The sequence below is a fragment of the Elephas maximus genome, chromosome 25 (genome assembly GCF_024166365.1).
Source record: "Elephas maximus indicus isolate mEleMax1 chromosome 25, mEleMax1 primary haplotype, whole genome shotgun sequence".
NCBI classification, from domain to species: Eukaryota; Metazoa; Chordata; class Mammalia; order Proboscidea; family Elephantidae; genus Elephas; species Elephas maximus.
Genome location: NC_064843.1, coordinates 57,301,027 through 57,445,205, shown reverse-complemented (window position 1 = coordinate 57,445,205; position 144,179 = coordinate 57,301,027).

The following is a 144,179-nucleotide window of genomic DNA, read 5'->3' as shown; positions in this document are numbered from 1 at the left end:
AAAACAAAAGACAAGAATCACATGATTTTATCAATTGATGCAGAAAGGCATTTGACAAAGTTCAACACTTATTTATGATAAAAAAATCTCAGCAAAATAGGAATAGAAGGAAAAATCCTTAACATAATAAAGGGCGTTTACACAAAGCCAACAGCCAACATCATCCTAAATGGAGAGAGCCTGAAAGCATTCCTCTTGAGATCAGGAACCAGACAAGGATGCCCTTTATCACCACTCTTATTCAACATTGTGCTGAAGGTCCTAGCCAGAGCAGTTAGGCTAGACAAGGAAATAAAGGGCATCCAGATTGGCAAGGAAGAAGTAAAATTATTTCTATTTGCAGACGGCATGATCTTATACACAGAAAACCCTAAAGAAGCCTCAAGAAAACTACTGAAACTAATAGAAGAGTTCGGCAGAGTATCAGGATACAAGATAAACATACAAAAATCAGTTAGATTCCTCTACACCAACAAAAAGAACATCGAAGAGGAAATCACCAAATCAATACCATTCACAGTAGCCCTAAGAAGATAAAATACTTAGGAATAAATCTTACCAGAGATGTGAAAGACTTATACAAAGAAAACTACAGTACACTTCTGCAAGAAACCAAAAGAGACCTACATAAGTGGAAAAACATACCTTGCTTGTGGATAGGAAGACTTAACATTATAAAAATGTCTGTTCTACCAAAAGCGATCTATACATTTAATGCAATTCCGATCAAAATCCCAAGGACATTCTTTAAGGAGATGGAGAAACAAATCACCAACTTCATATGGAAGGGGAAGAGGCCCTGGATAAGTAAAGCATTACTGAAAAAGAAGAACAAAGTGGGAGGCCTTACTCTACCTGATTTTCAAACCTGTTATACTGCCATAGTAGTCAAAACAGCATGGTACTGGTACAACAACAGATACATAGACCAATGGAACCGAATTGAGAATCCAGACATAAATCCATCCACATATGAGCAGTTGATATTTGACAAAGACCCCAAAACAGTCAAATGGGGAAAAGACAGTCTTTTTAACAAATGGTACTGGCATAACTGGATACCCATCTGCAAAAAAAATGAAACAAGACCCATACCTCACTCTATGCATAAAAATGAGCTCAAAATGGATCAAAGACATAAATACAAAATCTAAAACAATAAAGATTATGGAAGAAAAATAGTGACAAGGTTAGGAGGTCTAGTACATGGCATAAACAGTACACAAAACATTACTAACAATGCAGAAGAGAAACTAGATAACTGGGAGCTCCGAAAAATCAAACACCTGTGCTCATCCAGACTTCACCAAAAGAGTAAAAAGATTACCTACAGACTGGGAAAAAGTTTTTAGCTATAACATTTCTGAAAAGTGCCTGCTCTTTAAAATCTACATGATGGTGCAAAAACTCAACTGCAAAAAGACAGATAACCCAATTAAAAAACGGGCAAAAGATATGAATAGACACTTGATTAAAGAAGACATTCAGGTGGCTAACAGATACATGAGGAAATGTTCACGATCATTAGCCATTAGAGAAATACAAATCAAAACTACAATGAGATTTCTTCTCACTCTAACAAGGCTGGCATTAATCCAAAAATCACAAAACAATAAATGTTGGAGAGGTTGGGGAGAGACTGGAACACTTATACACTGTTGGTGGGAATGTAAAATGGTACAACCATTTTGGAAATTAATTTGGTACTTCCTTTAAAAGCTAGAAATAGAACTACCATACCCTCCAGCAATCCCACTCCTTGGAATATATCCTAGAGAAATAAGAGCCTTTACACGAACAGATATATACACACCCATGTTCGTTGCAGCACTGTTTACAATAGCAAAAAGTTGGAAGCAACCAAGGTGCCCATCAACGGAGGAATGGATAAACTATGATATAGTCACACAATGGGATACTATGCATCTATGAACAATGATGAATCTGTGAAACATTTCATAACATGGAGGAATCCGGAAGGCATTATGCTGAGTGAGATTAGTCAGTTGCAAAAGGACAAATATTGTAAAAGACCACTATTATAAGAACTCAAGAAATAGTTGAAACAGAGAAGAAAGCATTCTTTGATGGTTATGAGAGGGGGGATGGAGGGAGGTTGGGAAAGTGGTATTCACTAATTAGATAGTCAATAAGAACTAGTTTAGGTGATGAGAAAGACAACACACAATACAGGAGAGGTCAGCACAACTGTACTAAACCAAAAGCAAAGAAGTTTCTGGAGTAAACTGAATGCTTCAAAGGCCAGTGTAGCAGGGGCAGGGGTTTGGGGACCATGGTTTCAGGGGACATCTAAGTCAACTGGTGTAATAAAATCTATTAAGAAAACATTCTGCATTCCACCTTGGAGAGAGGCATCTGGGGTCTTAAATGCTAGCAAGCAGCCAGCTAAGATGCATCAATTGGTCTCAACCCACCTGGATCAAAGGAGAATGACTAACACTAAGGACACAAGGTAATTATGAGCCCAAGAGACAGAGAGGCCAACCAGAGACAACATCAGCCTGAGACCAGAAGAACTAGATGGTGCCCAGCTACAATGGGTGACTGCCCTGACAGGGAACACATCAGAGAACCCCTGAGGGAGCAGGAGAGCAGTGGGATGCAGACCCCAAATTCTTGTAAAAAGACTGGGCCTAGAAGGACCCTGGTGGTCATAGCCCCCAGACCTTCTGTTGTCCCAGGACAGGAACCATTCCCAAAGCCAACTCTTCAGACAGAGATTGGACTGGACAGTGGGTTGAAGAGGGATGCTGGTGAGGAGTGAGCTTCTTGGATCAGGTGGACACTTAGGTGGAGACTATGTTAGCATCTCCTCCCTGGAGGGAAGATGAGAGGGTAGAGGGGGTTAGAAGCTGGCAAAATGGACATGAAAAGAGAGAGCGGAGGGAGGGAGCGGGCTTTCTCATTAGGGGGAGAGTAACTGGGAGAATGTAGCAAGGTGTATATAGGTTTTTGTGTGAGAGACTGACTTGATTTATAAACTTTTACTTAAAGCACAATAAAAAATTTTTTTTTAATTAAGAAAAAGAGTAATTATAACTTAAAAAAATAGAGCGTATGAAAGAAATTTCTGTACATGAAAAAAAATACATTTCCTCAAACTCCTCAACTGTTTAAACTGTTTCATCATTTGGCCTTCGGGAGGCAGAAGCAAGTTCTGCGAAAACCAGGCCCATTTCCTTGGTCTATTTTGAGCTCACCTGCTGATCAGTTTGAATCTAGAAGGCTGTATGTACCTCATGACTAGCAAAATAATTTTTTTTTTTCCTACCAGGATAAAGGGCTGACATTAATTGTTGGCGTAGGTTGTTGTCTGTGGCAGATATTCTTCCGTATCCCTCCACCTTTGCCGTGGAGCTGATTCCTACTCATAGCGACCCTATAGAACAGAGTAGAACTGTCCCGTAAGGTTTCCAGGGAGTGGCTGATGGACTGTAAATGCCAACCTTTTGGTTAGCAGCAGAGTTCTTAACCACTGTGCCACCAGGGCTCCCTCCCACATCCAAACAGCCAAATTCCAGCAGTTCACATGTTAGCGAGCTAACTGCGGCGTTTGACATATGAACGTACTTTCAATCTGATCCATATGTGAGCCTCCATGTCAGTCTCCCACTATTCATCTTTTGAAAAGGAAGCTTAGAGAAGTGCTGTTTAGGGAAGGAATTCTAAGGAACAAGGCCTCAACCCCCTCCATGCAGTCTGAGTTCTCTCCCTTTATTAAATTTAATCACTGCCAGGCCCCATTCTTGGACTGCGTCCGCCCAGTTCCCTGCAGAATCACCTTGATGAGGTTGGATTTTTATTTTAGGCCCACAGCTGATCCAAAGTCTGTATAAGCAACTGTCATCTTGAACATTTTTTGCATTTTTATGGGAAACTGGTATCAGGAAACCTCATACAAAATTTCACACAAAAAATTTTTCTTTTAGAATTTAATGCCAAGGTAAACTAATTTCTTTTTTTCAATTTTTTTTTTTTTTGTGCTTTAGATGAAGGTTTACAGAACAAACTAGTTTCTCATCAAACAGTTCTGCGACTTTGGTTAACAACACCAAGACATGTCAATACTCTCCTCTCTCAACCCTGGGCTCCCTATCACCAGCTTTCCTGTTCCCTCCTGACTTCCAGTCCCTACCCTAGGGCCGATGCACCCTTTTAGTCTTGTTTTGTTCCATGGTTCTGTTCAATCTTTGGCTGAAGGGTGAACCTCGTCAGTGACTTCAATACTGAGCTGAAAGGGTGTCCGGGGGCCACACTCTCAGGGTTTCTCCAGTTTCTGTCAGGCCAGCAAGTCTGGTCTTTCTTTTTGAGTTAGAATTTTGTTCTACATTTTTCTCCAGCTCTGTCTGGGACCCTCTATTGTGATCCCTGTCAGAATAGTCAGTGGTGGTAGCTGGGCACCATCTAGTTGTACCGGACTCAGTCTGGTGGAGGCCGTGATAGATGTGGTCCATTAGTCTTTTGGACTAATCTTTCTCTTGTATCTTTAGATTTCTTCTTTCTTCCTTGCTCTCAAAGGGGGGAGACCAGTGGAGTATCCTAGATGGCCACTCACAGGGTTTTAAGACCCTAGATGCTACTTACCAAAGTAGAATGTAGGACATATTCTCTATAAACTATGTTATGCCAATTGAGCTAGATGTTCCCCAAGACCATGATCCCCACAGCCCTCAGCCCAGCAATTTGGTCTCTCAGGGAATTTGGATATGTCCATGGCCTTGCCTTGTAAATGTTGTGCTGGCTTCCCCAGTATCGTGTACAATCTTACCCTTCACCAAAGTTTTCTTTTATTAATTGTCATCAAGTATTTCTCCATCCCCACCCCTCCCTTCCCTCATAACCATCAAAGACTGTTTCTTTTTGTATGTAAACTTTTTCATGAGTTTTTACAGTAGTGGTCTCATACAATATTTGTCCTTTTGTGATTGACTTATTCCACTCAGCATAATGCCCTCCAGGTTCATCCATGTTATGAGATGCTTCACAGATTCATCATTGTTCTTTAGCATTGCATAATACTCCTTTGTGTGTATGTTCCACAGTTTGTTTATCCATTCATCTGTTGATGGGCATCTAGGTTGTTTCCATCTTTTTGCTATTGTGAACAGTGCTGCAATGAACATGGGTGTGCAAATGTCTATTCATGTGACTACTCTTATTTCTCTAGGGTATATATATTCCTAGAAGTGGGATTGTTGGATCATATGGTACTCTATTTCTAGCTTTCTAAGGAAGCACCACATCAAAAGGTAAACTAATTTCCATTAAAAAAAATTACAGACTTTTTTAAAAGTAGACTTTCCGTATTTTCATTTTTTTTTCCTGGTTTCCAGAGAACTCAGAGCCAAATATTAGATATTAGAACTAAAATAGCTCCTATAGTTAACATATTTGGTTCCTCTTGCCTTTTATGAGTCTTACTATTTGTTTTATTACTTATTACTTATGTGTTTAGTGTTTTATATTTATTATAGTATTTATTATTTACAAACTATTGTTTTGTTATTAGTATTTTAGTATTTGTTTATTATTATTTATTATGCATTATATTGTCATACGTACACTTTATGTTAAGGTATGTCAAACTCTGCCCTTTGGAAGGGGTCAAGTAGGAATCGGGAGCTAACATTTGATAGGTTCAGTTAGTTCCCGTTATGCTGCAAGCCAGTAACAGCACTTGATCTACACTTCTCACTGTGATGTAGGTCCTATTTTCCTCCCTTTTACAGATAAAGAGATTTCCCCAAGCTACCTTTTCTGATAGTGATAGAGCCTGGTTGGGGGATCTGAACACTGGTTTGCTTGTCCTGTGCACTCTCCAACACGCCAGACTGGGAGCAGAGCAATATAAGCAATGCGCCAGGGTAAAACTCACCTTTGTCCCTCTCTATGAATCGAGGCTGAGCACATACTCCTTTTCTAATCCTTCAGAAAAGCTGGGAGGATAAATGAGGCCATGAAGCAGAAATGCCAGAAAATGGATGATAATGAAGGAGAAGGACGGATGGTGATGATGATGGTTGGTGACGCAAATGAAAAGATTGGTTTTGATGAAGATGATGGTGTTGGTGGAGTTGATGGTGATGAGCACTATGACGTGGATGACTGGTGATGAAAATGCTGATGTGGATGCCAGCGTGGATGACCAAGGTGATCTTGCCACATCTATTCTAGTGGCTTCTCTAATCACTTCACTCTGCTTGCTTCATTGTGCTTACGTTTCCAAGCGATGAACCCTAAGGAAAACCATAGCTCATTTCAGAGGTGGATCCAGGTTTTGTAGGACCTACAGCTGACACAATCGGAGGGGTTCTTTATAAGAAAAATAACACCACATTACTGATACGAATTAAGTGAGACCCCTGGACCTTAAGCTTCATTAATTTCACAGTAAATAAACTTCTACCTATTGCTAGTCTTTGTTACTGGATCCAGAGCCTGCCCTGACATCAATAATAAATAGCTAAAAAGATTTAGGGAATGGTGGGCTAGCTCCTGTTGCAAGTGCTTTTCACATATTAATTAATCCTCCGAATAATCCCAGGAGGTAGATTATACCATTATTCCTATTATAGAGATGAGGAAAGTGAGACACAGAGAGGTTAAATGATTCATCTAAGGTCTCACAGATAATCTAAGATGCAAACTGGGATCCAACCCCAGACCTACTGTCCCCAGATCACCGTCTCTTCACCGCACTCTGCTACTTCCCAAAGGAGGAGGGGAGAGCAGGAAAGCTACGGGCTGATGGATCCTGAGAAAGGACTCTGAGCCCTGCCACTTGCCACCACTCTGTCCTCTGTTATTTTGATGGGCTTGGAGAGATGACAGGAGACCTAACTCTAACTTTGTGGGTAGAGCTCAGGGGAATAGCAAGCGTATATCATTCCCCTGTCCAGCATGGTGCAGGGGAGACAAAGGAGGAGTGGTGGTAGGCTGTGTGCTGTGTCCAGGTTGAGAGGGCTCTGTTCCAAAGCTGAGGGTGGGGGTTCTCACAGAGAAATGGAACTAAGACCCTGCAGCACATGCTCTTTTGTGCTCCACCTGGGTCCCTTTCACTGTCTGGGTGTACCTCTCCTTCCCACAGCATCAGTGTGCTTTGATTCTGATAGCAGGTCTTCCTCAGGGGCTGCCCTTTAGCCCCTGGAGTTACTTCACCTGCACAGAAAATCAGAGGGCCTGAGAGTTAATGTACCTCAATGACCCAGTAGCCGATGACTGACAATGTGGAGGTAGGAAAGTTCAGCTCCCTGGGCAAACTCTAGGTGTAATTTACACTCTGGAGTCCCTGGGTAGTGCAAACTGTGTGCTGGCTGCTAACTGAAAGGTTGGAGGTTCAAGTCGACCCAGAGGCACCTTGGAAGAAAGGCTAGGCAATCTATTTTCGAAAAGTCAGCCATTGAAAACCCTATGGAGTACAATTCTACTCTGACACACATGGGATTGCCATGAGTCAACATCAACTTGACAGCAACTTGTTTTGCTAGTTAATTTACACTCCAAGCTCCTGCAGGGTCAGCCTGAAGACACCCTGTGTGGGACTTTGACTGAAATTTCCTCCCTGCTCAGCTTCCTTCCCTGTTCTCACTCCCTTCCCAGTTTCTACCAGGAGTATTTGCTTAATACATCACTCTTGCATAATTTCTTATCTCAGTGTCTATTTCTAGGTAATGTAACCTAAGGAGGCTTAAAACGTTTAAAGATGCTTAAAGCCTACACAGGCTGTATATCGTACACACATGGAAGAGTTAGTGACTCTTACAAAACAGCACATAAGCAATACTCTAAGGAATAAAGTATAAACTGAATATGAACACATCAGCACTGTGCAATACCGTCACCTGCATCACATGTGGCTGCAAGCCGGGGAACTCACTGAAGGAGGTGAGTTTATGGGCTTCTAAAATGAACGTCATGAAGAGATTCGGGGATACAAAAGAGCTCACACCAATGTGCTTCCGTAGGGTCATGTTTGAACACCTTCACAGTAGAGTTTACATTTGGGGATTTTTGTAATATTTAAATGTGAACACTTTAGACCTAAGTAACTGCATAGTATATTAATGTGACAGCCACGGTCTTATACAGGATAATTGTCATTGAAATTAGGGCCCACCCTATATCAGGATGATCTCATCTAGAAATGCTTGATTTGATTGCATCAACAAAGACTCTTGTCCAAATAAGCTCACATCACAGGTTCCAGAGGTAAGGGGAGAACATATTTCATTGAGTGCCACCATTCAAACCATGACAAGGTGATTATGAGCAGTGCTGCCCTGAACACTGTTGTACATGCGTTTTGGTGGGCATGTGCTTGCATTTCTGTCATGTTTATATCTAGGAGTAGAAGTACAAGTCATAGGGTGTTCATTTAACTTTAGTAGATTCCACCAAACAGTTGTCCAAAGGGGTTGTAATATACCTTAGAGGTCACCGAGACCAATTGCAGCATGTTACAAATGCAAAATTGAAGCTCAGACATGTTAACTAATTACCCAGTTTCACAGATAATTAGAGGCAAAGCAAGAGTGAGCATATTTTTTAAAATGACACAGCATTAGCTTAGTAATGCTAATATCACCTGATGTTTTCATTGAATTTCACATTTGACATACAACACAATTAGCAGGTTTGTTTATTAGCCCATATGCCAGCATTTCTTTTCCACATGTATGATGTTGGATCCCCAAAGGGCTCAATGGGAATGCCAGAGGAAGAGCTCACAATCCAACTCTGGTATCTTAAGAATGAGAAACTCAAGCACCAAGGTGGGACATGCCTTAGTGCTTTTGTAAGGAGGTAAATAAGTCTTGCATTACCTTACCAGTTGGTATAGTTTCAGCTGGTTAAAGAGATCATTTTCTTTACTAGAGTCTGAAAACAACATCAAAATTATTAAAATGCATGGTAGGGGAAAATGGGGTCAGTTATTGCTCTTCAGATTTGAAGGAGAAGAGAAGAGAGAGGGAGGAGGGGTGAATAGAAGGCTAGGCACAATAATTGCAAGTAACCATGAAGGGCCAGAAAGACTTCTAGGGTGGCAGGGTTATCAGAAAGACTGCAGGATAGGAATGCCTATTATGCATTTTCACACTCTTTGCTATGTGATGCATGGTACTCTTTCTCCCCAAAGATGTTGGATGAGAGCAAATGTTTTTGTGGTTATTGAGGACAAGACTGGTCTTTATCTCTGGGATGAAGAGATAACACGTATTGAAAGAGGAACACAGGCCATAGGTACCATAAGAATATTTACCCCAACCCAGGAATTCATAGAAATCTTAGGAGAGTGTAGACTTCTACAGCATGTGGTTACCACTCGCCTGTCAGTTTGTCACACTGTGGTGGCTTTTGTGTTGCTATGATGTTGGAAGCTATGCCAATAGTATTTCAAATACCAGCAGGGTCACCCATGGTGGACAGGTTTCAGAGGAGCTTCCAAACTAAGATGAACTAGGAAGAACGGCCCACCAATTTACTTCTGAAAATTAGCTAATGAAAACTTCATGGACCACAACAGAATATTGTCTAATATAGTGCTTGAAGATGAGCCCCCTGTGTTGAAAGGCATTCAAACATACCAATGATTATGAAGACGGCACAAAACCGGGCAACATTTTGTTCTATTATATATAAGGTTGCCATGAGTTGGAGCTGACTCGACAACTAACAACAATAGCAGCATGTAGAAAAGGGAATTTGTGTAGAGAGCTCAGTGGGCCAGGTATACCAGTAGATATCAGACTTTCCTTTAATGGGCCCTTTCTGATACAGTTAGTTTAGAATGAGGATTTTCTGACACCTTGCTCAAAGCTCTTTTCTGTAAATCAAATATGGCTAAAAATTCTCAAATATGGTCCAGAAAATGGATGCAACCTTTGGAAAAATTATCTTTGCTGCTGTCCTAGACTGGAATGTGCAGAATATCAACATACACTTTGGTCAAGAACTTGTGGAACTCAAGCAGGTGTGATGTAGTAGTAGTAGTGGCATCAGAAGCCATCTAACTTCATGGAGGGGGTGAGGGATGAGAATCAAGACCTGTGATTCCTATGAGGTAGAGGTGAGATATATCTCCACTCTCTAATCTTTTTACCAATTCTGACACCAGCCATCCGTTCTCTGGTTGATTCGATAATTTATTGTAATGGCCACAGAGAACTCATAGACTATACTCATGATTATGGGGTTTATTAAGGAAGTAACAGGCTACAATTCAGAATCAGGATTAATTTGGAAGTAACAGGATATAGGCTACAGTTTGTCAATCAGGATAGCTTCCAACCTAGACAACTCTCAGCTTCCTCTAGGCTATGCCCACAGGCAAGCCTCCCTCTCAGCGTCTGCTGGAAGCCCTGGCTCAGACCTGGGCTTTGACACCAGCCTCACTTGAGCAAGTGTCACAGTTCTTTTGGCTCTGCTGTCAAGTGCCTGAAGGCAGCCCACTCTGCTAGCAAGCCTCCTGCCAGATGGGCCCCAGCTCTCTTGCTCCATGGCTCAGCAAGCCTCCTGCCAGATGGGCCCCAGCTCTCTTGCTCCATGGCTCAGCAAGCCTGCTGCCCGAAGATGCTCAGCTCTCTTGTTCTGTGGGTTGGGAAGCTCACTGCTGCCATCTCACTCCACTGCCCTCAGTGCCTTTGCACCTTCTCGTGCCATCTCATGTGGTCTCCCGTGTTACAGCTCTCTTTGTCTCCCGGGTTTAGGAGGTTGTCAGAGCAGAGACCCTGGTCCCAAGGACATGCTCCATTTCTGACTCTTCTTAATGGTAGTGAGGTTCCCCTCAACCTCTGTGGGATTGGCTCATTTAGAAGCCTACTTCTTCAACCAACACCACAAACTGACCATTCCCCTCAATAGACCGGAGGCACTTCATTTGCATAATAATTGACCAGTCATTGCAAGGGTTTTCTATACCTTATTTGCAAAGTAAACTGTCCAATCCCCACAAAATTTTGGCCTAGCAAATCATCTTGGCAGAACTACAAACCCAAGGCTAGAAGGGGCATATATATAAAGAAAAACCATTGCACTGCAGCAAGGTACTGGCAATCAATAACCGGCTTTGCAGGTAGCACTTTGGGGTTTTACTGTTTATACTTTCTCTCTCTCTCTCTCTTTTTGTCCTAAATAATTCCCTGGCCTTTGAACACTGCTTTCCCTGGGAGACTTCAGTCCATAATGTAGGTGTCTATTCTGTTACCACTGAAATCCTGTTTCATCAAATATTTTGCTCCTCATCCCATAACAAGCTAATCCAAGAGTGACCCTGTTGGTGGCCTGGTAGTTTAATGGCATTGTATCTTCTTCCTACTTCGATCAATTTCTCTGACTCCTGGGGATTAGAATTGAACTGTAATCCTCAGGAGCAAGTGTCTAGCTCTGAAAAAAATGCATCTTCCCTGTGGCCCGATGTCTAAGGAAATTACTTATTGTCTGGGCCCTCCGATGGATGAGTAAAGGAAATTGAAGAGGCCTTTGCCTTGTTTGGATTGATAAGGGGCATTGGGTGTGTGGGCATTTCTTACCTCCAGACTTTGCAGATGTGGACTTTGGGACAGTGGATGTGGAGAGAGGAATGGATATTCTTCCTTGTGACCATTTAAGCACTAAAATTGTACATGTTATTACTGGCATTCAAGGTGTTTGAAACAATCAGTCTAAAACCTTAGTCAATTCTGCGCTGTAGTTCTGAATGAGAGCTTAACTCCTCTGATGATGGCAGAAGAGGAATGGGAACAGTAGTGGAGGTCCACCCAAAGGTAGAGAAGACCCTTCAAATTTATAGAAGTGAGGGAGGTAGCATCTGTCTTTTAGGGTTTTCCTCCAAGAGAATATAATTTTTTAGGCATCAGGATTACGAAATTGCTTTCAATAAGGATAAAATAGACTTTCATTTATGTTAAAAAGTCATGCTTCAGAAGAGGGCCACATCTTTGTCTTGAGTTATTTTGAGCTTACATAGTTTACCTCGTTGGTTCACACTGAATACAGTGTGGAAACCTGAGGGCTCTTATGAGCCATGGAAGAACTCTCAGGATGAAATATGATTTTATGTTTTGGGACTTGCAAACAAATTGAGTTTAAGATTTGCCAGCGCTCCAGTGGCTATTGCAACAAACCACCCTCAAATTTAAAGGCATAAAACAATCATTTTATTATGCTCATAGAATCTGTAGGTCAGGGATTTTGACACAGCACAATAGGAAAGGCTTGACTCTTCTCTACAATGTCTGGGGTCACATCTAGGAAGATTCAAAGGGAAAGAGTAGGTAGCTGGGGACTGGAATCACTTGGAGGTGTCTTTATTCACATGTCTGGTGGTTTTTGCTGGCTGTTAGCTGAGATCTCAGCTAAGCTGTTGGCCAGAACACCTGCACATGTGCCCATATGGTTTCTCTGTGTGGGCTAGTTTGGCTGAATATGTTCTGATTTTCAAAGTGCCACAATCCTAGGTCAGGCCAGTTGATTCCAAATTCTATGCCAGCTCCATTTATAAAAATCTTAATTCAGGAACTCTAATTTTCTTCTTAACAGTCAACTCTCAAACAAAACAGATACACATGTATTGAAATGAATCAAGGCTTGTTGCCAGCTCCCTCAGCAATGACATTTATGTTCTGAGAACATTTGGAAAGAACTATCAACCAAGTAGGTTTTGAAAATCTAAAACAATCTTAAACTTTTTGAATATGCCTAAAAAAACAGTCATGGTAATGCTAGATGAGGAGAAGATGGCAGAAAACAGGTGGACTCACAGTGCCACAAAACCAATGGTCTTAAGGTTCCAGAGCCTTAAGAATGAAACAGATAACACAGTCTTCCTGTTACCAGGAAAGTGATGTGGAAGCAGCATGCCTGACTGGCCTGATGTGAATCCACCCTTACACAGGTGCAAAGGATCTGGAGTAGGGAAAGAGAGGAAAGATCTGACTGAGAGCAAAGAGTTTTAGGTACCCCTAAATTAAGCCATTCAAATGACTGAAGACTCTGGGTTCTTCTTAGAAAGCACCTATTTAATTTGTTCTATTGAATGTTCTCTGAGAGGCTGTATCCAGCCATAATTATCTTCTCCTTGAGAAAAGTTGATTTATGGATCAAAGAAAGTTTACACAGACACATTTACACATACACATGTTCACATACATTCCTTAAATGTTTTGAGACAATTGGCCTTTCAGGAGAAAGACAAAGGATAACACTGGAAAAGAAAGAGACTTCTAAAGGAAAACAGCGGAGTCAATTCACACCTCAACCTGTGCTGTACGGGAAGCCGTTGGTTTCAACATCTGTTTTCAAGTCGAGGAGTTAGCAGTGATGATTAATGACAGCATCATCCTAACTGTTTGCAGAACGCTTCATTAAGTTTTCCCAGGTGCACAGCAAACATGGCGTTTTACAGCAAACACAGCTCAACTACTTCAGCATATAAGAACCAAAGAGACATGCTGGCTGCCACTGAGCACACGACAGTCTGCAGGCTGAAAAAATACTAAGAAGCTAGTGGCCTGGGGCTTGGATCCTGGACATTTGAATGCTTGGGGCCAACTCATCTATCCTTTTAAGAAAATAAATGCCATCTCAAAAAAATGAACTTGCTTCAGATAAAATAATTTGTCACAAAAAATAAGCTAAATAAAATATCTGTTTCCTTCAGAGAGTTTCTAGAATAGCTTACCATTACTCTTTTTAAAGATTTGGGAAAGTTGTATGGTCTGCTAGTCTCCAAAACCAACGGACCCTAAAGACTTCCAAATCTCCATCTCTAGCTTCAAAATAGCCTCCAAACTCATTGCCAAATTGGGGATATCATGTAGTTGAAAAAATCACATGAATTTACATAGAGGATCTTTATGAGTCAGTCATTGCTGCTTAATATGGGGGCAGTGGTATTATTGGTTCTGTGGTATTATTCTTGTCTTCCATGCAGGAGACCTGGGTTTGATTTCTGGCCAATGTGCCTCATACGCAGCCACCAGCCATCTCTCAGTGGAGACTTTCGTGTTGCTACGATGCTGAACAGGCTTCCATGGAGCTTTCAGACTAAGATGGACCAGGAAACTCTGGCAATCTACCTCTGAAAATCAGCCAATGAAAACCCTGTGAATCACAACAGCCCAATCTGTGACTGATCATAAGGATGGTACAGGACCTAGCAGCGTTTTGATCCATTGTGCGTACGGTTGCCATGAGTTGGGGGACAACTCAGTGGCAGCTAGCAAGAATAACAACAATAACTTAAATATAAGGAAGTTCCTATATTATGATTTCATAATCAGTACAGTAAGTGCACAATTTGTCTTTATGGAGAATATGGAAGGAGAGTCAGTAAATTTTTGCCTCACAAACTGTCAAGACAAAGTTCGTAAATCTTCTAGTATGTCATAAATTTCACACACTGTTGGTTTGGAAGGTGCTACACAAGTGGCCTGGGTAGTCTTCAGTCACATGCACTTGTTTTATTGTACCATTAACTCCATCCTCTACATTTTTAAGAGTCCTAGTTTATATATCGCTATTCAAAAAATTGAAAGTTACATTTTTAAACCATGGTCACAGAAGGAAGAGTACATCATATCCTTGCGAAAAAGACATGATCTGGAAAAATTTTAAAACGAATTGAATTTGTTGAATTGTTGCCCCTTTAAAACTCAAAGCATCATTACCTATACAGAGGGCAAGTAGTGCCTGAATTCCTATGCTGCTAAAACATCAATGGGCAGCATAGAGACACTGACTGATTGCACAGAACTAAGTCAAAGCAATTGATTCAACCATCTTCTGATAATCAATTGAGTTTTTCATATTATATGATGGCAAAATACCAAAGAAGAAAAGAACAAACTAGGCTCCATTTTCCATAAAGTAGTCCCATCACAACTCAATACTTACATAATTGACTTAAGTCTCAACTCTACATATTCTTAATTTCACCATTTTAGTCAACACTGAGTGAACTAGGTTTCTTGCTCCCTTCATGTGAACTCTACAGAAGGAAGAGAGAGAGGATTGGGGTAAAGAGAACAGTTAAGACAAGAATCTGGGAAAAGGCCAATACCAAGACAAGTTCTACATTTCAGGAGATTGATGTGACCAGGACTAAGATTTCCACAATAGCCATGGCTACTTTCTGTGAAGGCGATGCCCACAGACATGAAGGGAATAAGTGAGGTGACATCTTAAGGATACAGTGCAACAGTGTATTAGTTTCATAGGGCTGCTGTGACAAACTACCATAAACTGGGCAGCTGAAAACAACAGATAAGTTTTCTCTCACACTTCTGAAGTCCAGAAATCTGAAATCAGAAATCTCTAAGGGAGAATCCTTCTTTGCTTCTTCCAGCTTCTGGTGGCTGCCCTGGCACTTCTTGGCCGTGGCCGCATCTCTCTCTGTTCTGTCTTCACATTGACTTCTCTGTGTGTATGTCCCCAAATTCCCTCTGTTTTTCTAAGTATACATGTAATTGCATTTAGGGTCCACATATGTATTCCAGGATAAACTTTGCCTCTCAAGATCCTTAATTTAATCACACCTTCTGCCACATATGCTAACATTTTTTGGTATTCTTTTGCCATATAAGGTGATATTCAAAGGGTTCTGGGGATTAGGAAATGGACATATCTTTTTGTGGGCCACCATTCAGCCCACTGTAAGCACCTTTTACAATCATCTGCTAGATGAAATTCATTCTATTACCACAAGAACCCACACCTCACAGTCATGAAAATAGGGGGGAAAAAAAAAACCCTATTTCTGACTTGCCTTTGCACTCAGATTATGGATACTTGTCATGAGGAGGTCATTTTATTGGGTGACCTCATGAGCTTTTAACATGATTGGGCCAAAAAATATTTTAAAACCACCACCTGAATCCAGGTAATCAGAACTTCTTAATGCTGGTGTTGTTCCTGTCATCAATAGGCAAGACTATGCATTTAATGTCAAAACTAGGGCCCTTTGAGAGGGAAAGAGGATGGTATTAACAATTAATCCAGGATAATAGGCATAAACCAAGACTGTCCTGGATCAACCAGATGTGTGGTCATTTCAGGTAAGGTCTACCTATCAAATAATGGGAAGGTAAAGAATTTCTGCTCTAACTAAACTAATACTACCCTACTCGTAAAATAGGATTGTAGAAGAACCTAAGATTGAGTTTCCATCAATTAGATACAACATCGGGAAGCACTGAGTATGTGTCATACAGAGGAATGAATGAATATAAGAACATAGCTCAAAAGGGACAAATTGCACTCCTTATGTGTGTGAGCATGCTGAAAAATGATTTCATTTTCTCACATAAAGGACATCATCTCCCAGAGAGCTTGCCCTCATTCCACAGGAGAAATCCTCCTTTCCAATTTCATTTCGCCCTTCCTCACTCATAGTGAAAGAACATATAATGCAAAAAGATGAGCTCTTGCCTTGGTCATAAATTACATTAATGACAAAGTGGCCCAGGAAAGGGGATCTTGAGCACCATGCCCTCTGTTCCAGTGATTTTGGATGCAAGATTACTTTCATTCACCAGATCAATAAGGCAAGTGTATTAGTTTCCAAGGGCTGCTATAACAAAGTACCACAAATCGGGTGGCTTAAAAGAACAGAATTTTATTGTCTCACAGTTCTAGAGGCTAGTAGTCTGAATTCAGGGTATTTGCAGGGCCATGTTTACTCAGAAGGCTTTAGGGGAAGATTCTTCCTTGTTGTCTGGTAGCCACAGGTATTCCTTGGCTTGCAACTGCAGCATAACTCCGTGGTCCCATGGCTGTGTTTCTTCTGTCTGTCTCTCTCTGTTTCTTCTCATCTGTTATAGGACACCACTCAGGTTGAATTAGTGCCCACCCTACTCTGATATGACCTCATGTTGTCTTAACTGATAACATCTTCAAAGACCCTATTTCCAAATGTGGTCACCTTCACAGGTATCAGGCATTAGAGCTTCAACATAAATTTTGGTGGAACATGATTCAATCCATAACAGCAAGTATCTCTAGGGTGTTGCTTATTTTAGAAGATATTTAAGACCTGTGGCTGGGCTGCTCCATGTCAAGGATAACTCAGACAGGAGCAGGAGGGCTCAAGACAAGAAACCAATTCCTTAATTGGAAACTGACATGGCTTTCAGCAGCCAGAGGTTGACAATCTGCCAAGACAGCACTTCATTTTGAAGCCTTAGACACAAAGGAAATAAAAACAACAGTAGATAAGTCAAATGCTTTACCTGTGGCTGCCAGAAGCCTGTTCTTTCATTTTTAAGAGAGACAGCACTTTGAGGGAAGACAAGAAGGGTATGGGCCACAGTTTAAAAGGACATTGAGTCAGCAACTGGGAAAGAGGTAGACAGATGGGCTGAGTCTTAAAAGGATGGGCTTTACCATTCAGGTTTATGATGCTCTCAGGCATCCCCCCATGCTGTAGAGTCAAGTGTGGCAGAATTTTACCTACTCTATAATTTTTTTTTTCTCCTTAGAGGCAAGGATGGCAAGACTGCATCTTACATACTTTGGACTTGTTGTCAGGAGGGATCAGTCCTTGGAGAAGGACATCATGCTTGGCAGAGCACAGGGTCAGCGGAAAACAGGAAGACCCTCAACGAGGTGGATTGACACAGTGGCTGCAACAATGAGCTCAAGCATAACAACGATTGTAAGGATGGCTCACGACCGAGGAGTGTTTTGTTCTGTTGTGCATAGGGTCACTATGAGTCGGAACTGACTCAACAGCACCTAACAACAACAACAACTTGACCAATAAGCAACATCATGATGAACAAAGAAAAGATTGAAGTTGTAAAGGATTTCATTTTACTTGGATCCACAATCAACACCCATGAAAGCAGCAGTCAAGAAATCAAAAGACGCATTGCATTGGGCAAATCTGCACAGGACCTTGTCAAAGTGTTGAAGAGCAAAGATGTCACCCTGAAGACTAAGGTGCACCTGACCCAAGCCATGGTATTTTCAATCACATCATACGCATGTGAAAGCTGGATAATGAATAAGGAAGAGTGAAGAAGAGTTGACGACTTTGAATTGTGGTATTGGCGAAGAATATTGAATATACCATGGACTGCCAAAAGAACGAACAAATCTGTCTTGGAAGAAGTGCAGCCAGAATGCTTCTTAGAGGCAAGGATGACGAGACTGCATCTTACATACTTTGGACATGTTGTCAGGAGGGATCAGTCCCTGGAGAAGGACATCATGCTTGGCAGAGTACAGGGTCAGCAGAAAAAAGGAAGACCCCCAACAAGGTGGATTGACTCAGTGGCTGCAACAATGAGCTCAAGCATAATAATGATTGTAAGGATGGTGCAGGATTGGGCAGTGTTTTATTCTGTTGTGCATAGGGTCGCTATGAGTCGGAACCGACTCGACAACACCTAACAACAACAGCAACAACAACAATGTACATACAGTCCAAGCCCTTTCATAGCCCACTGACAAACTTCCCTAAAATGTATGCACTGTTGTGTAAGACCAGGAGATAATTATCTCTCTATGTTGATGCTTACGATTTTTTTTTTCCTACTAAAAAGCCTATTGCTACCAGCACACACAAAATTTAGACATCAATGCCCTAAACCTGGTAAGGTTAAGATTCTATTCATCACTTCAGACTTCCTGATAGTCGGAAATGTTTTCAGGAAACAGCAAGAAAGCATGAAAAAGAAAGAACCTCAAAGGGAGAAGAAATAACTAGTGCCCTTAATGTGATCTGAAAACAAATTCAGAAAATTTGCAGTGAATATGCAACATCACAAGGATATGGAAAACACTCCTTTGGTGAAAAGAATGTTTTTAATCTGATTTCTCTGAAAATGAAGTTTGCAAATTGAAAAATTCTAAGGGTTAAGAGATAAAGCCTACTTTTCAGAACCTTATGTTTATGCATGTTTTGAGATATTTTTAGAAATCTGAAGGTAGAAAAAGACGGCGAGGAACACACTCAGATGTTTTGTCTCATACAAAAAAAATTAAGTGATTAGAACTGAAATTACAGTATTTTTACGTAAATAATGCCCTCCTTCTACGTTTGTTTGCCAACCACACCCTCCCCACCCCAGATATTTTCGAAAACATTGCTATGCTAATTTTTTTTTTTTTTTACAGCAACATGTAAAAAAACTGGCATAGTGGCACTTATGGAAATACCTCATAGGAGGAGGGTGCAGTTGGCAAACAAACGTAGAAGACACGTGTTATTTACATAAAATAGAGTAATTAATATGGAGATGGAAGAGGGGTTGTTTATAAAGCCATAGAAGTTTCCTGGTAGATTTTACCATAATTTTTCTATTAGCTCTTAGGAAAATGGCTGACATTCTGGCAGACATGAAGGTGAGAAACAAAACAAGACCAAAGTTGCAACACACTGGGATAAGACTGGTGCATAGAAGCTTGCCCTAGTCACGTACAACAGAAACCCAAAATGTTGTAAGTAAGTTCATGTGTGTACAAGCAAAGAGAATCCAAACGTCGAACAAATATGCAGTGGATTGAATCAAATTATTCTTTTTTCCTTCCATGGCAGCTTTCTTGGGCAGTACCATTCAGATAACTGTATCTCTCTGCCCCTACATATGCCAGCAAAGAGAAAACCCATGATGCCAGTGAATCCACTTGGGTTTCAGAGAAGTGGGATTTTTGTTAAAGTCTGCCAAAAGATCATGAATATATGGATGGGTTCAAGTTGTTATTGGTGGCCTGGCTTTATAACAAGGGCTTCTGTACTTTTTCCTTGCTACACATTATTAGCAGGGCTCAAGGCAGGCCTGTTTTGTGCAAGTTTTTTGTTAGAGCAGGTTGTTTTATCAGAAGATGCTAATATAAACAGAAGGTCAACAGAAGGCTAAATAACAAAGCAATAGTATATTCTAGCTACAAGATCCTCTACGGCTATAAAGTTTTAGAAATAGTTAAGGCAGAAAAAATCATTGCATGGCAGGTGTCTCTACTACTCAAATTCATAACCCAGTATTGGTAGAATGCTGACTTTCAATTTCCTTCCCTTTATCTGATGATAAACCCATTCCAGGGTCTTTTTAGTTCACTGATCGTTGTCCTCATGAACAAATGTGAAATAGACAAGTATGGTAAGAAATGCGTAATCAACAAGAATGCTGTATCATTCTTGGATGCTTCTTGGAACAGTCTCCTCTCTCATTTATCCCAAACAAATTTCTTCCCTTTGAGAAAACTTTCCTTCCTACCGGAACATTCTAGCTTCAATGCAAAGCTCCCTCTCTTGGACTCACAGCTCCCTCAGCTTTACCCTGCACAAACTGATTGTTCAAAGGGCTGCTTTGTGACTTTTTGGCATTCTACTATTGCATAGCTATTTAATTTTCCCTATCTCCCTGTCTTATCTTCCCAGATAAATACTAAGTCAGGATTTTATCAAAGAGTAGTAGTTTCCCGCCCCACCCCCCGCCCCACACTCATTCAACCACTTTTTGGACACATACATAGGAGAGCTATATGATTTAAAAACATACCAACAGCAAGCCATACATACAGAAAACTTGCAATACTTGCATAAACTCCAACCTATCCATGGCTCAGTGAGTCCAGAAAGAGAAAAACACCGTAAATTGACATGATTCACTCAGTTCATGCACCAGGAAAACCTATTCTTTCTCTAGGATTCCTTTAAAAAAGCTTGGTGAAGATAGGTGTTGCATAAACCTAAGAGATCCCTGGTAGTGTAACGTGGCCTCATGTAATTCTTAACTGTTAAGTACCTTTATTGATTCCAAAGAATTCATCAGAGAGAAATGGAATAATAAAGTACATTAACACCTTCCATGATGTATAATCCTTTTCGGGAAGCTTTGAAGCCTTAAAGGACTCAGAGCTGAAAAAAATAATTTCCTCTCCAGTCACCTGTGACTCTTCTACAAGGAGAAAGACAGTTTTCTCTTAGTAAGTTGTGTATTTCACTGACTGTTTTTAATATCCCAGATGTTATTATTGTATTAATCTTCTGCTTGCAAATGGATGTGTAATGCTTACAAGAGTTTATTTGTTGTTGCTCTTTAAATAATGCAAGTTGTTTCCTCACAAAGCCTGGGGTTAAAACTGCTTAATTCTGACTGCGCTAGACAAAATAAGAAAATTGCTAAGCCCTATGTAATCCAATCCATATCAGCGTTCCCAGTACAGGGTCTAACTAGTTGCTCTTTACCTAGAAGCTGGGGCCATAGGGATGAGTGAGTACAAAAGAGATTGCAGAAGTTGGAGTTCCCCGGGGTATGATGGGGTTGCTGCGTTGAAGATCGAAAAGGGAGGGCATTTACATGTTTATTTATTCAATGATATGAATTGTATTTATTGGTTGTTTAACATGGTCCAGATGCACTGCCCTACGTACAGAGAGGCAAACAACACAGTTACCTTCATGGAGCTTACACTGTAGGCAAGAAGCAATCATGAAATCATAATCCTATTAATTAAATATATGTGTATAGTGCATCAGGGGAAGCCAATGCAGAGGCTAAGAGGATGTGCATTCTTTCCCTAGACCATCCACCTTAAACCTTAGACACTTTGATTTCTTAAGATATCATGGTGAAAATCACAATGAAAGTTAGACAAGAACATGCTTAGGAAGAATATGTGGGAATTAATATCTATGACTAAAGGAGGACACACTAAAGTATGAGTGCCAGATGCTAGATTTTTAGTCCTATTTTTGCCATCTTGGATAACTCAGTCCCTGTCTTGGGGACTTGAATATTGCAATCTGTATAATCAGGAGTTCTGGCTGGATGATCAGTGAGATTCCTTCCAGAGCCAAGATTCTCTGTCTCAAACCATAATTTATGTGTTTTATTGAATATACCATGGATTGCCAGAAGAACAAACAAATCTGTCTTGGAAGAAGTGCAGCGAAAATACCCATTAGAAGTGAGAATGGCAAGACTTTTTCTCACTTACTTTGGACATGTTAACAGAAGGGACCAGTTCCTGGAGAAAGACATCATGCTTGGTAAAGTAGAGGGTCAGGGAAAAAGAGGAAGACCCTCAATGAGATAGATTGACACAGTGGCTGCGACAATGGACTCAAGCATAACAAAAATTGTGAGGATGACACAGGACCAGGCAGAGTTTTGTTCTGTTGTACATAGGGTCACTATGAATCAGAACTGACTGGATGGCAACTGTCATCAATAACAACAACATATTTTCTTCCTACCTCCATCCACCAAATAAGTATAATGAGTGACGACCTTGAACCACTAAGACTTTTTAAGGCATCATCCTGGGATCAAGTTGACACGTGCCAGGAGCCAGGTTAAATGCTGGGGAAACAAGCCATGACCAAGACATGAGACAAGGCCCTTGCCCTCAGTGAGCCTCACCGGAGCTGGGAAGATTCAGACACATAAAGAAAGTTTCAGTTCAGTGTGACACAAAGAATCACGATGGAAGAATGCTCAGGACTTGTGGAGCACAGAAGAGGCAAGCCAGCTGTTGATTGGGCTTCCCCTATAGGCCTCCATGCCTCAATTAAATGTTAGCCAGGGGCCATCTGGACCCAGGAACATCCAGTAAAGCTCACACTTATCTTGACACGAAATGAGTAACAGAATAAGCAGATCCAAGCTACAGGATGAGAACATGGTGGGGCAGGGATATGGATGCAGTCTACTGTCAAAGCAGCACCATTAACAGGGCTAGAGACCTTGAGCTTGTGTTGGTTAACCTCTCACCCAGGTCCATGACCTCCCTCCTTTCTCCCATCATGGAGATGCACTGGTATCTCCTCCCTTGTGTTTTGTTTCTCCTAGTAAGTCACTCAAACTCAACTCCTTAGAGATGGCTCAGATTTGTCACTCTCCTTTGCCCCTACCTACCCCATTTGTAGACAGTTGCCATGGTTCAGTCATGCTTTCTTCAAATTCTCTCTCTTCATCACTTTTCTTAGCATATCCAGTTCTCCCAGCCCTACCCCCTGTCCCTTCTAGTTCTCCCTGTTTTCGGCCCATTGTTTATGGTGTGTGTGTCATTCTTCTTGGATTGAGAATAACTGAGTACTTGACCTGGTGCCTGACTAAAAGAACCTTCTGGGATCATGTGCATCTTCCTGACAGTACTGAGCACAAAGCCTGTGCCAAGTGGGTATCCATTAAGGGTCTAGAAGAGGGCTTCAGTGAGCCCACATGTGCCACCAACACCCTCCTCTACACACGCCTCTCCTTAAAAAGAAAACTCTGGCTATTTCTCCTTAGAGAATTGTGGCATCCCTGGGCACTGAAATAAATGGCTTACTGATTCCACGGCCTTAGGCAAGTGACTTTGCCTCATGATGCCAAATCAGACAAACGGGGATAATTCTCCCTACAGCTGTATGAAGAATTAAATATCTTGATGGTGCAACGGTTAAACAATTGCCTGCTAACTGAAAAGTTGGCAGTTTGAACACACTAGCCACTCTGCAGGAGAAAAGACCTGGTGATCTGGTCCCATAAAGATTACAGCCTAGAAAACCCTATGCGGCAGTTCTACTCTGTCCTTACAGGGTCACTGTGAGTTGGAATCGACTTGATGGCACACAACAACAATGTCGAGAAATGTTTTATATAGAGAGACTGATACAATGTCCTCCTCCTCCTCCCACTGCTGTAGAGTCATTCCAACTCATAAAGACTCTATGGGACAGGGTAGAACTGCCCCGTAGGGTATCCACAGAGCGGCTGGTGGATTTGAACTGCCAGTCTTTTGCTTAGCAGCTGTAGCCCACAGTAGCTCTTAATCACTGTGCCACCAAAGTTCTCATCTACACTCAGTGCTCAATAAATAGCAGACACTCTTGGATGATCTGACCTTCTTACAGGTTCTTCAGTGTTTCTTGCCTCCTGATGTTTTCACAGGCCCTTGCTTCTGCCTGAAATGATCTCCACCTAGCTAACCCTATCCATTATCCAGGCCTGCCCCTAAGTGCCTCCTTCTTGACCTCTCCAGTCCAACTTATATCATCCTATTGAACACCATCATGGTTCCTCTCATACCTTCTCTAGTAAAATGATTTTGTACATGTTGGTTATGTATATTTGTTTAGTGACTGTCTCTTCAACGAGGTTGCAAGCTCCATGAAGTCAGGCATCGTGGCTATGCAGCTCATCACTGTATTTCTAGAACTCAACACAGAGTAAACCAAACCAGAATGAAATCCAGTGCCGTTGAGTCGATTCCAATTCATAGCAACCCTATAGGCATTTGATAAATACTTGGTGACGATGAATGAACAAATTAAAAGGACCAATCTTTTGCTAGCTCTTTTTTTTTTTTAACCTTTCAACCGTCATCAATCACTATCTATTTCCAAAATATTTTTATCACCCTAAACAGAAACGTCCTGTAGTTAGATGGCATTGAGTAGATTTCCAACTCATAGTGTCCCCAAATGATAGAGTAGAACTAGTCCATAGGGTTTTCTTGGCTATAATCTTTATGGGAGTAAATTGCCAGGTCTTTCTCCCATGGAGTGGCTGAGTGGATACTCACCGAATGATAATTCTCCACTCACCTTTCCCCCCAAGCCCTTGGAAACTACTAATCTACCTTGGTCTCTATACGTTTGTCTATATTTCATGTAAGTGGGATCATACAATATTTGTTCTTTTGTGCCATACTTATTTTACTTAGTATAATGTTTTTGTGGTTCATACCATGTATCAGAACTTCATTTCTCTTTATGACTGACTAATATTTCATCATACTGATAGACCACGTTTTGCTCATCCATTTGTACATTTAGATGGACACTTGGGTTTTTTCTACTTTTTAGTTATTGTGCTACAATATACATTGGTGTGTTAGTATCTGTTTGAGTCCTTGTTTTCAATTCTTTTGGATAGATACCCAGAAGTTCAGTTGAATTGCTGGGTCAGTGGTAGCTCATTTTTATATTATGTTCTAAACCTAAAATTCAGTTTTCACATATATTTACATTCTAAGCTGAAATATTTTATTTCAAAACACTCTAGAAAACCTTTCCCACCCCTCTTTTTTCCCATTTGGTTTACAGTATTTGGCTGTTTGGAGCAATATTTTCCACAGCATCTCTTTGCTGACCTTGATAAATTAGTACTAATTTAGGAAGCTCTTCGCCATGTTTTTGCCCAAGTACTTTATAAAAGGTTAAAACAAACCTTTTTAGAAGATGAGCTTTTATTGGCAATTTATTTGTGTAATTGAGAAAATCAAAATATGAGTGGTAAATTAGCTGAGTTTAATCTCATGTACTGAGATCGACGTGAGTAATTCGTGTAATGCAGTCCTAATTGGTATCTGCATGGCTCTGCGATTATGAGCATTACCTTATTTGTTTAGCCTTTGATGCTAATCTTAGAACCTGAACCAACCAAGAGCTCTTTAAATTTCCACTCCCAGTTGCTGATTGCTGCTTCTATGAACTCAGACCTTAGACCCAGGAAGATACATATGGGGTTCTAAAGCCTAATGGGCAACATTCTTGCCTCAGAGTGGACTGAGAAGGCAAAGGGATCCTGGGGCTCTGAAATGTTGGGGAGAGTGCAGTGAAGACCATCATGACCATAGACAGCTGCTCTCCAGTGTCTTGGAGGAAGAATCATGCCTAGCAAATCCTCGAGAACTAACAAGCTTGATAGGAGGGTCAGCCACAGATCAAAGGGTGAGGAGGTGTGTTCACCAAGAGCATTGATTCATCAGAGACCTAGACCTGTGGCAGATTCCACCCACACTCACAGTGAGCAGCTCCCTGGCTTGTCCATTCTTTAGTCTTCATCAAAATTTTCTCCTAGATGCTAATTTTCAGGGCCTGCCCTATTCTGAATTACTGTGATAAGAGCGGCAGCATGCAAAGGTAGAAAGTGCAAGGAATTTGTGGTAACAGGAACCTGGATTTAAATCCCAGCTGACAATCATGAGACCTTCAGCAATATTTAACTATGTTTTTGCTGAACCACAGTTTCATCACATAATGCCAAGGGATAACAAGAGCTACTTCATAGAATGTTATGCAGTACAGACTGAGCTTAATAAAATATTACTTTCCTCTTATTTATAACTATTAAGGGCTTCCTTTGTTAACCTCTAGGTAAGATATTTGTATTTTAACAAGAGCGTTGTCAGAAACAATATCTCAGTCCAAAGAAATTATTATGTGTTGGTGAAGTTTCAGACTCTGAAACCTGTGTGTATGCACACCACACACACGCGTGTGAGTTGGCGGTGGGATATTTTTGGCCTACTGTGGTAGATAGACTCTTTCTTCCTCTGAAGCCAGCTTGTTCATCCACATTTGTGTCATGACTCAAGGAACCAGTAACTGAGCTCTTGTTTTTTTTTTTTCTTAAAAGTGAGCACCCCCACCCACTGTACCTATAACTCCATCAAATGATCTCTGCCCTTGGTTGCCCAGGCCAAGGTCCATATCTGGGTTTTTCGTGCCCACGCTCACCTACTTGGTCCATTCTGATTATTTACACACACACACACGCACCCCAAATAGGATATGCCTGATTCTTGAATCTAGTTATCGATGATCTGGTCCTTTCCATCCCCGACTTGAGGACGAGTTGTGAAAAGTTACCAGTTGTCCTTTCTTACAAATCTCTGATGAGGTGAGACCATGTGATCAGTGCAGATGTTGAGTAGGTAGATCACCACAGGCCCTACGTTCAGTCAGGTTTGCTTCCAGTAGACTTAGCTGCAGAGCATGGATTACTGTTTTTCTGCCATGATTTCTTTGTAATTAATTCTACACCAGTGGGAGAAGCCCTTGAAAAGGAATACATATTCAGGATTTCTTAAGAAGAGGATTAATGCAAAGGTGATATCTTGTCAGGGAGTTCACATCTACATGTTTAGAACCAGGCAAGGAGTGAGCCCAGGCAACATCAACAGAAGAATTGCTCAGTTGGCCACGAGAATCATGAGAAATAACACATCATACATACTAAAAGTGCCTAGATTTCGGGTTGGTTTGGTACACAGCAATAGATCATTAAAAGCCCAGCTTCACCATATTCATACCGTGTTGTTACTAAGTATTACCCAGGCACCACTCAACCCTTCCTTCACATTTTTTGCCATAGGACACTTCTGTTTTAACGAACTTGGTTTTCACAGGCTGATTTATCAACATGTGTTCAACAGACCCAAACTCGTAGTTAAAAATCCTAATTATCAGTGATTTCCTGCATGAGTGCCCCTGAAAGCCAGGAATAAAGAAGAAGGTAAGACAGATGGAGGACAAATAGCAGACCAAGCAGCATTTGAATCCTAAAGCCAGGTTCATCTTGGGTGTGTGTTAACCATCATGTTTGAATCACACACTTCCTCTTCTGTAAAATGGGGGTAAGAATAATACCCACTTTACAAGGCTGTTGTGAAAATTAAATTAAATGAGAGAATGCACAGAGTATTTGTGCACAGCGCTAGCATATAGCAAGTGCTAAAGAAATGTTAATTATCCTGCAATTAATTTATCAGTATTTCAATCTATCATTAGACTTCTCTGTTCTACCAGTTATCCGAAAGTTATACGCTTGTTTTCTGAGACCCTCCCCTATTTCCAAATGGACAAAATTACCAAAATGCAACTGTAGGTTTCCAAAACCATCACAATTCACCGTGTTTTCTACCCGAACCTCGCCTCCTGTCATCATACTCAGTCACAGAAGGTTGGCATGTGAAAAACATGGACGATTTCAAGGTACATATCATTCTGAACTCTAGTACAGAAAACACCAGGTTTAGAAAAATATAATGGAAAACAACACGGATTGATAGAACATTGTCTGACTCACCTGTTTTGGATATGTCATCAGGAGGGATCAGTCTGTAGAGGAAGACATCAAGCTTGGTGAAGTAGAGGGACAAGGAGGATGTGAAAGACCTGCAGTGAGATGGACTGGCACATTAACTACAACAGCAGAATCAAACATGCTGGCAATTGTGAGAATGATAAAGGCTTGGACAATGCTTTCTTCTGCTGTACACAAAGTCACCGTGAGTCAGAGTCAGCTGGACGGCAGTAACAACAACAACATGGATTGATAATGCCTGGTTTCCTAGAGGTAGGGTCACCAAACAATTGCCCATTACTTAGTAAGGAACACAGGAGAGTTGTTAGCAGAAAAAAATACTAACTATTCCACATTGCTTGGGTATGTTACATCTGTCTGCCTTGACCAGGACAAAATTGCTGGATTCAATCTCAAATCAATTAAAATGAATCTCTGAGAGGTGGGTCTCAGTTTCTGTAGTTTGTAAAATGTTTCCAGGTGCTTTTGATGCTGAGTGAGGGCTGAGAACCGCTGGCAAACAATACAAGGGTTGAGAACTGCTGGCAAACAATACAAGGGTTGAGAACCACTGGCAAACAATACCATGTTCGCAGTGGTTACATATGAATGCAATGGTCTTTGTTTCTTTCTCTTAGAAATACACCTCTGAATTATTTCCAATGAACTTGTAATCGTTAAATGTGAAAAGAACGATGGCATCATAAAAGAGAATGCAAATTTGTGCATCTTCCCAGGCAACTTGACAGGTTTTTCTAGAAGAGGCCAGAGGCTCCTGAACCACGAGATACATACATGCCATCTATTGCTTTCCTACTCAGAGTGTGGTCTGTGGACCAGCAGCAGTGATACCCCCTTAGAGCTGGTTAGGGGTGCAGCATCTCAGGCCCCACCCCAGACATTAGAATCAGAATCTGCATTTTAACAAGGCCCCCAGGGGATTTGCGTGCATGTCACTGTTTGAGGAGGGCCGATCCATTGAACAAGGGATCTCTCAGGTCTTCTTCCTGGACTTCAGATATCTCTTAAGATAGTAAAGATCCTAAGAGGACTATCAGTAGACCCTGTCTTACGAACTACAAAAAGCATAGCTTATCAACATTGAGGAACAATTTTAAATTGCTGTTATTGTTAGTTGCTGTCAAGCTGGCTGCAACTCATGGCGACCCCATGTACAATGGAACAAAATGTTGCCCGGTTCTGTGCCATTTTCACGATTGCTGACATGCTCAAATTCATTCTTACAGACACTGTGTATTTTGAGTGCCTTCTAACATAGACGGCTCATCTTACAGGACCATCCCACCGGCTGCCATCCAGTAGATTCTGACTCATAGCAACCCTATAGGACAGAGTAGAACTGCCTCCATAGAGATTCCAAGGCTGTACTCTTTACAGAAGCAGACTGCCACATCTTTCTTCCACAGAATGACTGGTGGGTTCAAACCACCGACCTTTGGGTTAATAGCCGAGCACTTTAACTACTGTGCCACCAGGGATCCTTCCTGCCGGACTGCATCAGACAATATTGTGCTGTGATCCATGTTGTTTTCATTTGCTAATCTTTGGAAGAACATTACCAGGTCTTTTTTCCTAGTCTGTCTTAGTCTGGAAGCTCCACTGAAACCTGGCCACCATGGGTGTCCCCACTGATATTTGACACACTGGTGGCATAGCTCCGAGCATCACAGCAGTGTACAAGCCACCACAGTATGACAAACCGACAGACAGGTGGTAGAGTTTCAAATTAAGATGTCCTTATTTTGAAGACATACAGGCAAAGTGTCTTTTAATTACATTCACACAAAATGCTGTGTATGTCCTAAGCACAAAGAGCCCACCCCAATGTAAACACAACTCCTTCAGCAGCCCGTTTCAATGGTAAGCTAGAACTTGCTCGTGCATTTACTACTCCATAAAGCATTTGTGTGGCTCATTTAGACAATGTAACAGGATGGCCTAACCCAACTGGTATTTTTATATTTCCAAGTATTTCCTAAAAGACTGAAATGTGCTCCTCACTGAAATGTGTGTTAATTCCTCCTTGCTCTGTTTTCCAGAGGCAACAGAATTTGTCATGGCCGTAGAATAACAATTTCTATTTCTAAAATTCAGAACCAAAACCAAGATCAAGATTGTTCAGATTTAGAGACTATGTATCCAAACCTCTGAGGGGGTTTGCAAAACACAATTTCCAAGCTTGTAGGGGGAAATCTTTCATATTTGTGCAATGTTCTCAATCAGAGTAGGTGTTTGATACAAAATAACTCCTCTACAGGGACCGGCTGGTGGATGTCTTCACAAACATCAATTCCTATCCATTCAGTGGATCAAATCAATGAAAAGGGGTTTATTGGGAATGTTTTTCTTTATCCCCTGACAGTTAGCCAATCACAGAAGGCAAACAAGCCAAAGGCAAGCAGGAAACCTATACACAAAAACAAGCAGCCAAATGAAGATCTCATCTTGCACACCTGCTTCTGAGCTTGGAGAGCTGTGTACCTGGAGATGGAGGCGGCTGTTAAACAGCGCTCTGATGGTTGCCATTCTGTACATCTCCTATCCAACGGGAAACGGTGACACTGAGCAGATTTACCTCATCTGGTGAAACAGGGCAAGGCATGAATTTCCCCCCAACACATGGCCCACAGCTACATGTGCCTACTTAAGATTGCTTGGTACTTACAGCGTTCCTGTAAGTTGAAGACAAGTGTCCACAAGGAAAAAAAAGGCCTTTCTAGGCACCTCTGGGTGGACTCAAACTACCAGCCTTTCGGTTAGAAACCAAGGAATGTTGAAAGTGGCAGCAAAACAACATTTATCAGTTATTTGGGGTATTAACTGAGTTAATGGAAGAATAAGGCTGGGTCATCCGAAGACATCTGCTTTTAATTTAATCCTTCCTTTACATTTCTTATGCTTCTTATTTTAGGTGATTCCTGTGAATTGAAAAAATATATATATTCGTGATTGCAGTATGAGAATAAATTGGGCTTATTAGAACAATGATTACATTTTCATAATATAAAGAACTATATTTGAAAATAAATTTTGTTTTAAGTATTCCCTTGAAGTCCAGATCAGAGCCCTGCTTGCACACTGGTTAGGCGTTTAGCTGCTAATCAAAAGGTTGGCAGTTTGAATCCACCAGCTGCTCCTCGGAAACCCTCTGGGGCAGTTCTGCTCCATCCTATAGGGTCACAATGAGGCAAAATGGACTTGATGGCAATGGGTTAGGTGCTTTTTGGTTTTTGATGTCCAGATTCCATTCAATATTCCTGATTTTTTAGTCACCAAAGCTATCCAACAGCATCTTGAAGATGCCAGGTCAGTGTGACTCCCCAACATGCTTTCTCCTTTTTCAAAATGGGTGACTGAGAGCTTGACATAACTAATGCCATGATGAACCTATAAGTTTTTCTCCTTCCTCTGCCGGCCTTCTCCTTCACATACTCTGTTAATGACTTTGTTTTGACCTAATGTTAATGACTTTGTTTTTGTTTTGATCTGATGTAAGTAATTTTGTTTTGTCTGTCTGAACACCTGTGACTTACAACCCCCTACAGGAAAATCAGAGCCCAAGTGTCTCATATGTATATCTTTAGTCTTATAAAGGGCCTTTTGTCACTATCTAGTAATGAATAACTCCTCCAGCCAGGCCATCTGTGGACTACAAAGACACTTCTAACCCTTGTAAGATTCTGTGTAAGCTCTAATGTAAAATTGCTCTTTAGGACCCTATAGAGACAGCCTGTGTTGCTATGGTCCCCGGTGATGTATGCATCTCCTTGATAAACTTTCTCACTCTTTCTGGCTTGGGGTATGTTTCATTGGCTTGACTGCTCCAGGGCACGGACTCTAACCGGCTAACATTAGTCAGTGTACCTTTGCAGAGTGGGAGAATCATTAAGGTTCTGAAAAGATCTTCTAAGAATATTACAGACTTATTCACACTCTTGTTTCTTCTTTAACCTGATCTTGGGGTTCAAGGCAGTTTGCTGGGAACTCTGACCTGACTTTGGACCTTTCTTCCTAATGGAGCCAGTGCTGCAGCTAGAGAGTGTAGAGCTGAACTGCCCTGTGGAATTTTAGCGAGGCCACAGGCTTCCAGGCCAGCTCACCAAATATTTGGATCCTGTTCATACAACTTTGCTCAAAGGCACCATTCAGAAAGCCTCAGATAAAATGGGTGCATCTTGCCCCCATTAGAACAAATTAGTTTTATTGATTGTTTTATTGGATGGTATCCTGTACATGGCAGATTTCCCAGAGGATAACACCTACATAGTGGAGGAAAAGCTTAATTAGAGAGAAAGCACAAGGGACACACGAAGGTATCTATGAAGCAATAGAATGGGACAGGGTGTAGAGAAGGTGCTACGTAGAGGGTGAAAGGGCAGGGCAGCACATAAAGAAGATGTTATGCAGGAAGTGACATACAGGACATAGAGGAGGTGCCATGCAGAGGATGACAGAGCAGACAGGGCAAAGAGAAGGCACTGTATGGAAGGCAGAACAAGCCAGGTTTTAATATCCACCGACCTTCACTTACATCCCTGCTTTGCCACTTATTGCCTGTTTGTCTCTGACACTTTTTTTAACCTCTCTGAGCCTCTGTTTCCTCATTCATAAAATGAAAGACATGATATCAGCGCCTATCTCCAGGAGCTGAGTAAGCATTAAATGAATTAACGGTTCTGTGTGTGCTCTGTTTGCGTAAATGGTACAAGCCAGTACCCCAAAATCATTTCCAACATCTCCCTCTCCTCATTCTTCACATCCACAAACTCACCAAGTCCTATTTAGTTTATTCCTTGAGATCTTCCCATTCCATTCACTTCCCTCACTTCTACTCTTGTCACTTCTCCCAGTCTACTTTTAATGTGTTGCTAAATTCCTGGAGTGGCCTTTTAATGGGTCTCTCAAATGATACTCCAGCCATTTGGAACTCTGGAACCAGCACAAAAATCTTTTTTTTTTTTTAAATGTAATCAAACCTGTGATGCATTTTACGCTAGTCTATGTGTTTCTGTGAAGCTATTTTGTAGATGTTATTAACATTTACTATCAGCTGACTTTTATTTTTTAAGAAGCCATAAGCCTCAATTTTCTGGTTTATTGAAATTTAAGTATATGTATAAATTTATTTTGATGAAATTTCTGAGATACATTTAAGTACTTAACAGTACATATAATGTGGCTAAATTAATACACACATATATGATTTCAGCATATATTTTGACATTTAGCCATATTATTTTGCACTAATTATATATATTCATCTCTATATGTTTATTTTACAAGGTTTATGTTTTCCATTTAAAGTTCTTTCATCACCCTAAAATAAGTCCACGAGAACCAAAGTATGACCTCGAATATATCCCATCTGAATTTTGAGACCATCTTAAGAATAGACTTGACACATTGCGCACTAATGACTGAGGACCAGATGAGTTGTGGGATGACATCAAGGACATCATACATGAAGAAAGCAAAAGGTCATTAAAAAGACAGGAAAGAAAGAAAAGACCAAAATGGATGTCAGAAGAGACTCTGAAACTTGCTCTTGAACTTAGAGTAGTTACAGCTAATGGAAGAAATGATGAAGTGAAAAAACTAAACAAAAGATTTCAAAGAGCTGCTCGGGACGACAAAGTAAAGTATTACAAGGAAATGTTCAAAGACCTGGAGTTAGAAAATCAAAAGGGAAGAACACACTTAGCATTTCTCAAGCTAAAAGAACTCAAGAAAACTTCAAGCCTCGAGTTACAGTTCTGAAGGATTCTACTGGCAGGATTTGGAACAACCCAGAAACCGTCAAAAGAAGATGGAAGAAATACACAGAGTTACTGTCCCAAAAAGAATTGGTTGACTTTAACCATTTCAGGACATAGCATATGCTCAGGAACTGATGGAATTGAAGGAAGAAATCCAAGCTTCACTGAAGGCATTGGCAAAAAATAAGGACCCAGGAATTGATGGAATACCAGTTGAGATGTTTCAACAAATAGATGCAGCACTGGAGGTGCTTTCTCATCTACGTCAAGAAATTTGGGAGACAGCTACTTGGCCAGCCTACTGGAAGAGATCCATATTTGTACCCATTAAAAAAAAAAGTGATCCAATAGAATGTGGAATTATGGAACAATATTATTAATATCACACACAAGTAAAATTTTGCTGAAGACCATTCAAAAGTGGTTGCAGCAGTATGTTGACAAGGAACTGCCAGAAATTCAAGCTGGATTCTGAAGAGGATGTGGGATGAGGGATATTGTTGCTGATGTCAGGTGGGTCTCGACTGAAAGCAGAGAATAACAGAAAGATGTTTACCTGTGTTTTATTGACTCTGCTAAGGTATTCAACTGTGTGGATCATAACAAATTATGGATAACAGTATAAAGAATGGGAATTCCAGAACACTTAATTATGCTCATGCAGAGCCTGCACATAGACCAAGAGGCAGTCATTCAAACAGACGAAGGGGATACTGCATGGTTTGAAATCAGGAAAGATGTGCATCAGGGTTGTATCTTTTCACCATACTTATTCAACCTGTATGCCGAGCGAATAATCCAAGAAGGTGGACTATATGAAGAAGAACATGGCATCGGAATTGGTGGAAGACTCATTAAGAACCTGCCACATTCAGATGACACAACCTTGCTGCTGAAGCTGAAGAAGGCTTGAAACACTTACTGATGACGATCAAAAACTACAGCCTTCAGTATGAATTACACCTCAACATAAAGAAAACAAAAATCATCACAGCTGGACCAATAAGCAACATCATGATAAACAAAGAAAATATTGGAGCCGTCAAGGATTTCAATTTAGTTGGATCCACAGTCAACACTCACGTAAGCAGCAGCCAAGAAATCGAGCAACATATTGCACTGGGAGAATCTGCTGTAAAAGACCTTTTTAAAAGGTTAGAAAGCAAAGATGTCACTTCAATGATTAAGGTGTACCTTACCCAAGCCATGGTGTTTTCAAGTGCCTCAGATACATTCGAATACTGGAAGAAGAATTGATGCCTTTGAATTATGGCGTTGGCAAAAAATATTGAATATATCATGGACTGCCAGAAGAGCGAACAAGTCCGTCTTGGAAGAAGTACAGCCAGAATGCTCCTTGGGAGCGAGGATGGTGAGATTTTGATGCACGTACTTTGGGCATGTTATCAGAAGGGGCCAGTCCCTGGAGAAGGACATCATGCTTGGTAAAGTAAAAAGGGTCAGCAAAAAGAGGGAGACACTCCATGAGTTGGAATGACACAGTGGCTGCAGTAATGGGCTCAAGCATAACAATGATTGTGAGGATGGCATAATATTGGGCAGAATTTCATTCTGTTTTACATAGGATTGCTTTGAGTCAGAACCACCTGGACAGCACCTAACGACATCAACAACAACAGAAACTCAATATCCCTTAAGCAATAACTCCTCATTTCCCCCTCCCAGCCAGCTTTGGTAACCACTAATAAACTTTGGTTTGTATGTATTTGCTTATTTTAGGTATGGTATTGTTCGATAATTTTCACATTCTGTTGGATTACCTTTCTTTGGAATGGGCAGGTATATGGCGCTCTTCCAGTTGGTTGGACAAGTAGCTATCTTCCAAATTTCTTGGCAGAGACAAATGAATGCTTTCAGCATTGTATCCATTTGTTGAGGCATCTCAGTTGGTATTTTGTCAGTTCCTGGGGCTTTGTTTTTTTGCCAATGCCTTCAGTGCAGGTTGGACTTCTTCCTTCAGTACCATCAATTCTTGATCGTATGCTACCTCCTGAAACGGTTTAAAACTCACCAATTCTTTTTGGTACAGTGACTTTGCGTATTCCTTCCATCTACAAAATCTGTTTTAGAAGAAATGCAACAGAATGCTCCTTCGAAGCGAGGACGGTGAGACATCAACTTGCTTACTTTGGATTTGTTATCAAGAGGGACCAGTCCTTGGAAAAGTACATTATGATTGGTAAAGTACAGGGTCAGTGAAAAAGAGGAAGACCTTCAATGAGATGGATTGACACAGTGGCTATAACAATGCGCTCAAGCTAGCAATGATTGTGAAGATGGCACAGGACCCAGCAATGTTTCATTCCATTATACATAGGGTTGCTATGAGTTGGAAGTGATTCGACAGCACCTAAAAACAAGAAGTTATTTTATATATGTGGGATCATATAATATTTGTCCTTTCATGTTTTATTTATTCCATTTAGGATAATGTTTTCAAGATCTATCCATGTTGTAACATGTATCAGGACTTCATTTACTTTATGGCTGTATAATATTTTGCTGTATGTATATACCACGTTCTGTTTATCGATTCATCTGTTGATAAACACTTGGGTGGTTTCCACCTTTTTACTATTGTAAATCCTGCTGCAATTAACATTGGTGTAGTGTCTGTTTGAGTCCCTGCTTTAAAGTTTTTTTGGTATATACCTAGAAGTGGAATTACTGGGTCATATGGTAATCCTGGAAAGCCTGGCTGCTAACCAAAAAGTCGGCAGTTCATATCCACCAGGCGCTCCTTGGAAAATCTGTGGGGCGGTTCTACTCTGTCGTATAGGGTCGCTATGAGTCGGAATCGACTCGACAGCAGTTAGTTTGGTTGGGTTTGGGGTATGCTAATTCTATGTTTAACTTTTTGAGGAGTTGCCACACTGTTTCCCACAGCTGCTGCACCATTTTACATTCCTACCAGCAATGAATGAGGGTTCCCATTTCTCCACATTCTTACCAACACTTGTTATTTTCTGTTTTTCAGATAATAGCTGTCTTAGTAGTTTTTTTTTTAATGACTAAAAAAAAAAAAATTTTTTTTTTTTTTTAATGATATTGAGCATCTTTTCATGTACTTGTTGGACATTGTATATCTTCTTTCAGAAGTGTCTATTCAAGTCCTTTGCCCATTTTTAATTGAGTTGCTTTTATTTTTGCTGTTGAGTTTTAGAAGTTCTTTATATGTTCTTGTTATTAAACCTTTATCAGATGTGTGGTTACCAAATGTTTTCTCCCAATCTCTAGGTTATCTCTTCACTTTGTTGATAAAGTCATTTAAAATTCTCTGTTGTTGCTTTCAGGATTCTCTCTTTATCTTTAGTTTTCAAGGGCTTGATTATAATGTATCCTACTTGGAATTCATTGAGCTTCTTGTATTCATGCCCTTCATCAAATTCGGAAATTGTATTGCCACTATTTCTTGAAATATTTTTTATCTCTCTCTTCACCTTCTGGGATCCTATGATGGGTATGTTATTTCATGTGATGGTGTCTCACAATTCCATTACGCTTCATTCAGGCTTCTTGATCTTTTTTTTTTTTTTGCTCTTCAGACTCAGTAATTTTCGTTGCCTTATTCTCTTTTTTTTTTTTTTTTTTTTTTTTTTTAGTATTCTCTAGTTCACTGATTCTTTTGCCAGCTCAAATCTGCTGTTGAGGTCCTTCAGCCCCAGAATTTCTATTTGGTTCTTTTTTACAGTGTCTACCTCTTTATCGACATTCTTGCTTTATTCATGTGTTGTTTTCCTGACTTCCCTTTAAAAAAAAAAATAGGCATTTGTTTTTTCCTTCAGTTCTTTGTGTTCTACTTTAGGTCTTTGAACATGTTTAATACTGCTGTTCTAAAGATTTCTAGTCCACCTATTGTCTGGGTCTCCATAGAGATGATTTCTCTCTCTCTTTTTCTTGTTCTTTTGAATGGGCCATCATTTCCAGTTTTCTTGTATGATTTGTGATTTTTTTTGTTGAAATTGGGGCATTAGAATATTACCATATGTTATCTCTGAGCATGTGTGTGTTATTCTAAATCCCTCCATATACACTGTGCTTTCAAAACTGCCAATTTCTGCAAGAAACTCTCAGGTGATCACAGCCTTCACTCTTTGCTTGCCACTCCTTCCCTTCCACCCGACTTTGACTTCCAATTCAGGCCAGGCCTAGGTTCCGTCCTTTGGAAAGCTCCCAGATAGATCAAAACAGACACACTGAACAATTTTTCATCAAAGTCTGCCTTACCCACTCCAGAGCCAGAGATTGGGGGCCCTTTTTTGTGAACATGAGTGCCATGGTCTTACATTACAGAAATCACCATAGCTGCCATGCACGAAAGGTGAAGGGCAGAGATGGTAGAAAAAATTTTCTACCACTTATTTTGCCTTACAAATTTCAGGCTTGCCACCCCCCACAATCACATGAGCCAATTCCTCAGGGTAAATCTCGTGTGTGTGTGTGTGTGTATAATATGTTTCTCTGGAGAACTCTGAATTGATACAGGATTCTCCCCTCCTTTCTATCCCTTTGCTGTAGCCTAACTTGTCAGTGGCAACCCATTTCACTTAACCTTAATATGCCTGTCATGGATTGAACTGTGTCTCCGAAAAACATGTGTATCAATTTGGCTAGACAGTGATTCCCAGTACTGTGTGATTGTCCACCATTTTGTCATCTGATGTAATTTTCCTGTGTTGTAAATCCTACCTCTATGATGTTAAATGGGGTGGGATAGGGGGAAGTTATGTTAATGAGGCAGGACTCAATCTAAAAGACTGGATTGTGTCTTGACCAAATCTCTTTTGAGATATAAAAGAGAAAGAAGCAGAGAGACAGGGGGACCTCAAACCACCCAGAAAGTAGAGCTGGTAGCAGACCACGTCCTTTGGACCTGGGGTTCCTGCACAGAGAAGCTTCTAGACCAGGGAAAGGTTGATGAGAAGGACCTTCCTCCAGAGCCGACACAGAGAGAAAACCTTTCCCTGGAGCTGATGTCCTGAATCTGAACTTCTAGTTTACTATACTGTGAGAAAATAAATTTCTTTTTGTTAAAGCTATCCACTTTGGTATTTCTGTTATAGCAGTGCTAGATAACTAAGACAATGCCGTTTATATTCTTACCCACCACTTAAACCTCATGCCTGCCTTACTTATCATGTTCTAGCCCCATTGGTCTACTCTCAATTCCTTCAGTTTTCCATGTTCTGTCTTCCCACAGGCCTTTGCATCTGTCATTTATTTTACTTAAAGTACTCAGCTCCCATTTCACTCTTAGTTTGCTCCTGATCATCCTCCAGGTCTCAACTTAAATTCCAGTTTTCTGGGCAGTTTCCTCTGAATCCAGAAACTAGTCAGATATCCAAAAAGAGAAGTTTATCCATCAAAATGCTCATCACAGTGCATACACTTATTTAAGTAATTGTTTGATTCATGCCTGTCTCCATCAGTAGCCTATCCTCACCCTAAGGGCATTGGTGATGTCTGTTTTGCTTACCCTTTTATCCCCAGAACCTATTGAAGTTCCTGACAGTGGGGCGTGTTCGATAAATTTTGGTTGAATGATTGAATGGAGAAATGGCAAATGAATAGGAAGAGCTTCATACAATGCTTGGCACACCAGAAGCATTCTAAACTTGATAACTCTGAATTATTATTATGGTTGTTGGTTGCGGCAGCTGCTTATTGCAAATACCTGAGACTCTCTGCCTGAGTAGTTTTTGTTTGTATGTTTTGCTTTGTGTCTAGCTATAGAAACCCATTCTGCAATCACTCAGGACAAGCCAGAAGTTCCAGATAGAGGCCCCAGAAATATCCCTCAATCAATGATGGCTAGAGGTTTGCAGGATAACACTCCAGCTTTCTTGCCCTTGTTTGGTAACTCTGAGTCATGCTCTATGTTGTTTATCAGAGTTCCCCAGTGGGATTAAGCTCCAAGTGCCCAGGGTAGTAGCTTTCTTAATATTACAATTTTTTTTTTTGCTTCCTTCCCTTCCCTTGTACCACTTCTTCTCCTCCTTACTTGTGTTTCCTGGGGTCAAGTAGACCTTGCAAGTAAACCACACATACTCGATTGTGTTGGGTCTCTTACTCTGCTTCTAAAGAACCCAAATGAAGGCATGTGATGGTCACAACTTTCATGAAAGAAGGGCAAATTTTAGGTTCATCATAATTGGTTAAGAATTGTCTAGATAAGTTTAATCCCAACACATTTTATCTTGTCGGGCATGACTGAAGTCCTGGGATCAACCCTGCAATTCTTGTTTGTGCTTCAGACTCAGAAGTGAGGTGGAGTTTTTGGCCTCTAAAGACCCTGTCCCACAATGAGCAGCAGTCTCGCTTGCAATACCTAAGTGTGGATTATGGTACATTTCCATAGGCTCCAATCTTGGCAGAACTGTGGGGCACTTCCTCAGTGACATCAGACTGTAAACACAAATGTGAAAATAGAAGGAAGTTTATAGAACATTCTAGTCTGATCCCAGTATATTTCAGAGTTCCTTATCTTTATTATCCTCCCAACAAATTCCCTAGAAATCATAATTCAGTGGTTCCTAGCTTGTTGGTGTGGCACAAACCCTGGTGGAAAGGAAGGGTAGAGTCTATTGTACATTGAGGAGAAGATGGATTTTGAAAAGGCCCACCTCCCTGGGATGATTCTTCTCCAGATTTACCAGGTCCAGAGAGATACAGTGACTATTCTTAACTATCTACTTGGTAGCAGAACTGAAACTTAAGCCCTCACCTCTTTCTTCAGGTCTAGAGTTCTCAGTTCACAAGTTCTTATCTTTCTTCACCCCAGGACCATTCACTGTATTTTCTAATCAAATTACCTACCTGTAACCAAGGAAACCCGGTGGGGCAGATGTTAAGCAACCAACTGATAACCAAAAGGCCAGTGGTTTGAATCCACCAACCACTTTGCAGGAGAAAGGCGTGGCAGTCTGCTCCCGTAAATATTACAGTTTTGGAAACCCTATGAGGCAGTTCTACCCTGTCCTATAGGGTTGCTGTGAGTCAGAATTGACTCTATGGCAACAGATTTTAACCTGTAACCAGCATCTACTTTTGTCCAGCACCTAAATCTCATTTATACTAATGAGAAAGTGATTGCTAAGTGACACTTTACTACTCTGGGTGACCACTTACATTTTTTGACTTTGAACCATGAAACTCTAGTGGCTGTAGTTCAGGCATCATCTAATAGGTGGTTGTTAGATTTCAAACCGGCTTGTTAATTCTGCACTATTTTTGTCTCCAGCCAGTCTCTCAACGTTGTCTAAGCCTGTAAGAATTAAAATAGTAAATACATATCACCAGCACAAAGGAATATTAAAATAAAACCAACGCATCCTTTAGTTACAAAGTGCTAAGAAGAAGCTAAAATGCCAGCAAGGCCAAAGTGTGTTAGATTTTCTCTGCATCTGGGGAAATTGTGGGTGGGGGAAGATAGGTCCATATTTTATCACTGCAACTCAGGGTCATCTAGGAGAAACTGATCGCAGGGTTTTTTTTGGGGGGGGGGCGGTTCGGAACTTTTGGCATGAGAAACCTTGATTAACGGTTAGTCTTCCCCTGATAACTCTGTGGTTTTCTTCAGGGCTCAAGTCCTTTCTCATTCAAGAATTCTCCTCAGATGACATACTAGCTTTATGTACGGAGAGTTTATTTCTAGTCATTTGTCAAGTTTTCATACTCGTCCAACGTTTTTGCTTGGTATTATATTCTCAAGGAGCCCTGGTGGGACAGTGGTTGATTCTGGTCTGCTAACCAAAGGTTGGCAATTCAAGCTCACCAGTCGATCTGTCAGAGAAAGGTGTGGCACTCTGCTGCTGTGAAGATTAAATCCTTGGAAACTCTATGGGACAGTTCTACTCTGTCCTGTAGCGTTGCTATGAATTGGAATCAATTTGATGGCAATGGGTTTGGTTGTTTTGTTTTTGTTTTTATTACATTCTCACTGTTATGCCCTCAGTAACTTCTTCATTTGTGCCTTGACACCCTAAATTAAGTGTAAAATTTTTCTTAAAACAGGGTGACCCATTCCATACTTGTACCAATGGAGTCTTGAGTTGCGAGACATAGAAATGGACTTTGGCTAATTTAAGCAGAGAAGTAATTTTAGTGGAAGAATATCAAGAAGACCTCAGAATCAAAGGGAAGATTGGAGAGCTAGGTTCAGATAATAGGAAAACTCAAGGGTGCCTCAGAGATAGGGATCCTGAGAGCACGCTGGCTAGGGTGTCACCAGCCACTGCTGGATTCTGTATTGCTGCCATGCATTGTAGCTACAAGTTAGCTCTCAACAGGATTCAGTACTAGCAGCATCCAGTTGGTTAAGCCTCCTTCAGGTGCCCCAGATTCCTGGCATTCTTCCCACAAGCCATGCGTTCAGTGCTTTTGCTGGGCTGCTTCTATTTTCTTCTCCTGGGATGCAGCAAGGTCACCCACTGTAGCAGAAGCTGTGGGTGCCCTGCACATATCCTCTCACCCTTACAATTTCTGTACACCCAGGGCCTGCCTTTTTTCACCCCAAATCATTCTCTACCTTGCAGAGCTCTCTTTGCCTGCCATGTAGTAGACCAAAAGTGCCCTGAGAGGTAAGGCTTTGTCTGGGAGCAGCCCTGAGCCAAAACGGTTGCTGGGAATTGGTATGTAAACAGCCCAGCTCCCTCACCCTTCAATTGTGATAATCCTGAGATCTGTGTTTTTTACAAGCTTCTAAATTTTCAAGAGGGGTCAAGCCCAAGTTACCTACAAGCGTGGGCAGTGTGATAGCACACCCTGTCTGAGCTTCTTCTCATCCTTGTCTCACACCTTCCTCCCCTACTATACTTCCTTCACCTTCCAGGTAAACCACTGGCAACCAAATCCTCGTCTCAGCATCTAGGGGAACCCAAACCTAGACTCTTACCTAAACAGTGTCTCTCCTCATTAAAATCCTACTCCTTTAAGGCCAGGCACAAAAAGCTACTACATATGCACCCAATCAAGCTGACAAGTTCATTTCTTTGGCCAACACAGTATTTAAATTTTTTTTTACTTTTTTATATCCCTGGAAGGGGCGTAGACACTTTACCAGCCCTATTGCCTTTCCTCTGACAACTCTACAAATTTGCATTATTATCCCAACTGCCGAAGGCTCCTGGGTTTGTGATCCTTGCTAAGGGCTAGTTCCAATAGAAAAACTCAGTGAAACCTTCCCCAGCCACTGAGGCTGAATAAATCTCTTCTTCCTCTGGGTCCCCATAGCAATGTAGAAGATGTATGCAAAGTTCTGTTAAAGTCCTTCCTCCACTGCATTATAATAAAGTGGGTACGCATCTCTGCCCCCTCCTCTTCTCCATCCCTGAATTCTGCATTTTTTTAGGTGAAAATCACTAACATGAACTAACCTTTATATATATATAAAAAAAAAGAGTGAACAATTCAGTGGCATTTAGTACATTCACAATGTTGTGCAACCACTACCTCTATTGAGTTCCCAAACATTTTCAAGAGGAAAACCCACACCCATTAAGCAGTTACTCCCCGTTACCCCCTCACCCCAGTCCCCGGGAACCGTCTTCTGCTTTCTGTCCCTGTATTCTTAGCACTGGGGATGTAGTCAGCATCCAATCAATTCTTTTCCAGTGAGTGAATGACAATATGAGAAAAGGAAAGGGGGCGAGACTGCAGCACCTTCTAATCAAAGCACAACATGGCTGAGAGGATAGCTGTGGATACAGACTGCCTGCGAGCTGTGTAACTCAGCAAGAGAATTTTTTTGTGCCTCACTTACATCCATCAAATGAGAAAAATGATAGTACCTACCTTGAAAGGTTGTTATGACAATTGTATGTATAAAACCCTCAGAACAATGCCCCACATGTACAAAATCAGTATCAATATTGGCTAAATAACAACTGACACAATACTCTACCAGTGCTGGAGTGGCTTCTGAGTTCATCTCCAAGGAGAATCAGAACAAAAGTCTGAGACTAGAAAACTGACATGCTGAGATGGAATGACTCTCCTTATACAAAGAAATTCATGCTGGTTTTGCTCTTGAGTAATTAATTGTCTGCCATCCTACTCCACTCCTGCCACCCTGGCCACTACACTCCACCAACTACCCCTGCACCAACACCTGGACTCCTGTTCTAATTTCAGTTTTGTCCTTGAATGCAATGGCAGTGTAAGTTCCAGGAGGGTAGAGACCATGTCTATTTCGTACATCTCGATGTGCCCTACACCTAGCATGAAATAAACAAAAACCAAACCTATTGCCGTTGAGTCGATTCCGACTCATGGCAACCCTATAAGACAGAGTAGAACTGCCCCATAGAGTTTCCAAGGAGTGCCTGGCAGATTCGAACTACCGACCCTTTGGTTAGCAGCTGTAGCACTTAACCACTACGCCACCAGGGTTTCCTAGCATGCAATAGACACTTGATAATTATCCACAGAAAATGACCTGATCTTCCAACCATAAAATTTCAGAGTGCATTGCTCCTCTGCCCCTTTGGTTGCCCCCTCTGCTTCAAAAGAAAACTGTCAGAGCACAAACTCCCATGCAAGGCCTGTTCCTCTCTCAGCCTCCTGTCTGTATTTGTCCACACCTCCACTCGCCCACTTCTACCACTGGGGGACAGAGGGGGTGGGGGCGGGAGAGATAAGGACACTGTCCCTTTTGTTCTTGGCCCCTGAGCTGAACCTAGATCTGCTTTATGTTCCGGCCAGGCCTCAATCTTGACGTAAGGCTCTCCAGTTCTATATAAATAATGGTTGTAATTAATAATGAATGAACAGCCTGGGAAATTGCAGGGCAGAATTTAGTGCCTAGAGATTTATAGGGCTGCATTCTGTGCCAGCATAAGACATGGATACCAAAAAAATCCACAGAGCTATCATTCCCAGTCGAGGGCACTGGTAATAAGCACCATGCAACCAGTAACTTTCAGCTTTGTAGAATATCACAGTTGTAAACAGGCATTTTTCTGGGTGTAAAGGAAGGAAAATATATTTTTCCTTTTAAGTCTCTTTCCTCCAAGTCTGGGCTAAGGTCCCCTAAAGCTCAAGGAATTCTTGTGAGGAAAGATAGAAATACGAACATGAAGCAGAAGCTGGAGAAACGATTCGAACACACCGAAAGAAAATGAAAAGAGAACACTGTGTTTTCAGAGAACTGATCCAACTGATGGCCTGGGAGAGATTATGAAGACTTGCTTCTGCAGAAAGCAAAGAGAGGGCGTCATTGCTTGTGGGGGGCACTGAACTTCTGTGAAGGGTAGTGGAGAAATCTGGACACGAATAGTGCTGGTGGCAGCACAGCACAGGGAGAGTAATTAATGTCCCAGAATCGTACATATAAAAGATGTTGAAATGACAATTTTTTCTCATATATATACTCACCATAATAAAATAAATTAAAAATATTTTGATGCCAAAATAATAAAATTAATAACAGTATCTTTTTTTTAAAGAAGGAAACATAGGGCACATGATGGGGGTTAAAATCCCACAGGTCTCTTAGCTCAGACATTCTAACTCAGTACTCACCAAGTATGATAGTCGAGCTTTTTCATACTCTTCGGTTCTTCTTGTCCAATTCCTCCACCTTCTCCCAAATATGGATTTCCTGAGATGCGAGTCCACGGGTGCAAACATTTTCAAGAGCATTTGACTTATCAACCGCCCACAGGCACAATGAGGTAAGAAACGGAACAAGAAAAGTTGTAAGACTCTGAGGCATTGCATGCAAAGGGTTGAGCACAGTGGGTGATGTGTATCAGGCGCTTAAGAAACGAAAGCCATCACCTTGGCGCTTCAGGCTAAGGGCTGCCTGATAGCCGTGTATTGTCTCATTTGCTCCACCTGAAACAAGCTTGTCCCTATTTTATAGGTGTTGAATTTGGGCTTTCAGGTGTTAACTAACTTAGTAGTAGAACCATAATCGAATACAGATGTGAAATTCCCAAAGCCCAGGCTCATTCTACTCGACTCTAACCAGTTGCCTCCTAGTCGTCCTGACTCATGGAGACCCCATGTGTGTCGGAGTAGAACTGTGGTCCATAGGGTTTTTGATGACTCATTTTTTGGAAGTAGATAGCCAGATCTTTGTTCCAGAGGCCTCTAGGAGACTCAACCCTCCAACCTTTCAGTTAGTATTTGAGCATGTTAACCATTTGCAGCACTCAGGGGCTCCATTCTACTCTATTCCCTCCCTGAACATCAATCTTGGTTCTCCTGGGGCTCTAGGATAATACCTTGTGTGTATAAAGAAAAGGAAGAATGGTCAGTAGGAGCCAGAAGGGGGTCATCAAGTAAAGCCCAGCAGACTATGTTTCTTCCTAGTAATCAATGGATGAGTGAGATGATGTAGACACATGCATATCATATAAGAGATTAGAGAAGGGATCATTGATCCCACGTGGTCAAGATGAAGAAATAGAAGTAGGTACTGGTACAGATGAGTGGGCTATTGAATTCAGGCTTTGAGGAAGCTTCTAGCATCCCTTCTGAGAAAAGGAAAAAAAAAAAGTTTTTTTCATCCCATGCAGAGCTGAAGAAGCCCTGGTAGCACAATGGTTAAACGCTTGGCTGCTAACTGAAAGGCCTGCAGTTAGAACTCACCAGCCTCTCCATGGGAAAAAAAGACCTGGTGATGTGTTCCCATAAAGATTACAGCCTAGGAAATCCTGTGGGGCAGTTTTATTTTGTTCGTTAGGATTGCTATGAGTAAGAACTGACTCAACGGCACACAAAAACAACAGTGTGCAGAGCTGCCGTTTATGACATGTGCAGAGTACTGGGTAGGTACTAAAAGAGAACTAAAAGACAGACTTTGTCTTAGGTCAGGTTCCCTAGAAGAGGACTTAGGAACATGTGATTTTTTGAGGACATGCTTCAAGAGAAAACTGTAAGGGAGTAAGAGAAGCAAGATAAGGAAGGAGATAAACAAGGATGTGGTCACAGAAAATTTAGCCTTGGCCTGATCTCCAGGGGGAATCTGGAGTATAAATGACACTGCCAAGTTGTTCTCACCTGGAGGCAAGGGGGGTAATCTATTGTAGTCTGTATAGTTCAGTTATGGCTCTGGGCTTTCCCTTCCAGGCTACATGTGCCTTACCATGGCTTTTCACTGGGCAGAGCACACTTCTTCACTCCTTGGTGAGGGCCTGACTCGTATGACTTGCTTTTGGCCAATAGGGTGTTAATGGATACCATGTGACTAGAGATCCTAAATGTGCTTATGTAATTCATCTTGCCTGTCAATCCTCCTCTGAACCTCCGTGAGAAGAGCATAGGTCAAAGAGAAATGAAAAGTGTGCGAAGCAGACCTAACCCCACCTTATAGCCCAGTTGAGACATAAACTATATCGAAGAAGATAATTGTTGTTGTACACCACTGATATTTTGAGGCTGTTTGTTATGCAGCAAAATCTAATAGTGATAGCCCACTAGTATGGCTAAGATAAGAAAAGAAAATAACAAATGTTAAGGAGGATGTAGGGAAATTAGAACCCTTATCCTTTGATGGTGGGGATGCAAAATGGTACAGCCATTGTGGAAAATATGGTGGTGGTTCCTCAAAAAGCTAAAAATATAACTACCATTAAACAACAACAAAAACCTGTTGCCATTGAGTCAATTTCAACTCATAGCAATCCTTTAGAACTACTCTATGACCCAGTATATACCCAAAAGACTTGAAAGCTAAGTCTCAGAGACTTGTACACCAATGTTCATTGCAGCACTATTTTCAACAGACAAAAGGTAGGGACAACCTAAGTGCCCATCAATAGATGAATGGATAAACAAAATATGGTACATACACGCAATGGAATACTATTCAGCCAGTAGGAGAAACGAAGTCTTGATATATGGTATGTATTTTTTTTATCAAGTATGGATGGAGCTTGAAGACATTATGCTGAGTGAGATAAGTCAAGCACAAAAGGAAAAATATTGTATGACCTCACTCATATAAAAAAAGGCAAGAAATGGCAAATGTATAGAGACCAAAGTTTATTTGTAGTTACTGGGGGTGGAAGGGAGGGGGAAAGGAGGCTTATTGCTTATGGAGTACTGACTCAGTTTACAGTGTTGGAAAAATTTCATTGATTAAGGATAGGGTTGCAGGGCTGATTATTTTAAGCATGATCAATAAGTTGTACACCTGTAAAAAGTTGAATTGACAAAAGTTGTGTGATAGATACATTTACAACAATGGTAAAAAAAAAAAAAAAAAAGTAGCTGCTGAGGTTGTTATGTGCACCCAAACACTTCATGGAATTTGGTTTCTTCCTTTGGAAGTTTAGGGCTATGATTTCATGGGAAATCACAGTTAATTGGCCTGATATCATGTTTACTGCTTCTGTTCTACCTCCTTGTCTTTTGCGTAGTTCCTGGGGCCTTAAAATCTTGCAAGCACCCATCCAAGGCACAACAATTAGTTTGTATTCACCCAGAGCAACAGAGGAAAAAAGAGAGGCAGGAATAGGAAGAGGAAATGGAATGTGTGGTTAAATGCCTCCATGAACAACTGCCTCCTTTGCCATGAGACCAAAAGAACTGGATGGTACCCAGCTACTGTTACTGAACATTTTGATCAAAGGTTCTGTAGAAGAATCCTGACTGAAACGGGGAAAACGCAGGAGAGAATTTCAAATTCTCATGGACTCTAGACTTCCTGGGGCCATAAAGCCTGGATGAACCCCCAAAGCAATTGCCCTGAGATAATCTTTAAGCCTTATACCAAAAATATCCCCTAAAGTCTTTTCAAAAACAAACAATAGAGTAGCTTAGCTAGTAAAAAAAATCTGCCTTGAGCATTATACTATTTTAAGAACTACCTATATGGGATCAAATTAACAACAGCATCTTGAAAAATTAGATAGAAACCTTGGGGAGCAGTGAGTTTATGTTGATGGGGGAGGAACAACTCAGAGGAGGAGAATGAGAATGGTTGCACACTCAAAGGATGTAATCAATGCACCTAAATTGTGCATGTAGAAACTGTTGAATTGGTATATGTTTTGCTGTGTATATTCTCAACAACAACAAAACATTTAAAAAATATAATAGTAACAAGGCCAGGGGCCAACTGTGGAACAGACCATCAACTGCTCATATGCAAGTTCAAGCTGAAACTGAAGAAAATCAGAGCAAGTCCACGAGAGCCAAAATATGACCTTGAGTATATCCCACCTGAATTTAGAGGCCATCTGAAGAATAGATTTGAGGCATTGAACACTGGTGACCAAAGGCTGGATGAGTTGTGGAATAACATCAAGGACATCATCCATGAAGAAAGCAAAAGCTCATTAAAAAGACAAGAAAGAAAGAAAAGACCAAGATGGATGTCAGAGGAGACTCTGAAACTTGTTCTAGAATGTCGAGCAGCTAAAGCAAAAGGAAGAATTGATGAAGTAAAAGAACTGAATGGAAGATTTCAAAGGGTGGCTCGAGAAGACAAAGTAAAGTATTATAATGACATATGCAAAGAAATGGAGATGGAAAACCAAAAGGGAAGAACACGCTCGGCATTTCTCAAGCTGAAAGAACTGAGGAAGAAATTCAAGCCTCCAGTTGCAATAGTGAAGGATTCCATGGGGAAAATATTAAATGACGCAGGAAGCATCAAAAGAAGATGGAAGGAATACACAGAGTCATTATACCAAAAAGAATTAGTGGATGTTCAAACATTTCAAGAGGTAGCATATGATCAGGCACCGATGGTACTGAAGGAAGAAGTCTAAGATGCCCTGAAGGCATTGGTGAAAAACAAGGCTCCAGGAATTGATGGAATATCAATTGAGATGTTTCAACAAACAAATGCAGTGCTGGAGGTCTTCACTCGTCTATGCCAAGAAATACTGAAGACAGCTTCCTGGCCAACTGACTGGAAGAGATCCATATTTATGGCTATTCCCAAGAATTGTGATCCAATTGAATGTGGAAATTACAGAACAATATCATTAATCTCACACGCAAGCAAAATTTTGCTGAAGATCTTCCAAAAACGGCTGCAGCAGTATATTGACAGGGAACTGCCAGAAATCCAGGCCAGTTTCAGAAGAGGACATGGAACCAGGGATATCATTGCTGATGTCAGATGGATCCTGGCTGAAAGCAGAAAATACCAGAAGAATGTTTACCTGTGTTTTATTGACTATGCAAAGGCATTTGACTGTGTGGATCACAACAAATTAAGGATAACATTGCGAAGAATGGGAATTCCAGAACACTTAATTGTGCTCACGAGGAGCCTTTACGTAGATCAAGAGGCAGTTGTTCGGACAGAACAAGTGGATAGTGCATGGTTTAAAGTCAGGGAAGGTGTGTGCCGCTGTTGTATCCTTTCACCACACCTATTCAATCTGTATGCTGAGCAAATAATCCGAGAAGCTGGACTATATGGAGAACGGGGCATCAGGATTGGAGGAAGACTCATTAACAACCTGCGTTATGCAGATGACACAACCTTACTTGCTGAAAGTGAAGAGGACTTGAAGCACATACTAATGAAGATCAAAAACCACAGCCTTCAGTGTGGATTACACCTCAACATAAAGAAAACAAAGATCCTCACATCTGGACCAATGAGCAACATCATGATAAACAGGGAAAAGATTGCAGTTGTCAAGGATTTCATTTTACTTGGATCCACAATCAACAGCCACGGAAGCAGCAGTCAAGAAATCAAAAGACGCATTGCATTGGGTAAATCTGCTGCAAAGGACCTCTTTAAAGTGTTGAAGAGCAAAGACATCACCTTGAAGATTAAGGTGTGCCTGACCCAAGCCCTGGTATTTTCAATCACTTCATATGCATGTGAAAGCTAGACAATGAATAAGGAAAACCACAGAAGAACTGATGCCTTTGAATTGTGGTGTTGGTGAAGAATATTGAATATACCATGGACTGCCAAAAGGACGAACAAATCTGTCTTAGAAGAAGTACAACCAGAATGCTCCTTAGAAGCAAGGATGGTGAGACTGCGTCTTACATACTTTGGACATGTTGTCAGGAGGGATCAGTCTCTGGAGAAGGATATCAAGCTTGGCAAAGTACAGGGTCAGTGGAAAAGAGGAAGACCCTCAATGAAGTGGATTGACACAGTGGCTGCAACAATGGGCTCAAGCATAACAACAGTTGTAAGGATGGTTCAGGACCGGGCGATGTTTCGTTCTGTTACGCATAGGGTCGCTATGAGTCAGAACTGACTCGATGGCACCTAACAACAACAACAACAACAATGGGAAAGATTAAATGGCTAGAGGAAAGTATTTTAATATTTCAGTCTTGCAAATATAAATGGAACTAGGACTTTATTAGGGCAGCAATATTAAAGAAAGAATTTTACGAGGAAGATCCCCAAGTTTATCCGACACTTGATACACCACCATCTCTCCTTACATGCTTTTTATCTGGTTTCCTTGGCCTAGAAAAATAGCCCAATGACTTCATTTTCCAGATGAGGATATGGAGGCCCAAAATGGGTGGATGGTTTGCCACCATCCCACAGCTCAATGTCTACTCACAGAGAAGTCGGCACTCACATTTGGGGATCTCCTGTCCTGTGTGCGTTAGCACACGCCTGACGTAGCAGCCGCTGTGAATGGCTCACTCCGTATTCCTCAACCCACCTGAGCTCAGTTGAAGTTCTGTGTTTACCTTCCCGAGGGCCTTCTGCACCACCTTTGGAGCTTGTGTAGTTGCAAATAGTTGCAGCCAGGCAGTGATAGGGAGTTCATGCCTTTGGGGTAACACTCTACCAACAGAAGAGCTGGTGGACAAATGTCCAGCCTTACTGCTTGTGGGAGTCCCTGGGTGGTGCAAATAGTGAATGAACTTGCCTGCTAACTGAAAGATTGAAGGTTCAAGTCCACCCAGACATGCCTCATAAGAAAGGGCTGATGATCTACTTCCAAAAACTCAGTCATTGAAAACATTATGGAGCAGTTCTATCCTGACACACATGAGGTCACCATAAGTTGGAGTTAACCTGATGTCAGCTTAGTTGGTTGGTGACTGCCCATTGGGGTGTGTATTCTGAGGTTGGTTCCTCAGAGACTTGTCAGCAGGACTGAGCCTTGAGTTCACAATAACATACCCTTTATCGGCTTTTCTCTCTTCTTGGTATCCCTCTTCCACCGCCCTCACAGCGCCTCCAGGACCGTCTCCTGAATACACTATCTAGCCCCATGTCCTTGTCTCAGGGTCTGCTTCTGGAGAAAACCCAAATTAAGGCAACATACCAATTCTTCCCGGTACTCAAGATGATGAACTCTCCTAACACTTGAAAAGGTGAGGGAGAGAGACATCTATATTAGGAATGGTCTGATCAGAGAAGCAGAACTACTGCGAGGGATGCAAGATGAGGGTTTCTTGTTCCATTGTTCTCTCCCCACTGGCCTTTTGGGTTGTACCGAAGCTATTTCAACCTCTGAGCTGTAGTATTTGCTCCCCTCCTCACGACCCCTTTGCCCAGTCTTCCTGGCTGATCACAACTCAAGTGGTTCATGCCGATGGCTCCATCTCAGCCCAAAGGTGCCCCCCAGACAAGTCCCCACTGACCTTCCTACCAATGTCTGGTTTAACTTCTTCATAACATTTATCACTCTATCATTTCAATCCACTACCACTCTCTCAGTCTTTTTTTATACGGACTTGTTTATAGTGACAATGTTGAATTTTGCTCAAGCCCTGTGATCCTGGAAAACAGGGATGGTTAAAGAAATCCCCCACCCTTTTGAGTTCCTGGAAATGCTGGTGGTGCAGTGGTTAAGAGGTATAGCTGCTAACCAAAAGGTTGGCGCTTCAAATCCACCAGGAGCTCCTCGGAAACCCTCGGGTGCAGTTCTACTCTGTCCTATAGGGTCCCTATGAGTCAGGTCGACTTATCAACACTGGGTTTGATTTTTGTTTTTTTGCATTCCAGAAAATGGCTGGCCAAGATGACCTTAATATTCTACTCAGTTTGATGAAACTCTAAGCAGGCCTCTTCCTGACCTTTGGCCCCTGACCTCCCTCTCTGTGGCCCTTACAAAATCCAGAGGGAACATGTTCCATCTGACCTTAACAGCAAACTCAGCAGATTACACCATGTGATCAACATATCCCATTGCTTAACCTCCCGCAACGTCCTTCAGTATATCAGTACTTTTCCACTAACTCATTTCAGTCTTTCTTAAACACCATCCACCTTCTGCTTCAGCAGAGTTGAGATCAGAATTAATTCTGGTCCTTTCCTACTGCAATAGTATCTTATCCCCTCCTCCCCAACTCCCCTGCAATAATTCTTTTTTAATCCCTTTAAAGCCACCCTTACCTGTTCCATCGTCTAGTATAATTATCTTTGACACCCATTACTTTTTTTTTTAAAAAAGGCAGTATAGCATAGTGAAGGGGCTCTGGTGGTGCAGCAATTAAGTGCTCAGCTGCTAGTTGAAAGGTCAGTGGTTTGAAACTACCAGCCACTCTGAGGGAGACAGATGTGACAATCTAACTCCTCAAAGATTACAGCCTTGGAAACCCTGTGGGGCAGTTCTACTTTGTCCTATAGAGTCTCTATGAGTCAGAATCAACTTGACAACAGGTTTGGTTTTTTAAAACAGTTTAGTGGTTAAGAGCTTAGACTCTGAAACCAGACCACCTGGCCCAATTCCAGCTGTGCTGCTTTCTAGCTGTGGGATCTTGGGCAAGATATTTACCTTCCTGTGGCCCAGTGTTCCCACCTGTGAAATGGGTTTGTAATAGTTCCTACCGCAGGCGCCATGTGCCTCTTGCTGGTAGTGTTGCTCCGTCTTGTCCCTAGACTGTGTGTTCCACCAGGTTGATCTCTTTATCCTGTACATCTGCAAAGTGCCTAGGACATCGTAGGCACATAATAAATCTCTGTTGAATGATAAATGTGTATCACGGATTCAAATCAATGGGATCACAACCAATTGGCCAATCTTTCAGGTATGCGTGTAGGTTTCGTCAGGCTACACTTCTCTGAGAAACTTGTTATGTAGTAATATAAATGAATAAATACATTATTCAGTAAACATAGGCAATGGCTACTAAATGGTTCTAAAGAAAACGGAATCATTCTAAGGAGAAAAATCTAAAGGTGGGTCAAATTCTGGGCAAGTATTTTGAAGAAAGTTTTTTCTGTCCTTACCGAGTATGAACTTAGCGCTGGGTTGCGATTTCTTCGAGGGCAAAGGGTACTAGAGGTTCTCTCTAACCCCCAGGGTTACACTCTCCTAAATGTAGAGCTGAAGAGCTTCAGACCTTACAGGAAAAACTGTTTATTTTTGAATCGATGTAAGTTCTTTCATTTGGAAAATTTTTTCATTTACTATAATAAATCCGTGAATAAAGCACTTAATGAGAAAATATGTTAATAACATTTTGCGTGTGTTTTATTAGTCTGACTCTTGTGGATTTGACGCATTTAGACATTTTATCCATCTATGTATCAGTCTAGCTCTTAAGAATTTGTTATGTCCCTCTAACCTCCTTCATCTAATCCAGCCCCTAGTGGGGGAAATCCAAGGGTATAAAACATAATAATAGAAACTACTGTCATCTATTGACTATTTGCTATGTGCTAGGAAGTCTGCCAAGTTCCTTATGTATATTAACTAATTAAACCTCATGAAGCTGTCTGGTAGGTAGTATCATAATCTTCTTTTATAACTGAGGATATTAAGGATCAGAGAGGTGAAGTGACTTGCCCAAGATAGGTATTTAGTAGCAAAACTGAAATTTGAACAGTCTTCAAACTCAAAAGCTATGCTCTTAACCATAGGGTTGCTCTGAACAGAGAGAGGGGAAACTAGTGAAACGGAAAGAAGGGACGCGGAGAGTAGAGGAGGGCAGAGGAAAGAAGAGCAGAGGAGACTAGAAGCCAAGCTCTGTGGTCATCTTACAATGGCCCTAGAGGCCTCTAGACCCGGAGCCTGAACCTGGGTTAGAAAATCCCTCTCATTCACCCTCTACTTGTTGCCCACAGCTGGCCCCAAAGGAAACTTCAGAGAACAGAACCAACATCTGCTGCTTTGAGCTGGGACTCCCCAAAACATCCATCACCCCCTATTGGTTTCAGAGTTGGAGGGAATTCTTCATGAGCTGTTTGATCTCCCATCCTTTTAGAATGATACTTGACCAGCATCAGTATTGGCACCATTTTTTAAGTTAATGACCCTTTGTTAATAATTCAAAGGTGTCTTCTCTCTAAATTAAAATCATCTGTCTGGCCTGGAAATATTTTTGCTCTCCTTGTCATAAATAGATAGACTCTTAAACTCTTTTCTGTGGCCTATTTATACATATAAAAGATTGTTCACAACAAGTTTGCACAATTAAGAAAAAACCATAAGCTTTACATAGACTTTTATGGCATCTCTTCTCTAAAGATATCCATGAGTTTGTTTTCTTAAAGAAAGTAACACGGCTTAGTTTTAAAGAAAAGTTACAATTTTTACCTGTTCAGGCCTCGGACTGCCACATTCCTGAAGACAGAAGCCCAGAAAACAACACCCTACTCACTGTGCCTTGGTGCTAAATACAGAGCCTCATTCCAAAAAGACCTCACATGTTTCTGTAACATGGGACCAGTAAGACCTACCTGACATTTTCAGAAAGTCTATTTCCAGACCTTTCTTCCTAGTCTTAGTCTGGAAGCTCCACTGAAAACTGCTCAGCATCATAGCAACATACAAGCCCCCAGTGACAGCCCACCCACTGATAGCTGCGAATGAAGTGCATTGGCCACAAATGAAACCCAGTTACCCACGTGGAAGGTGTGAATTCTACCACTGAAACACCACTGCCCCAATGACAAGGACTAAAGACTACAGCAAGATTAAATGAGGTAATGCCTGGAACCCATTTAGCAAAATGCCTTGGATGTAGTGGGAATTCAACGTTACCTTCCATTTAGTAGTTTAGAAATTCTTTGGAGGGGATCCAAGATATATTTACCTCATTTTCAATTCTGTTCAGCAGAGAAAGCACACAGCTAGATTATAAGGCCCCACAACATGTAAAGTTGCTGAGGGCCTAGAGAAGCCCCAAACCTTTGTATGCCCAAATAAAGTTACCAGGAGAGAGAGGGGAGCTTCTCTCAACCCTTCCTTCCAGGTCTCCAAATGAGATGGTTCCAAGTCCTCAATGAACACTTGTATTCAATTCTGCTTTTAAAGCTTCCCCTTTGCCATCCTTGGATCTCAGTCTACATGAACATGGCATGCTCCCACAGACAGTAAGGGCCCCTACCAAGGCAGCATCAAAACAGTTCATTGCCCAAACAGGCAACTTTGTATGCTATTCCTGGTCCAGAAGCCTGAAGGAGGATGTTTGATGTACGTGGGAAGGGTTGTGCTTGACAGCTCTGATTTAATACCGCCCTACGCCTGTCCATGTTCACTGAACCATAATTCACTACCACAAAGCCAAACAGCTTGTACTTTTTCATTAAATTTTATTAGATTACTTCTAAAGAGCTGTTTTAGCACTGAGTAGAGAAAGCCTGTTCCCATTTTGAGCCACTGTAGTTTATTGCAGGAAGGGCTCCATGGAGTATTTCAGTCAGAGGAGGATGGGCGAGGGCAGGTCTGGCACTCTATATGTGGCTGGTGCCCAGATGCCCACGGCTTATTGGGGGACACACTTGGTGGTCATCCTTAGAGCCAATCTGATGATGCAGCCAGTTTCTCATCTCACCCTTCTTCTTGGTACCCTTCTTTCCTCTTCTCTATCTCTCATATTAGGCAGCTATTTGGTAAATGTCCATTTCTAAAAGTGTCTTAACGTGTTGTTCCAATCAGATCCTTCTTTTTGATTTGGCTCCCTGGCCAGCACCATCAACCAGTTTGTGTGTGCATAATTGCCTGGCAGGAGGATACAGCCTGTGTGTGTCTTAATGTGGTTTGAAAATTGAGCTGAGAAAATAATATTCCAGGAAGTGATTAATAATTTACACTCTGGCCTAAGTTCAAAACATATGTGCTGTGATAAAAGAAGTTGAGCCTCTACCCTGTGGTCACAGAGAGTGGCAGGAAGCTGGTGTGCAGAGAACAGGACATGTGACTCACAGCCAGTAGCTTTCAGTGTGTTGGTCTCGCCTGTCATTATAGGTAAGGGCACCTTCCAGGACATCTGCATCATGGAATTGAAGAATGCTAAAGAAAAGACCTTGGATTCTGGTCAACTCATTCAAAACTAAGCCAAAGAATAAAGGTGTCTCTGGCCACTTGCTTCTCGTAGATTTGAATCCTAGGGACTTTGGCATTTGTTGTCTACAAGTCCCAGTTGCCTTAGACCGGGAATTCATGTTTTTGTGCTCCAATCCCTTTGGCAGTCTAAGGAAGCCTATGGCTCCTCCTCAGAGTACTGTTTTTAATTAATACAGTAAAATACACAGGATCTCAAAGGAAAATAATTATATTGAAATACATTTTAAGAAAATATTATAAAACCAAATTGTAATAGGGTAATACATGCCCTTCTTTATTTTTCTCTTCAGGTCCCAAATGTAATTTTTTAACTTTAAAAAAAAAGAAACTTTAAACTTAGAGAAAATGTTGCAGAAACAGTATAGGGCATTTCAGTACACCCTTCACCCAGGCTGCCCTAACATTAACGTCTTAGGTAACCGTGGGACATTTATAGCACACTACCCTTCTCTTCACTAAACTGCACACTTTATTTGGGTTTCACCAGTTTTCCTATCGATTTTTTTTTTTCTTTTCCTCTCTTCCAGTTCAGGGCGCCAGAGTTCATTCAGCTTTCGTGTCTGACTCTTTTTCTGGAATATCCCATTTGGTGGACTTTTTGTTTTATTTTTTAGTTGCTGCTGAGTCAGCTCTGACTCATGACAACCTCACGTGTGTCAGAGTAGAACTGTGCTCCACAGGGTTTTCAGTGGCAGGTTTTTCAGAAGTAGAACATCAAGCCTTTCTTCTGGGGCACCTCTGGGTGGATGCAAACCTCCAGCCTTTTGGTTAGTGGCCGATCGAGTTAACCATCTGCACCACACAAGTGCAAATGTGTGTAATATGTGTGTATATGTGTGTAATATCTATTTTTTTCTTCATGCTGCAACTCATGTTTACAAATACAGCATCCCCATGTTCTCATTCTCATGGCTGCTAGCTATTTGGACAGGAGAACCTTGGAAGTAATGGTTTGCTAAGCCTGGTTTGAGAGAGCCAGTGCCCAGTGTCTGAAAGGGCTGACATTGGAGGAATGAGTCCTACAACCCAAGTGTGCACTGAAGCAGAAGCAGCAATAGCAAGCAAAGCCTTCTCGAATGGCTCCAACATCTCTGTGTTAAGTGTTTTAGACGTTATCTCATTTAATCCTCATATGAACCAGGTTAGGCAGGAATCTTATTTTACAGATGAGACTGAGGGACAGAAAATATGATAATCTCACAATACCTGACTTTGCCCAAATTCAATCCCAAGTCTCAAGAGTTTGATTTCAGAGCTCAAAATCTTGACTCATACTACACTGTAATGTGTGGGCTTATATATATGGTCCTACCTGGGGCTTCTCTTGTCCCCAGCTCACCTGGTAGGAAGGCCTCATTTGGGGGTGTTTTATTTTTCAAAGGCCCTGCTTCTACGTAATATGGTCCAGGACTTAGTCAAAGGATAGGGCCCTCAAGTCGTAGCAGGAGAATGAGTAAGGATATCAGTTGTAGGCAAGTCTCACAACCAGCTCTTCCAGGTATGAGGCTTAGGCAAGAGGGTCAAACAGGTATGCAAGGTCTAACCAAGCTCTGGGGGTTGAGCAGCCTGGATTAAAAAGAAGACATAAAAGACAAAATTTCAGTGCAAATGATCATTTCTTATCACTCTCTTTGGTGTTTCCTGCTGGGTGGGGCCTCAGTCACTCACAGTGTCTCCCAGGTTTGTGTCTAGAGCCCTAAAACATCTCAGGGATCTGAAAGTGTAACTTCCTGTTGACAATAGGGCATAGATTCCCACAGTGGTGGGGGGAAGCCTTTCTCTACTCACATTAAGACATGCGGGGAATTTTCAAAGTGAAAGCTTCCTACCAAATAAACTTATCTTTAAAAACAAAAGGAACCTACATAGACATTCTGTGTGTGAGAAAGAAGACATATTAGTTTCCTATAGCTGAATAACAAATTACCACAAACACAGAAACTTAACACAACAGCCATTTCTTATCTCACAGTTTCCTTGTGTCAGGGTCCTGGGCATGGCTTAGCTTCTTAGGCTTCTCTGCTCAGGTCTTACAAGACTGCAATCAAGGCGTCAGCCAGAACAGCATTTTTATCTGATATTTGAGGTCCTCTTCCAAGCTTTTTTTTTTTTTTCAAGTTGTTGAGATAATTCGTCTTTTTGCAACCATGGAACTCATGGCAGCTTTTAGCTTCTATGAGGCCAACAAAAGCATGTCTGTCTGACTTCAACAGTCTCTGCCCTCTAAATCCACTTCTAAGAGCTTACCTGATTAGGTCAGGCCCACCCAGGGTAATATCCGTTTTGATTAACCCAAAGTCAGCTGATTAGGGACCTTAATTACGTCTTCAAAGTTTCTTTACCTTTGCCATATAATTTAACTTACTCACGTATAGTGAGTGATATTCAACCATATTTACAGGTCTTATCAATACTCAAGGTGAGAGAATTACCCAGGGCATGTACACCAGGGAGCAAGGATCTTGGGAGCCGTTTTACAACTTTCTTTACCATGGGAGAAGAACACAAAATTTAACAAAATCATAGCTTGAAACTACCTAATGTTTTGGAAATTGCTGAATTTTAAGGACTATAAATAAAATTAACATCTGGACAATATAATTGTCACCTGACATTGTGGTACCTGCTACAGGTGATAGTCCCCAAGAGGACTCAAACACACCTATGTGATGACAGTTGTCAGTGCTGTTTCTTCTTGTTGTTGTTAGGTGTTGTTGAGTCAGTTCTAACTCATAGCAATCCAGAGTACAACAGAATGAAACACTGCCCAGTCCTGTGCCATCCTCACAATCATTGTTATGCTTGAGCCCATTGTTGCAGCCACTGTGTCTATCCATCTTGTTAAGGGTATTCATTTTTGCTGACCCTCTACTTTACCAAGTATGATGTCCTTCTCCAGGGACTAATCCCTCCCGACAACATGTCCAAAGTATGTGAAACATAGTCTCACCATCTCTGCTTCTAAGGAGCATTCTGGTTGTACTTCTTCCAAGAGAGATTTGTTCATTCTTTTGGCAGTCACATAATCATAGAGAAGGGGAAGTTGGATGTAGAGTTTTATTTGCTGCTTTGGTAAATGTATAAGGAGAACCCTACCTGTAAATCCTGACCCATAGAAGATTGGGAGGACTTGGAAAATAATTGTCAAGGCAACAGGCTGATCCTCTTGATGAGACTAGAATAACAGTTGTAACTCTCGTGTTACACATGGGGCAAGTGAGGCCCATCTGGGAATTATGCAACTTTCTCACTGGTGTTGGTTAGTTATAGAACTGATGGCTTCCAAATTCTTATCTAGTAACCAGCCATAAAAGCATATAGATCTGACCCTAATATGTTTTATTTAGGTTTTTCTTCTTGTTGATACTTTCCATTTTCCCACTAATTGCATTTTCTTAATCTTTAGGAAACAAACTACTCTAATTTGAAAAAGGAGTTATTTTTATTTCTTTGGAATATTGTATTAAAGTTGTGGGGCTTATTATCTGGCCCTCATCAACATATCACCATCAACTGAACTGAGGGAACATTAGACTATATTTTAAGAGGGACTATATTTCTGGACCAGTAAGCAACATCATGATAAATGGAGAAAATATCGAAGATGTCAAAGATTTTATTTTACTTGGATCGACAATCAACACCCATGAAAGCAGGAGGCAAGAAACCAAACAACGTATTGGATTGGGCAAATTTGCTGCAAAAGACCTCTTTCAAGCGTTAAAATCAAGATGTCACTTTAAGGACTAAGGTGCACCTGACCAAAGCCACGGTATTTTCAAATGCCTCATACACATGCAAAAGCTGGTCAATGAATAACAAAGACTGAAGAAGAATTTATGCATTTAAGTTATGGTGTTGGTGAAGAATACTGAATATGCCATAGACTGCCAGAAGAAAGAACAAATTTGTCTTGGAAGAAGTACAGACAGAATGGTCCTTATCAGTGAGGATGACGAGAGTTTGTCTCACTTACGTTGGATATGTAATCAGGAGGGACCAGGCTCTGGAGAAGTGTATCATACTTGGTTAAAGTAGAGGGTCAGCAAAAAGTAGGAAGACTTCAATTAGATGGATTGAGAGAGGTTGCAACAATGGGCTCAAACATAGCAATGATTGTGAGGATGGCGCATGACTGGGTAGTGTTTCGTTCTGTTGTACATGGGGTCACTATGAATTGGAGCCAACTAGATAGCTCCTAACAACAACAAATATTTCTTTACTTGGAAGGATGTGAAAAATTCATAACGAGAAGAGAAGTTTTTAAACTGTCAGTAAAAAAGACCTTGGGGCAGGGGGGTATTTTATGAAAATTTTGATTAGTAGTTTTACACACTAGAGTTTTATAGAATGAGAGTTCCAGGATGAATTTGGGATATTGCCATCCAGTTGTAAAAATGTATTTTTTATTTGGATTACAGCAAATAGCCCAAAGCCAGGGCACACTTCTTCAACATGAAGATTTGTGATGCCTAATCATTCTCCAACTGGTATCCCAGCACAAAGTTCTACTGTGTTCAAAGTTCCTGGTTTCAAGAGCTTTGTGGGAGCCAAGAAGATGCGTTTTTAGGGAAAACAAAACCAGCTTGTTATATCAAATCTTTCATACTTATTTAAAAAAAAAGAAGTTGCTGTCAAGTGGACTTCAACTCATGGCAGCCCAGTGTGTGTTAGAGTAGAATTGTGCTCCATAGGGTTTTCAGTGGATGATTTTTCAAACATAGATTACCAGATCTTTGTTCTGAGATGCCTTTGGGTGGACTCAAACCTCCAGTCTTTTGGTAGCAGCCAAGGGTGTTAACCTTTTGCACCACCCAGGGCTTCCTTTGTATTTATAGTCATAGTGAAAGTCTCAGGACCATTAAGGCCCATTTATGAGCAGAAGAGAAAGAATTTGAGGAAAGGCCACTTTGGTCCTGAGCACTCTATCTAGTTTGCTCATACATTCAATAGGTATTTAGAGAGCATCTGATCTACCTCTTGTATTTTTCAGGCCTTACTGTGGGTGCTAGAGATACAGTGGTAACTAAGATGTAGTCCCATGTGGTTGGGTTGAAACTCTGGAGCCTGGGTATTATGCGTGGGTTGGGCAGGCCTGCCTCTTGTCAGGTCCATACTTTGAAGGCTTCTTTATCTTGACATTGACATTAGGAGGTTTTAGTTATCTAGGGCTGCTGTAACAAAACTACCACAAATAAATGGCTTTAAAAAATGGGAACTTATTGTCTCACAGTTTGGAGATTTGAAGTCCAAATCAGGGCACTGGCTTTAAGGGAGAGTTCTTCCTTGTTGGTAACCCCGGCATCCACTGGCAGTCTTGGCTTGTAGATGGTTCCTCACATGGTCTCTTCCCCTTGTGTGTGTCTCTCTCCGTGTCTGTTTCCCCTTTTTATAAGACACTAATCAGAAGAGATTAGGTTTTTAGGTTTAGAGTGGAGTCTATTCAGGTATGGCCTCAGGAACAAAAGAAAACCCTTATTTCCAAACAGGGTCATTGTCATGGATAGAATTATATCCTCCCAAAAATATGTGTTTCAACTTGATTAGGCCATGATTCCCAGTATTATGTGGTTGCCCTCCATTTTGTGATTGTAATTTTATGTTAACAGGATTAGGGTGGAATTGTAACACCACCCTTACTCAGGTCACCTCCCTGATCCAATGAAAAGGGAGCTTCCCTGAGCTGTGGCCTGCACCACCTTTTATCTCTTAAGAGGTAAAAGGAAAGAGAAGCAAGCAGAGAGTTGGGAACCTCATACCACCAAGAAAGCAGCACCAGGAACAGAATGTTTCCTTTAGACCCCAGGTCCCTGCACCTGAGAAGTTTCTTGACCATGGGAAGATTGAAGTCAAGGACCTTCCTCAAGAGACGACAGAGAGAGAAAGACTTCTCCTGGAGCTGACACCTTGAATTTGGACTTCTAGCCTATTTTACTGTGAAGAAATAAATTTCCCTTTATTAAATCCATCCACTTGTGGTATTTCTGTTATGGCAGCACTAGATGACTAAGACAGTCATATTTATAGGTACACCGGTTAGGAGTTCACCATATCTTTTTAAGGGACACAATTCAATCTATAACTGTGTGCATTGTACATTCCTTTTGGTGTCCTCATTTTGGGCACAGTCGCCTTCCAAAGGTTTCAAGCCTCCCTCCTCCACTCAGCTTCCCTCCGTGGTGCTACCCACTCACCTTTCTTCATTATCAAGCATGCTTGCTTGCTACATCAGGTCAAATGTTGGTTTCCATAGCAGCAGCAATAATATTCACAGATTTGGTCCTCTGACTTATTAATAAGTCTTTATCCTTCACATCATCTATTCCTATAATCCTAGGAAAACTTGGATTCAATATCTAAGAATATTTACCAACATGTTAACAGAGATTATCTCTGAGTGATGATTTCTTTTTGTACTCATCTGTATATTTTTTAAAATTTTATACGATGAGGAGTTGTTACTTTTGTCAAGAGAAAAATATTAATTAAAGTTGTCAAGTAGTCGCATAAAAATACATCAGATATAATGTGTTTGATTCTCCCCAGGTTTTTCATGACATTAATATTTAATTGAAGATGGTAAAATATAGAAAAGCAAATGCTCTTTTATGACTCCATTTTCTCATGAAAGCTGTACCATGTAACCGTTGGAACAGGGTAAACCACAGTCTTTAAAGTAATGGTCAATGGTTTACATACGTTGCTGTTGTTAGCTGCCATTGAGTTGGCACCCAACTCACAGTGATGACCTAATGCACCTTGAAATGAAGTGCTACCCGATCCTGTGCCATCCCCATGCTTGGGTGCAGATGAGACCACTGTGATCCATAGAGTTTTTGTTGGCTGATTTTTGGAAGTGGATCACCAGGCCTTTATTCCTAGTCCCATGTTAGATTGTTTAGTATCATAGAAACACACAAGCCTCCACTGACAATTGGCTGGTGGCTGCTCATGAGGTGCACTGGCTGGGACTCAAACCCAAGTCTGCTGTGTGGAAGGTGAGAATTCTACCATTGGACTACCACTGCCTTGGCTTATGTATAGCTATTTATTCATAAAATATTTGTTTAGGACTTCCGTACTCAGTTAACCTTATCTAGGCCCCTGGGCAAATAGAAAAAAAAAAAAGACATTCAGAAGGAGTTGCCTTCCTTTTGTTAATTTTAAAGTAAACCAATCCTCAAAGGAGAAAATTTACCTCTTTTCATAAAATGCTGGTGCTACTTGTTCAGTATAAGTTTATTTTCTTCCAAAAAATATAACACGAAGTCAGAGATTTAAGTATCTTCCAATACAACTGGTGTGGCAAGGCATACTAGTGTACTGGGACCCTTCTAATGTACTGCCAATCTTTTTCATCATAATTATAACAATGCCAGTTGGTGGAATGTTATTGTTGTTATTAGGTGCTGTCAAGTCAGTTCCGACTCATAGTGACCCTATGTACTACAGAACGAAACACCACCTGGTCCTGTGCCATTCTCACAATTGTTATGCTTAAGCCCCTTGTTGCAGCTACCATGTCTATCCATCTCTTTGAAGGTCTTCCTTTTTTTTTTTTTTGCTGACCCTCTGCCAAGCATGATGTCCTTCTCCTGGGACAGATCCCTACTGATAACATGTCCAAAGTACATGAGATGAAGTCTGGCCATTCTTGCTTCTAAGGAGTACTCTGACTGTACTTCTTCCAGGATAGATTTTTCTTTCTGGCAGTCCATAGTATATTTGACATTCTTTGCTGACGCCATAATTTAAAGGCATCAATTCTTCTTCCATCTTCCTTATTCACTGTCCAGCTTTTGCGTGCATATGAGGTGATTGAAAACATTATGGCTTGGGTCAGGGGCACCTTAGTTCTTAAAGTGATATCATTGCTTTTTAATACTTCAAAGCATGTTTTGCAGCAGATTTACCCAGTGCGATGCATCTTTTGATTTCTTGGCTGCTGCTTCCATGGGTGTTGATTGTAGATCCCCGTAAATAGAAATCCTTGACAACTTCAATATTTTCTGCATTTATCATGATGTTGTTTATTGGTCCAGTTGTAAGGATTTTTGTTTTCTTTATGGTGAGATGTAATCCATACTGAAGGCTGTGGTCTTTGGCCTTCATCAGTAAGTGCTTCAAGTCCTCTTCACTTTCTGCAAGCAAGGTTGTGTTATCTGTGCAATGCAGGTTGTTAATGAGTCTTCCTCCAATCCTGATGCCCCATTGTTCTTCATATAGTCCAGTTTCTTGGATTATTTGCTCAGCGTACAGATTGAATAATCAAAAAAAAAAAAATGCCCTTCTAGTGAATTCCGACTCACCTGACCCTATAAGATGGACTAGAACTGCCCCATATGGTTTCCAAGGAGTGCCTGATGGATTCAAACTTCCAACCTTTTGGTTAGCAGCCGTAGCTCTTAATCACTCTGCCACCAGGGTTTCCACAAATTGAATAAGTACAGTGAAAGGATACAACCATGACAAACATCTTTCCTGATTTCAAACCAGGCAGTAATACCCTTGTTCTGTTCGAATGACTACTTCTTGGTCTATGTACAGGTTTCTCATGAGCACAATTAAGTGTTCTGGAATTTCCATTCTTCACAATGTTAGCCATAATTTATTATAGTCCATGGAGTTGAATGCCTTTGCATAGTCAGTAAAACACAAGTAAACATCTTTCTGCTATTCTTTGCTTTAAGCCAAGATCCATCTGACATCAGCTATGATATCCCCCATTCCACATCCTCTTCTGAATCTGGCTTGAATTTCTGGCAGTTCTCTGTCAATGTACTGCTGCAACCACTTTTGAACGATCTTCAGCAAAATTTTATTTGTGTGTGATGTTAATGATATTATTAGATAATTTCTGGATTCTTTTGGATCACCTTTCTTTGGAATGAGTACTGTCATGGATTGAACTATGTTGGCCCAAAAATGTGTGTATCAGTTTGGCTGGGCCATGATTTCCGGTATTGTGTGATTTTCCTATATGTTGTAAATCCTGCCTCTATGATGTTAATGAGGGAGGATGGGCAGCAGTTGTGTTAGTGAGGCAGGACTCTACCTATAAGGTTGGATTGTGTCTTGAGGCAATCTCTAGAAATATAAAAGAAAGAAGCGAGCAGAGAGACAGAGGACTTCATACCACTACGAAAGCAGTGCTGGGAGCAGAGCACGTCGTTTGGACCCAGGGTCCCAGCGCAGAAAAGCTCCTAGTCTGGAGGAAGATTGTTGAGGAGGGCAAAAGAGAGAGAAAGACTTCCCCTGGAGCTGACGCCTTGAATTTGGACTTTTAGCCTACTATACTGTGAGAAAATATACTTGTCTTTGTTAAAGCCATCCACTTGTGGTGTTTCTGTTATAGGAGCACTAGATAACTAAGACAGGTACAAATATGGATATTTTTCAGTCAGTTGCCAGGTAGCTGTACTCTAAATTTCTTGGCATATACAAATGAGCACCTTCAGTGCTGCATTCATTTGTTGAAACATCTCAATTAGCTTTCAAAAAAGCCCACTGCGATTGAGTCGATTCTGACTCATAGCGACCCTATAGGACAGAGTAGAACTGCCTCATAAAGTTTCCAGGAAGCACCTGGTGGATTTGAACTGGTGACCTTTTGGTTAGCAGTCATAGTTCTTAATGGCTACACCACCAGGGTTTCCCAATTAGCTTTAGATAGGTAATAAAAGGTGTTCTCGTTCAAGCTGTGTCAGCTCCAACTCATGGTGACCCCATGGTTATCAGGGTAGAACTGTGGCCCACAGGCATCTCAATGGCTGATTTTTGGGAAGTAGATTGCCAGGCCTTTCTTCTGGGATGCCTTTGGGTGGACTCAAACCTCCAGCCTCTCAATTAACAGCTGAATGCATTAACTGTTTGCACCCTCCTGGGACTCCACATAAAATGTGTAGAGTAACATAAAGCTAGCATTAGATCTAAATCATGTTTCTGTCAGAACACTACAACATGCCTGAAATTTGCTTGTGAGTGTAGAGGAGGGTGTTTTGTGGCAATAAACAATGCTATGCAAGCTGCTGAGAGGACGGTGAAGGGGCTAATGTGGAAATTGTACGTACTCTTACAGAGTTTTTGTAGTATTGTTATGCCACAGTAATGATCATCCTGTAGTTATCACCGATATGTTTAAAGCTGTTTAGGGTCTTTTCATCTCTTCTGGGGCCACCAAAAACTCTCATTTTCAAAATTTTCCATGAATACACGATTACACATGCACACTCATTGCCACTCTCATGCAGAGCTTAAGAGCCACTGAGCCGTAAAAATCCCTCTTCCGTCTCCCTCTGGGAGAGGAGTAATCCAGCCTACGCTTAACTTGTTCCATTGGCCAGAAGCCCACTATCTTACATTTTGGAGAATTATAATTTTTACATATTTTTGTTAAGTTAAAGGAAAGCCCACCTCCCAGCAATATTCACTCCTTTTTCCTAGTTCTGACCCCAGGAATAAGAGTGGGTAAGTGTACTTCCTCTTCTGTAGGACAGACCCTCAGCTATCTGAAGAGCAATGTTGTGTTCTCCCCAAGTGCTCTCTTTACTCACTAAAGCATGAACATTTGCCTTAGAAAATGAGATTATCTTAAAACGTTTTTCTATGAATCATTTACAGAATGTCATTTCACTTTGCAAAAGGATCCATAATAGTTTCACGTTTCAAGTACTTTTTGTTTGACACTACCACCTTTATCTACATCTAGACGTACAGTGTGTGCCCAGTGTCAGGTGGAGCTATGCTTTCACGGATGCTGGTTTTTCCTACCTGGAAGTTGTTCTGAACAATATTGAACATCCCTGACCAAGGCAGTACGTTAACACCTTTTTAAAATCTATATTTAGGCCTCGACCTGCTGGATTGATTCTTGGGAGGGAATTTTTTTCCTTTCTAGGAGTGTGTTTGTGTGTGTGTGTGTGTGTGTTTCAAAGCACTTTTGTCATACAGTGAGCAGAAATGATCGAAGAGAAATTATCCTAAAAACCTAGAGGTGAGATGTCTGCCTTTGAACGAGGTGTGACTGGTAATCAGAAGTTTTGATTGTGTCCTCCTTCCCCAACCCAACAGAAGCTGAGTTTGAAGATTCCCTGTGGGCCATGGTGTAGTCAGGTGTAGTCAATTTTAAGAAACTAAGAAAAATATTACACAGTCAAAAATTATGAAGAAAAAATAAACTAAGATATACCTTATTAAAATAGTTAAATACAATTGAAATTACTAAATCTTGTTTAAAAATAATGCCTAAAATAAAATTTAAAGAAATAAATACCCAGGAAAAAAAAAAAGAGACCAAATGTTTTGATGATGGCTGAAACTGGCTAAAGGGAAAGTGAGGTTTTATGTTTCTGTTGTTCTGTCTGTCTATAATTTTCCATAACAAAAAGTTTTTTTAAAGTAGAAATTTCTGTATCCTAAAACTGCTGTCAAAAAAAGAAAAGAAAAATGCTATTAATCTTCACTATTCTCAATCGCTGAGGTTTTCTTTTTTATTGCAAATTTCATTAAGCAAAGGGAACAGAGATAGCACAGGGGTCTGATGGTGGAAATAGCATATGCTGATGCTATCAACAAGGCTTGGCTGGAGATGAGACACAGTGGGTCATGAATGCGCCAAGTAAGAAAAAGGTATAGCAAAAGCAGAACATGAAGAATATTGAGTCTGTGATCAAATGTGTAGCTAGAAAACGATCTGCTCTGAGGGAGTTGCTAGAGAAAAAAATAATTTTATAGGTGAGAGTCAAATGGATATACTGAAGTTGAAATCCAATGTTGAGTATAGTTGTGGGAGTAGGCTCGGGTTGGACAGAAGTAGGGATGAAGAGATTAAATGGCATTTCTTAAACTCTCTGTGTTGGTTCATGATCCTAATGTATATGTCCAGTAGCCAGGAGCCATGTGCAAATCACCATGAGTTCTACTCCTGAATTGGTCTCTGCCCATTCAATAAGACAGGTACATGGCTCATGCAGCTGGATATCATGGTGTGGTAGCTAGTTTCTAAAGGTGACCCCAGTGAGTAAAGCCTTCATACCCTTTATAGTCCCCCTTGCCTTGCATCTGGGCTGACACAGTGACTTGTTTTGACCAACAGAATGCCATAGAAGTGACTGTGTAAAGTCTCAGGCTAAGTCATAAGAAGCCTTGCGTTTTCCACTGGGGTCTCTTAAAATATAGATTCTGGAGGAAGCCAGCCACCAAGTAAGAAATCCGACTATCCTGAGATCACCGTGCTGAGAGGAAACCAAAGCTAGCCGCATGGACAGACTACATGGAGAGAGATGCCCAGCCAACCCCCAGATATTCCAGCCATCCCAGGTGAGGCACCATATATGTGAGCAAAGAAACCATCTTGGACATTTAGCCCAGTGGAGCTTCCAACTCTAGCTGCCATCTGACAGCAAATGCATGAGAAACCCTAAGTGAAAAATGCCTGGCTGAGCCCAGCCAACCGACATAACCATGAGAGATGATAGTACATTTGTGTTTCAAACTACTACGTCTTGGGTAACTTTGTTACACAGCAACAGATAACCAGAACACGAAGCAAAGACAAGTTGGCATAAAAATTTCTAAACACTTCCTCTCAGTTTTTTTTTTTCTTTCTTTCATTGTGGGCCAGTAGCAAACACTGACTCTTTTTTTTTTTTTTTTTTTTTTGAGTGAGGTCAGGCTATCTGCTCATCCAGAACCCAGACAGACCTTAATTAAACAACGTGGGAGAGATGAGCTCTTCCTTTAATTGAGCTGTGCTTCTAACTCCTCTGTGCTCAGCTTTGCATTTTCAGAAAATGACCAAAATCTGTAGGGAATATACCCTGTGCTATTAACCCAGTTTTTCATTGGAGGCCTCCGTTCTTCACTTTTTTAAGTTTTATTCTGTGGTTTGTTACTCAAAGAGGACTTTGGAGTAAACATGGCCTATCTTGGTCTCTTTTTCAAGTGATTTAAGTGACCAAGCAGAATAATTTTAAACCTAGCTGAGCCCAAGAAGATTTTGATTAGGAAAATTCTGCCTGAGAGGTGGCTCTTCCTGCAGTGCCCAGGAGGCAGGTTTATAGTTCTAAGGACGGACTCGGATTTTGCTTTTGATGTGACTGAATCTTCATTACTAAGATCCCACCACTGTGAGGTTACTAGGGCCTAGACTGACTTTTTCCTGAGTTAATGGGAATTTAAGGATTTCTAGGTCAGATCTCAACCATTTAACATCAAGTGACATTGTTGATGCTCCTATTTACCTTGTATTTCAGGTGCAGTAACTGGACTCTTGGAGGAAAAGCCTGGTGATCTACTTATGAAAATCAGGCAATGAAAATCCTATGGGTCACAATAGTTCAGTCTGCAACTGATCATGAGGATAGTGTAGGACTGGACAGCATTTCATTTCCTTGTGCATGTGGGCACCAAGAATTGGGGGTCAACTTAATGGAAGCTAACAACAATAGCTGACTCCTACCATTGTTCTCCAACTAAATTATTTGGACAAGACTTCATTCAAAGCTTTTAAAGCATAGTCTTCTCCTGGAACCTACTCCGCTTATCTGCTCCAGCCCTAGGGATCATTTCCACCCATTATGCCACTGATCAAGCTTCAATATAAACAAAATGCTCTCCAAGGAAAATTATGTAAAATTGAACTACTTTCGGCGATCTTGTTTTAAAATCCTGTGCAGTTAGCACCTTTACCCACGAGAAGAGAGATAGGAATTAATTTACGGTTTCATTGATGGAAAGAAAGGATTAAGTTTTTACAAGAATCACATTGTAACAAGACTCATAACTCAATCCATAGACCACATTTTGCACTTATCACTGTTTTTGATACCGATGGAGTTTCACTGGGTTGCTGGCAACTTAAAAGGTTCTGCTCCATCATTCTGTCTTTCCTCCTTCCATGTGGCCAACCTTTGACAGTTTAAAATAAAAGAACAGATTTGAAGCATGTGGAATTCCATTATAATACTGTTTTTATCATACACACTCATTTTCAAATCATGCCCACTCAAAACATAACAGCTTGTTTTTTGTTTTTTTTTAATTTACAAATCTATATCATTTGGTTAACCAACAGCCTAAATTTTATTCTTTTTTTCACTTCATTTAAAGGAATGCATGTTGCAGGAACTCTAGAGAACGTAGAAGCAAAGCCCTTACTCTCCTTTCCTATGACTATCTAACTTGAACAAATGCTTGCCTTCATGTAGAAAAGGCATTTTTGGTGCATTGAAAATAATTTCTCAGTTAAATACCACTCATGGTGGTCAAAGGCAAGACCAATAAAATAGCCTATTGGATCCAATTGTTTTGAAGAATTCACCAGATCAAATGATAAAGTACATAGATACGTGACTTGGCTATGAGATAATGAGCTAGTGAATCACAGTCTTAGTTATCCAGCACTGCTATAACAGAAATACCACAAGTGGGTGGCTTTAACAAATAGAAATTTATTTTCTTACAGATTAGGAGGCTAGAAGTCCGAATTCAGGGTGCCGGCTCTAGGGGAAAGGTTTCTCTCTCTGTCAGCTCTGGAGGAAGGTCCTTGTCTCTTTGAGCCTCTGCTCCTGGGTGATCTTCATGTAGTTTGGCATCTCCCTTCCCCATCTCTGCTCCTCACTTGCTTGTTTAGTCTTTTATATCTCAAAAGAGGTTGACTCAAGACACACCCTACGCTAATCATGTCTCACTAAAATAACAAAGACAACCCATTCCCAAATGAATCATAACCACAGCATAGAAGTTAGAATTTACAATACATAAATATGGAGGACACAATTCAGTACATAACAGTCACCAGGGAGGTTTGCTCAAGAGTGCTTTTCATCTGCTACCTCAAAGAAAGCCAGGAATATCAACCCTAAGCAACAGGAGGGTGGGAGGGGTTTTGACTGTGCTTTGTTTGCTGTTTGCAGATTTAATTCCAGTTGTGTTGGAAAAGTCTCTCCATTTCTCTGCTTTTATATGTCCCCAAAGCCATCTTTAACTAACAACAACAATAACAAAATCAAACACCCTTGGCCGTGCAGACTTATTTAACTTCTGCCCTTCCTTCTCACCTTCACAGACAGGTTTCCAAGAAGAGCATTCCTGTTGGATGGTGGGGTTAATTTACTGCAGTCATTTTCATGCTGCATCAAGTCAGCCCAGTGAAAATGTAAAATCACTGCTTCTTATTACCAGGTAAAGCATATGATAGAATATCTCAATATTACTCCAACCCAGTCATTGCTGAAATGAATTACAAGTTTGAAAAATGTTATAATTAAAAAATAAAGATATACCCTGGAGCTGAGAATAAGATCTCATACCGTGAGCTATCTCTCCCAAAACCCCCACTGTCTAAAGATACCAGATCAAATAAAGTTGGCATAACCAGGAAGCCTCTAAAAAGTACAGGATGTACACTCAGAAAAACTTCAAATAGAAAAGGGAAAAAGCTCCATTAATAAGCAGCCAAATCAATTTTTTAGCTGTGATTAAATGAGGACACCTGTGATAATTTCAAGAGAGAGGTAGACCATCCAAAATTCATGTAAATGCTCAGAGAATAAAATCGGCAGGAGCTGAAGACAATTCCTGAGACAAGCAAGGGTGGAAATCATGACTCCACATTACATGCTTGCTACCTATTTCTAAACTTCACACCAATCCCTATTCTGATTCTGTATGAGCTATCCCAACCTCTGAGGTAGCACAACCTTAATATGAATCCAAGGGATGGTGCTTAGGAATAGTAAAAGCTTAAGGATGCTAGAGGGAGCAGAAGTATTTGTCATGTCACTTTTCACGGTAGAATATTTCAAAGTACTAACTGATCCTCCATTTCTTGACCCTCATGATGTAGAGTCTCCTCGTAGCGCAATGAATTGCTTTTATATGGCCTTTCTTTCCATGGTCTTGTAACTCCCACAAAATGATTGGGTGTGAATATGCAAATAAGATGCCTGTGGCCTGCCAAGGGGATTGACAGCTTGCTAACAATGAAAATAGGTGCAAGGAACCCTTGCAGGGGTGGTGGCCATGCAAATAATCCACTAACAAGAGGGTTGGTCAGTTTTGCCATCCCACTAGGCCTAAAATGAGCCATCCCAGAGGCTAGGAGGGGTACATCACTACCACCAAGAAGAAGAGCTCGGAACAAAGCATGTGTTTGGATCCAGGGTCCTTGTGTTGGAAACCTCCTAGACCCAGGAAACAGAGAAAGCTGTAACAACAGAGAAGGCATGAGACAGCAAGAAGCAGTGGCAACCATGGGGACAGCAGCAGAACCAGAGGACTGACAGGAGATGGCAAGGTGGGCTTCCCAGCTTATGGAGCAAGGCAGCTACAGTGAGTGTGTTGACCCACGGAGCAAGAGAGCTGAGTGCCTTCAGGCAGGAGGCTTGTGATGTGCTTCCAGTGGGGTGCTTCCAGGCACTTAACAGCCAAGCTAAAAGAGCTTTATAGCACTTTTCTGAGCAGGGCAGAAGCCAGGTCCGAGAGAGGGCCAAGGGCCGAGAAAGGAGCCTGTCCTGAGGAGGCTGAGAGAAGCCTGTCCTCTGAGGCTAGCTCTAGAGCCCAGATCCAAGCACAGCCCGGTGGCAGAGGCCTGCCTGTGGGCATGGGTGTAGAAAAAGCTGTCCTGATCAAAGAACTGTATCCTGAGTAGTTTAACTGTTACTTCCCTAATAATCCCCATAACTGTGAGTATGGTCTGTGAGTTCTTTGTGGTCATTGCAAGGAATTATCAAACCCAGCAGAGAAGTAAAAAATGAAAGGGACGGCTAGTGTCAGAATTGGCAAAATGGGAGAGGAGGTATGCCTGGCCCTCAATTCACAGGAATCAGCCTTGAGTTGATGTCGAAGATGGTGATTCTCTCTATTCCCCCTTGTGAAGTTAGATGAAGAGGTCTGATGCTGCGACACCATTTTAACACTTTTGTACTTGCCTACTTCACCGTACCAGAAAGAATTGGTCAATGTTCAACCATTTCAGAAGGTAGTATATGATCAAGAACTGACAGTACTGAAGGAAGAAGTCCAAGTTGCACTGAAGCCATTGGTGAAAAACAAGACTCCAGGAATTGATGGAATACCAATTGAGATGTTTCAACAAACAGATGCAGAGCTGGAGGTGCTCATTCATCTATGCCAAGAAACTTGGAAGATAGCTACCTGGTCATCTGACTAGAAGAGATCCATATTCATGCCCATTCCAAAGAAAGATGATCCAACAGGATGCAGAAATTATCAAGAAATATCATTAATATCACACACAAGTAAAATTTTGCTGAAGATAATTCAAAAGCAGTTGCAGCAGTACATGGACAGGGAACTGCCAGAAATTCAAATCAGATTCATAAGAGGATGTGGAACAAGGGATGTCATTGCTGACATCATGTGGCTCTTGGTTGAAAGTTGAGAATACTGAAAGATGTTTATCTGTGTTTTACTGACTGTCCAAAGGCATTTGACTGTGTGGATCATAATAAATTATAGATAACACTGCAAAAAAAGGGAGTTCCAGAACACTTAATTGTGCTCATGAGGAACCTGTACTTAGACCAAGAGGCAGTCATTCAAACAGAACAAGGGAATGCTGCATGGTTTAAAATCAGGAAAGGTGTGCATCAGGGCTGTATTCTTTCACTATACCTATTCAATCTGAATGCTAAGCAAATAACCTGAGAAGTTGGACTATGTGAAGAAGAATGTGGTATCAGGATTAGAGGAAGACTCTCTAACAATCTGTGATATGCAAAAAGTGAAGATGACTTGAAGTGCTTATTACTGAAGATCAAGGCCACAGCCTTCAGTATGGATTACACTTCAACATACAGAAAACAAAAATCCTTATGACTGGGCCAATAAGCAATATCATGGAGAAAATGTTGAAGTCGTCAAGGATTTCATTTTACTTGGATCTGTAATCAGCACCCATGGAAGCAGCATTCAAGAAATCAAATGACATATGGCACTGGGCAAATCTGCTGCAAAATATCTCTTTAAAGCATTGAAAAGCAAAGATGTCACTTTGAGCACTAAGGTGTGCCTGACCCAAGCCAATAGCCTCACATGCATGCGAAAGCTGGACGATGAATGAGGAAGACCAAAGAAGAATTGATGCCTTTGAATTATGGTGTTGACAAAGAATACTGAAGATTTCATGGGCTGCCAGAAGAATGAACAAATCTGCCTTGAAAGAAGTACAGCCAGGGTGCTCCTGAGAAGCAAGGATTTTGAGACTTGGTCTCAGGTACTTTGGACATATTATCAGGAGGGACTGGTGCTTGAGAAGGACATCATGCTTGGTAAAGTAGAGGGTCAGTGAAAAGGAGAAAGACCTTCAACAAGATGGATTGACACGGTGGCTACCACAATGGGTTCAAGCAGAACAATGATTGTAAGGATGAAGAAAGACCAGGCAGTATTCACTTTTGTTGTACATAGGGTTGCTATGAGTCAGAACTGACTTGATGGCACCTAACAACAACATCAACAACTTGCTTGTTAGAGTAACCAGGGGTAGCTGTACAGGTAATTTAGAGCTAACACACAGACACTACATCCATTTGTTTTTAAGTTCAATGATCATTCTCCAGTGTTAGTATGTGCAGATTTGCATGACAATTTGAAAGTCAATGCCTTCTGGAACCCCTTCTACTGTAGGGCACAGACTACCAGATAAAGAGAGCTTTAAATGCTAAAAGAGAAGAAGAAACTTGGGAAGAAGAAAGTGGGAAAAGTGGACTCTGTACCTTGATGTAGGAGATCTGAGAGTGGAAGAGAAACTCTGTTCTGCTTCCTGCCTGGGAGCTTTAGGGATGGGAACACTACATTTGCTCCCGTTCCGTCCTCTTGAGGGAGGGCATCAGAGAGAAGGTGGCACCCTGTGGTTACTTGTGAATTTGAGTGGAGTGTAAGAAGGCCCCACAGATTCATGGCTGTAAGCTTGGTGTGAGTGAGCATGGCTAAGAGAAAGTGAGAGAGAGGGAGGGAGCACTGGTGTGTCTGCTCCTGTGATCACGCAGTTAATCAACAAGGTATGTATTTTTGTGTCAAAAAATGATGCTGCATGTGCCATGATAGAAGCCAGGGGGAAATATAATTACAGTTCCAAGACTGAGTGCAGCCAGGGACCAGAAGGAGAGTGGGGTCTGCCTGAGAAAGACGCAGATACCATTGTCTTCAAGAATAGCACTTCGGCCAACAAAGAGTGGACACAGCCTAGCCCCCAGTGATGCTTAATTTCCCTGGGGGTACTGGAGCCATCTAGGCAGCTAGAGCTTTTGAGCTTTAGTCAGTGACTGAGACACAAATGTAATGAACCTCAAATGACTTGAGAAATCACTGGATTAGTTGGGAAGAAAGTCAGGAATAGACCAGATCAAGTTGTACTAAGGAAGCTGGGTGCAGAGTCAAATTATTTTCAGTTACAAAATCAAAGAACACTCATGTATGGGACATCTGAGTTTGAGACTCTAATTTTCATACCTACTACATGGATTTTTTTTTTTTTTTTTTTTTAGTTTAATCGTGTGTTCTTTTATACTTATCACAATTTCCCTTACATTAATGCCTGTTGACACCAGCCATGTCAAAGTCATGCACTTGGGACTTTTACAGGGGCACTTTGAAAACAGCTGAATCCTTTTTATTTTATTTTTTCTACACCAAATATGAAGAATACCACCAAGAACAAAATATTAAACATCAACAAAAAGGAAACTATCAATTAAAAGAAAGGGTAGGCATATGGCAGAGTTTTGGGGAAAAAAAAAAATCCAGTAAATGAAAGACCCAGAAATACTTAAAAATGAGCATAACTTATTATAGCTAACATTAATTTCAAAACAAGCTTTAAAGTCTTAAATACCTAATATTTAATACTTAATTTAATACTTAAATTATTAATACTTCTATAAGTATTAGCAAACACAAGTAAATTAAACAGCTAAATAAAAGGACAAAGAAGAACAAAATGAGCTGAAAGGAAACAGAAGGGAAGAAACAATAAAGAGAAAAAATAAAAGGTGTGAGAAAACAGAGATTATACATAAAAGCAAAAATAAATTTAAAACAATAACCACATTAAAATGATGATAAACTATGAAAATTATTAACTTAAGAAAAAATGGACAGAATGTAGAAATTAAAAAATGTGAAGTGTGAAAAGGAAAACATTAGTTGATACAAAGAAAATAATCCTAAGAACTTTTTTAAAAAACGTTGGAAATAAAATTGAAAATCTATATTAAATTAACTATTTTCCAAGAAAATAGTTATCAAAATCAATTGCAGAATAAATAGGATATGTAAAGAACTGCATAAGAAATAAAAAAGTTATCAAAGACTTATGTCTCCAAGAAGCAGGAGGCTTAGAAGCTTCAAACTATCAAAAAGCAGATTATTTCAATATTCCCAAGACACAGAGAAACAGTAGAAAATTTCAAGTTATTTTTATGCCTAACATTGATATCTAAATCTATCAAAAATGTATAGTCTACTACAGTCTCATTTATAAATATCAATAGCAAAACACTAAATGAAATATTAGTAAATACAACTCAGAAGCATATAAAAATAAGACATCATAATCAAATGGTATTTATTCCAAAAATGCAAAGTGGTCCAAAATTGGTAAATTTAATATAATACATAGTTTGCTAACAAGTTATATTCGAATTACATAAAACAAAAGATTGTCTCACTAAATAAAAAAAGACATTAGCAAAAAGTTTAATGAGGATAGATGGCGTATGAGTCATGAGATGGAAAATAAACATTAATATAAGTTACACGCTTCAAGGTGAAATCAACAAAAAACTTAATTTTATAATAAGACAAGGATGCTGTCAAAACTGTTATTTAAATTACTATGGAACTACTAGCCAAGTAGTTAAGCAAGGAAATACACTAAGTGTATGTTTTTTTTATGTGTTGGAAATAAGTAGGCAAGATTAATATTATATTTTATTTATATAAAAATATACTGGAATTAGTATAGACAACATACAATTAAAAACAAATAAAATAATTTTGTAAAATATGTGATAAGTAAATTAATATACATCAATTAACAGTTTCCTTATCTAAAATTGGAGCCCTGGTGGCACAGGGGTTAAGAGCTTGGCCACTAACCAAAAGGCTGGCAGCTCGAATTCACCAGTGGCTCCTTGGAGACCCTACAGGGCAGCTCTGCTCTGTCCTACAGGATCAGTATGAGTCCAAATCAACTGGACAGCAACGGGTTTGGTTTTTTGGTTTATCTAAAATCTATAACAGCTTGAAAATAAATGCAAGAAAATATCTGATTCAAATTATTAACCTAAAAGATGAAGTACCTAGAAATAAACTTATCCAGAAAAATGTAGGGCCTATATTTAAATCTTGTTTTTGAGTGTTGTCGAGTGGATTGCTACTCATAGTGACCCTATAGGACAGAGTATTACAGCACCATAGAGCTTCCTAGGCTGTAACCTTTATGGAGCATATCACCAGGTCTTTTCTCCTGCACAGTCTCTCGTGGGTTCTAACTGCAGAACTTTTGGTTACCACCTGAGTGCTTTAACCATTGCACTACCAGGAGTCCCTTATTTAAACCTTGTTGTTGTTAGGTGCCATCCAGTTAGTTCTGACTCATAGTGACCCTATGTACAACAGAGTGAAACACTGCCTGGACCTGTGCCATTCTCAAAATCGTTGTTATGCTTAAGCATATTGTTGCAGCCACTGTGTCAATCCATCTCATTGGGGTCTTCTTCTTTTTCGATGAGCCTCTACTTTACCAAGCATATGATGTCCTTCTCCAGGGACTGATGCATCCTGACAACATGTCTAAAGTATGTGAGACGTAGTCTTGCTATCCTTGCTTCTAAGGAGCATTCTGGTTGTACTTCTTCCAAGACAGGTTTGTTTGTTCTTTCAACAGTCCATGGTATATTCAATATTCTCCAGCACCACAGTTCAAAGGCGTCAATTCTTCTTCTGTCTTCTTTATGCATCGTCCAGCTTTCACATGCGTAGGAGGCGATTGAAAACACCATGGTCTGGGTCAGGCGCACCCTAGTCTTCAAGGTGACACCTTTGCTTTTCAACACTTTAAAGAGGTCTTTTGCAGCAGATTTACCCAATGCAATGTATCTTTTGATTACTGCTACTTCCATGGATGATGATTGTGGATCCAAGTAAAATTAAATCCTTGACAACTTCAATCTTTTCCCTGTTTATCATGATGTTTCTTACTAGTCCAGTTGTGAGGATTTTTGTTTTCTTTATGTTGAGGTGCAATCCATACTGAAGGCTGTGGTCTTTGATCTTCATCAGTAAGTACTTCAAGTCCTCTTCATTTTCAGCAAGAAATATTGTGTCATCTGCATAATGCAGGTTGTTGATGAGTCTTCCCCCAATCCTGATGCCCTGTTCTTCTTCATATAGCCCAGCTTCTCAGGCTATTTGTTCAGCATACAGATTGAATAAGTATGGTAAAGATACAACCCTGACGCACACCTTTCCTGACTATAAACCATGCAGTATCCCCTTGTTCTAAGATAGATAGGTAGATAGGTAGATAGATAGATAGATAGATAGATAGATAGATAGATAGATAGATAGATAGATAGATAGATAGATAGATAGATAGATAGATAGATAGATAGATAGATAGAGAGATAGAGAGATAGAGAGATAGAGAGATAGAGAGATAGAGAGATAGATGATAGATAGAGAGATAGAGAGATAGAGAGATAGAGAGATAGATAGATAGATAGATAGATAGATAGATAGATAGATAGATAGATAGATAGATAGATAGATAGATAGAGAGATAGAGAGATAGATAGATGATAGATAGATAGATAGATGATAGATAGATAGATGATAGACAGAAGGATGGACGGACAGATGGATGGAGGATGGATGGATAGATAGATGATAGATAGATAGATAGACGAAAGATAGACAGATTTGTGTGCTCGATAGCATCTAACAATAACATATATAATCATATATATGTCTATACACACTCATACACACACACACACACACAAAATGGTTTCACTTTAAATTCAGAGAGAATGAGAAAAAAAAAACTAGTGAGAAATTTCAACTGAATTTTGGAGGAAAGAAAGCAGACGGGAAGGGGTAATGACTTAGTGAAACGGTGGAAGGGTTGTCTACAGAGCAGGACACTGGTCAAAAGGGATCTGCCCTGCTCAGCTCTCAGAGCCTCTCAAACTCTCAGGTTGTGGAGGAATCTGGAATGGAGGGGACTGACTTGAGAATGGGGCTGAATACACAGAGACTGGATAAATGTCTTTAGAGAGATTAATTGTATTTCCTGGTCCTTCCCATCACCTTGGAGCTTCATGGGCTGTTTTATCTCCATCTGCTGGCCTCCTTTTCCATCCATCCATTGCTCATCTCCATCTTCCTCTGGCCCTTGAGAGATAGACATCTATGGTTGCATCTCCTGGGCTTCTTTGTTCTCTGGCGTCCAGTTGAGTTTACCAATGTGAGGAATTTTCAGGTAGCTGGAGGGTGAGAGTAGAGACAGAAGCCAGAGTCTTTATACTCCATCTCCCTGTGGCTTTTTCACAGTTTGGCAATGACTGCATCTCTCCAGAGCTGTATCTCCTGTCTGGAAACTCTTCTCTGTGGTTCCAACTCTCAAGTGGCTCCAATAGCATGCTCCCTCCCCTTGCCCTTTCAGGCCTCGGGATGGTGAGAGCTTCCTACTGCTGATAGTCCCTGGGTGCTTCACCCTCCCTCATTGGTTCCCTAAACCCTGCCAGCTTCATTAGACTCTCTTTGGGCAATTACTTCAAGTGTGCCTTCTGTTTCTTGCTGGGCCCCTGACTGATTCAACTGGGAAATGAATACCACCCACTCACGAACTCTTGATCAGGAGTCTAAGGCATTATGGACCAGACTCTGATTCAGTCTCTGTGGTGGGCCAGAGAGAGGCCAAAGTCTGAAAACCATTAAGTGGGGGTCAATCCACATAAAAGTGGGCCCCGCAGTGCATGCATATACACCCATTCCCAGAAGGAAGCAATAATATGCATTATGCACACAAGAATCTACATATCTATCTATCTATCTATCTATCTATCTATCTATCTATCTATCTATCTATCTATCTATCTATCTATCTATCTATCTATCTATCTATCTATCTATCTATCTATCTATCTATCTATCTATCTATCTATCTATCTATCTATCTATCTATCTATCTATCTATCTGTCTATCTGTCTGTCTGTCTGTCTGTCTGTCTGTCTGTCTGTCTGTCTGTCTGTCTGTCTGTCTGTCTGTCTGTCTGTCTATCTAATCTATCTACCTACCTACCTACCTACCTATCTAATTTGTATCTATATCTATATCAACTGTCTGTCAGTTTGTTGGACTGTAGTGGCTTATGTGTTGCTATGATGCTGGAAGCTGTACCACCAGTATTTTAAATACCAGCAGGGTCACCAATGGTAGACAGGTTTCAGCATAGCTTCCAGACTAAGACAGATTAGGAAGAAAGGCCTGGTAATCTACTTCCAAAAACAAGTCAATGAAAACATTACGAATCACAACGGAGTACTGCCTGATGTAGTACTGGAAGGTGAGCCCCCTAGGTTGGAAGGCTCTACACAATAGCTACAACAATGGGCTCAAACATGCCAGTGGCCATACAGGACCAGGCAATGTTTCATTCCCTTGTACACGTGGTTGCCTTGAGCTGTAGCTGGCTCAAAAGCAACTAACAATAACAACAACAAATGTTTGCTGGATACATTGACTAGGGAAAATGACTTCCCTGAAATTCTTTTTGGTGTGGTTCAATATTTAGCCTTTTTTTTAACCTGTGTGTACCCAATAATCAACAACAACAAAATCAAAATTGCCCTTTAAGACACACAGAGTCAGAGCCAATTCAATCGTACTTAACCACAGCATATCTGCGTCTACATCTGTGTCTGTATCTGTGTCTATATCTAGAATGTGTTGGTATAGGCACATATATATTTCTTTCTGTAAAAGACTAAAAAAAACTGCTAACCTTTGGGTGAAAGGAGTCCCTGGGTGGTGTAAATGGTTCATGCACTCTGCTCCTAACCCAAAGATGTCTCAGAAGAAAGGCCTGGAGATCTGCTTGTGAAAAACCAGCCATTGGAAACCCCAGTTCGACTCCGACGTGCACACATGGGGTTGCCATAAGTTGTAGTCTACTTGATGGCAACAGGTTTTTTGCGGGGAGAAGGGGCAGCAGGGCATAGCATAGGGCTTTTGACCTTTATTTTATTTTTCTATACATTCAACCAATCAGTGGTTTAGAGCACAAGCCTTGAAGCTAAACTTCTGGAATCAAATTGGTGGGCCATCCTTATCAGCTGTATAACCTCCACATGCCTCATTTTCTTATCTCTAAGACAAAAATACTATGCTTACTTCATATGACTGTCTTTAGAATTTAATGTGTCCATATATGTAAAGTACTTAGAGCAATACCTGACACATAATAAGAATTTGATAAATGTTGTATTTATTATTAAAAATGTATGTGTATATTTTTTTAAATCCACAGGGGTAATGCCTTTCAGTATTTAGACAAACAAATAGTAAATATTATTCAAAAGAGAAAAGCATACATGCATCCTCATTTACTTATCACCACAGATTATTTTACCCTGTTAGCTAAAAGTCACCCATTAAAACAAGAAGTGTATTTAAGACTCACAGTGTACAGCAGACATGTTTCAGTTAGGGGTAGGGAGAAGAAGAAGGGTTTCTTAAAAGAATACTGGTCCAGGTATCAGAAAATCTGGTTTGAATTCTCTGTCTGTTCCCTGCTAGTTGTGTGGTCCTAGGTAAATCACTTCCCTTCTCTGGTCCTTGGTTGTTTGTGAGAGTCGAAGCAGATACTCTCTCAGGACCCTCCCAGCTCCGAAAGTCCATCCAGTTCCATGGGAGGCCAGGAGCACTCACTCCAAGGAAGGATGTATATGGGGACATCTGAATAAACAGGCAGGGACGATAAATCACTTCCTCCCTTTGACCTGTTCTCTTCCTGAGGCACAAAATTCTTTAAAAATAATCAGGTGCACTGTGAAACATGTTGAGTAGGTTTCGTTTGCTGAAGATGGGCATCAAACACAAAAGAGAGGAAAAAAAAAATACTCCCTAATGACAACCAGCTGCTCCTTAGAAACCCTATGGGGCAATTTTACTCTGTCCTGTAAGGTCTCTATGAGTTAGAATTGACTCCACAGCAACGGATTTGGTTTTTTAGGATTTAATGACCACCTGGAGTCCTGGTGGTGCAGTGATTAAAAGCTCAGCTGGTAACAAAAAGGTTGACAGTTTGAACCCACCAGCCGCTCCTCAAAAGCCCTATGGGACAGTTCTACTCTGTCCTGTAGGTTGGCTATGAGTCAGAATCTACTCAACTGCAACCTGATCAATATTTCATTTCAGTTCTTACATGGGACCCAGAAATTAGCCCACCTTTGCAACCAGGACAAGGAAAGGCAGGTAGACAACCTTTCATCCCTTCCTCTCCAGTCTCCTGTTTGTTTTTCAGTTGCAAAATCAGATCGGCAACTCAGGAGAAATTAGGGATAGACAAGGTAGCTCTTATTAATTTATTTCCAGGGAAATTGATGAAATAGCTTTGCCTTATTCAGTGCTTATTCTTCTAGTCCTTTTTTCCCCCCCCTTCTTCTTTCTGCTTGGGTTATGTTAGCCACTTGAATAATTAGCAATTAGCATCATACAACTTGCTGTGTGCTAATGACAGTGGATTTATTTGGCTCAGAAATCTGTGACTTTATTTTTGGACAATTTTAATTTCATGATTGGATATTAAAACTGTAAGTACACATAAAAAAAAAGTGGAAGGCCCAATAAATGATGAGATTGAACACTATATATGCAATCTAAAAAAAAAAAATCAAACCCATTGCTGATGAATCGATTCTGACTCATAGCAATCCTGTAGGACAGAATAAGACTGCCGCACAGGGTTTCCAAGGAGTGGCTGGTGGATTTGAACTGTTGACCTTTTGGTTACCAACCAAGCTCTTAACCACTGTGCCACCAGGGCTCAATTAAGATTAATTCACTCTGGATTATGTTCTTCTGGACTTCCAGAAGAATGAGCAAATCTATCCTGGAAGAAGTACAGCTAGAGTGCTCCTTAGAAGTGAGGATGGTGAGACTTCATCTCATGAACTTTGGGCTTGTTATCAGGATGGACCAGTCCCTGGAGAAAGACATCATGTTTGGTAAAGTAGAGGGTCAGTGAAAAAGACGAAAACCTTCTATGAAATGGATTGACTCAGTGGCTAGAACAATGGGCTCAAACATAGCAACAATGTGAGGATGGAGCAGGAATGGGCAGTATTTTGTTCTGCTGTATGTATAACAACCCTACTTTCTGTTTTTTAATTAATGTCCTTGTTTATCCCCCCATACAAATGAAAGATCTCTTGCTTAAATTCCTATTTTCTATGGCCAAATTTAAATCACCTATAGGTCATTTGTATTACCTAACTGGCACCAATGGGAAAGTGATGTGGTGACCTCCTGACTTAGAAGATTTAAGTGAGGAAAATGCATAAGTAACAGAGAAAACTGGGGACCAGGTTCTGGGTGGAACAGCAGCCAATGGAGATGAAGTGATGGATAAGTAATAGGAAGGAACAACTTTAAGATAGAAGCACCAATCTTATTTTATCTGTGCTAACCATTAAAGTTTTTTTTTTTAACCATTAAAGTAGTCATTTAATTAATTTCAATTAAATGAAAAATTCTGTTCCTTAGACGCAAAAATCCTCAACAAAATTCTAGCCAATAGAATTCAACAACGTATCGAAAGAACAATTCACCAAACCAAGACCAAGTGGGACTCATACCAGGTATGCAGGGATGGTTCAACATTAGAAAAACAATCAATGTAATCCACCATATAAGTAAAACAAAAGACAAGAACCACATGATCTTATCAATTGATGCAGAAAAGGCATTTGACAAAGTCCAACACCCAATTATAATAAAAACTCTCAGCAAAATAGGAATAGAAGGAAAATTCCTCAACATAATAAAGGGCATTTATACAAACCCAACAGCCAACATCATCCTAAATGGAGTCTGAAAGCGTTCACCTCGAGAATGGGAACCAGACAAAGATGCCCTTTATCACTGTTTTTATTCAACATAGTGCTAGATGTCCTAGCCAGAGCAATTAGGCTAGATAAATAAAGAGCATCCAAATAGGCAAATGAGAAGTGAAAGTATCTCTATTTGCAGGTGACATGATCTTACATACAGAAAATTCTAAAGAATCCTCAAGAAAACTACTGAAACTAATAGAAGAGTTCAGCAGAGTATCAGGATACAAGATAAACATACATGAATCAGTTGGATTCCTCTACACCAACAAAGAGAATGTCAAAGAGGAAATCACCAAATCAATACCATTTGCAACAGCTCCCCAATAGATAAAATGCATAGGAATAAATCTAACCAGACGCGTAAAAGACCTATACAAAAAAAAAAAAACACTGCAAGACACTATAGCAAGAAACCAAAAGAGACCTACATAAGTGGAAAAACATACCCTTCTCATGGATAGGAAGACTCAACATTGTAAAAATGTCAGTTCTACCCAAAGCAATCTACCGATACAATGCAAGCCCGGTCTAAATTCCAATTACTTTTTTTAATGAGATGGAGAGACAAATCACCAACTTTATATTGAAGGGAAAGAGGCCCAGGATAAGTAAAGCATTACTGAAAAAAGAACAAAGTGAGAGGCCTCACACCACCTGATTTTAGAACCTATTACACTGCCACAGTAGTCAAAACAGCCTGGCACTGGTACAACAACAGATACATAGACCAATGGAATAGAATTGAGAATCCAGATATAAATCCATCCACATACGAAAAGCTGATATTTGACAAAGGCCTGAAGCCTGTTAAATGGGGAAAAGACAGTCTCTTTAACAAATGGTGCTGGCATAGCTGGATATCCGTCTGCAAAAAAATGAAATAAGACCCATACCTCACATCATGCACAAAAACTAACTCAAAATGGATCAAAGACCTAAATATAAAATCTAAAATAATAAAGACCATGGCAGAAAAAATAGGGACAACACTAAAACCTCCCTGCTAGGAGCCCTAATACATGGCATAAACAGTATACGAAACGTTACTAACAGTGTGCAAACACCAGAAGAGAAACTAGATAACTGGAAGCTCCTAAAATACAAACACCTACGCTCATCAAAAGACTTCATCAAAAGAGTAAAAAGATTACCTACAGACTGGGAAAAAGTTTTTAGCTATGACATTTCCTATCAGCATCTGATCTCTAAAATCTATACAATACTGCAAAAACTTAACAAGAAAAAGGCAAATAACCAAATTAAAAAACAGGCAAAGGATATGAACAGGCACTTCACCAAAGAAGATATTCAGGTGGCTACCAGATACATGAGGAGATGCTCACGATCATTAGTAATTAAAAAAAAAAAAAAGAGAAATGCAAATTAAAACTACAATGAGACACCATCTCACCCCAACAAATCTGGCATTAATTCAAAAAACACAAAATAATAAATGTTGGAGAGGTTGTGAAGAGATTGGAACTCTTACACGCTGCTCTTGGGAATGTAAAATGGTACAACCACTTTGGAAATCGATTTGGCGCTTCCTTAAAAAGCTAGAAATAGAACTACCATATGACCCAGCAATCCCATTCCTTGGAACATATCCTAGAGAAATAAGAGCCTTCACACCAACATGTATATGCACAACCATGTTCATTGCAGCACTGACTACAATAGCAAAATGTTGGAAGCAGCCAAGGTGCCCATCGATGGATGAATGGATAAATAAATTATGGTATCTTCACATAATAGAATATTATGTAACAATAAAGAACAACGATGAATCCGTGAAACATCTTATAACATGGAGGAATCTGGAAGGTATCATGCTGACTGAAATTAGTCAGTTGCAAAAGGGCAAATATTGTATGAGGCCACTATTACAAGAACTCAAGAAAAAGTTAAAACAGAGAAGAAAATATTCTTTGACAGCTATGTGGGTGGGGAGGGAGGTAGAGAGGTATTCACTAATTGGATAGTAGACAAGAACTATTTTAGGTGAAGGGAAAGACAACACACAATACAGGAGACTCAGCACAACTGGACTAAACCAAAAGCAAAGAAGTTTCCTGAATACAACCAAAGGCTTTGAAGGCCAGAGTAGCAGGGATGGGGGGTTGGGGACCATGGTTTCAGGGAACATCTAGGTCAATTGGCATAACAAAACGTATTAAGAAAACATTCTGCATCCCACTTTGGTGAGTGGCATCTGGGGTCTTAAACGCTAGCAAGTGGCCATCTAAGATGCATCAATTGGTCTCAATCCACCTGGAGCAAAGGATAATGAGGAACACCAAAGACATAAGGTAAAGATGAGCCCGAGAGACAGAAAGAACCACATAAACCAGAGACTACATCAGCTGAGACCAGAAGAACTAGATGGTGCCCAGCTACCACTGATGACTGCCCTGACGGGGAACACAACAGAGAATCCCTGGTGGAGCAGGAGAACAGTGGCGTGCAGATCTCAAATTCTTGTAAAAAGACCAGACTTAATGGTCTGACTGAGACTAGAGGGACCCCAGAGGTCATGGTCCCAGGACTCTGTCTTATGTCCTGAAGCCAACTCTTCAGACAGGGATTAGCCTGGTCTATTTTTTTTTTTTATAAGACAGAAAATGATACTGGTGAGGAGTGAGCTTCTTGGCTCAAGTAGACACATGTCTGGAGGAGAGATGAGAAGGCAGAGGGGTCACAGGAGCTGGTTGAATGGACCCTGGGAATACAGGGTGGAGAGGAGAAGTGTGCTGTCTCATTAGGGAGAGAGCAGCTAGGAGTACATAGCAAGGTGTGTATAACTTTTTATATGAGAGACTGACTTGATTTGTAAACTTTCACTTAAAGCACAATTAAAAAAAAAATTCATTTCCTCCACAGACAAACTCTTCTAATTTAACATAAATCAGGGACCTAAACGGTGAATCTAATACCATAAAGTTCTTTGAAGAAAATATAAGAGAAAAGATTTGGGACCTAATTTTTTTCAATGACATATTATCAAACACAAGCAAGAGAAAACAAAGTAGATAACTGGGGCCTCATAAAAGTTAAATACTTATATTGATCAAAAGACTTTAACAAGAGAGTAAAGAGACAACTTACAGACTGGGAAAGAATCTTTAGGAACGATATAATTGATAAGGGTCTGATATCTGAAATATATGGAAAAGTTCTACAACTTAACAACAAAAAGACAACCCAATCAAAAACTGGGCAAAGGAGCTGAACAGACACACGAAAAGATGCTGAACATCATTAGCCATCTGAGAAATGCAAATCAAAATCACAATGAGATACCATTTCACTCCCACTAGAATGGCTAAGATAAAAAGAAACAGAAAATAAAAAGTATTGGAGGGGATGTGAGAAAAGTGGAACCCTCATCCATTCCTGGTGAGAATGCAAAACGGTACAGCCATTGTGGAAAACGGTCTGGCATTTCCTCAAAAAACTACAGGTACAGCTGCCATATGACTCAGCAGTTTCACTCCTGGGTATGTACTGTAGGGATCTAATAGAAGAGGCATGAACAGACATATGCACACCTACACTCATTCCAGGACAATTCACAATAGCAAAAAGATGGAAACAACCTAAGTACCCATCAATGGATAAAGGGATAAGTCAAATGTGCTACAATGGAATATTACTTAGCCATAAAGAAAAATGAGCTCCCAATACATCTTGGAAAGTGGATGAATCTAGAGAATATTATGTTGAGTGCAATAAGTCAATATATAGTATGTTGTCACTTTTATGAAATGACATGAATAAGTAAATATACACAAATGTCCATTAGTGATTACCAGAGGTGGGGGAGGGAAAGAGGGAGAAGTACTGCCTAGGCAGTAGTCACTTTTTGTTTATAGAAATGGAAAAGATGGCACCAAATATGGGCGAAGTTTGCACACCATGACTGGTGTAACCCATCACCATCAAATTGCTTCCAACTCACAGCAACTCTATAGGACCATGTAGAACTGTCCCATGGGGTTTTCAAGGCTATAATCTTTACGGAAGCAGACTTTTGCACCTTTCTGCTGTGGAGTGGCTGGTGGGCTTGAACAACTGACCTTTTGGTTAGTAGCTGAGCACTTAACAACTGCACAACCATGGCTTCTATGACTAGTGTAATTGATGTCAATAAGCTGTACATAGGGAAAAGGGATAAATGGGCAAATGCTAGGTTGTACAGGGTTTTGCAACAATAACAACAACCTCCCAAAAAGAAGGGGGGCTAAAGATGCTGACACTGATTAGATATAAACCAATCACCTCATGGAATTAGTTCTCTTGGTTTGGAGACTTAGGGCCATGGTATCATGGGAATATCCAATCAATTGGCGTAATATACTCCTTATAGTGTATATTCTACCTTCCAGCACAGTGAGTAGTGTCTGGGGTCTTCAAAGCTTACAGGCAGCCAGCAAAAATACATCTATTGATATTTGTTCATCCAGAAAAAAAGGAAATCCAAGAATCAGAGAAGGACCTGGACTAGAAGACTAATTGTCTACATGAACCACTACTTCCTCTACCTTGAGACCAGAAAAACTGTATGGTGCCCAGCTACCACTATAGAATGTTCTGATCAGGAACACAGTTGACGAATCCTGACAAAAAGGGAGAAAAATGTAGGACAGAACTTCAAATTCTTAAAGAATCCAGATTTAGGGAGTCGGAATCGATTCGACACCAACAAGTTTTTTTGGTTTTATTGGGACTGGAGGAGTCCCTGAGACAATGGCCCTGAGTTTCTCTTCAGACTTTGAATTGAAACTAACCCCATAAAAAAAAAAAAAAAAAAACCCATAAGTCACCTTTAAACTAAGTAAGAGCTTAGCCTAAAGAGTAAATATTGTCACCCTTGAGTATTGCATTTAAAAAAAAATCTATGTAAGACCAAAGTGCCAACAGCTATTTTAAATCATTAACGAGAAGGTTGGCGTCCAGGGAAATTGAGTAAATGGAATTGAAACAACTAGAACAGAAATAATGAGAATGTTGACACAACGTGAAGGATCATTAGTGATCATTAGTCTAGAAACTACGGAATGGGAGTGGGTTTTGCTGTGTATATTTTCACTGAAAATAAAAGTAAGTAAAAAAGAAAAAGGAAAAAAAATTCAGTTCCTTAATCATACAAGTCACATTTTAAGTGCTCAATAGTCATATATGGCTAGTGGCTACTGCACTGGGCAATGAAGATATGGGACATTTCCATCACTGCAGAAAGCTCTATTGGACAGAGCTACTCCAGACAAAACACCATTGTTTTAATCCACTTTTGCATCATAATCCAGTGTTTCAAAGAAGGAAATATCCAAAAATTTTCTCTGCACTTGGAAATACGGAATTGTGTCCTGGAATAATGAATATGAAAAACACCAACTAAATGCAAATGTGTCATCAACTGAGGTCTCTTTGTCTTAGATATCCAAAGAAGCTCAACCCAAAGCCTCTTTCATACTCTGTGGAAATTTAAAGTTTTGCCCAAGATTTCTGGAAATATTCATAGCACATCTGTTCTCATGGCTTCTTCTGTCTTCTGATTGCTAATGTAACTTAGGCAGATGAGGTTAAATAAATTGCCCAATGTCACATGGCCATCAATAGTAGGTCTATGTGACAAGAAAACCCAGGCCATCTTTCAAAGATGGGAACATATTTCTTGCTTCCTAGCAAAGGGGAAAATCTGGAGCTCCGGGGGAGAAGGACAGCTCCTATAATAGACCTTGCTGGCTGTGAAATAGACTGTTTTACAGGGTGATAGGAAAAGTGGCAGAAATGTGATGTTAATGACACTTGAGACTCTTTCTCAGTATCTTTGCATTCCCGGGAACTGAGTGGGAAAATCTCTCTGTCCCTAATTACTTTCGACAGTCTCAAAAATGAAGTCAGGTCAGAGTTACAGTCAGAATATTCAGGCTGCAGCTGAATTTATTACAAAAGAACAGAAAAGAACTTGGTATTAGTCTATATGACCCACCCATTGCTGCAAAAGAGTTGGCAGAGGCAAAACTGAAAATACAGATAATTGAAGGAACAATAATAATAATTATTATGGAGATGCAAGATACATTCCTATAGAACCAGATAAAAACCCAAGTCAGAGCTTAAATCATAGTTTCTATATTTATCTGTCCTCTATGAAGATAAAGCTGTGTTCTAAACAATCTAAGAGAAATGATTGAACTGAGTAATGAAAAGGATAAAACAGAAAATTGTCCTTGCAATCTCAAAGATCCTCAAGTCTGTTCTTCAAAGGAACTCACTGAAACTCTTGAGAAACAAGCTCCTCCCTGTCCTTTGAACCCACCATGTTCACACCTGCTTCAAATGTTTTCTTCTGCCATTCCTTGACTTGCATGCCCCTAACACTCTCATTTCTGCCTATTAGGATCCCGCCCATCCTTCATGGTCCAGATCAATTTTACCCCTTCAGTTTCATTTCCCTGACTACCCTAAACAGCACAAATGGTCATACTATAGGCAGTTATCACACATGGTCTTGTGATTATTCTCACATTATTGTATCCAATGACAATTTAAATCTTGAATCATATTTTAACTTTCAATACATAAGAGCCTTGTCTCTTTGTCCAGTATGGAAGTTCCTTAAGGCAAGCTTTAAATGTGGGGTTACTAATATAGCCATCGGAAACCCTGGTCGCGTAGTGGTTAAGTGCTACAGCTGCTAACCAAAGGGTCGGCAGTTTGAATCTGCCAGACACTCCTTGGAAACTCTACAGGGCAGTTCTATTCTGTCCTATAGGTTCGCTGTGAGTCGGAACCGACTCGACGGCACGGGGTTTTTTTTTAATAGAGCCATTAACTATGGTAGGAAATGCAATAGAGGTGTTGGACAGAAGAAGGCAGGGGGGAGGTGGAATGGCAGAAGATGCTGGGGACAAGATGAGATCTATGGTAAGTAACTTACATGGGTATGGAGCTCAGGAGAGAAGTCTAAAAGGTTTAGATAAATAAATCAGCCAAAGAAAAGTAATGGAGATGGTAGTGCTAGAAATATGGAAGCAAAGGAACATAAAATTGACTACTAATTGTTAAGGCTAAAGATGATGAGGACAAACTGAGGAAATGAAGCAGAATGATGTAAAAGGAAGCACATAAGCTTGGGAGCCTGACAGCTGTATTCAAACTCTGGTTCTACAACTTCCTATTTGAGTCAAATTGAGTCAGATACTTCAGTTGTTGTTGGTTTCCTCATCTGTAAGAAGGCAATAACTAGACTTATCTGAAAGTGCTACTGGGAGGATAAAATGAGATAGAATGCCTAAAGAGCCCAACATGGTGTCTAACACCCCAAATCTGTTAATACATGTCCCCTTACTTCCACTGTAACAGAACTTTGAGGTGTCTACTGGGGTAGCAGGATTAGAAGTGGAGCCAGAAGAAAAAAACAGATGTTTTGAGAACCTAGGACCAGCCTGATATCCATGCAATAAATCTCAGAGTTCCACCACCACACAACGAGAGCAAAGAGACAACAAGGGAAAGCTAGTGCTAACTAAGCACCCACTATGTGTCAAGCAGAGTCCCTGGGTGGTGCAAATGGTTACCACACTCACATGCTAACTGAAAGGTTAGCAAATCCACTTAGAGGCACCTTAAAAAAAAGGTCTGGTGATCTACATCTGAAAAACCAGCCATCGAAACCCCTATGGAACACAATTGCACTATGACACATATAGGGTGGCCATGAGTCAGAGTTAACTCAAAGGCAACTGGTATGTGTCAAGTACTTTGCTGGACTTTAAGTGACCGAGGATGGCAAGTAACATGCAGTCCCTCTGGCCCCAATCCCAAATATCCCAAAGTATTTCATAGCAGATGAAATAGCTGAGATCTGAAGATTTTTAAATAGCATTATTTGAAACCAGAATATAAGCTGGAGTAACCAATTACATACCAGTCAGTTTAACATCATTTGTGGGAAAATACTAGAAACGGTTATGCAAAAGGAACAACTTGACGAGCATAAAGTAATTTGATTAGGAACAAGCAGTATGCTTTTGATGGAAAAAGATGTTATAACAGCTCACTGGTTGGCTTCCTTTGAAGCCATTTACAGCTTCAAAGTGTTTGATTTTAGACCAATATCTCTCCTAATAACTATAATGGGTTTGGAACACTAACCTTATGATAGTTTAAGATTTTTTTTTTTAAGTGTGGAAACAGAACAAAGAATAAAAACAGTAGAATCCAATTTCAAGAAATCTAAATATTGAAGGTGAAAGAGACAGTATGGAAAATACGTATAGTTCAAATCTGAGAAAATCCTTGATAAAATATATTTTTTTAATTTTCACAATTTGCATATAGAATATGTTTAAGTGTCCTCAGCCTTCCAAAAACAATGTACAGAAACAAAAAGATCCGTGAAAATGTTTTAGTTAGTTTACAATAAGAAGCAGTATTAGGCAACTTAATACATTCTACTAGGAATGCAGTTACTCGTGTAATATCCGCCTGGGAATTCAATAGCGATGAGGCTTGAGGAGGCAGAGCCAACTTGGTGCCCTAGACAGACACATCATGCCATTCCTCTACAGAAAAGACCCAAAAGACAAAACAAAACAGATACAAACATCAATCTTGGAACCACATGCATCAAATAAAGGGATAAAGAACTAGATCCAACACTTAGTGGAAGAAGAAACTGAAAGAAAACAGAATGAGGAGAGAAACAGAGTAGAGGTCCCCTGCCAACTATCACAGCACAGTGTCACCATCTTGGAGCAGAACCAGCAATGACACTGGACAGGGAGCATGGGAAGGCAAATTCACAGAGCTCTCAACAGGAGACAGAGCACCGGATAACCAGGGAAACATGCTTTCCCACCCCTTGCCCTTCTGTCCATACACCACCCCTATACCTTCCTGACAGACTAAGACTATGCCACACCACTTGGCTAAAGAACCGCTGGCCCAACATCACACTGGGTCTGCCCCTCCACCACTCTCCAGCTGCTACAGTGCTATTTTTCTTTTTTTTTCCTCTTTCTTCCTTTCCTTTCTCCCTCAAACCTAGCCCCATATGTCATCACCACCCCTTCCCGATGGGCCACACCATGCTGTTTGGCTGAAAGCTAGGGGCCCACTGTTACCCCAGGTCTGCCCCACATCCACTCTCTGGCTCCTGCCATGCCATTTTTTTTTCCTTTCCTTACCTTTCTTCCTTTTCTTTCTCCCCACGCCTCACCTAGCCCTGTATGCCACATCTACTCCTTCCTGCCAGGTCATGCTGCACCAGTGAGGGTAGAGAACCACCAGCCTGTCCCTACCCACCAGCATCCATCAAGCCATTTTTTATTCTTTTCTTTTTTCTTTCTACTTGGCCCCATACAACAACTCTAATCCTTCCTACTGGGTCATGCTGCACCACTGCAGCTAGAAAGCCACTGACTCATCACTGCCCTGGGTCCCACTTGACCCCACCTGCGAGCTCCTGTGGCTTTCTCTCCCACACCTAGCCCTGTATGCCACCTCTACCACTTCCCACAGAGCCACTCCATACTACTGCAGGTAGACAGACACCAGCCCACCACCATCCTGGGTATCCCTGAGTCTACCCACCAGCATCTGCTATGCCATTTTATTTTTTTTCCCTTTCTTCCTTTTCTTTCTCCCTCCCAACTAGCCCCATATACCAACCCCCTTCTCACTGGCCCTATCTGTGCCACCATGGCTGTACCATCCCCAGTTCAGGCTCACTGCCACACTGGGCCTGCACTGCCCCTCCACTCCTGCTACTTAACCAGCTGCCAAATGGTGGAAAGTGAGCCCACACCACTCCCTGTCCAACATCTCTGCCAGTCTGGCAAGGGGCTGTGAATGATCTCACCCTGATGGACTAGCATTAGAAGGCAGATAGCACCCACTCAGTCTGCCCTCAGCCACATCATCAAACCAGTGTAAGGCAAAGGGAACTCACCGTGCTTGATGCAGCCCTGCACACCTAGTCAAGGTCATGAGAGCTATAACGCCCACAGAGAAGCAAGCAGCAAAGCACACATGACCTGTCCACCCTGACATATCAAAACAAAACAAAGACACAGGACAAAACAAATGAACATACAATCAATAAAACAATACCTTAATGTATCAGAGACAGCAGATATTATCAAAACATATAAAAAGGCAGGACAAGATGGCTTCAGCGAATGACCAAAATAAAGAATCAGATAACCTTCTGGTAGAAGAAGAGGCAGTGAAACTTCCTGATATGGAACTCAAAAGACTAATATTTAGGGATTCCCAAGAGATTAGGAAAGAGGTCGAGGAAAATACAGGCAAAACCAAGGAGAAAATAGACAAAATCAAGGAGCACACAGACAAAACCAATGAAAGCATAGCCAAAATCAAGGAAAACACAGACAAAACAATAGAAGAATTTAGAAAAATAATACAAGAACAAAACCACAAAATAAATAATTTGAAATCATGCAAAAACAGCAACTAGAAATCTGAATGATTAACAACAAAATTTCAGAAATGGACAACTCAATAGAAAGTTTTAGAAGCAAATTTGAAACAATGGAAGACAGAATCAGCAAGATTGAAGACAAATCTATGAATGCCGTTTTGTTTGAGGAAAATCAGAGAAATAAATGAAGAAAACTTAAAAATTATGTGAGACACAATCAAGAGCAAAAATTTGCACATGATTGGAGTTCCAGAACAGTGGGAGAAAATGGAAAACACAGAAAAATTGAAGGCTTTTCTGGCAGAAAACTTCCCAAATATCATGAAAGATGAGAAGTTGACCATCAAAGAGCACAACAAACCCCATGTAGGATAGACCCTGTCATGGATTGAATTGTGTACCCCAAAAACATGTGTCAAGTTGACTAGGCTGTGATTCCCAGCATTGTGCAATTGTCCACCATTTTGTCATCTGATGTGATTTTCCTATATGTTGTAAATGTTAATGATGTTAATGAGGCAGGATTAAAGGCAGTTATATTAATAAGACAGAGCTCAATCTACATGATTAGGTGGTGTCTTAAGTCAATCTCTTTTGAAATACAAAAGAGAGAAGCAATCAAAGAGACATGGGGACCTCATACCACCAAGAAACAAGAGCCAAGAGAATAACGCATCCTTTGGAACCAGGGTTCCTGCACTGAGAATCTCCTTGGCCAGGGAAGATTAATGAAAGGACCTTTTCCCAGAGCCAACAGAGAAAGAAAGCTTTCCCAAGGAGCTGGAACCCTGAATTCAGACATCTAGCCTCCTAGACTGTGAAAGAATAAATTTCTCTTTGTTAAAGACACTGACTTGTGGTGTTTCTCTTATAGTAACCCAGTGCCCTCGAGTCAATTCCAGCTCATAGCAACCCTATAGGATAGAGTAAAACTCCCCCATAGAGTTTCCAAGGAACGCCTGGCGGATTCGAACTGCCGACCCTTTGGTTAGCAGCCATAGCGCTTAACCACTACACCACCAGGGTTTCCTCTTACAGTAGCACTAGATAAATAAGACAGACCCCAAAAGAAAGTCATCAAGACATATCATAATCACATTTGACCAAACAAAAGAGAAAGAATCCAAAGAGCAACTTGAGAAAAAGGAAAAGTCACTTACAAAGGGGAAACAATAAGATTAAGCTCTCATTACTCAGCAGAAAACATGCAGACAAGAAGACAATGGGGCGGCATGTATAAAACCTCGAAAGAAAATCACTGCCAACCAAGAATAATATATCCTGCAAAATAATCTCTCATATACATGGCAAAATAAGGATATTTCCAGTTAAGCAAATGTTAAGAGAAAAACAAACCAAACTTATAAGAAATATTAAAGGGAGTCCTTCAGTTAGAGAAACAACAACATCAGACAACAACCAGAGTCTAAGATATATGACAGCATCAGCCAGATACTAACCTAGATAAAGAATTCTCAATAGTAAAACAAAGCTAAAAGACTTAAAACAGGAAAACAGAAATATCGATCTGTAGATGACTATAATGGAAAAACAATAAAAGGATGAATAAATGGCACAGGCATAAAACTTTCAAACGGGGAAGAAGTCAAGGTGATATCAAGTAATAAAAGACTGGTTCAAACTTAAGAAGATGGGGTAAATTTCAAGGTAATCACAAAGAAAGTCAACAAATTTTCTCATCAGAATAAAAAAGAAGAAAAGCATAAAGTCTCAGTAAACACAAAATCTATAATAAGGAAAGAAAAGAAATTCCACAAAGAAAAGGAAATCAGCATAGTAAAGTAAAAGGAACAAAAACATCAGTACCACACACACACAAAAAAAATGACAATACTCTTATACCTATGGATAATCATGCTGAATGTAAATAGCTTAAACGGACCTGTAAGGAGACAGAGTGGCAGAAAGGATAAAAAAAAAAAAAAAGACTGGTCAAGGTCGATATGCTGTCTACAAGAGAGACATCTTAGACACAAAGACATAAATATTTCAAAAATCAAAGAATAAAAAAATACATCAAGCAAACAGTTACCCAAAAAAAGGGCAGCAGTGCAATACTAATCTAAGATAAAATGGACTTAAAGGCAAAATCATCCATAAAAGACAAGAAAGGATATTATATAATGATTAAAGAAGACATAACCTTAACAAATCCAAAAAGGCAAAAACTTAATAATTATCTGTGCACCCAATGACAGGGCTGCAAAATACGTAAAACAAACTAACAGCACTGAAAAGAGAAATGCACAATTCCTCAATAGCAGTAGGAGGCTTCCACACACCACTCTCAGTAAAGGACAGGACATCTAGAAAGAAACTTGACAAAGATACAGATCTAAAGGCCAAAATCAACCAACTTGACCTCATAGATACATATATATAGAACTCTATACCTTACAGCACCTAAGTATGCATTCTTTCCCAACGGTACATGGAACATTCTCCAGAATAGACTTCATTTTAGGCTACAAAGTAGGTCCCATCCAACCTCAGAGCCGTAAATTCATATCAATATTTTGATTCATTTTCAATAGTGAATTCTTGCCTTACTCTAGCATTAACCTACTGGAGATTCCGGGCAGACACTATCATTTATCTTTGTTTCATAGAGACAATCACAGCTGTGTCACATATAAGACATACAGGGTGCAATTATTCAACTAGTATACAAAAGTATAGCTCCCTATATTTCTTCAGAGACTTTTCCAAACTATCTACTGGATTGAAATTATAACTCCTGTCCTACCTAACTTACCAGGTAGTCTGGGGTTTGAAGTGAGCCAGTTCATATCAAAGGCTGTTGACAAAAATGAAATTACTATTAAAAAAAGTCACCATCGAGTCAATTCTGATGTCAAAGCAACCTTATAGGACAGAGTAGAACTGCCCCACAGGGTTTCCAAGAAGCGGCTGGTAGATTCAAACTGCTGACCTTTTGGTGAGTAGCCAAATTCTTAACCACTGTGCCATACAACATCAAAATAAGATTTTTTTTTTAACACTACATTTTCCAAGGAAATAGTTTGTCAAAATTTCTAGAAGGGGATGTGGAGAAATTGGGATCCGCATCTATTGTTGGCAGGGATGCAAAATGGTATAGCCATTGTGCCAAATAGTCTAGCAGTTACTCAAAAAACTACAGGTAGAGCTGCCTAAACCCAAAAAAACCAAACCCATTGCCATCGAGTTGGTTCTGACTCACAGTGACCCTATAGGAAAGAGTAGAACTGCCCCATAGGGTTTCCAAGGAGCTCCTGGTGGATTCCAACCTGACCTTTTGGTTAGCAGCCATAGCTCTTAACCACTATCGCACCAGGGTTTCCAGAGCTGCCATATGACCTAGCAATTCCACTCTTAGTTATACACCCTAGGGATCTAATCGAAGTGTTACGAACAGACATGTGCACACCAATCTTCATTGCAGCACTATTCACAATAGCAAAAAAGATGGAAAGAGCCTAAGTGCCCATCAACAGATGAGTGGGTAAATTCAGTGTGGTACAATGGAATACAACTCAGCCATAAAGAAAATGAGTTCCTAACACATCTCGAATGTGGATGAACCTGGAGAACATTATGTTGAGTGAAATAAGTCAATCACAAAAAAAAAAAACAAAACAAATACTGTCTATTCTCACTTTTACGAAATGACACAAACAAGTAAATACACACAAACTAATGTTCGGTAGTGGTTACCAGGGGCAGGAGGTAAAAGGGGATTCACTTTCTTGGTAGTAGACACTTGTTATTTCTGGTGATGGGAAAGGTAACACCGAATGAGGGTGAAGTTTACACAGCTTGATGGAGGTAAATGATGTCGCTAAAAGATGTACAAGATAAAAGGACTTGCTGGTAATTGCTATGGCATATATAATTTTGAAACAATAGCAAAATCAACCAAAAATGTATGTGTGGGTATATATGTGCTCATGAGGAACCTTTACAAAGATCAAGAGGTGGTTGTTTGTACAGAACAAGGGAATACCATTTGGTTTAAAGTCAGGAAAGGTGTGTGTCAGGGTTGTATTCTTTCACCATACCTATTCAATCTGTATCCTGAGCAAATAATCCGAGAAGATGAAGAATGGGGCATCAGGATTAGAGGAAGACTCATTAACAACCTGCGTTATGCAGATGACACAACCTTGATTGCTGAAACTTCAGAGGATTTGAAGCACTTACTGATGAAGGTTAAAGACCACAGCCTTCAGTATGGATTGCACCTCAACATAAAGAAAACAAAAATCCTCACAAATGGACCCATGAGCAACATCATGATAAACGGAGAAAAGATTGAAATTGTCAAGGATTTCGTTTTACTTGGATCCACAATCAACAGCCATGGAAGCAGCAGTCAAGAAATCAAAAGACGCATTGCACTGGGTAAATCTGCTGCAAAGGACCTCTTCAAAGTGTTGAAGAGCAAAGATGTCACCTTGAAGACTAAGGTGCGCCTGACCCAAGCCATGATATTTTCAATCACATCATATGCATGTGAAAGCTGGACAATGAATAAGGAAGACCGAAGAAGAATTGATGACTCTGAATTGTGGTGTTAGTGAAGAATATTGAATATACCATGGACCGCCAAAAGAACGAACAAATCTGTCTTAGAAAAAGTACAACCAGAATGCTCCTTAGAAGCAAGCATGGCGAGACTGTGTCTTAACATACTTTGGACATGTCGTCAGGAGGGGCACAATTATGGATGTACGTTAGACATAACCAAACACCTCACAGGATTGGATTTCTGGGTTTGAAGAATAAGGACCATAGTCCCATGGGATGTCTCAGTCAATTGGCATAATATAGTTCATAAAGTTATGTTCTGCATCCTAGTTTGGTGAGTAGTGTCTGGGGTCTTAAATCTCAAGAGGGGCCATCTAAGATACAATTATTCATCACTAGTCATCTGGAGCAAAAGAGAGAGAGGGAAATCAAAGACTCAAAGAAGAAACTAGTCTACAGGACAGTCTCATCTACTCTGAGACGAGAAGAACTAGATTGTGCCTAGCTACTACTACCTACCATCCTAATCAGGGCTGCAATTGATGAACCCTGATAGAATTAGAGAAGAATGTGGAACAGAGCTTCTAATTCCTAAGGAGAAAAAAAAAAAAAAACAGACCTACTGCACTGGTTGAAACTGGAGGATTTCCCAAGACTATTGCCCTGAGATACTTTTTGAACCTTGAACCAAAATTAATCCCTGATGTTACCTTGTAGCTAAATAACAAATTGGCTCAAAAAATAACTACCATGCTCTTTATAAAATCACCTATAAGAGACCAAACAGTCACCAATTCCTTTAAAACAGAGATGAGAATGTAAGAGGGCAGGGAAACTCGATTAATGGGAACAGAACAGCCAGAACAGAAATAATGAGAATGTCCATGCATTGTGAAAAGTGTAACCAAAGTCACTGAACAACTTGAGTAGATATTGTTCAACGGGAACCTAAACTGCTATGTAAATCTTCACGGAAAACAAAATAGGATATTATTTTTAAAAATTCAAGAAGGGGTATTTAAATGATATTGCTGTAAGCAGTCTCTAAACATTTGAGTCTGTCAGAAAGAAAACTTGGTAAGTGAAACTTTATTTTTTTCTACAGAGCTAAAGACTCTGCATGCTGAGGTGAACATTAGTCATGTGAACACTCAATTTGACTCTTAACTCCTTGATAGCCGGAACTGTGTTTTACTCATCTCTGTCTCCTCAATATCTTGTGAAGTACTGATCCCATAGCAGGAGCTCAATAGATAATTCTTGAATTAAATAAGGAATATTCTCCCAGCCACACAGCTCGTCAAAAATGGTACAGATTCTCAACTTTTTGTTTCTCCGTAAGAAAAAGTGCACAATTAATTCTTTTCACATAAACGTCTGTGAAATGCCAAGCACCTTTTTGAAGAACTAACTGAATGATCATAGTTCTTCTAACGATTTTTTTTTTTTTTTTTTAAGGTCATTGTTTTAATCAGAAAAACCAGAATCCTAGATAGAGCAGGCCGGTGAAATTGGTCTGACAGCTAACCTCAGCAGCGAGTGCATCTTCTAGCATCTTCATAGATTGGTTCATGTTCCAAGATCTGTGACTTTTAAATGAGGACTAGGATCAAAGGTCAACCTTACCCCCTGGGGCACAGCTAAATATGTGCTGTAATCACATGACAGAGCTAACTTCAAAGCACATGGGCAGTGACAGCAGCCACCTGTCTGTCTTCAAGCCCGAGTGCCTTTTTTTTTCTCTTTTTTAAATTGTGCTTTAAGTGAAAGTTTACAATTCAAGTAAGTTTCTCATACAAAAACTTACACACACATTGTTATGTGACCCTAGTTGCTCTCCCTGTAATACGACAGCACACTTCTCCTCTCCACCCTGTATCTCCCATGTCCGTTCAACCAGCTCCTGTCCCCCTCTGCCTTCTCATCTCAGCTCCGGATGGGAGCTGCCCACATAGTCTCATGTGTCTACTTGAACCAAGAAGCACACTCCTCACCAGTATCATTTCATGTCTTATAGTCCAGTCTAATCTTTGCCTAAAAATTTGACTTTGGGAATGGTTTTAGTTTTGGGCTAATTGAGAGTCTGCGGGGCCATATCTTCTGGGGTCCCTCGAGTCTCAGTCAGACCATTACGTCTGGTCTTTTTACTAGAATTTGAGTTCTGCATCCGACTTTTCTCCTGCACTGTATCTGTAGATCACTTGAGGAAGAATAGACATTTTCACAATGTTGAGTCTTCCTATCCATGAGCAAGTTATGTTTTTCCACTTATGTAGGTCTCTTTTGGTTTCTTGCAGTAATGTCTTGTAGTTTTCTTTGTATAGGTCTTTTACCTCTCTGGATAGATTTATTTCTAATTATTTTATCTTCTTGGGGGCTATTAAAAATGGAATTGATTTAGTGATTTCCTCCTCAACGTTCTCTTTGTTGGTGTAGAGGAATCCAACTGATTTTTGTATGTTAATCCTGTATCCTGATACTTTGCTGAAATCCTCTATTCCAGTAGTTTTACTGTGGATCCTTTAGGGTTTTCTGTGTATACAATCATATCATCTGCAAATAGGGATACTTTTACTTCTTCCTTACCAATTTGGATGCCCTTTATTTATTTTTCTAGCCTAATTGCTCTGGCTAGGACCTCCAGCACAATGCTGAATAAGAGTGGCGATAAAGGGCATCCTTGTCTGTTTCCTGTTTTCAAGGGGAATGTTTTCAGACTCTCTCCATTTAGGATAATGTTGGCTGTTGGCTTTGTATAAATGCCCTTTATTATATTGAGGAATTTCTTTTCTAATCCTATTTTGCTGAGAATTTTTATCAGGAATAGGTGTTGGACTTTGCCAAATGCCTTTTCTGCATCAATTGATAAGAAATCGCATGGTTCTTATCTTTTATTTATGTGATGGATTACCTTGATTGTTTTTCTAATGTTGAACCATTCCTGCATACCTGATCTTGGTCTTGGTGGATTTTTTTTTTTTTGATGTGTTGTTGAATTCTGTTGGCTAGAATTTTGTTGAGGATTTTTGCGTCTAAGTTCATGAGGGATACTGGTCTGCAATTTTCCTTTTTTGCAGTGTCTTTACCTGGTTTTGGTATCAGGGTTATGTTGGCTTCATAGAATGAGCTTGGGGGTATTTCGCCCTTTTCTGTGCTCTGAGATACCTTTAGTAGCAGTGCTTACTCTTCTCTGAAAGTTTGGTGAAATTCTCCAGTGAAGCCATCAGGGCCAGAGCTTTTTTTTTTTTTTTTAAGATTGAAAAAAAAATTATGAGTTCTTGGTGAACATTTACACAGCAAGTTAGGTTCCCATCTGACAATTTCCACACAAATTGTTCAGTGACATTAGTACATTCATCACAACGTATCAACATTCTCTTTAATTGTGTTCAAACAGGGATTTTTTCCCCTTTACTTTCCCAACACTTTTTAATCATTCGAAGTTATTATTATTTTGGTTGTACATAAGCAGCCTTGGCAGCTACTTTTGTGTGTGTGTGTGTGCTTTAAGTGAAAGTTTACAAATCAGGTCCGTCTCTCTTACAAAAAATTTACATACACCTTGCTATACACTCCTAATTGCTCTCCCTCTGATGAGATAGCACAGTACTTCCCTCCACTCTCTCTCCTCGTGCCCATTCAGGTAGCTTCTGGCCCCCTCTGCCCTCCCATCTCCCCTCCAGACAGGGGATGCCAACATAGTCTCATGTGACCACTTGATCCAAGAAGCTTGTTCTTCACCAGTATCATTTTCCATCCCCTATTCCAGTCCAATCCCTGTCTGAGGATTGGACTGGAAATCCAATCCAAGAGTTGGCTTTGGGAATGGCTCCTGTCCTGAGGTAACAGAAGGTCTGGGGTCCATGGTCTCCGGGGTCCCTCCAGTCCCAGCCAGAGCTTTTTGTTGTGGTTGTTGTTGTTGTTGTTGGGAGGTTTTAAATTTCCTTTTCAATCTCTTCTTTTGTTATAGGTTTATTTAGTTCTACTTCTGTTTGTGTTAGTTTAGGTAGGTAGTGTGTTTCTAGAAATTTGTCCATTCCCTCTAGGTTTTTAAATTTGTTAGAGTACAATCTTTGATAGTATTCTGTTATGATTCTTGTAATTTCAGTTGAATCTGTTGTGATGTCGACTATCTCGTTTCTTATTTGTGTTATTTGCTTCCTCTGTTTTTCTTTTGTCAGTTTAGCCAGTGGTGTATCGATTTTGTTGATCTTTTCAAAGAACCAGACTTTGGTCTTATAAACTCTTTCCATTGTTCTTCTGTTCTTATTTCATTTAATTCTGCTCTAATTTTTATTATTTCCTTTTTTCCGGTGCCCAAGGGCTTCTTTTGCTGCTCTCTATTTGTTCAAGTTGTAGGGATAATTCTTTGATTTTGGCCCTTTCTTCTTTTTGGATGTGTGCATTTATTGGTATAAATTGACCTCTGAGCACTGCTTTTGCTGTGTCCCAAAGGTTCTGTTAGGAAATGTTTTCATTCTCATTTGATTCTATGAATTCTATTCTGTTCTTAATTTCTTCTATAATCCAGTAGTTCTTGAACAAGATGTTGTTCAGTTTCCATGTGTTTAATATTTTTTCCTTGCTTTTTCTGTTATTGATTTCTACTTTTATGCTTTTATGGTCAGAAAAGATGCTTTCCAATATTCCTATGTTTTGTATTCCATTGTGGCTTGCTTTATGGCCTAATATGTCATCTATTCTGGAGAATGTTCCATGTGCATTGGAAAAGAAAGTTTACTTGGCTACTGTTGGGTGGAGTGATCTGTATATGCCTATGAGGTCAAGTTGGTTGATTGTGGCATTTATATCTTCCATGTCTTTATTGAGCTTCTTTCTGGATGTTCTGTCCTTCACTGAAAGTGGTGTGCTGAAGTCTATTATTATTATGAAGCTGTCTATCTCTTTTCAGTGCTGATAGAGTTTGTTTTATATATTTTGGAGCCCTCTCACTGGGTGCCTAAATACTTATTATGGTTATATCCTCCTGTTATATTGACCCTTTAATCATTATATAGTGTCCTTCTTATCTTTTGTGGTGAATTTTATTTAAAGTCTATTCGGTCAGAAATTAATATTGATGCTCCTGCTCTTTTTTGGTTGTTGTTTGCTTGATATATTTTTTCCATCCTTTGAGTTTTAGTTTGTTTGTGTCTTTAAGTCTAAGGTTTGTCTCTTGGAGGCAGCATATAGACCTTTTTTTAATTCATTCTGCCACTCTCTGTCTCTTTATTAGTGCATTTAGTCCATTTACATTCAGTGTATTATTGATAGGTATGAGTTTAGTGGTGTCATTCTGATGCCTTTTTGTGTGTGTGTGTGTGTTGTTCACAGTTTCTTTTTTTCCACTTAATATTCTCTGCTGAGTCATTTTTCTTTATATATTTTCTTTTTCTCTTTTTCATTGTTGTTGATTTTGTGTTTGCTGAGTCTTTATATGCTTTTTTTGTATTTTATTTTGATGTATAGGATTGTTAGTCCCCTTTGTGGTTACCTTAATATTTACCCCTATTTTTCTAAGTTTAAGCCAATCTTTTTTTTTTTTAATTTTTGTTGTACTTTAAGTGAAAGTTTACAAATCAAGTCAGTCTGTCATAGAAAAATTGGTATACACCTTACTATATACTCCTAGTTGCCTTCCCCCTAATGAGACAGCACACTCCTTCTCTCCATTATATATTTTTGTGTCCATTCCACCAGCTTCTGACCCCCCTCTGCCTGCTCATCTCTTCTCCAGACAGGAGCTGCCCACATAGTCTTGTGTATCTACGTGATCCAAGAAGCTCACTGCTCACCAGTATCATTTTCTATAGTCCAGTCCAATCCCTGTCTGAAGAGTTGGCTTTGGGAATGGTTCATGACTTGGGCTAATAGAAGGTCTGGTGACATGACCTCTGGGGTCCTTCTAGTCTCAGTCTGACCATTAAGTCTGGTCTTTGTAATGAGAATTTTAGGTCTGCATCCCACTGCTCTCCTGCTCCCTCAGGGGTTTTCTGCAGTATTCCCTGTCAGGGCAGTCATCAATTGTAGCCAGGCACCATCTAGTTCTTCTGGTCTCAGGCTGATATAGTCTCTGGTTTATGTGGCCCTTTCTGTCTCTTGGGCTCATAATTACCTTGTGTCCTTGGTGTTCTTCATTCTCCTCTGTTCCAGGTGGCTTGAGACCAATTGATAAATCTTAGATGGCCACCTGCTAGCATTTAAGACCCCAGAGGCCACCCTCCAAATTGGGAAGCAGAATGTTTTCTTAATAGTTTTTATTACGCCAATTGACTGAGATGTCCCCTGAAACCATGGTCCCCAAACCCCTGCCCCTACTACTCTGGCCTTCGGAGCATTCCATTTATTCAGGAAACTTCTTTGCTTTTGGTTTAGCCCAGTTGTGCTGACCTCTCCTGTATTGTGTGTTGTCTTACCCTTCACCTAAAATAGTTCTTATCTACTATCGAATTGGTGAAAACCCCTCTCCCTCCCTACTCTTGTAATCATCAAAAATAGTTTAAACCAGTCTTTTAGTTCTTTGTATCATCTTGACTTCCTCTCCATATAAAAGATCTATGACTACCTTTTTTTAGTCCCTCTTTTTTGTTTTAATGTTAACATCTTTTACATAATGACACCTCTGTTTCCCTGTTTTGAGCATTTTAGCTTTTATTTATTTTTGTGATTTCCCTATCTGGGTTGATATCTTGTTGCTCTGTTCTGTGTTCTAGTCTTGGGTTGTTATCTGATGTTATTGATTTTTCTAACCAGAGGACTCCCTTTAGTATTTCTGGTAATTTTGTTTTGGTTTTTGCAAATTTCCTAAACTCCTTTTTATCTGGAAATGTCCTGTTTTTGCCTTCATATTTGAGAGAGAGTTCTGTAGGATATATAATACTTGGGTGGAAATTTTTTTTCCTTCAAGCTTTGCATATGTCATTCCATTGCCTTCTTGCCTGCATGGTTTCTGCTGAGTAGTCTGAGCTTAGTCTTATTGACTCTCCTTTGTGACTTTTCATTTATCCCTAGCCACTCTTAAAATTCTCTATCTTTGTTTTTAGCAAGTTTGATTATGATATGTCTTGGTGACTTTCTTTTGGAATCTACATTGTGTGGGGTTCAATGAGCATCTTGGATGGATATCTTCTTATCTTTCACGATATCAGGGAAGTTTCTGCCAACAGATCTTGAGCAATTCTCTCTGTATTTTCTGTTGTCCCCCCTGTTCTGGTACTCTAATCACTCATAGGTTATTTCTCTTGATAAAGTCTCACATAATTCCTAGGTTTTTTTCTTTTTTTTAATTTGTTTATCTGATTTTTCCTCAAACATGTTGGTGTCAAGTGCTTTATCTTCATCTCACTAATTCTGAATTCCATTTCCTCATTTGTGCTCCTATGGCTTTCTATTGAGTTGTCTAATTCTGAAATTTTATTGTTAATCTTCTGGATTTCTGTTTGCTGTCCTTCTTGGATTCTCACAGCCTATTAAATTTGTCATTATGCTCTTCTCTAATCTTCTTATGTTTCTCTAATGCTTTTTCTGTATGCTGCTTGGCTTATTCTGTGTTTTGCCTGATCTCCTTCCTGATTGCTTTAACAGTTCTGTATATTAATCTTTTGTATTCTACCTCCAGTAATTCCAGGAAGTTCTCTTCATCCAGATTTCTTGAGTCTCTGTTTTGGGAGCTTGCTGAAGCCATCATGATCTGACTCTTTATGTAATTTGATATTGACTGTTTTCTCTGAGCCATCAGTAAGTTATTGTATTTATTTATTTTGTTTGCTTACTGTGTCCTAGCTTCTTGTTTTGTTTTGATATACCTACATATGCTGCTTAAGTGAGCTAGTTTGATTATTGGCACCTTTGAAGCTTTAGTGTCCTGTCACCAGGTAGTTAGAGCTGCTACTAAGTATTTGAACCCAGGAGCCCACTTAGTTTTCTTGTATGGATTTGGCTCAGCTGTCCAGGTAGTCTTTCACCAAGTGTGTGGTACAGGCTATCACCTACAGTCTTAGACGAGCAGGGGTGATTGGTGTAGGCACAGGTATCTGGCTGCAGTAGGGGGGCAAGCACTGAGCAAGGCAGGGGGTTGACAACCACCCCTGAGAGTGTGTGAGGAAAGCATGTCCCTGCTGACTAGGGCACCTAAGTGGGTGGGTTTTGCAGGCAGACTATGGGCACCCAGTGCTCTTGGCTGTAGGACTGGGAGGCATCACTTATCCTTGGATCTCTGTCAAAATTGTCTGGGTGGCATGAGTGTAGCCACCAGTCCTCAGGCCCCTGATGTGGGTAGGTGAAGATCCTGCTTAATAGGCAGAGCAGTGTCAAATGTCATGAAGCTACCTTTCCACCATATAGCTGAAACAGTTGAAGTTGGACTGTGCTAATGAGGACCTATGCGATTGAACTGTGTCCACACAGGTCTATGCAGGGATGAAAGGCATTCAAAGTCCATGGACCCCTTATGCCTGTGCCTAGGCAAAGGAGCTGTTTGTGTCCTGTGTTCCCAGCTTAGGGGAGCTGGCAGATTATTTTTTCCCCTGTTTGTTAATTTGTTCCTCCAAGGCTGGGAGAATGGCTTAGGGCATGCAACATGTCCTACTTCCAGCCCAGGAAAAGCAGCTATCACTGAAGCTGACTTGGGACCCAGTGCACAGCAGGGAAGAGTCAGGTAAATGGGGGAGAGTTTTTTTTTCCAAAGGAGCTTTTTTTTTGCTCTACACGGTAGATTAGTCACAAGTATTTATCTTTCTCTTGTTGTTTGCTTTTTTCAATGATTCTGGAGGCCCGAATGGACTCTCCACCACTCGGTCTTTCCCGGTGTGGAAAATGTGTCCTGAACGCCACTGCTTGTCTCACTGCACTCCCACCAGTGGATCTGGCCTGTGGGGTGCCAGTTTCTGCCAGGTCGGGTCTGACAACTCCTCGCTGCTCTTGAACCACCTCTGTCTCCTTTTGTCTCTCAGTCCAATTCCTCAACTTTCCCTTTGATGTTCAAGGCTCCTAGATTGTCAAATATAATTGATTCAGTTTTTTGGGGGGGTCTTTCTTGTAAGAGGGAACACAGGAAGCGTCTGATTACTTCACCTTCTCGGCTCCATCTATAGTGATGTTTCTAATGATGCTATACATTTCCTGATCCCTTCAAATGCACATGAATGTCTTTTGTTTCTCTTCTGTTGGTCAGAACATCGGTGAATTACAGAGACACAGTGATGGGCAGAATGAGTTCTCTTGTGCCAACTTAACTTACATGCCTGATGCAATGGTGGAATTTCACACCATTTTGTGTTAGTGAAATTGAAAGAAAAAGAGGGGGGGAAAAAGAGAAACATTTGGAAATTAATTAGGTAGAAAAAGCAGCATCTTAAGTGGCTGGTAGGCCGTGGGTGGCATAAATGGTTAAGTGTACAGCTACCAACTGAAAGGTTGTGGTTTGAACCCTCCAGATGAACCTCAGAAGAAAGGCCTGGTAATCTGCTTCCTAAAGGTCAACCAAAATAAAGCCAAACCCATTGCCATCAAGTCAATTCCAATTCATGATGACAGCATGTGTTGCAGACTAGAACTATGCTCCATAGGGTTTTCTTGGCTGTAATCTTTATGGCAACCACATGTCTGTCAGCTTGTCACACTGTGGTAAACTTGCATGTCGCTGTGATGCTGGAAGCTATGCCACCAGTATTTGAAACACCACCAGGGTCAGTTATGATGGACAGGTTTCAGCAGATCTTCCACACTAAAACAGAGTAGAAAGAAGGACCTGGCAGTCTACTTTCGAAAGAATTGGCCAGTGAAACCCTTATGAAGAGTAGTGCGACATCGTTTGATATAGTGCCAGATGAGCCCCTCAGGTTGGAAAACACTGAAAAGGCAACTGGGGAAAAGCTGCCTCCTCAAAGGAGAGTTGACCTTAATGACGTGGATGGAGTCAAGCTTTCAGGACCTTCATTCCCTGATGTGGCATGACTCAAAATGAGAAGAAACAACTGCAATCATCCATTAATAGTCAGAAAATGGAATGTTCAAAGTATGATTCTAGGAAAATTGGAAGTTGTCAAAAATGAAATGAAATGCATATTATAGCTATATCCTAGTGAGCTCAAATGGACTTGTATTGGTCATTTTGAATCAGGCAATTATATAGCCTACTCTGCCAGTAACAACAAATTGAAGAGGAATGGGGTCACATTCATCATCAAAAAGCACATTTCAAGATCTATCCTGATGTATAACACTGTCAGTGATAGGATAATATCCATACACTGACAAGAAAGACCAGTGAATACAAATGTTACTCAAATTTACACACCAACTGCTCATACCAAATATAAGGAAATTGAAGATTTTTTATTAAATTCCAAAGTCTGAAATTGATCAAGCATGCAGTCAAAATGCATTGATGATTACTTGTGATTAGAACGTGAAAGCCGAAAACAAAGAAGAATCAGTAGTTGAAAAATATAGCCTTGGTTTGTGAAAGAAACTACATTGGAGATCACATGACAGAATTTTGCAAGACCAGTGACTTACTCATTGAAAATAGCTTTTTTCAACAACCATATGGTGATATACACATGGGTGGTGGCCGATGGCATACACAGGAATCAAATCAACTACATCTGTGGAAAGAGATGATGGAGAAAATATCATCAGTCAAAACAAAGCCAGGGGCCAGCTTTGAAACAGACCACCAAGAGCTCATGTGCAAGTTCAAGTTGACACTGAAGAGAATTAAAATGAGTCCTTGAGAGCCAAAACTCTACCTTGAGTATATCCCACCTAAATTTGGAGACCATCTCAAGAACACATTTGGCACATTGAGGACTAATAACTGAAGATCAGATGAGCTGTGGGATGATATTAAGGAAATCATACATGAAAAAGGAAAAGGTCATTAAAAAGACAGGAAAGAAAGAAAAAATCAAAATGGATATACAAGAGACTCTGAAACTTGCTCTTGAATGTCGAGTAGCTAAAGCAAATGGGAGAAATGATGATGTAAAAGAGCTGAACAGAAGATTTCAAAGGTTGGCTCAAGAAGACAAGTAAAATATTAAAAAGAAATGTGCAAAGACCTGGAGTTAGAAAAGTGAAAGGGAAGAACATGCTCAGCATTTCTCAAGCAGAAAGAACTGAAGACAAAATTCAAGGCTGACTGCAATTTTGAAGGATTCTATACAAAATATCGAATGGCACAGGAAGCATCAAAAGAAGGTGGACGGAATACAGTGTTGCTGTACCAAAAAAAAAAAAAAATGGTCGACATTCAGTCATTTCAGGAGGTGGCATATGATCAAGAACCAATGATACTGAAGGAAGAAGTCCAAACTGCACTAAAGGTGTTCGTGAAAAACAAAGATCCAGGAATTGACAGAATACCAATTGAAATATTTCAACACTGGGTATGCTCACTTCTCTGTACCAAGAAATTTGAAAGACAGCTACCTGGCCAATCGACTGAAAGAGATCTATATTTGTGCCCATTCCCAAGAAAGGTGATCCAACAGAATGCAAAAATTATCAAAGTCATTAATATCACATACAAGTAAAATTTTGCTGAAGATAATTCAAAAACAGTTGCAGCAGTACATCTGCAGGGAATTGCCAGAAATTCAAGCCAGGTTCAGAAGAGGATGTAGAATGTGGGCTATTATTGCTGATGTCAGGTGGATCTTGGCTGAAAGCAGAGAATACCAGAAAGATGTTTGTTTACATGTATTTTATTTACTATGCAAATACATTCGACTGTGTGGGTCATAATAAATTATGGATAACATTGTGAAGAATGGGAATTCCAGAACACTTAATTGTGCTCATGAAGAAACCATACATAAACAGGCAGTTGTTTGAACAGAACAAGGATATACTGCATGGTATTAAATCAGAAAATGTGTGCGTCAGGGTTGTATCCATTCATCTTGTTTAACCTGTATGCTGAGCAAATAATCCAAGAAACTAGGCTGTATGGAGAACTCCGCATCAGGATTGGAAGAAAACTCATTAACAACCTTCGATATGCTGATGACACAACCTTGCTTATTGAAAGTGAAGAGAATTTGAAGCATTTCTTGATGAAGGTCAAAGACTACAGCTTTCAGTATGGATTACATGCCAATACAAAGAAAACAAAAATTGTCACAACTGGACCAATATAATAAACGGAGAAAACATCGAAGTTGTAAAGGATTTCATTGTACTTACATCCACAATCAACGCCCATGGAAGCAGCAGTCAAGAAATAAAACAACATTTTGTTTTCAAGAAATCTGATGTAAAAGACCTCTTTGAAGTGTTGAAAAACAAAGATGTCACTTTGAGCACTAAGGTGTGCCTGACCCAAGCCATGATATTTTTTATTTCTTCATTCGTGTGAAAGCTGGACAATGAATAAGGAAGGCCAAAGAATTGATACCTTTGAATTACGGTGTTAGCAAAGAATATTGAATATACGATGGACTGCCAGAAGAATGAACAGATCTCTCTTGGAAGAAGTACAGCCATAGTGCTCCTTGGAAGCGAGGATGGAGAGACTTTGTCTCATTTACTTTAGACATGTTATCAGGAGGGACCAGTCCTTGGAGGACATCACGCTTGGTAAGATAGACTGTCAGTGAAAAAGAAGAAGACCTTCAACGTGATGGCTTCACATAATGGATACAAAAATGGGCTTGAACATACCAATGATTGTGAGCATGGCACAGGACCAGGCAATGTTTCATTCTGTTGTACATTGGATCAATATGAGTCAGAACCAAATCAATGGCACCTAACAACAACAATCTTTATGGGATCAGATTGCCAGACCTTTTTCCTGATGTCACTGGGTGAGTTCAAACTGCCAGCCTTTATGTTACCAGCTGATGAAGCACAGTCCTACACTGAAACACCTGTCATCACCATGAGTCAGAATTTATTTCTCTGCACATTTTTTTGTTGCTGTTGTTATACGGCTGCTGAAATGACTGAGAAGCCGTGGGACTTTCACCATTCTCACGGATAATCTTCAACCTGGTCTGAAGTCAGGACACCCTCATTATTTATTTATTTTCTGTGCTGATGTCCCCAGTGCTCTGTACTGTCTTACCCTTCACCAAAGTTACCACTTATCTATTGTCTAGTTAGTGTTTTTCTCTCCACACCTCTTCCCTCCACCATAACCATCAAAGATTGTTTCTTCCCGTGTGTAAACCTTTTCATGAGTTTTAAAAATAGTGGTCTCATACAGTTTTTATCCTTTTGTGATTGACTTCTTTCACTCAACATCATGCCTTCCAGTTTCATCCATGCTGTGAGATGTTTCTCAGATTCATCATCAGTCTTTATTGTTATGTAGTATTTCGTTGTGTGTATGTACCATAGTTTATTTATCTATTCATCTGTTGATGGACACTTAGGTTGTTTTTATATTTTTGCTGTTGTGAATTATACTGCAATGAACACAGGTGTGCATATGTCTATTTGTGTAACTGTTCTTATCTCTCTAGGATATATTCCTGGGAGCGAGATTACTGGATCACATGGTATTTCTATTTCTGACTTTTTAAGGAGAAGCCATATCATTTTCCGAAATGGTTATATTATAACATTTTGCATCCCCACCAGTGGTGCATAACAGTTCCAGTCTTCCCGTAGCTTCTTGAAAATTTGTTATTTATTTTTTTGATTCTTGCCAGTAATTTTGGGGTAAGATAGTATCTCATTGTAGTTTTGATTTTCATTTCTGTAGTGGCTAGTGACTGTAAGCATTTCCTCATGTGTCTGTTAGCTGCTTGAATGTCTTCTTTGGTGAAGTGTCTGTTCATATCCTTTGCCAATTTTTTAATTGAATTATTTTTTTGTAGAGGTGTTGGATTTGGATTTTCCTCTAAATTTTTAGAGATTAGACCTTTGACGAATTTGTCATAGCCAAAAAAATTTCCCAAGTATGTTGGTTCTCTTTTTACCCTTTTGATGAAGCCTTTTGATGAACATAATTTTTAGACAATCCCAGTTATCTAGCTTATTTCTGGTGTTTATATATTTTTACTTATGGTTTGTATCCTATTTATGCCATATATGAGGGCTTTTTTTTTTTTATGAGGGCCTCTAATGTTGACCCTATTTTTTTTTTTTCTATGATCTTTAAAGTTTTTTATTTCATATTTAGGTCTTTGCTCCATTTTGAATTAGTTTTTGTGTACGGTGTGAAGTATAAGTCCTGTTTCATTTTTTTACAGATGAATATCCAGCGTTGCCAGCACCATTTGTTGAAGACTGTCTTTTCCCCATTTAATGGACTTTGGGCCTTTGTCAAAGATCAGGTGACTGTAGGTGGATGGGTTTATATCTGGGTTCTAGAGTCTGTTCCATTGGTCAGTGTGTCTGTGGTTGTACCAGTACTAAGCTGTTTTGACTACTGCAGCTGTGTAGTAAGTTCTGAGGTCAGGAAGTGTGAGGCCTCCTGCTTTGTTCTTCTTCAATAATGCAATACCTATTCGGGATCTTTTTCCTTTCCATATAAAGACTAGTTTTTCCATCTCGTTAAAGAAAGCCGTTGGTGTTTAAATCAAGATTGCATTGTATTTGTAGTTTGCTTTCGGTAGAATTGACTCTTTCACAATCTATGAGCTAGGTATGTTTTTCCATTTATGTAGGTCAATTTTGTTTTCTTGCAATAGTGTTTTGTAGTTTTCATTGTATAGGCCTTTTATGTCCCTAGTTAGATTTATTCCTAAACAGTTTATTCTTATAGGGGCTATTGTAAATGACATGCTTTCCTGATTTCCTTTTTATAGTTCTCTTTATTGGTGTGTAGGAATCCAAGTGATTTTTGTATGTTTGTCTTGTATCATGCTACTCTGCTGAATCTTCTACTAGTTCCGGTAGTTTTCTTGTGGAGTCTTGGGGGTTCTCTAGGTATAGTACCATATCATCCACAAATAGGGACTGTTTTATTTCTTCCTAACCAATTTGGATGCCCTTTATTTCTTTTCTTGCCTTACTGTTCTCACTAGGACTTCCAACACAGTGTTAAGCAGGAGCGATGATAAAGGACATCCTTATCTTGTTCCTTTTCTCAGGGTGAATGTTTTTAGCCTCTCTCCATTAAGAAATGATGTTGGCTGTTGGTTTTGCATAGATGTTCTTGATTATGTTGAGAAATTTCCCTTCTATACCTATTTGTTTTTTTAGATACCTATTTTATTGAGAGTTTTTATCAGGAATGGGTGTTGGGCTTTATCAAATGCCTTTTCTGTGTTGATTGAGATGATCATGTGATCCTTTTATTTATGTGGTGGATTACACTGATTGATTTTCTAATGCTGAACAATCCTTGCACACCTGGTATGAATCCCACTTGATCGTGGTGTATTGTTTTTTTAATATGATGCTGCATTCTATTGGTTAGAATTTTGTTGAGAATTTTTGCATCTATATTCATGAGAGATATAGATTTGTAATTTTCTTTTTTTTTCATGCTTTCGCCTGATTTTGGTCATAGGGTTATGTTGCTTCATAGAATAAATTTGGAAGTATACGTTCCTTTTCTATGTTTTGAAATATTTGGAGTAGTACTGGTGCAAGCTCTTCTCTGAATGCTTGGTAGAATTCTCCAGTGAGGCAATCTGGACCAGGACTTTTTTTTGTTGGTTTTTTTTATTACCTTTTCAGTCTCTCCTCTCGTTTTAATTTCTTCTCTTTTTATGGGTCTGTTCAGATTTTCTACGTCAGTTTGTGCTATTTTAGTTAAAAATTTTTTTTTCTTTTTTTTTTAGTATGCTTCTAAAAATTTGTCCATTTCCTCTACGTTTTCAAATTTGTTGGATTATAGTTTTTCCCACTTAATTTTATGTGCTGAGTAGATTATCTTTATATATAGTCCTTTCTTCATATTCATTGTTGTTGATTTTGTTTCTGCTGAGTCTCTATTTTTTTCTTGTATTTTATTTTGATATGTAGGATAGTTTGTCTCCTTTGTGGTTACCTTATTATTTACCCCTATTTTTCTGAACTTAAACCCAACTTTTCTTTCTTTGTATCGCTTCATCTTCCTCTCCATATGGAGGATCTATGACTACATTTCTTAGTCCCTCTTTATTGTTTTAATGTTGTCTTCTTTTACATAATAACGTTGCTATTATCCTGTTTTGAGCATTTTTTTTTTATCTTGCTTTGTTTTTTTGATTTCTCTTTCTGGGTTGACATGTGGTTGCTTTTTCCAGTGTTCTAGTCTTGGGTTGATACCTGATATTATTGATTTTCTAACCAAAGAACTCACTTTAGTATTTCTTGTAGTTTTAGTTTAGTTTTTATGAATTCCTAAACTTCTGTTTATCTGGAAACATCCTAGTTTCACCTTCATATTTAAGAGACAGTTTTGCTGGATATATGATTCTTGGCTTTCAATTTTTTTAGTAAGTCATCCCATTGCCTTCTTGCCTGCATGGTTTCTGCCAAGTAGTCAGAGCTTATTCTTATTGGCTCGCCTTTGTAGGTGACTTTTTATTTATCCCTAGCTGCTCTTAAGATTCTCTCTTTATCTTTGGTTTTGGCAAGTTTGATTATAATATGTCTTGGTCACTTTCTTTTAAAATCTAACTTATGCGGAGTTTGATGAGCATCTTGGATAGATATCTTCTCATCTTTCACAATATCAGGGAAGTTTTCTGCCAACAAATCTTCAATAATTCTCTCTGTATTTTCTGTTATCCCTCCCTGTTCTGGTACTCCAATCACTCATAGGTTATTTCTCTTGATAGAGTCCCACATGACTCTTAAGACTTCTTCATTTTTTAAAATTCTTTTATCTGATTTTTCTTCAAATATACTAGTGCCAAGTGATTTATCTTCAAGTTCAGAAATTCTGCTTTCCATTTGCTCAGTTCTGCTCCTCTTTCTATTGAGTTGCCTACTCCTATAATTTTATTGTTAATCTTCTGAATTTCTGATTGCTGTCTATGGATTTTTCCAGCTTATTAAATTTTTCATTATGTTCCTGAATAATCTTTTCAATTGGTTTATCTGTGTGTTCCTTAGCTTGTTCTGTGTATTGCCTGATTTCCTTCCTGATGTCTTGAAGGGTTCTGTATATTAATCTATTGTATTCTGCCTCTGGTAATTCCAGGAATGCACTTTCATCTAGAAGATCCCTGGATTTTGTTTTGAGAGCTTGTTGAGGTGATCATGGTCTGTTTCTTTACGTGCCTTGATATTGACTGTTGTCTCTGAGCCATCAATAAGTTATTGTACTAGTTTATGTTTGCTTACTGTGTCGTAGCTTTTTGCTTTGTTTTGTTCTGATACGCCCAAATGGGTTGCCTGAGTGAGCTAGCTTGATTATTTTTGCCTTTGGAGCTCTGACGTCCTGTCCCCAGATGGCTAGAGCTGTTATCAGGTATATCAGTCTAGGAGTCCATTCACTTGTCTTGTATGAATTCAGCTCAGGTGTCCAGGTAGCTGATCATCAAGAGTGTGGTACAGGCTCTGTCCTACAGTCTTAGAGGGGCAGGGGTGATTGGTGTAGGTACCAGTATCTGGTTGCAGCAGGAGGTCACACTTTGAACAAGGCAGGGGGCTGAGAATTGTCCCCCGAGTATCTCTGAAGAAAGCGTGTCCCTGATCCCCAGGGCATACAGGTGGGTAGGTTCTGCAGATGGATACCCAATGTTTTTCATCGTAAAGGCTGGCGGGTACCAGTTATCCTTGGACCCCTGTCATGGGTGGCTGGGTGACCTGAATGGAGCCACCAGTCCTTAGGCCCCTGATGTGGGTAGGTGGGGACCCTGTTTAATAGGCATAACAATGCCAAACATCAAACACCCACCTCTCCACCGCATAGCTGAAGTGGTTGGAGTCTGCGAACAAGGGCCTGGTCTCCTGAAATAGGCCCACACAGGTCCATGCAGAGGGAAAAGGTATTCAAAGTCCATGGACTGTTTATGCCTGGACAGGAGCCACTTCTGTCCTGAGCTCCCCCGGTTAGTTGAGCCGGCAAATTATCTTTTCCCACGATTGCAATTTTTTTCCTTCTCCAAGGCTGAGAGGATGGCTCTAGGGGCTCAATGGAACCTACCTCAGGCAGGAAATTCAGCCGCTGCAGCCAGCTAGGGGGCGGGAGAGGGTGTGATAAAATATACCCAAGTCTTTAGCTTTTGCCGAGAGAGCCGTTCTTCTCTGGTTGTGAAGGTGTGAGTAGGCTGTGTGGCTGGCTGTTTCTCCCTGAGGAAACTGCAGCCAAACGCTAGTACCAGCTCACCCTCCATTGCTCTGGGAATGGTGCCTGAGGGCTCCCCACAATTCAGGTCTGGTAACACCTCTCCTCTTCTGAACCGTCTCTTCCTTCCCCTGGCCCTTGGTTTGTTTTCTAAGCTTGCCTTTGATACTCAGAACTCCTAGCTTGTCATAAATATATTCATTTTACTTGTTTTTTCGGGTCTTTGTTGTAAAGAGGGCTCACTGGAAGCATCTGTCTATTCCTCCATCTCGGCTCCTCCTCCTTATAGTTTTTCAGAGAACATAGTGGTTAAGCGCTAGGGCTGCTAACCAAAGGGTCGGCAGTTCGAATCCTCCAGGCACTCCTTGGAAACTCTATGGGGCAGTTCTACTCTGTCCTATAGGGTCACTATGAGTCAGAATCGACTCAATGGCACTGGGTGTGGTTTTGGTTTTGATGTTATGATCCTTTTTATTTCACTTGAGTCTGTTGTAATGTTCCCTATGTCGTTTCTTATTTAGGTTATATGTGTCCTTTCCTGTTTTTCTCTTGTCAATTTGGCTAGTGGTTTGTTGATTTTGTTGATCCTTTCAAAGAACCAGCTTTTGGTTTTGTCAATTCTTTCTGTTGTTCTTCTACTCTCTATTTCATTAATCTCTGCTCTGATTGTTATAATTTCTTTTTTTCTGGTGGCTGTGGATTCTTTTGCTGTTCTCTTTCTATTTGTTTGAGTTTTGTAGCTAACGTTTTGTTTTTGGCCTTTCTTTTTTGAAGCATGCTTCTATTGCTATAAACTGACCTCTGAGCACGCCTTTGTTGTGTCCCAAATTTTTTTGGTATGGTATATTTTCATTCTCGCTTTATTCCAGGAATTGCTTTATCCCACCGTTGCTTTCTCCTATTACTCAGTGTTCTTTTTAGTAAGGTGTTATTCAGTTTCTATGCATTTCATTTTTTTACCTTGTTCTTCCTGTTATTAGCTTCTACTTTTACGGTATTGTGATCAGAGAAGATGCTTTGTGTTAGCTCATTGTTTTCTATTTTGTCGAGGGTTGCTTTGTGGCCTGAGATGTGATCTATTCTGAAAAGTGTTCCATGTGCACTAGAAAAGAATGTGTACTTTGCAGCTGTTTGGTGGAGTATTCTATACATGTCTGTGAGGTCAAGTTGGTTGATTGTGGCCTTTAGATCTTCTGTATCTTTGTTCAGCTTCTTTCCTGATGTTCTGTCCTTTACCAAGAGTGGTGTGTTGAAGTCCTCTACAATTGTGGAACTGTCAATTTCTCTTTTCAGTGCTGTTAGAGTTTGCTTTATGAATTTTGGAGCCCTGTATTGGGTGCGTAGATATTTATTATGGTTGTGTCTTCAGGAGAACTTTTCCCCTTAATCATTATATAATGTCAGTCCTTTTCTTTTAGGGTGAATTTTCTTTTAAAGTCTATTTTATCTGAGATTAGTATTGCCACTACTACTCTTTTTTGGTTGCTGTTTGCTTGATATATTCTTTTTCATCCTTTGATTTTTAATATATGTATGTTTTTCTTTCTAAGGTGCGTCTCTTGTATACAGCATATCGATGGCTTTTTTTTTTTTTTCTGTTACTCTCTGTCTCTTTACGGTACATTTAGGCTATTTATATTCAGTGTGATTATTGATAGGTGTGAGTTTATTGCTGTCATTTTGCAGTGTTTTTTTTTTTTGTGTGTGTGTTGCTGACGTTTTCTTTGTTCTTACTCTTCTGTGTTGAATTCCTTTTGTTTGTGTGTTTTTTTCATTTCTTTTATTTTTGTAGATTTTGTGTTTGCTGAGATTTTATGTTTTTCTTCCTTATTTTGATGAGTAGGTTTGTTAACTTTTTTTGTGGTTACCTTGAAATTTACCCCATCTTCTTAAGTTTAAACCAGTCTTTTATTACTTGATATCACCTTGACTTCCTCTTCATTTTAAAGTTCTATACCTACACTGTCTATTCCCTCTTTTATTGTTCTGATGCTGTTGTCATTTAGATTGACCTCTCTGGTTCCCTGTTGTAAATCTTTTAGTTTTGTTTTATCCTTGAGGGTTCATTACCTACGTTGGTATCTGGCTGATGCTGTTCTGAGACCTATATTCAGGTTGTTGTCAGATGTTGCTGGTTCTCAAACTGAAGGACTCCCTTTAATAATTCTTACAATTTTGGTTTGGTTTTTATATATTCCCTTAATTTCTGTTCACCTGGAACTGTCCTAATTTTGTCATCATATTGGAGTGACAGTTTTGCAGCATATATTATTCCTGATTGGCAATTTTTTTAAGAGTTTATATATGTCATCCCATTGCCTTCTTCTCTGCATGGTTTCTGCCAAGGAATCAGAATTTAGTCTTGTTGTTTCCTCTTTGTATGTGAATTCTCATTTTTCTCAAGCTGCTCTGAAGATTCTTTCTTTGTCTTTGGTTTTAGCAAATGTGATTATGATATGTCTTGGTGATTTTCTTTTGGTGCATATTCTATATGGGGTTCATTGACTTTTTTGGGTGAACAACTTTTCATCTTTCGTGATATTAGGGAAGCATTCTGTCAGCAATTCTTCAATGATCCTTTCTGTGTTTTCCAATTTTTTCCCCTGTTCTGGAACTCCGATCACATGTCAATTTTTGCTTTTGATTGTATTCTACATTTTTCTCAGAGTTTCTTCATTTTTCTTCACTCTTTCCTCTGATTTTTTCCTCAAGCAAAGTGGTAGCCAAGGATTTGTCTTCAGTTTCACTGATCCTGCCTTCCATCGCTTCAGAGTTACTCCTAAAACCTTCTACTGTTCCTTCTGAAATCTGGGCTTGCTTTATTGCTTGCTTATCTGTGAGCATGAAAATTCTCACTACCTTGTCCAGGTGGGCAGGGCAGATCACTCAGCTATGGTTCAACAGGGCAGATCCAGAAGGGATGTAGAGGCAGGAGTGGGTTGTTTGCAGCACGTACCGGGGCCAGTGGGGTGGGGCCAGGGGCAGTGCAGGGTGGAGTCCAGCAGCCCATGCCAGTGCCACTGGAGTGGGGAAGTGGTGCTCAGCATGTGGTGTAGTTAGGCAGGAGGGAAGGGAGAGGATGTGATGTGTGTAGCTAAGTGGGTGTGAGAAAGAAAAAAAGAAGAGAGAGAAACAGAACCAATAAAAAGCAAAAAAAAATGAAGGGATAATGAAAAGAAGAAAGAAATGTAAATAAAAGGATGGCACAGTAGGATTCGGCAGGAGGGGGTGAGACAGACCTGGTGAGGCTTTGTTCTCATGGCTCCGTAGCTGAGTGATGAAGCTCCACCTGTCAAGAAGGGGTGTGGGTGGTGCAGGGGCTTGGTGGGCAGAAGAAAGGAAAGGAAAGAAGGGAAAGAGAGAGAAGAACCAAAAAAACAAATAAGGTGCTGAATTAGCCAGTTGTAGGGGGCAGGGCAGAATTTGGGTGGCAGTGAGTTGATGTCTGTCTTGCTGGGCAGCACTGCATGGTCCATGAGGAAGGAGTAGAGGCAGCTCAGGTCCTAGATGGAAGGGAGAAGGAAAAGGGGAAAACATAAAGTTAAAAAAAAAAAAAAAAAAAACCCACAGCATTGAGAAGCTGGACTATATGAAGAAGAACATGGCATCGGAATTGGAGAAAGACTCACTAACAACCTGCAATATTCAGATGACAAAATCTTGCTTGCTGAAGTGAAGAAGACTTTGAACACTTACTAAGGAAAATCAACGACTACAGCCCTCAGTATATATTGCCCCTCAACATCAAGAAAACAAAAATCTTCACAACTGGACCAATAAGCAACATCATGATAAATGGAGAAAATATTGAAGTTGTCAAGGGTTTCATTTTACTTGATTCCACCATCAACGCAGCAGTCAAGAAATCAAAGGACACATTGCATTGAGCAAATCTACTGCAAAAGACCTCTTTAAAGTATTGAAAAACAGAGATGTTGCTTTGAAGACTAAGACCCACCTGATCACAGCCATGGGTTTCAATCTCCTCTTATGCATTCAAAAGCTGGACAATGAATAAAGAAGCCAAAGAAGAATTGATGCCTTTTAATTATGTGTTGGCAAAGAATATTGACTGTACCATGGACTGCCAGAAGAATGAACAAATCTGTCTTGGAATAAGTACGGCCATAATGCTCCTTTGAAGCCAGGATGACAAGACTTCGTCTCATGTACTTTGGACATGTTATCAGGAGGGACTAGTCCTTGGAGAAAAACATCATGCTTGGTAAAGTAGAGGGTCAGTGAAAAAGAGGAAGACCCTCAATGAGATGGATTGACACATGTGAGAATGGGCTCAAGCATAACAGCAATTGTAAGAATGAAGCAGGACTGGGCAGTGTTTTATTCTGTCATACATAGGGTCGGTATGAGTTGGAACTAACTGGGTGGTGCTAACAACAACAACAAAAACATGAGGTTAAATATGTTACTCTATCAAATTAAACAAAACTTTTTGAGTCATGTTTGTTATTGCTGTAAGTAAAGATACAACAAATCTCCCTGAGTTGGGGGTTTGGGAGGAGGAAAAGGATTAAAGTGCCAAACTCAGAGAAGTCTCTGGAAAAAAAAAAAAAATCATGCTCCATTTGGTTTACCTGCAATGGCCCTGAATCAAACACCCAAACACTTAAGGTTATTGAGAAATGTTGCTGAGTGTTAATATCCAGGTATGATTTTTATTTAATTATCTTGCCCTGTCCACAAGTCCTCAACTCCAAATTGACAGCATGAGTGAGATGCACTCCATCAGAGGTGGACTCCACCACACAGACCACATTTCAGAGCTCATGCTGGGAAAAGATGAGGTTTCCATAGCAACATCAGCACTCTCAAATCACTCCCTCCCCCTTTGCACCCTCCTTGACAAGCCCTCATCTTCCCTGGCAGATTTTTTTTCTTTACTTTAGGATTTACAGAGATAAAGAGAGCAGAGGGACAATTACTACTGCACTCTGCAAAGCCCTGTATCTCTATGTGGGTCAAACACCCAGAATCCACACAGTAACCAAGGCCAGCTATTCCTCAGCTTAGTTGCACATGAGAATCATCCTTGGACTTAACGCCTGGTACCTGGAACTATCTTCAGACCTATGGACTCAGGCTTCTTAGGAATTCAGCCTGGTATCCAAGTTTTTATTTAATAAGCTCCATGGATTTTGGAAACCACTAATTTACTCCAACTCTTTCATTTTATACATAAAGAAAATTAGATCCTATAGTCCCCAGGAGGTGAGTGAACCACATCTCCTCACCTCTGGTAACTTAACAGTTGGCAGGCAAACTAAGCCCAATTTAATGTTCCCAATTTTCAGCAGAATTATCTCCATGTGCTTTCTCTGTGCCCAGGCTTATGATAACATATCCTTTTCTCATATTCTCTGGCACTAATTTACTTGATTGATTGGCTGCTTGGCTTGTCTCGAAGTATGCCTAATTATAAAGAATCTCTGGAAATTCTAACAGAAGCCTCCTAGGTGCCTTGTGTTTTTGCAAGCTTCTGTATGGATTTTTCCATCAAATAAATAAATCTACACACTATTTCTGGTCTAGATAATGGCTTTGAAAATCCCCTCCCCCACTTTGTGAATATTTTATGATCCTGTGAAATTGGATTCTGAAATAACACACAGGCAATAGATTCCAATTATTTGTAAACTAAAATAAATTTCTTTTCCAGTCTTTAGATATAAATGACCAACTCTGAAAGTTTGTGAAAGATACACTAAACATGAGACATTTCTATTGAGACAAATTAACAATATACTGTGTTCTATTTATTTCTCGACTCTCAGCTCTCAGAAATTGACCTAACTGTAGTGGATTTCTGCCAAGCTAGACCCTGGGTGGCAAGCAACTCCAAGAATTAGTCTGTGGGCTGTTAGACTGTGGAATTCTCAGTATAAACGAGGCTGTCAGGTGAAAACAGCATCTAAATCTACTTAACTCAGGCACTTTTGGCAGGGTGGGGTTTCCAAAGAACAACGCTGTGAAGCAGATACTACTATTTTCCTGCTCCCTTTCAGTTACCCAGTGAACCCAGTGCCGTCGAGTCAATTCCGACTCATAGAGACCCTATAGGACAGAGTAGAACTGCCCCATAGAGTTTCCAAGGAGCGCCTGGTGGATTTGAACTGCCAACCCTTTGGTTAGCAGCCGCAGCACCCTTTCAGTTAGAGCTAGACTTGTCAACCTTGGCATTATTGACATTTGGGGCTGAATAATTCTTTGTTGTTTGGGGCTGTCCTGTGCATTGTAAGATGTTTAGCAGCATCTTTGGCCTCAATCCACTAGATGCCATTAGCATTCACCCTTGTGATATTGCTAAACGTCCTCTGAGGAGGTGGTGCGGGAGTTCCCACCTGCACAGTTGAGAGCAACTGTGCAGGTGGGGAATTTTCCATCTTCGATTCTCCCCCATAACTACTTTTAGAATAGCATTCCCCTCCGTAGCTTCAGCCAAATTGCCTACTTAATTCTTTTTTTTTTTTACTGAGATACAATTCACATACCGTAAAACTCACTCATATTAAGTGTACAATTAAATGGTTTTAGTTTATTCACAGAGTTGTGCAATTATCACCACTATATAATTCCAGAACGTTTTCATCACCTCCCTACAAAAAAACCCCTATATCACTAGTAGTCATTCCTTGTTCCCCTCTCCCCAGCCCTAGGCAAATACTGATCTGCTTTCTGTCTGTTTAGATTTGCTTTTTCTGGACTTTTCATATAAATGGAATCATACAATATGTGGGCTTTTGTGACTGGCTTCTTTCACTTACCATAACATTTTCCAGGTTCATCTATGTCGTAGCAGGCATCAGCACTTCTTTTGTTTTTATGGTCAAATAATATTCTCTTGTATGGATATATGATGTTTTGTTTATCCTTTCTCCAGTTGGTGGACATTTGAGTTATTTTCACCTTTTGCCTTTAACGAATAATGACTCTATACAAGTTTTTGCATGGATGTATGTTTTCATTTCTCTTGGGTATATATCTAAAAGTGGAATTGCTAGGTCATATTTTTATGGTAAGTCTGTTTACCTTTTTGAGGAACTGCCAGACTTTTCTGCCGTGCGTTCCAATTTCTCCACACATCTACTTCATTCTTGTGATCCACTAGCATGTTCTGGGACCACTAGCTCCTAGGTGTTTATTCAATCTAGTGACATTTCATTAACATTTGACTAGGCTGGGAGCATACCCTTTAGGAATAAATATAAAAAGATAAGGATTCTCTTGCTTGCAGATAACATGATTGTATTATCACAACCTGCAGTGCAAAGAGTTTCTTTATATATGGCCTTTCTGGCCCTGTGTACGTAGTTTTGCCAAGATGATTTGATAGGCCAAAATCCTTGCAGGGATTGGACAATTTAATATTCAGATAAGGTGCGTAAAACTCTTGCAAAGATTGGACAGTTTACTGTGCAAATAAGGTGTAGGTGGCTAACGGAGGGAATAGGTCAGTTTGTGGTCTTGGTGAGAGGGGTAGGCTTATAAAAGGAACAGTTCCACAGAGGTTGAGGCCGGGGGAAACCTCACTACCATCAAGAAGATCCTGGAGCAGAGCACATTCTTTGGACCTGGGGTCCCTGCACCGAGAACTTCCCAGACGTGGGAGACAGAGGGAGCTGTAACAGCGTGACACAGTGCAAGACAGTGTGAGACAGAACAAGTGGAAAGAACCAGGAAACCAGTGTGAGATGGCTGTGGTGGGCATCCTGGCCCATGAAGTTAGGCAGCTTTAGTGGGCTTGCTGACCTATGGAGTGAGAAAGTTAAACACTTTCAGGCAGGAGTCTTGCTGGTTGAGCGGAGGTGCCTATGGGCACTTGACAGCAAAGCCAAAAGAGCTATAACACTTGATTGAGTTGGGGTCCCACAAGCAGAAGGCATGCCAAGAAGGAGCTGACAGCTGCCTTGGTTGGAAGATGTCCTGATTAACAAACTGTATCCTGTCTCCTGAGTTGATCCTGTTACTTCCAAGTTGGTCCTGAATTGTAACCTGTTGCTTCCCTAATAAACCTCATAATCACGAGTATGGTCTGTGAGTTCTGTGTGGCCATTGCAATAAATTATAGAACCCAGCAGAAAAGTCAAGAATGTTTTGGGGAGGACGGTTGGTGTCAGAATTGGTAAAAATGTTGGGAATTGACCTCCGCCTCATAGGAATAAGCTTTGTGCTGGTCTTGATTCTCATCTCTCCCCCTAAAATCAGAAGAGCTTGATCCCACCACACTACAACACCCATTCCAGTTGTTGCCAGGAAGAAGTATCAGAGAGCAAGCATTTAAAACCAAAATTGTTGGTTTGGAAAGCTCTGTACCCATCTTCTTTAGCCTCTACATATTTAACATCCCTACGATGCAAGCCATCTCATTCAGGTGTGCATGCCACAGTTAGCTACTTTTGAAAGAAAGAAACTCTTTCAAAATAAACTTTCCAAAATCAAATCTTCTGTTTGTGCTTTTACTAAGTTTTGTTTTCCTTCTCATGTGGCTGAAGAGGCTATTGATTACACCAATTTTAGAATATCCCTGCAACCATGCTGGAAGAGTATAGTTTGTTTATGTAGTTAAACCAATGAAAGATTATTTTAGGGAGAATTTTGGACTGGCTGGCAAATGCTTCCTCTGCTCAGGTATAAGGGGAGATGAGGAAGAGGTCCATTCAGGAACATGTCCTTGTCCTCAGCTCTGAAACAATGTCAGTCCTACCCCAAGCTCCATGAGTCATTAAAGCAATGGTTCTATATTTAACAAACACCAGAGTTGCTGCACCACAGGTGATAACGGTGCATATGGACAACTGTAACAAGAATTAAGGAACTTGTTATTTGCCAAGACATGAACTGACTTTTCTCATTTAACTTTCACAGCAACCCTGTAAGGTAGACATTATTTCACTCATTTTACAGGGGAGAAAATGGAGGGTGAAGGAGCTTAAGCAACTTTACCAGATCTTACAGTTGGAAATGGTGAAGCTGAGATTTTAGCTGGGGTGACTCAATAACTTACATGAATACGCACTCTGCTACTGACTTCTGGAACTTATCGTGGCACCTAATTTGGAACTCTTGGCCCCTCGATAGCTTTCAGATGCTCACCATAAAGAAACATGGTTTAATTAGAAGTGTGTGATGGATATGAAATCCTTTCATTCTCTGAGATGCTTTGAAATCTAACCCTGGATGAAGGCAGGTTTACACAACCACACACCTCATCCGCATCATTTTACTTCCCCCGATGGCTGATTATCCTGTGTTGTGACATGATATTTTCATCCTAAACTGAGAGATGTTGGCAGAAAAATCCCAATGACACTCCTGTGGTTTTTACTATGGAGAGGCAGTGGTTAAGGTCATGCCTATAACTGGGCGAAATTGTGAAACGTATTCGTCCTCTCTGGGCTTCAGTTTCCTCCTCTGTAAAATGTGGATGTTAGTTGTACCTACCTTGTGGGATTAGAGTGAGGATTAAAACAGCTAGTGCATGTTGAGTACCCAGGACAGTACCTGACACAGAGGCAAAGCAAAATAAGTGTGCATCCTATGGGCATTTGGATCATTTAGGGTTCTTTGGTTGCAGGCAAGAGAAATGCACTTTCATTAAATTGATCAAAAAGAATGAAAGAAAATTAAAAGAAGGAAGCTCATGGAACTAAAAAGCGAGTGAGGGCCAGAGACCTGGGAAGCTACAAGAGGCCAGACAGCAGAAGGAACTGGAGACTCTGTTGTATGGTCTCTTTTGAGAATCCGTGGAATAAAATGTCCACTTTTAGTATCAGAAGTCGTGCTTCTTCAGAGAAGTTGGTTGCTTTTGACCCTCTGCGTGCTGTGAAACTTTTAACTGCTCATCTTCCTTTCATTGCCATTGTTATTAGAAAGTCTAAATCCACATAAGTGGCTTATTTCTGGCAAATGAGTAAATTTTATGTTAGAAATTTGTTTACCCACCAGACCCATTATTTTTTCCTACACATAATTTCCAGTTGCCTCACTTTTCTTACTTATTATAAACACACTCTATCTCATATACTATAGTGTACCCATTTTCATTGAGTCAATTCCAACACATAGCCACCACATAGGGCAGGGGAGAATGGCCCCACAGGGTTTCCAAGGAATGCCTGGTGGATTTGAACTGCAGACCTTTTGGTTAGCAGCCAAGCTCTTAAGCCATTGCACTACCAGGGCTCCAATGCTATAGTAGCTACCATTTATTTAGTGTTTCCTACGTTCCATGCAGTGTGCTGAGCTCCTTAAATGGGTTATTTTATTTAATGCACACCCCTGTCCCCCCGTGAAAATAAAAGGCTGAAATGACGCTATTGTTATTTCCATATTTTACAACTGAAGACACTACGGTTCAGGGAGACGAGGTAACTTACACAAGTTCACACAGCTGGTAAGGAGCAGAGTTGAGTTTCAAACATTTGAAAGTGACACAAACTTTTAGAGTCATGTCTGATTTCTCAGCTCACTTCACACACATCTCCAATGGTATTCTTAAATAATAGTGGTGGCATAGTAGCTCCTGCTGACATTAATTGACTATATACTGTGTTCCAGTACTGTGCTAAATGGGCTACATTCATTATCTTGTAGAATTTTGAGGCAGGTATTGCAGCCATCTACTCTTTAAGGAAAGGAAATTGAGGCTTAGAGAGGTTACATAAAAAAAAAAAACTAAATAGCTTGCCTAAATTCACACAAATACATAGCAAAATCCACATTCTGTCTGACACCTACTCTTAGCCAAATTTCTTCCACATTAACACTTGAAAATAGTCATCAAAATTGATTTTATAAGTCCAAGTGAATGTTTTCCTGCTGGTTGTTGTCTTGAAAGGAAGATGGAAAATGAATGGATGACTAGTGGCTAAATTTCAAGCATTTCTGACCTGTGAATTACACACCCTCTAAAGCTCAGGCTGTTGGGGCTCCAGTGGCTGCTGGGCTGGGAGTCTCCTCTCAGAGAGCTTCCCCAACAAGGATTATTAATGACTTTCACCTTTCAGTTGAGCACATTAAAGGATGGTTACAAACTAGGTCATCACTGGAAAGTATTGTAATGTATGTTATTGGCTCATTGATTTGTAACAGTTGTTGCTCCTCTCCATAAACAACCTGTTATGCATTCATCCTCCTTGTTTATATGCACATTTTTAGAGTATGGCAACCTCAGAGAAATGCATGTCAAATAAGACACAGAAGGGGGCAAAACAGACACATAAGGCAAAGTCCTCACATCTAAGAAGCTGACAATCTAATTAAAGAGATAAGATGGTGAACCAAAAAAAAAAAAAAAATTGAACCAGTTTAAAATTAAATGCTTGACTCCAGCTAACAGGAAGATGAAGTAGACATATTTTCCCTACTCCTCCTACTCAGTAAAACAAAAATCTCTAGTTGTTGTTGTTAGGTTCCATCGAGGCAGTTGTGACTCAGCTACACTATATACCACAGAGTGAAACACTGCCCTGTCTTGCCCCATCCTCACAATCACTGCTGTTTGGGCCCCTTGTTGCAGCCACTGTGTCAATCCATCTCGTTTAGGGTTGTTCTCTTTTTTGCTGACCTTCTCCACTTTACCAAGCATGATATCCTTCTCCAGGGACTGGTACCTCCTGATAACACTTCCAAAGTACATGGGACGAAGTCTCACCGTCCTTGCTTACAAGGAGCACTCTGGTTGTACTTTTTCCAAGACGGACTTGTTTGTTCTCTGGCAGTCCATGGTATATTTAACATTCATTGCTGACACTATAATTCAAAGGCATCAATTCTTCTTTGGGCTTCTTTATTCACTCTCCAGCTTTCGAATACCTATGAGGTGATTGATCTTGGATCAGGTGCACCTTAGTCTTCAAAGTGACATCTTTGCTTTTTAACACTTTAAAGAGGTCTTTTGCAGCAGATTTGCCCAATGCAATACATCATTTGATTTCTTGACTGCTACTTCCATGGCTGTTGATTGTGGATCCAAGTAAAATGAAATCCTTGACAACTTCAATATTTTCTCTGCTTATCATGATGTTGCTTATTGGTCCAGTTGTGAGGATTTTTATTTTCTTCGAAGGACACAAGCCTGATGCACACTTTTCCTGATTCTACACCACGTAGTATTCCCTTTTTCTGTTCCAACAACTGTGTCTTGATGTATGTACAGCTTCCTCATGAGCACAATTAAGTGTTCTGCAATTCCCATTCTTCACAATGTTATCAATAATTTGTTATGATCCACACCATCCAATGCCTTTGCATAGTAAATAAAACACAGGTAGACATCTTCCTGGCACTCTTTGCTTTCAGCCTAGATTCATCCAACATCAACAATGATATCCCTCATTCCATGTCCTCTTCTGAATCTGGCTTGAATTTCTGGCAGTTCTACGTCGATGTACTGCTGCAACCGTTTTTGAATTATCTTCAGCAAAATTTTACTTGTGTGTGATGCTAATGATATTGTTCAATAATTTCCACATTCTATTGGATCACTTTTCTTTGGAATGGGCACAAATATGGACTTCTTTCAGTTGGTTGGCCATATAGTTGTCTTCCAAATTTCTTGGCATAGACAAGTGAGCATTTCCAGCTTCGCTTCCTTTTATTGAAACATTTCAATTGGTATTCCATCAATTCCTGGAGCCTTGTTTTTTACTGGCGCCCTGGTGGTGCAGCAGTTAAAAGCTTGGCTGCTAACCAAAAGGTGGGCAGTTGGGACCCACCAGTAGCTCCTTGGAAACCCTATGGGGCAGTTCTCCTCTGTCCTATAGGGTTGCTACGAGTCAGAACTGACCCGATGGCAATGGGTTTGATTTGGTTTTGGGTTTGTTTTGTACCAATGCCTTCAGTGAAACTTGAAATTCTTTCTCTAGCACCATTGGTTCTTGAGATACTTCCTGAAATGGTTGAACATCAACCAATTCTGTTTGGTACAGTGACTCTGTGTATTCCTTTCATCTTCTTTTGATGCTTTCTGCATTCTTCAATATTTTGCCCATAGAATCCTTCAATATTGCAAAAGGAGGCTTGAATTTTTCCTTCACTTTTTTCAGCTCGAGAAATGCAGAGCATGTTTTTCCCTTTTGGTTGTCTAACTCCATGTCTTACTACCATGTATATGTCAGTTCGTCATACTGTGGTGTCCTGCGTGTTGCTGTGATGCTGGAAGCTATGCCACCAGTATTTCAAATACCAGCAGGTTCACCTAGGGTGGACAGGTTTCAGCGGAGCTTCCAGACTAAGACAGAGTAGGAAGAAGGACCTGGTGATCTACTTCTAAAAAAAAATTGGTCAGTGAAAACCTTATAAATAGCAAAATCACTAGACGGTATATTAAAACAAATATTAAAAAAAACTCTGAAAGGTGAAGAGAAGGCAAAAGACAAGCCAGGGACCCCAGGACCCAGGGAATGACAAGGTGGTGAGTTCCCTGGTTTTTTTTGTTTGTTTGTTTTCCCTACATATCAGACTTGGGACTGTATAAGCCAGCAAACAAGAAATGCCAATGGCACTGCACATGTGGAATCACTTTACTACAAAAAGTAATTTGGCTTTTGGTCCTGGATCCAAAGCCCAATCCTGTAGTTGACCTGTATTCAGGTTGGCTGGGATGCCCCACCCTCTAGTCAACCTTTACATGGACTGGCTGAGGGGCCGTTTAGTGACTGATAAAAATTCTAGAATACAGAAGCTCAGATTCCTGATTGGCAAAATCCAGGAGAGGACCATATCCTTTGGAGAGCCCTGTGCTATGACCCTCTCAGACTCAGCAAGCTTGCAATAGCCATGGAAACAACTATGATGGTACCAGAAGAAATGGAAACAACAAGCAGACCCAGATGGTGGCAGCAGAGTGTAAAGAGCAAATCCTGGCTGAGAGCTGAGAAGAGTGACCAATAGCTGAGCCCACCAAGTGACATCATCTAGTTTCCTGAGTGAAATTTTCCTGATAGGTGAGAATGGATACTGGCTTTCAGAAAGGGTAAGTGGGACCCCTTTGAGACATAAGCAGGTCTCCTGTTAGACGTTGAGGCCCCATGCTGGAACCCTTTTCAAACCTCACCCTTGCAAATCTTTGTTTATATTTATATCCCTCTCTGTTATTAAAGTTGTTATTGTACTTATGTGTTTCCCTGAGTTTTCTATGACTGTTCCAATGAATTATTGAACCTAATAGGAAAAGAGTGTTGTGGGGAGAACAGCAGGTGTCAGAAAATGGTGAAGTTGGAGCACAGGGTTATATTTGACCTCCACCTCATAGGAAACAGCTTCATGCTGGTTCTTATGCTCAGGGTTATCATTTCGGTGGGCAGCAAGTGTCAGAAAATGATGGAGAAGTTGGAGAACAAGGGTATATTTGACCTCTATCTCATAGGAAACAGCTGCATGCTGGTTCTTACGGTCAGGGTTATTTCAGTGGGCGTCCAAGAAAGTCTTCCTATTCACAGGCACAGACAGGAAACAAACAAACAAACAAAAGGCTTCTCTCTCGAGTCAAAGGACCAGGAAACAGGAAGCTTAACAAGACAGAAAACCCTTAGACAATAAGCTCTCAACTTCAGGCAAATACCGCAGAGAAAATCTGTGGTCACATCCCTGCTCCCACCAGCCAGGCTGAATGGGGAACATAGACTTCACTTTCACTAGGCTGTAACAGGCTCCCAACCAGCTGGGAGATGGAATCAGACAAGGTTCAGTAGGGAGCTGAGATTTTCATCCCTGCCACTTGTCAATATGAGTGGAGATCATTTGAGGAGCCTGGCCTTATACCCCGACTCAGCAGTAACAAGGTCACCTCCCCTATATGGTGTCAGTAGAAAATAGCCATATTTTGCCCATTCCAAAAAAGGGTGGTCCAATGGAATGTGAAAATTAAATAATATTGTTAATATAACACGCAAGCAAACTTTTGCTGAGCATAATTCAAAAAGGGCTGCAGCTATACATGGATAAGGAACTGCCAGAAATACAAACCAAGTTCAGAAGAGGATATGAAATGAGGGATATCATTGCTGATTTCAGATGGATCTTGGCTGAAAGCAGAGAATACCAGAAAGACATTTCCCTCTGTTTTTATTGACTACACAAAGGCATTTGACTGTGTGGATCATAACAAATCATGGATGACATTATGAAGAATGGGAATTCCAGAACATTTAGTTGAGCTCATGCAGAACCTGCACATAAATCAAGAGGTACTCCTTCAAACAGAACAAGGGGCTACTGTGCCACAACGTTGTATCCTTTCACCTTACTTGTTCAATCTGTATTCTGAGCAAATAATCTGAGAAGTTGGACTGTATGAAGAACAATGCAGCATCAGGATTGGAGGAAGACACATTAACAACCTGTGATGTGCAGATGACATAAACTTGCTTGCCTAAAGTGAAAACCCCTTGAATCATTTACTGATGAAGATCAAAGACTACAGCCTTCAATATGGATTACACTGCAACATAAAGAAAACAAAAATCCTCACAACTAGACCAATAAGCAACATCATGATAATTGAAGAAAATACTGAAATTCTCAAGTATTTCATTTAACTTGGATCCATAATCAATGTCCGTGGAAACAGCAGTCAAGAAATCAAATGATGTACGACATTGGTCAAATCTGATGCAAAGACCTCTTTAAAGTGTTAAAAAGTGAAGATGTCACTTTGATGACCAAAGTGCACCTGACCCAAGCAGTGATATTTTCAATTACCTCATATGCATTCAAATGCTGGACAATGAATAAGGAAGATTGAAGAAGAATTGACACCTTTGAACTATGGAGTTAGCAAAGAATATTGAGTATTCTCCATGGACTAGCAGAAGAATGAACAAATCTATCTTGGAGGAAGTACAACCAGAATGCTCCTTAGAAGTGAGGTTGACAAGACTTTGTCTCACGTACTTTGGACATGTTATCAGGAGGGACCAATACCCGGAGAAGGACATCATGCTTGGCAAAGTAGAGAGTCAGTGAAAAAGAGGAAGACCTTCAAGGGACGGCTTGATATGAAGGCTGCAACAATGAGCTCAAACATACCTACTGTTGTGAGGATGACACAGGACCCGGCAATGTTTCATTCTGTTACAGATGGAGTCACTCTGAGTCAGAACCGACTCTACAACACCTAATAACAACAAAAAGTAGAAATTGGCATTTAGTTTTTAGGGGGAACATCACCAGGTTTTGATGTGATAAGAAAGGTCAACCCCAAGCTGAGTAGATATCCTATTCAGACTGTGCCATGTCATCAGAGAGGAGTTGAGTTTCAGGAAAAACTGGAGGGTGAGGGGCCCTAGGCAGTTAGTCCTGTTGCCGTCAAGTTTATTCTGGCTCATAGCAACCCTATAGGACAGAGTAGAACTGCCACATAGGGTCTCCAGGGAATGACTGATGGATTTGAACTGCCTGCCTTTTGGTTAGCAGCCATAGCTCTTAACTACTGTGCCACCAGCGCTCCTAGACAGTTAAAGGGGTATATAAAAAAAAAAATCCCTCTTCTCCCCAACCCTTCAGTAGAATTACCTGAGAATATAATCTCCTCCAGAACTTGAAGAAAACTTTGGGGAGGTCATTGAACTTATTCCAGAACCAAGTGTAGAGATACCAAATCAGTGGACACCCAGGGAAGACTGGATAATTACAGGGGACCATAAGGAAGTGAATTTAAGGGAAGTGGGATGTAGCTCCTGTGGGCATCTGTCCTAGGAAGATGGCAGACCTGTGTAGTGTTTAATTTTCTATGTGAACCTCACTGTCATTCTTAGGGTCCATTTTCATCATCATGAGACAGGGTGGGGGCAGGCTCTGGGCAAACACATTTTTAAAAATGTTCGTGAATGTGGACCGTTTAATCTCCCATCTAGCACTCTATCTTCAGGAAATCCTCAGAGAGACAGACAAGAGGTTATTATGCCCAAATGTCCCTTCACTTCAGGAATATTTTTAACTGTAAAACCCTGGAGATTACCCAAACATCCCTTAACAGAGAGAGAACAATCTGTCCTGTTATTTATTCCTTCTTTTGTTTTGTTTTGTTTTACTAAGTTATCATTTACTTATGTGAATGCACAGATCATAAATGTGCCATTAGATGAGCTTCGACAAAAAATACCTCTGTAACCACCACCCAAACCTAGATACAGAAAATTTCCTTCCTTACAAAAAGTTACCTTCTTCCCCTTCCCTCTCAGACAATTCCCCCTATCCCCATAGAAGCAATTACTATTCTGCTAGCTACCTGGTAGCTAATAGATTAATTGCATCTATTCTTTAACTTCATCTACACAAACTCAAACAATATGTATTCTTTTGTATTTAGCTTCTTCCACTCAGTATAACGTGTTGAGGTTTACTGTGCTGCTACATGAATCAGTAGTTCATTCCTTTTCATTACCGAGTAATACTCCACTTTAAAATAACTACAATTTGTTTTTCCATTCTCCTGTCTTGATCTTTTGCCCTACATCTCTGGCTTTCTTTTCTTGGGTTCTCCTGTTCTCTTCTTACTTCTTGAATAACCATGGCCAATCTGTGACTTTAGCATCTACTTATAGACAGATGGGTCCATTATTGTCATTCCAGATCTTTTCCTTATGCTTCTGTTGCATACATTTTACTGCTTGCCAGATATCTTCACTTAATTCTCAAGTTCAACATTAAATTCAGCTTTTTCTCCCCATCCCTAAACATTCTGTAAACTCCTTAATGGCAGGAGTACCTGAGAACTTAGCACAATACTTGCCCTGGTGGCATAGTGGTTAAGTGCTATGGCTGCTAACCAAAAGGTCAGCAGTTCAAATCCACCAGATGTTCCTTGGAAACCCTAGGGGGCAGCTCTGCCCTGACCTGTACGGTCACTATGAGTCAGAATCAACTCGATGGCAACAGTTTTCGTTTTCTCCTTAAATCTGAGTTATGCATGTGATTTATCTAACCAGTAGAATAGAACAAAAGTGACACTGTCCACAATCCCTTAGCTTGGTAAACAAGGCCTTTATTAGACAGGTCATTGCCTACTTCTCGAAATTCTAGTTTCTTTACCTCTGGCCTTTACACATGCTGTTTCCTGTGCTTAGAACAGCATTAAAATGAGATCTCAGCGTAAGGACTCTATTTTATTCACTGCTATATTGGCAGTTCTTGTCATGGATTGAATTACGTCCCCCCCCCAAAAAATTTGCGTATCAGTTTGGTTGGGCCATGATTCTTGGTATTGTGTGATTTTCCTATATGTTGTAAATCCTGCCTCTATGATGTTAATGAGGGAAAATGGGCGGCAGTTGTGTTAGTGAGGCAGGACTCAATCTACAAGATTGGGTTGTGTCTTGAGGCAATCTCTTGAGATATAAAAGACAGAAGCAAGCAGAGAGCAGGAAGGCCTCATACCATCAAGAAAACAGTGCCAGGAGCAGAGTGCACCCTTTGGACTCAGAGTCCCTGCGTGGAGAAGCGCCTAAGTCAAGGGAAGATTGATGAGAAGGCCAACAGAGAGAGAAACTCTTCCGCTGGACCTGATGTCCTGAATTTTGACTTTTAGCCTACTTTACTGTGAAGACAGTTTTTTGGGTTTTATGCTTTAAACAGGTAGCATCAATCCAGTGGTATGCTAGTAAAAGTTTACCAAATAACTGTCTAGAAAAAAAGGAAAAACCTTGATTTGTATCATTTGCCAACTTCCACGGTATATATACTGCCCACCTTGGGCTTAAAATAAGCCATCACAGGAGTATTTAAACCCCCAAAATTGGCAAATGCTAAAATGAGGCATTTTTTCTTTCCTAGAGAACCAGTTATCAGCATTCTACCAGTAACAATTTACTAGCACACCACTGGCTGACTTCATTAACAGGTAGGATGTTATGGTGAGCAGCCTTAGTTGAATTCTACCCCAGAAACATATATTAATAACCTAGCATGAAAGTGATCAACCCATTTTTCTTGTAAGCGTGGTGAGGTCCCAGCTAAGCACTCCACTAAGCACTCTAACACATACCCAGCACAGTAGTCCCCAAGTTTACCTGTACGTTAGAACCACCTAGGCAGCTTTTACAATCCCAGGGCCCAGGCTGCATCTCGAAGAAGTTAAATCAGAATTTCTAGGGATGGGACCCAGGCATCAGCATTTTTTAAAGTTTTCTATATGATTTCAACGTGCACCATAGGTTGAGAACCAGTGAATCTTCATATGACAGGACATGTAACTAGTTTCTAGCAGCAATTGTCAATAAACCTTCTAGTAGAGCCTGGTGGCAGAATTCCTTCACTGGGAGAATTGAGTTCATCTAGAAGTCCTAGAAAGAGCCCTAGTGCTGAATGGTTAAGCTCGGCTGCTAAAAGAAAGGTCAGCAATTTGAACTCACCAGCTGCACTGCTGTAGAAAAGGCCTGGCAATCTGCTCTTGTAAAGATTACAACCTAGGACACCCTATGAGGCAGTTCTACTCTGTCATATAGGGTCACTATGAGTTGGAATTGAAGCCCTAGACTAGAACAAGAGTGCTGTTCTAGGGATACAGCGTCTTCCTACTCAAAGTGTGGTCCCCAGGGCAGCAACATCAGCATCACCCGGGAATTTGGTAGAAATGCAGAGCCTCAGGCCCACCACAGAGCTGCTGAATCAGAAACAGCATTTTTACAAGGTCAGCCAGTGACGTATGTGTGAATTATAAGTCTAAGACACCCTGATAATGTCAGCTGAGCTTACCAGATCCTTATGTTTTCCTTATGTAAGAATAAAAATCAAACCAAATCCATTACTGTGGAGTCAATTCCAACTCACAGTGAACCATAAAGTTTCTAAGGCTTAAAACTTCATGGAAGCAGACTGCCAGTGGAGAGTCTGGTAGGTTCTAACCACTTGCCTATCAATTAGCAGCCGAGTGCTTAACCACAGAACCACCAGGGCTCCTGGACTCCTGATTGGGGCCTTTCAAATTCATGACAACCAGGCTGGATATGTCACTCCTAGTATGACTGCTTCAAATGTTACCCAGCCATCACCATGGTGTAAGTTAAAGATAGCTAGTGGGGCACACACACACACACAATACTCACACATATACACTCATACAATGTGATCATACACACACAATTGCATACATACTTGCCATACACACACACACACACTCATACGCACACTCACAGTCATGCACTTATAAACACAAATCACAAACACAGTCACATTCACACATATCCACACACACATTGACACATACACACACTCATACCTGCACATGTGTACATACACACTCATACACCCTCAAACCCAGTTACACATCCACATATATATGTATACCCACATGTTCAGATAGGTACATATTGTCAGAAAAGCTGAAATGCGTGCACTTTCACACACAAATGCTACTATACACATGCATGCTTACACATACACACACACACGTACACACTTTCATACACAGTCATGCACACCCTACGTGATGTTTTAGGCTGGGTTCTCTAGAGAAACAAAATCAGTGAAGCATATAGATAGATACAAAGAGAAATTTATATCAAGAAAGTGGCTCATGCGGTTGTAGAGGCTACAAAGTCCCAAGTCCGTGGGTCAGGCTGGAGGCTTCTCCTGACTTCTGCAGCTGCAGACGCTGCAAACCCAAGATCAGCAGGTAAGGCAGCAGGCCTCTGGCTCACAGGCTGTGGAGGCCAAAGAATCCCAATATCAGAAGGTAAGATGGCAGGTAAACTGCTAGATCAGATCCCAAGTACCAGAGGTCAGATGAACAGGAGCCAGCTGCAGGATCCAGAGCAAGCAAAAGCCCACAAACTTTGCCAGAAAGTCCACCTAAATTGGGTGCAGGCTGTACCCCAAAGAAAATTCCTTTTCAACTGATTGGCTGCTCATCACAGGCCTCATCATGGAGGTGATTACATCAGATCCTCATTATGGAGGTGATTACATCATTACATAGCTGCCAAATTGCATCATAACTGCCAAACCACTGAGAATCATGGCCTAGAAAAGTTGACACACAACCTTAACCATCACAGTCCACCTCTTGTCAACTTGGCACCCATATACACCTCTAAATAAAGACAATTATAAAGTCATACTTGTGCCTAACATGGTACAAATAACACATGTACAACTAAAAATGCAGTAGCCCTGCTTACATCTTATATTTTATAAGTGAAGAGAACAAAAATGTTTGATGCACACATGCAAGGAATAAATACTCATAACAATTAGTCTTTGTTTATGCAACTGGTTACGTGGTTATAGATGGTATTTAGAACTACTGCCTTCCACCACCAGTTCCATATTCTCTTTACCCTTAGCAAACTCTTCAGTTAGTCATGGTTCTTTGCCTGTTGGCGTGACCCAAACCTGTATTCATGAAGGACCTGGGCCATTAGTAGTCATGTTGAAATTACGTTGTTGTAGTTATCCATTGACTTTAATCACAGGGCATGTATCTTAGTTATCCAGTGCTGCTGTAACAGAAATACCACAACTGGATGGCATTAACAAAGAGAAATATATCCTCTCACAGTCTAGGAGGCTAGAAGTCTGAATTCAAGGTGCCAGCTCGAGGGGAAGGCTTTCTGTCTGTCAGCTCTGGGGGAATGTCCTTGTCATCACTCTTCCCCCAGCCTAATTGCTTCTCAGCACAGGGACTCTGGGTCCAAAGGACATGCTTCCCTCCTTGTTCTTAATTATTTGTAGCATGAGGTCTTCATGTCTGTCTGACCACTTCTGTCTTTTATACCTCAAAAGAGATTGACTCAAGATATAACCTCATCTTGTATATTGAGTTCTGCCTCATTAACATAACTGCCTCTAATCCTGCCTCATTAACATCAGAGAGGTAGGATTTACAACGCATAGAAAAATCACATCAGATGACCAAATGATAGACAATCACACAATACTGGGAATCATGGCCTAGCCAAGTTGATACAGATTTTTGGGAGATGTAATTCACTCCATAACAGCATGGTAGTATTAAGAGAAGTGATAAGGGATACTCCTGTATCCCAGACATACCCCTTCTTTGCCTTCATTATGCAATACCAATCCAATTCCCACTGGTAGTCAGCATCAATCACACCAACCAATATGGTAATTTCCTTTTTTGCCTGTTGATCCAGAGGCATGAGGATCCCAAAGTGGCAGGGTGGTATGGTTAACATCCAGTTCAATGGAATCAGTGTTGTGTTCCAGGTGGGAGCATTCCTCCCTTTGGAACTAAGACCTCTAGACCCACAGAGCATAGAGTCATGGGGACAGGAAGCAAAATTTTTATGAGTCTACCTGTCATCAAGGATAATAGTGAGTGGTACCACTCCCATTTCCACCCCTTAATTCCTGGACCCATGAATTCTAGCCATGGGAGAAAGAAAAAAATTGGGCACTGGTTTACAGCATATAGAGCCTCCTGGAGAACATTGCCCCAACTCTGCAAGGTATTGCCACCTGGCTGGCTCCATAATTGTGTCTTTAGAAGGCCATTCCACCATTCTATCACCCAGCTTCTGCAGGATGTTGGAGAAAATGGTAAGCCAGTGAATTCATGAGTGTAGGCCCCTTGCCACACTTCATTTTCTGTGAAGTGAGTCCCTTGATCTTAGCTAATGCTGTGTGGGATACCATGATGGTGGATAGGGCATTCTGTAAGTCCACAGATGGTAGTTTTGGCAGAAGCATTACATGCAGGGTACACAAATCTGTATCTAAAGTAAATGTCTATTCCAGTAAGAACAAAACACTGCCATTTCATGGTGAAAACAGTCCAAAGTAATCATCCTGTAACCAGGTTGCTGGCTGATCACCTTGAGGAATGGTGCCATATTGGGGAGTCAGTGTTGATCTCTGCTGCTGGCAAATTGGGCACTCAGCAATGGCTGTAGCCAAGTTGGCCTTGGTGAGTGGAAGTCCATGACACTGAGCCCATGCATAAGCTCCAACCCTGTCATCACAGCCACTTTTTTCACGAGCCTATTGGGCAGTGAGGGGAGTTCTGCCCATTGGGAGGATTTACCTTCACAACTGTCCTTCAGGGAGGTCCCAGAGAGGGAGTGTAGAGCTGCCATTGTCCACTTTTGAGTGGTGCTTGCATATTGCACAGAACCATCTATAAACCAAGTACGTGTTTTCTCTTCCTAAGTCAACTGATTGTAAGCAACTCCCCATGAGGCCGTAAGTGCAGACTGGGAGAAGAAAGGTAATGTGACAGGAGTGAGGTCCATGGGCATTTGGGCTATTTCTTCATCTAACTTACTTGTACCTTCAGGTCTTGCTTGAGCCTGATCTCATATATACAATTTCCATTTAAGAAGTGCTGCTGGGTGCATCCGACTTCACGACTCTGTGGACCAGACAACCCCCAGTTCATGATGGGCAGCTCAGGCTGCATGATGACCTGGTGGCCCATAGTTAAGCACTGAGTATCTAATAAGGCTCAGTAACAACCTAAAAACTGTTTCTTGAAAGGAGAGTAGTTATCTGCAGAGGATGACAACACTTTGCTCCAAAATTCTAAGGGTCTGCACTGTGATTCACCAATAGGGGTCTGCCAAAGACTTCAAATAGCATCTGTCTGCCACTGACAATTCAGACACCATTGGATCAGCTGGATCATAAGGCCCAAGAGCTATAACCACTTGCACAGCAGCCTGAGCCTGTTGGAGAGCCCTCTGATGTTCTGGGCCCCAATCAAAACTAGCAACTTTTTGAGTCACTTGACAAATAGGCCAACCCATTTTGGAAGCAACACACCCAAATGAGGGATATGTTGCTTCTAAAACCCAAGAGGCCCACCACGTGTTGTGCCTCCTTTTTAGTTGTGGGAGGGGCCAGATGCAACAACTTATCCTTCATTTCAGAAGGAGTACGTCTACATGCTCCGCAACACTGGTCCCTTAGAAATTTCACTAAGGCGAAAGGTGCCTGAATTTTTGTCTGATTGTTTCCCTCCCACCCTCTAGCATGCAAATGTTTTATCAATAAGTCCAGAGTCAGTGATGCTTTTTCCTTACTAGGTCCAATCAGCATAATGTCATTAATGTAATGGACCAGTGTGACATCTTGTGGAAGGGAAAGACCATCAGGGTCCCTGAAGACTAAATTATGACATAGGGCTAAAGACTAAATTATGACATAGGGCTAGAGAGTTCATATACCCTGAGGTAGGAAAATGAAGGTATTTTGCTGGTCTTGCCAGCTGAAGGCAAACTACTTCTGGTGGTTCTTTGAAACAGGTATGGAGAAAAAGTATTAGCCAGAGCAATAGCTACATATCAGGTACCAGGAGATGTATTAATTTTCTCAAGCAATGAAACCACGTCTGAAACTGCAGCTGCAATTGAAGTCACCACCCGATTAAGTTTTTGATAATCTACTGTCATTCTCCAAGATCCATCTGTTTTTCGCATAGGCCAAATAGGCGAGTCCTTGATGGTGGCAGTAATCTCTGTAATCCCTCTAGGAATGTCATATTGCTTTTGGTTTATTATTTTCCTATGTAGAGGCAGTTCCAATGGCTTTCACATGCCTTTTTCCTACCGTAATAGCCCTTACTCTGCTTGCCAGGGATCCAACTTGGGGGTTCTACCAGTTGCTGATTTTATCTATTCCAATTACTCATTCTGGAACTGGGGAAATCACTACAGGATGGGTTAGGGGATGCATTGGACCCACTGTGAGACTGACTTGAGCTAAGACTCCATTAATAACCTTACCTCCATATGCTCCCCTCTCTGACTGGTGGGCCACATGTTTTGGGTCTCCTGGAATTAGTGTAAGTTCAGAGCCAGTACCCAATAATCCTTGATAAGTCTGATTATTTTGTTTCCCCAGTGAGCAATCACTGTCGCAAAAGGCAATAGATCCCATTGGGGAAGGCTGGGAGAAAGATTAACAGTATCAATTTTTGGCAGTGTAGAGTGATCCTTTCTCAAGGGGACCCAGCCTCCTCTTCATTCAAAGGATTGTGTATGTAAATAGGCTCAAGTCTGGGAGCTGAGTGAGGGGCTGTGACTCTATTTTTGTGATTCGAGTTAGACTGCCATCTACTTGACTTAGAATTCTTTCATATGTACAGATCAATAAATATTTAATAATTTCTGATCTATTTCACTCTTAGGGACATCATGACTAAATAGTCAACATCATAAGTCCATACATGTTGACTACTCTGACTACTGCTGTGACTCCACTGTCCATTACGGTAACCATGTCCACCTTGTCTTTGTTGATTGAGTATTGCCACTTGGCCCCTACCATGGGGTCCAATCTGACCCATTGTAGTTAACCCATACCCATTGCCCTTGGGTTGATTCCAACTCATAGCAACCCTACAGGACAGAATAGAACTGCCCCATACAGTTTCCAAGGAGCATCTCGTGGATTTGAACTGCCAACCTTTTGGTTAGCAGCCATAGCTCTTAACCATTATACCACCAGGGTTTCCCCATTGTAGTTAGGTGTCTTAATTCAGTTAGGGCAGTCCCAACTGTCAAATCTGACTTACATAAAATAGCACAGCTGTCTTCAAGGATGCTGGGATTCCCTTCGCAAATGTGTTCCTTGCCTCTGTGGCAAAATGTGTATCCTGGGCACTACATATGTGGGTCTGTGGGTCTAACCTGATAAATTTGCTCTAACATGCCAATTTCTCGAAGTCTTTGGATGCCTTCTTCTGCAGTATACCAAGGCAGGTCTGGCTTAACTTGATTTATTGTGGGCCACCATGAAACTCATGCTTCGGCAAACCAACCAAATAAACTATCAGCTCCTTTCCTAACCTCTCAATCTGAAAACATCAAATGAAGGATATGTGCTTAGTGAGCCCATATCAATAAACTCAGGCTGATACAACTTTATGTTCCTTGCACCATTACCCCACACCCATAATAACCATTCCCACATATATTCCCCAAGCTTCTGTTTGTACACATTAGAAAACTCAAGCACTTCTTTTGAACTGTAGCATACTTCCTCCTGGGTCATGCTTTGTACTTCACCTTTTGGGGATTACCAGAGTTTAAGTCTAGCTATGGTTTGAGAAATAAAAACGGGTGGTGGGGATGTGTT